Source organism: Lepisosteus platostomus, chromosome 22 (assembly GCF_059453375.1).
Source record: "Lepisosteus platostomus isolate fLepPlt1 chromosome 22, fLepPlt1.hap1, whole genome shotgun sequence".
In the NCBI taxonomy this organism is placed as follows: domain Eukaryota; kingdom Metazoa; phylum Chordata; class Actinopteri; order Semionotiformes; family Lepisosteidae; genus Lepisosteus; species Lepisosteus platostomus.
In genome coordinates, this window is record NC_142632.1 from 7,133,384 (window position 1) to 7,250,247 (window position 116,864).

The window sequence follows — 116,864 nt, forward strand, 5'->3', positions numbered from 1 at the left end:
GCAGGCATCGGGCACAGAGGACCTCATGGTTTTCCTAAAAATCTTTTTTCATCATTTTCCAGAAAGTGGTTGCAAGCCCGATATCATGCAAAGAAACTTCAGGATTCAGGGACCAGTCAATGGATTTTTTTCAAAGTTGGATTTTTGCACTCTGTGGACCAAGAGATGTTGTTCTATAATGTTTTTTTTTTTTCAAATTTAAAAATATCATTTTTTCATGGAGCTTTGAAGGGGATGGATTCACCCTCCTTTAGCCAGGAAAGAGCTCCAGGAGCCTGGGTAGGATTCTAGCTTTCTCCCTTTTCAGGCACCTGGCACAGAAGACATCATTTTTTTCCTTAAAATCTTTTTTTTTGTGTTCCTTGTTGTTCCAAACTTAATTTTAATCACTTTTAATTAGAGATTTTATTAAAAATAGTGCAAAAAATGACTAATTTCACAAAAAATAATGTAATATAAAATGGATGTTTTTAACTTTATTGTAGTGTTTTAGAAACTAATATGTCTTCAAAAATGGTTGTTTTTCACTCCTAGGAATGAAAGCTGTTGTTATATGATGTTTATTTTCAAATTTTGAAAAATCAAAGGATTCTAGCTTTCTCCCCTTGCAGGCTTCGGACACAGAAAACCTCATGGTTTTCCTAAAAATCATTTTTTTATGTTCCCTGGTGTTCCAAACTTAGTTTTAATCAATTTTAATTTGTTATTATGTTAAAAACAGGGTAATAAATTTCTAATTGGACTATAAATAATGTCATATTGTCTGCTATAAAACTGATGTTTTCAACTCTATTCTAGAATCAACTAATAGAGAATTGAAATTCTAAAAGGGCATAAGAAAACATTACCAACAACGACCACAAGATGGAGATATTGTCTAGAGATTACCAACAACGACCACAAGATGGAGATATTGTCCAAAGAGGCAAGGAGGGCAAAGCCGCGATAAGGTAAAATCATTTTTTGAAAGAGATTGCTGTCAGAATGCACATCCGTATCCCAGACAGAATCTCTAGTAAAATATGATCATTTGTGAAACAGGCAAATGAGTGTCTGCTACAATATGATTGCTACATATCCGCATTTGTTGGTTTTTAAGGAGTAAGAGTGCAGGGGGTTTAAACCTGCGATCCAGTGTGTTGAAGTATTTCACAACACTACCCCTAGCACATCTGGAAATAAATCCTCATAATGATTATTGCCCTGGGCATGTACCAAAAAATTAGTGAGCATATATATATATCACTGTGTTGAAGCTAGAGAGACAGAATACCTGCAAACACATCCTAAATACAGTGTTCCTGCACCTTTGATCTCATCCAGAATGTATCGTTTTTTGAAAGGGATTGCTGTCAGAATGCACAACTGAATCCCAAACAGAATCTCTAGTCAAATATGATCATATGTGAAACAGGCAAATGAGACTCTCAGGTGCCCATTGCTCATTTTCAGAAACATTTATGCAATACTTTCACCATGCGTTGAGCAATAGGGATTAAAGATACCAGAGGTAAGGTTTAAAAGTGATTCTGAGGTGCAACACATCAGCGATTCAGCTAGACATCTGAAATGCAGGGTTTGAGAGCCCTTCAGGGAACACCGTACCCTAAAGTCAGGGAGCTCAGAGGTGACTTGTTCGGCTTTCAAATCATCTCTCCGTGGAAGCGCCGAGATGCAGCTGTTTAAGGCTTAGAAGCAGCTGACTGTTTCACTACCTAGCTGATCACTGTCAGTCAGGGAGCTCAGAGGTGAAAAGCCTGTCTGAGAGACAATTCGCCATCGATCAGTTCAATATGTTCCGTACCAGCTCGGCGCACCTGAGATCATCCTGAGATAGCCGTGTAGCTCAGATGAGTGAGAGCGTGTGTGTGTGTACCACCGTGATTGGATGCCGGTCCTTCTCAGGTCACAGTAAACCTTCTGCTGCCTAACTTCCCTAATTTTGGGGATCCCTTTGAAAAAGCAAAGGAAAACAAAAATGGCTCTTCATCAGCGTGATCGACCCCATCTAGTGTGCCCCAGTGGCCTAATGGATAAGGCACTGGCCTCCTAAGCCGGGGATTGTGGGTTCAAGTCCCATCTGGGATGCTCCTGTCCCATTTTGAGTGTACAAATGTCCTTGCAATTTTCAAAGCTGCAACCCCACCTTACTCAGTGAGCGTCTCTGCTTTTCTCTCACATAGAGTTGGGAGAAAAACTTTTGTAAACAGCCCTTTGGAATGATGTGGATTTCTGCATGAATGGCTCCTAACATGTGATCTTATCTTTATCTAAGTCATAATAATTAATAAAGAGAGTCTGATTTAACAAACAACACACGCCCAACATTTGACATTGCTGTTTCTTTATTGACCAAATGGTTTAAACAATCAAGGTCATTGATGGAAAAAGTACGTGAACCCTTATATTAAGGAGCTAGTGGAACCTCCTTTATGACAAAAACCTCAACCCCCACTTTCTGTAGCGGCTGGTCAGACCTGAGCAGCGGTTAGGAGGTATTTTGGCCTATTCGTCTATGCAAAACTGTTTCAGTTCATGTATATTTTTGGGATGTCTTGCGCTGAACGGCCTGCTTCAGATCACGCCACAGCACTTCAATGGGATTGGGGTCAGGACTCTTACTTGGCCATCCCAAAATACTGAATTTCTTCTGTTTCAGCCACTCTGTTGTTGATGTACTCCTTTGTTTTTGTCATGTTGCATGACCCAGCGTCGTTCGAGTTTTAGATCACAGGCAGACACCCTGACATTCTGCTGTAGAATTTCCTGATACATCTTGGAATTCATCGGTCCCTCGATGATTGCAAGCCGTACAGCCTCCGCCATGCTTCCCAGGTGGGATGAGGTTTTGGAGATGGTATGCAGTGTTTTTTGCATACCAACGCTGTGCACATTTACCAACAAGTTCAACTTTTGTCACATCTGTCCACAGAACATTGTTCCAGAAGTCAAATTTGGATCCACAAGTTCTTAACAACTACAGGCCTGTCTCAAAGGTCCCATTTCAATCTAAAAGTCTTGAGAGAATAGTTGTTGCTCAACGTCAATCGTATCTGGATTCAAATAATATACTTGAGAAATTTCAGTCTGGTTTCTGAAACTGCATTAACAAGAGTCGTAAATGATATTCTCTTAGCTACTGATGCGGGGAATGCAACAGTGCTAGGTTGCAACAGTGCTAGGAATGCAAATGTTAGGTTGCGCTTCTTCATGCTGCATCGTCAGCATGAGTGGAGCTTTTTAAACGTCTGTACTTACTGCGCCCCATAAGAAATCGTTTGTCCCCGTTCAAAAGAGATTGTGCGATGTCCTGCAGCATTCGCAAAGCATATCTTTGACAGTTTGAAAAGAGGAATTTATTCTGCTTCCTGTGCGTGCAGTAGTTTCAAAGTTGAACGCCTTTACACGATCTGCTGCAGTTTTCAGTGGGCGGGCTTTGTCAAATGGCTTGGTAAAACGCACTGTGTTTCGGCTCTGGAAACATCATGAGCAGTGTCCTGCATGTTTTCTGTGTATAGCTGTCTTTTAACGCATACAGAATTCATTCGAAATCATTGATTTCTCCAATTAACAAGGGTCCCTTTTTGAACCTGCGAGAAGCATTCTTTCAATGTAACAGATTTACTCCGGGGAAAGGCAGCATGACATTGAGAGTAGCTCAAGCTTTCAGCACCCGTATCGGACTGCGTGTATGCAGACACCGCTCAGAATCCCCTGTAAGATTCTCCTTCAATTCCGTTTTGCAGTGCTTTAGCTCTTTCAAAAGGCTTCGCTAGTCACAATCCAAGGCTCATGACAGCATTTGAAAACACTCACCACTGCGTTGGCCAGGAATCAAACCCGGGTTAACTGCTTGGAAGGCAGCTATGCTCACCACTATACCACCAACGCATGCCAACAGGAGCCCTGCAGGACACCACCAGAGAATGCTCACGATTTCGGAAGCTGTCTCTGGGACGTGCTGATTCCACACATCCTGAATAAATCATGATATTGTTAGTTGCTGTAGCTAGACGTTCAAATGAGTTTCATGGCCAGATGGACTGTTTCCTCCAGCGGTATAGTATTGCAGTGAGACAGCACGATGCCTGCAAGACTATGTCACGCTAAACGCCACAGATTGTGTTTGTCCGTTCGTGTCAGTCGTCCTGCAGCCATGGGAAGTGGGACACAAACATGCTGCAATGCTTTCAAGACGTTAGGATTTGTTTGTGCAACATCCGAGAAGAGTACTTGTGGCTTGAATGTGAACTGTACGTGCCCGCCCCCTTTCCTCTGTACTGCAGTTCCTCCCGGCATGCCCTTCGTCATTGTTCTGTCATCTTGTATTTAAAGGGTTGTATTTCTGCTGCTGAAAATAAGCAACGGTTTTCTCACAACGGCCTTTGTTCCCGACGGAGCCCTTGTCTGTCATGAAATTCTTCAAAACCTCAAGCTAGAAGAAGAAGACGACAAATGTGAAGCGTTACAGCAACGACATGCCATGAGACGATTGATAACGATTTCCATAGGATCCCCGCGGTTGCCTGGCAACCGTCAGCTTTGCCCAGTGGCAGTATCGTAGCCTGTGAGGTTTAGCCGAGGCGCGATTATTGCTAGTTGAAAGCTTTTCCCAATACCCCGGTATTCTCGTACATTCTCGATGAGGTCAAAGGTGCAGGAACACTGTATTTAGGATGTGTTTGCACTTATTCTGTGTCTCTAGCTTCAACACAGCGATATATATATATACTCACTGATTGTTTGGTACATGCCCAGGGCAATAATCATTATGAGGATTTATTTCCAGATGTGCTAGGGGTAGTGTTGTGAAATACTTCAACACACTGGATCGCAGGTTTAAACCCCCTGCACTCTTACTCCTTAAAAACCAACAAATGCAGATATGTAGCAATCATATTGTAGCAAACACTCATTTGCCTGTTTCACAAATGATCATATTTTACTAGAGATTCTGTTTGGGATACGGATGTGCATTCTGACAGCAATCTCTTACAAAAAATGATTTTACCTTATCGCGGCTTTGCCCTCCTTGCCTCTTTGGACAATATCTCCATCTTGTGGTCGTTGTTAGTAATGTCTAGACAATATCTCCATTTTGTGGTCGTTTTTGGTAATGTTTTCTTATGCCCTTTTTTATTTCAATTCTCTATTAGTTGGTTCTAGAATCAATACAGTTGAAAACATCAATTTTATAGCAGACAATATGACATTATTTATAGTCCAATTAGAAATTTATTACCCTGTTTTTAACATAATAACAAATTAAAATTAAGTTTGGAACACCAGGGAACATAAAAGATGATTTTTAGGAAAACCATGAGGTTCTCTGTGTCCGATGCCTGCAAGGGGAGAAAGCTAGAATCCTTTGATTTTTCAAAATTTGAAAATAAACATCAAATAACAACAGCTTTCATTCCTAGGAGTGAAAAACAACCATTTTTGAAGACATATTAGTTTCTAAAACACTACAATAAAGTTAAAAACTTCCGTTTTATATTACATTATTTTTAGTGAAATTAGTCATTTTTTGCACTATTTTTAATAAAATCTCTAATTAAAAGTGATTAAAATTAAGTTTGGAACAACAAGGAACACAAAAAAAAAAGATTTTAAGGAAATAATGATGTCTTCTGTGCCAGGTGCCTGCAAGGGGAGAAAGCTAGAATCCTACCCAGGCTCCTGGAGCTCTGTCCTGGCTAAAGGAGGGTGAATCCATCCCCTTCAAAGCTCCATGAAAAAATGATATTTTTAAATTTGAAAAAAAAAACATTATAGAACAACATCTCTTGGTCCACAGAGTGCAAAAATCCAACTTTGAAAAAAAATCCATTGACTGGTCCCTGAATCCTGAAGTTTCTTTGCATGATATCGGGCTTGCAACCACTTTCTGGAAAATGATGAAAAATGCCAAAAATGAAAAAAAAGTTATCAATTCTAGAGCCTAAGAGGAAAACAAGACAAAGGTATATCTCCAAATAATTTTATGTGCTTCAGAAGAGCCCAGGAAAGTTTTTTGCATACATGAAACCACGCCCATTTGCACGTAAGAGGACATGCTTGCACAGACGACTGCATGAAAGCACGCGTGCATGCGAAGTCATCCTGTTGAGCATTTGAAAAGCCGCACCACGCCACACTTGAAATAGCTCTTACATTAGTGGTAGACGCAGGAATCGCCTTTTTATTTACGCTCTTACCAACGCGATGGAAAGCAAAACAAAGCAAAGCAGAGCAAAACAAAACGAACAAACGAAAACCCTCACGTCCCGCACTTGCATATAACGCCGTTACGTGCCCATGCGGTATTGTACATCATCCTAGAACTGCACCCCGGGGCGTACGGTATATGGGAACGAGCACACGCCACGAATCGTCTCGAATCACTCCCTACAGCTGTAAGGCGCCTTGAAGCGTGCACCCCCAACATTCTTCTTTGCGCATCTGTGAAAGGTAAACTCTTGAGCAAACTCTGAACCAGCTCTAAGGAAACTAATCCGATTAAACGGCAGTTTGACTCATCTTTTTACGCTCAGTGCTGGATTGCTCAAACTCCAGCTAGGGTTAGGGTTAGCATTCCCACGCTACTTAGACACTTTGTTTACGCTCAGTGCTGGATTTTGGGAACTTCAGGACGAGTGGGAATTTTCTCCTCTCTGTCAATTCTGTTTTGTTTTGGAGACTCTTGGCTGCCTATGTTGTACAGTGCAGCGTGAAGGAAACATTTTCCAAAACTGTGTCAGCTCAAAAGTTGTAAGAAAACCTCTCCAGCTGCTTTAACTCTCTTCATTTTTGTCATTTAATGTGACACTCGATGTATAACTGGAGCCTCACATATGCAAATGGTGAGGCTCCAGTTCGACACCCAGTTCGACACCACTTTACAGTATCTGACAAAAGCATGGCAGACTGTGCCGGACCGGCAGATAACTTCCGCTTATTTTGACCATATTAAACATTGGAAATCCTCCCACTTGCATTTGTGACACTTGATTTTGGCTCCACCTAAGACACTCTTAAATCTTCAAACATTTTTCTCTTCTCCCACAACACTCTTGTCTGTCAGCACTATGTGGCAGTGTTGCATGACAACCCATCTTACCACAGAAAGGAACCTAACCTGGCCTGTACGGAGATCGAACCCGCAACTTTGGCGTTATTAGCACCACGCTTTAACCAGCTGAGCTAACCAGCCTCACGACAGCAGTCCTCTCTGTGCTGCAAAAAATCGAACTCAGGGAATTTCTTTTGCCCTCCTTTGAATAGGAAGCCGTGTAATTCAGTGTACGACTTTCTCGTGCAGTTTCATGGTTGTTGTAACCCAAATCCTACACTGGCCTGAAGCGCACCCCCATTTCACAGCATTTTTCAGCTGATTTAAAATGTACCTAAAGGAGAAGCATTATTGAAGACCATCAATTACCAAGAGCTTTTGTCAAAGGTTTTGGTGGTCATTTTAATGACCACAGAGCGCTGTGACGTCGGTTTTACATCTCATTCAAAAGACAGCGCCCTTTTACAACACAGCATCTCCGTCACTATGCTGGGGTATTGGGACCCGCACAGACCTCAGGGTGAGCGCCCCCCCGCCGGCACCATTAACACCGCTTCCTGCTGGAAGCTTTGTTTTTCCCTGTAGCTCACCCTCATCCGGGTACTAACCTGGCTCACACCTGCTTAGCTTCAGTGGGTTTTCAGTTGCGAGTTGTAAGGGGATGCAAGTGATGGAGCCGCTCGCTTCTCAAGAAGTTATTGTCTTGAGAATGAGGAATGGGCCCTTGAGACAGTCATTTACCTGTTTCACAAATGATCGTATTTTACTAGAGATTCTGTTTGGGATTCAGATGTGCATTCGGACAGCAATCCCTTTCAAGAAATGATACGTTCTGGATGAGGTCAAAGGTGAAATTTGAGTTCATTTTAAAAAGTAAAAGGTAATGAAAGGAATGCATATTCATAAGAAAGATAATACCGATATGCATGTGATAATCTTTCTTATATCATGTAGTGCGTCATTTGGACACTTTGTGGGCTTGAAATCATGTTCTATGGTACAAGATAAATACAAAACTTAAGCTTTTATTTTAATTAGATTTGTTTATAAAGCATAAGCAATCATTTATTACATTAATATATGTGAAAATGACATTTTAGCATCATAATATTACATACAGGTCTCTAGCTTCAACACAGTGATATATATATATATATGCTCAGTGATTTATTGGTACATGCCCAGGTCAATAATCAGAATGAGGATTTATTTCCAGACAGGCTACAGGTAGTGTTGTGAAATACTTCAACACACTGGATCGCAGATTTAGACCCCCTGCACTCTTACTCCTTAAAAACCAAAGAAATGAAGATATATAGCAATCACATTGTAACAGGGGTGACAGTGACTTAATGCTTATACTTGTGGACTTCTGGTACCTTTAGGGTACGGTGTTCCCTGAAGGGCTCTCAAACCCCGCATTTCAGATGCCTAGCTGTATCGCTGATGTGTTGCACCTCAGAATCACTTTTAAACCTTACCTCTGGTATCTTTAATCCCTATTGCACAACGCATGGTGAAAGTATTGCATAATTGTGTCTGAAAATGAGCAATGGGCACCTGAGAGACTCATTTGCCTGTTTCACAAATGATCATATTTGACTAGAGATTCTGTTTGGGATTCAGTTGTGCATTCTGACAGCAATCCCTTTCAAAAAACGATACATTCTGGATGAGGTCAAAGGTGCAGGAACACTGTATTTAGAATGTGTTTGCACTTATTCTGTGTCTCTAGCTTCTACACAGCGATATATATATATAAGCTCACTGATTTTTTGGTACATGCCCAGGGCAATAATCATTATGAGGATTTATTTCCAGATGTGCTAGGGGTAGTGTTGTGAAATACTTCAACACACCGGATCGCAGGTTTAAGCCCCCTGCACTCTTACTCCTTAAAAACCAACAAATGCAGATATGTAGCAATCATATTGTAGCAGACACTCATTTGCCTGTGTCACAAATGATCATATTTTACTACGCTGGGCAAACGTTCCGAGGTCAAATTCTTCCAGCACGGGGGTACCTTTAAAGCGGAGACGATGGCACCGAAATTCTTTGGCGCGCCTTCTCTTTAAAGCCCTGGCCAAATATGAAGACAGTACGTACAGTTATAATTCAAACGGAATTAAAAACTACACATCCCAGTTACCATGGTGGTGCTTGTGATCATTGCGTTTAACCAACGAAACAGGGCGAAAAATCAGTCACATGACTTTGGGGCAGAGTTTCGAAAGCTTAACCTACAGATGCAGCCATTCAAAATGGGTGAGGTATTTCGCGGCATACCCCGTTTGCCGTGTCACGGTATCACGCTGTATCACGCATTTCACGTGTGTCACGTGACTAACTATCCGGCGTCGCCTTGTAAAACCGCCAGGGGGAGCTTAACCTCTCATGTACAGCATTTGAGCCTTTAATTTTGAACTGTGTATTACAGCATGTTAATCATCAGTCATTAAAATGTTGGTATATTTTATGAAAGCAAGATTGCTCAGTTGGACAAAAGTACACAACCTACCTTTATCAGAAATATTTGTGCATCAAAGCCTTTACTGAAGATATTACTAATAGTATTAATAATGGATGACTTTGGACAAGCTGTAAACTCAAAGTATAATTTCTTTAGCACATTTGTACAAGCACTTGGAATCTGTCCAAGCCATACTTTGTCAGGCATTTTGTTTTACTTCAACGGGCATAAAAACTTCCTTGCTTTTAACAGGGCGTTTCATAATTTCTAGCTACGAAAATGATTTAAAATGCGACACCTATCATTCAACTAGAGCTTAAAATATCACAAGGAAAAATACACACCGGTATTCCATTTCTCCCTAAACGTTGTAAGCTTCGAAGTCTTTAACTAACGTGATACCGGAGTCAACAAGCATACTTTTAGAATTTGATTAAAAGGGAATATAATATGGAATCGCGTATCTCAAGAAATGAATAACGGTATGATTATATCCGTGTACTGCGGCAGGGCTGTGTAGGGCTGTATATAATATGGAATCGCGTATCTAAAGAATTTAATAACGGTATGATTATATCCGTGTACTGCGGCAGGGCTGTGTAGGGCTGTTTCACCTACCTGCTCATGTGAGCTGTCTTGTAGCCTACTGGTCTAGGTGCGTGACTACCAACTGGCAGGTTGTGTGTTTGAATCCAGCTTGTGCTGGACTTTTCATTTTTATTTATTTATTTTTTAATCGCGTAACATAAACATATTACCGTATGCAAACTGTACTGTATACAGTATGTATATGTATATTTAATGTCTTAACTGTGCCCGTTTAATTGAATTAAAAAAAAAATATTTAACACGAACATTAAGCTGTTTACATCTTCCGCCTGAGAACAGTCACCCGTTGCTACCCAACGCAGAATGGTGATTGGCTGACACTATCTGACACCCCTCTGATTGGAGAAAAAAGACGTGCTGGTGTGCTATACACACTACCAGGAAGAGGATTTCTTTCTATTCAAAACGTGTATTTTAAAAGTTTAAGAAGTAAAAACCTTACAGCGTACACAGATTTCTAAACTGATCAGGATCGTTATCTTTGTCTTATGCATAATAATGTTTTTTCTTTATAGTACCAAGACCAGCTATATACTGTATGTTTACGTTCCAAAATTAATATCGTTTATGGCCTTCACACGCGTTACAGTATGCTCCTATTCTTTTTATGCTCAGCTACTAAGATTTCCCTTCAGTGGTAAAATTCAATATCTACAACGGGCACAGTAAAGACGTTTACAGTAAGTCTTTCTACGACAGACCAATGGACCACGAGTGCCCCTGTCGGTCAACCAATCACGCACCGCGGTATCCTGTGTCATCATACCTGCGGTATCTGTACCACGGTGTCTGTACCGCTCACTTTGAATGGCTGCATCTGTATCAGCAACAAAGCGAAATTTACATGATAGGCTACCTCAAACTGTCAGTTACACGACTGTGTATGTCGCTTAAGCCACTCCTATTTGGCATTTTAGTTATGGAGGCGAGAAGACGCCCCCCCCCCCTCTCTGGGTGTCTGATTTGCCGCCATGTTTAACCGTCCGTGTCCGAATCGCAGTAGCTACGCGTACGAAATAAAGTTCATCCCAGCTACAAAACATATATATTTTTGTGGTAAGAGGGCGCAAAACATCAGTATTTACTGCTATTAATTACTGTACGATTTATAGTTGAAATCTGAGCCTAGATATAAAGTTAGATATAAAGTTAAAATCTCAACAAAGCAATGTAGGAAATACAGAGAAAATAAATCCTTTCTGACATCTAAAATCAGTTTCGATCAAGGTCTCTAAAACGAACAAGAAAAAGAGGATTTTCGGAGGGCAATTACGCTGTGTTTATATAGAATAAGTGATTTATGAGCAATCTAATTTCTTGTTCGTTTAAAACAGTGAAATGTCAGCTGCACAAGATCGCACCAGAAACAGCACTCTCTCTGCCTGTCATAGACGTTCAGGAAAGGCTGAATGAAGTCATGTCAAGTACAATAATTCGGAGATCAATAATAACATTTGTAGGACAGTATATAAGGAGGATAAGGATTTTGAAGTTGACTCGAAATCTGATAGGTAACCAGTGCAAGGACTTGAAAACAGGTGTAATGCATCCCTGATAGGATTCTAGCTGTCATATTCTGAACATATTGAAGATTGCTCAGTGTGGATTTAATTTCCCCAGTGAACAGGATGTGCATTTATTAATTCTAGAAAAAAAAGCCTTTCTTGATTTCTCTAGTTCTTAGTTTCTCTTGTTCCCTTTAAAATAAACTATTATTCCACAATGCAGAGTATTACATGGCCAGTATTTACACATGATATTTGTGATTTAAAGAAATTAACACAAGCAGCTTTTGGGGATTTAAGTGTTGGCTGAGTTATTGCAGGATAAAAGACTAGAGATGTTTGTAAGAAGAAGATAATTTTGGGAAAGCTAAGGAATACACTGATAACAAGAACACTTCCTAATGGGGTTAGGCATACTTTTGATGAAGATGATGAAGTTAACAGACTGTATGTTTACATAGATACTGAAATGAGGATTGTATTTTAGATTTTGTGCAGTTACTAGTATTGAACTGTGTGTTGGATGCACATGAATTGAAGGAATGGGCAAACATAGCTGATGCGGATCCACAGAGCCAGCATATTAAGATGTTTATAATTAGAGGTAATTTGTTTAAATAACTAGGTATGGATACTGATGTGCAAGAGAGGTGAAAAGGCCAGCACTATAAAATATTTTATTCTCAGTGAGATGCTGCCATTTCATAGTGGGTTTCTAACACTGTGTATAGTTCCATCTATTTCTAATCTCTTTATCCAGTACAGAGGATTTGGAGCCTATCCCAGTAAGCAACGGACACAAGGCAGAATACACCCTGGACATAGCGCCAGTCCATCACAGGACAGACAGACACAAACACACACACCAGGGCCAGTTTTCCCATAAACCAATTAACTTACCAGTATGCTTTGGAGTGCGAGAGGGAGTCATATCACACATATGGAGAAAAACCATGTAACCCAGAGAGAACATGTAAACCCCACACACACAGGATGGCAGGAATTGAACCTAGGACCCCAATGCTGCAAGATAGCAATGCCAACCACTTCGCCACCATTATAAATGGATGGATATCTTAGTTATCTTTCTAGTTCACAGGTTTGCATGCATAATTTAATTTTGAAAGCCACTGAGACATCAGGTACTACTGTTGTATTTATGAAAAAGAAACAAAACAAAAAACATACCAACAACTGTGCCATCCTACTCCTTAGTTAATACATTTTATTATTCATAAACAGTTAACATTGTTAGCAAAATATTTTGAATTATATTTAACCTTATTTTTTCTTTAGTTTTGTATTTAACTTATTATATGATAGTCAGACTTAATGTATATTTGAACAATGAAAATATATTTTTACAAGATGCGGGGGAAAGTGCAACAGCTTATTACAGTGCTAAATTTAATATTATTGATTGCTAATAGTTTATGCTTACACCTAACTTTCTTAATTAGATGTATTTAAAACAGTGAACTAAGTGTAACATACTATTCAGAAATACAATCGAAAATAGTTTTGTGGTGTTTGTATGGATGAAACGTTTCTAAAATGTATAACGTAACAAAATAAAAGACGTTTAAAATCTGTAATCTTTCCACTTGTAATGTTATTAGACAGAACAACACGTTTCTGGTTTGACTAAGGATGGTATCAAAAAGTAGTCTAAGTGGTGAGAAAGCTGTGCTTAATGATAAGTAAGGGACTTTAAAGGAAAAATAGATGCTTCATATTGCTTGATTAATTTTAAAAACTAAGTTATAAATGCAGACGCGATTGCTGCCATAAGCGCTCCAGGCAGCAGAATGTTCGTTCTGTACTGCTGAGCTCCGCGCCTCCTCCCTCTCTGTAAAATCCTGGGTTCGGTAAAATGTTCCTGGCATTGATGTGAAGGACAACAGAGCTTTCACTGGCCGATTATCATTATTATCATTATAATCATTATTATTAATAATGATATTAATTTAAGGGTCTAAATATCTAAACATATGTATCTGTATAGCAGGTAGTATCACTGTATTCCACTTTCTTTGTAAACACGGAAAAACAGATTCACAACACAAAGCTGTATCGCTGTGTAAAAAAACCCGGTTTGTAATGAGCTGCTGAGCTAAGAATAGGAATGTTCCTGCTGGCAGAGGGGGTGGAAAGTGCCTGCGGTCATTTAATTAGTATAGCAATTCGCACTGATTCCCTTGCGAAGATATGGACTTAAGAATATTCGTGCCTGGTCAAAAAATGGCATTAAGCCATTAATTAATATGGTTAATAATAGTAAACTGTAACATGCTGTTACAAGATCGGCTAAACTGCGAAGAAAATGCTTTCAGAGAAAATGTTTCAGGTGTGAAGAACATAGATCTCCAATGCAATTTCAACCAAACCTGTTCCCACACACCCTGCCCCCACTACCATTAGAATATACACAAAGCACTGAAATCTTTCGAGCTAATGATCAGGTGACCCGAGAGAGAGCGAGAGAAACACCAAGGGGTGCGGAACCAGGGAACTATTTACATGGAAAACGGGCGATCTCACCCAGACTGTCCGCCCGTTTCACTGTTACCTGGATACCTCTTTATTTAGAACTCACTAACACTGATTTTTAGTTTAGAAGGATTCAAGTAGGGTTTTAGATGAAAGGCAGCGACCTTAATCAAGCCCAAATCATAATTGAACCCATTCAGAGCCTACATTACATTTTAGCATTTCATTCTGAGCAGAAGACCCTCACACCTGAAGAAGGCTTGCGTTTTCTCTCTTCTCTTTTAAGCATGTGTACAATGTGTAATACAATTACAATGTGTAATTACAATGCTGTAATACATTTTGAATAGTATGAGGGGGGGGGGAGGTGTCTTTCGCTGGAAATCTCGCCTGCTTCTACTTTACGAGTACAACCCCCTCTCTGCCGGAGTGCTGGCTGTGATGAATTAAACCGGTATCATAGGTATTTTCAAAGTAGGAAGTACAGTGTTAACTGGTAGCTGGTTCAAAACGCGATTCAAATCAATATTAATGTTTATTTTGTAACGCATAGGTGACTATTCATTGTTATTAAAAATACTTAAATTCGATCATGTTGTGATATTTAGAAATATAAATTTGTTTGGTGCGAGTGAGGTTTTATTTAATCTCTGACCAAGGGAAACGTTTCATTTTTTCAAAGAAATGTTTGTTAAAAAATAAAGTCATAGTTCCATGGGATTCAATCACAGACCATGTGACATGGGAGTCAGGAAACTAACACACAGCGCCATCGGATTTGATAACACTAAAAACGCTATAAAATAATGTGACTAGGCACAGAACAAGTTTACAGCACAGTACAATAATAAATGCTGACCATGACTTTAGAAGCATAAATTGCCTTACACTCAATTTAAACACAAGCTGTCTTTAGCCCTCTAAGCTGGTTCATACAGAAATGTAGAGTTCCAGGCTCAGAACACACAGCTTCATTAGCGAATACATATGCAGGACAACTAGAGAAGATGTTTTACAGAGGATGGATTTTTAGAAACATCCCATCAGTGACATCACTGAAGTCAACTCCTAGGTACTGTAACTGTCGTGTGGATAGTTTCACAAGAATCAGACAAAGGTTTAAGCATCGCTTGTTCTAGATAAAACTGCAAAAAAAAAACAACAACCTATAATGTACTTGTTTGCGGCTCTGTTTGCCCAAATCATATATTCACAATGTGAAATTTAGAAAATAATATTACGTAACCAAAATCCGCAATATGGAAACAGAACCTGTGTAATTGTTGATAGATGATGTACTCGTAACATTTTTTCAAGACGAACTACAACATTTAAAAAATGACTTGTATGTACTTGATATCTATAATCAATCCACGGGTCCCAGCACAAAACGAAAGAAAAACGCATACCGTTTCGCGCTTCTTATTAGTTGCTCAAAAGTAATTTGACCGTATGAAATGCATAATATAAACCTAGAAACATATACGTGAGCAATACTTAAGCACTGTAGTATCGGTGTTAAGACATACCTCTCAAATACTGTAAATCAAGTTAAAAATATCTCAAGACCGATTCTGGTCGTAATGAAACCATGCAAGGGAGTTTTTATGTCCGTTGCAGTTCTTTTGCAACATGAATATAATTATATCGTTATTAATTTCTTGAGATACGCGATTCCATATTATATTCCCTTTTAATCAAATTCTAAAAGTATGCTTGTTGACTCCGGTATCACGTTAGTTAAAGACTTCGAAGCTTACAATGTTTAGGGAGAAATGGAATACCGGTGTGTATTTTTTTCTTTAAAGTACCGAGACCAGCCATATACTGTATGTTTATGTTAAGATTTCCCTTCAGTGGTAAAATTAGATATGAATATTCAATACTTAAACGGGCACAGTTAAGACATTAAATATACATATACATATTGTATACAGTACAGTTTGCATACGGTAATATGTTTATGTTACGCGATTAAAAAATAAATAAATAAAACTGGAAGGTCCAGCACCACCATTATGTTTATATGGTTGTTTTTGTTGGTTGGTTGTTATTATGGTTATTAATAATATGATCTATAGTTGAAATCTGAGCCTAAATAAAAAGAAAAAGCAAGTGATTAGGTTTATGAGCAATCTAATTACTTATTCGTTTAAAACGCTATATAAAATAAAGTTTATTATTAATTTGCTGGACAGAGCGGTGAACATTATTATGCATAAGACAAAGATAACGATCCTGATCAGTTTAGAAATCTGTGTACGCTGTAAGGTTTTTACTTCTTAAACTTTTAAAATACACGTTTTGAATAGAAAGAAATCCTCTTCCTGGTAGTGTGTATAGCACACCAGCACGTCTTTTTTCTCCAATCAGAGGGGTGTCAGATAGTGTCAGCCAATCACAATTCTGCGTTGGGTAGCAACGGGTGACTGTTCTCAGGCGGAAGATGTAAACAGCTTAATGTTCGTGTTAAATATTTTTTTTTTAATTCAATTAAACGGGCACAGTTAAGACATTAAATATACATATACATACTGTATACAGTACAGTTTGCATACGGTAATATGTTTATGTTACGCGATTAAAAAATAAATAAATAAAAACGAAAAGTCCAGCACCAGCTGGATTTGAACACACAACCTGCTAGTTGGTAGTCACACACCTAGACCAGTAGGCTACAAGACAGCTCGCATGGTCAGCGACTTTGAAGCTTACAATGTTTAGGGAGAAATGGAATACCGGTGTGTATTTTTTTCTTTAAAGTACCAAGACCAGCTATATACTGTATGTTTACGTTCCAAAATTAATATCGTTTATGGCCTTCACACGCGTTACAGTATGCTCCTATTCTTTTTATGCTCAGCTACTAAGATTTCCCTTCAGTGGTAAAATTCAATATCTACAACGGGCACAGTAAAGACGTTTACAGTAAGTCTTTCTACGACAGACCAATGGACCACGAGTGCCCCTGTCGGTCAACCAATCACGCACCGCGGTATCCTGTGTCATCATACCTGCGGTATCTGTACCACGGTGTCTGTACCGCTCAATTTGAATGGCTGCATCTGTATCAGCAACAAAGCGAAATTTACATGATAGGCTACCTCAAACTGTCAGTTACACGACTGTGTATGTCGCTTAAGCCACTCCTATTTGGCATTTTAGTTATGGAGGCGAGAAGACGCCCCCCCCCCCTCTCTGGGTGTCTGATTTGCCGCCATGTTTAACCGTCCGTGTCCGAATCGCAGTAGCTACGCGTACGAAATAAAGTTCATCCCAGCTACAAAACATATATATTTTTGTGGTAAGAGGGCGCAAAACATCAGTATTTACTGCTATTAATTACTGTACGATTTATAGTTGAAATCTGAGCCTAGATATAAAGTTAGATATAAAGTTAAAATCTCAACAAAGCAATGTAGGAAATACAGAGAAAATAAATCCTTTCTGACATCTAAAATCAGTTTCGATCAAGGTCTCTAAAACGAACAAGAAAAAGAGGATTTTCGGAGGGCAATTACGCTGTGTTTATATAGAATAAGTGATTTATGAGCAATCTAATTTCTTGTTCGTTTAAAACAGTGAAATGTCAGCTGCACAAGATCGCACCAGAAACAGCACTCTCTCTGCCTGTCATAGACGTTCAGGAAAGGCTGAATGAAGTCATGTCAAGTACAATAATTCGGAGATCAATAATAACATTTGTAGGACAGTATATAAGGAGGATAAGGATTTTGAAGTTGACTCGAAATCTGATAGGTAACCAGTGCAAGGACTTGAAAACAGGTGTAATGCATCCCTGATAGGATTCTTGCTGTCATATTCTGAACATATTGAAGATTGCTCAGTGTGGATTTAATTTCCCCAGTGAACAGGATGTGCATTTATTAATTCTAGAAAAAAAAGCCTTTCTTGATTTCTCTAGTTCTTAGTTTCTCTAGTTCCCTTTAAAATAAACTATTATTCCACAATGCAGAGTATTACATGGCCAGTATTTACACATGATATTTGTGATTTAAAGAAATTAACACAAGCAGCTTTTGGGGATTTAAGTGTTGGCTGAGTTATTGCAGGATAAAAGACTAGAGATGTTGGTAAGAAGAAGATAATTTTGGGAAAGCTAAGGAATACACTGATAACAAGAACACTTCCTAATGGGGTTAGGCATACTTTTGATGAAGATGATGAAGTTAACAGACTGTATGTTTACATAGATACTGAAATGAGGATTGTATTTTAGATTTTGTGCAGTTACTAGTATTGAACTGTGTGTTGGATGCACATGAATTGAAGGAATGGGCAAACATAGCTGATGCGGATCCACAGAGCCAGCATATTAAGATGTTTATAATTAGAGGTAATTTGTTTAAATAACTAGGTATGGATACTGATGTGAAAGAGAGGTGAAAAGGCCAGCACTATAAAATATTTTATTCTCAGTGAGATGCTGCCATTTCATAGTGGGTTTCTAACACTGTGTATAGTTCCATCTATTTCTAATCTCTTTATCCAGTACAGAGGATTTGGAGCCTATCCCAGTAAGCAACGGACACAAGGCAGAATACACCTTGGACATAGCGCCAGTCCATCACAGGACAGACAGACACAAACACACACACCAGGGCCAGTTTTCCCATAAACCAATTAACTTACCAGTATGTTTTGGAGTGCGAGAGGGAGTCATATCACACATATGGAGAAAAACCATGTAACCCAGAGAGAACATGTAAACCCCACACACACAGGATGGCAGGAATTGAACCTAGGACCCCAATGCTGCAAGATAGCAATGCTAACCACTTCGCCACCATTATAAATGGATGGATATCTTAGTTATCTTTCTAGTTCACAGGTTTGCATGCATAATTTAATTTTGAAAGCCACTGAGACATCAGGTACTACTGTTGTATTTATGAAAAAGAAACAAAACAAAAAACATACCAACAACTGTGCCATCCTACTCCTTAGTTAATACATTTTATTATTCATAAACAGTTAACATTGTTAGCAAAATATTTTGAATTATATTTAACCTTATTTTTTCTTTAGTTTTGTATTTAACTTATTATATGATAGTCAGACTTAATGTATATTTGAACAATGAAAATATATTTTTACAAGATGCGGGGGAAAGTGCAACAGCTTATTACAGTGCTAAATTTAATATTATTGATTGCTAATAGTTTATGCTAACACCTAACTTTCTTAATTAGATGTATTTAAAACAGTGAACTAAGTGTAACATACTATTCAGAAATACAATCGAAAATAGCTTTGTGGTGTTTGTATGGATGAAACGTTTCTAAAATGTATAACGTAACAAAATAAAAGACGTTTAAAATCTGTAATCTTTCCACTTGTAATGTCATTAGACAGAACAACACGTTTCTGGTTTGACTAAGGATGGTATCAAAAAGTAGTCTAAGTGGTGAGAAAGCTGTGCTTAATGATAAGTAAGGGACTTAAAAGTAAATAGATGCTTCATATTGCTTGATTAATTTTAAAAACTAAGTTATAAATGCAGACGCGATTGCTGCCATAAGCGCTCCAGGCAGCAGAATGTTCGTTCTGTACTGCTGAGCTCCGCGCCTCCTCCCTCTCTGTAAAATCCTGGGTTCGGTAAAATGTTCCAGGCATTGATGTGAAGGACAACAGAGCTTTCACTGGCCGATTATCATTATTATCATTATAATCATTATTATTAATAATGATATTAATTTAAGGGTCTAAATATCTAAACATATGTATCTGTATAGCAGGTAGTATCACTGTATTCCACTTTCTTTGTAAACACGGAAAAACAGATTCACAACACAAAGCTGTATCGCTGTGTAAAAAAACCCGGTTTGTAATGAGCTGTTGAGCTAAGAATAGGAATGTTCCTGCTGGCAGAGGGGGTGGAAAGTGCCTGCGGTCATTTAATTAGTATAGCAATTCGCACTGATTCCCTTGCGAAGATATGGACTTAAGAATATTCGTGCCTGGTCAAAAAATGGCATTAAGCCATTAATTAATATGGTTAATAATAGTAAACTGTAACATGCTGTTACAAGATCGGCTAAACTGCGAAGAAAATGCTTTCAGAGAAAATGTTTCAGGTGTGAAGAACATAGATCTCCAATGCAATTTCAACCAAACCTGTTCCCACACACCCTGCCCCCACTACCATTAGAATATACACAAAGCACTGAAATCTTTCGAGCTAATGATCAGGTGACCCGAGAGAGAGCGAGAGAAACACCAAGGGGTGCGGAACCAGGGAACTATTTACATGGAAAACGGGCGATCTCACCCAGACTGTCCGCCCGTTTCACTGTTACCTGGATACCTCTTTATTTAGAACTCACTAACACTGATTTTTAGTTTAGAAGGATTCAAGTAGGGTTTTAGATGAAAGGCAGCGACCTTAATCAAGCCCAAATCATAATTGAACCCATTCAGAGCCTACATTACATTTTAGCATTTCATTCTGAGCAGAAGACCCTCACACCTGAAGAAGGCTTGCGTTTTCTCTCTTCTCTTTTAAGCATGTGTACAATGTGTAATACAATTACAATGTGTAATTACAATGCTGTAATACAATTTGAATAGTATGAGGGGGGGGGGAGGTGTCTTTCGCTGGAAATCTCGCCTGCTTCTACTTTACGAGTACAACCCCCTCTCTGCCGGAGTGCTGGCTGTGATGAATTAAACCGGTATCATAGGTATTTTCAAAGTAGGAAGTACAGTGTTAACTGGTAGCTGGTTCAAAACGCGATTCAAATCAATATTAATGTTTATTTTGTAACGCATAGGTGACTATTCATTGTTATTAAAAATACTTAAATTCGATCATGTTGTGATATTTAGAAATATAAATTTGTTTGGTGCGAGTGAGGTTTTATTTAATCTCTGACCAAGGGAAACGTTTCATTTTTTCAAAGAAATGTTTGTTAAAAAATTAAGTCATAGTTCCATGGGATTCAATCACAGACCATGTGACATGGGAGGCAGGAAACTAACACACAGCGCCACCGGATTTGATAACACTATAAAAACGCTATAAAATAATGTGACTAGGCACAGAACAAGTTTACAGCACAGTACAATAATAAATGCTGACCATGACTTTAGAAGCATAAATTGCCTTACACTCAATTTAAACACAAGCTGTCTTTAGCCCTCTAAGCTGGTTCATACAGAAATGTAGAGTTCCAGGCTCAGAACACACAGCTTCATTAGCGAATACATATGCAGGACAACTAGAGAAGATGTTTTACAGAGGATGGATTTTTAGAAACATCCCATCAGTGACATCACTGAAGTCAACTCCTAGGTACTGTAACTGTCGTGTGGATAGTTTCACAAGAATCAGACAAAGGTTTAAGCATCGCTTGTTCTAGATAAAACTGCAAAAAAAAACAACAACCTATAATGTACTTGTTTGCGGCTCTGTTTGCCCAAATCATATATTCACAATGTGAAATTTAGAAAATAATATTACGTAACCAAAATCTGCAATATGGAAATTGAACCTGTGTAATTGTTGATAGATGATGTACTCGTAACATTTTTTCAAGACGAACTACAACATTTAAAAAATGACTTGTATGTACTTGATATCTATAATCAATCCACGGGTCCCAGCACAAAACGAAAGTAAAACGCATACCGTTTCGCGCTTCTTATTAGTTGCTCAAAAGTAATTTGACCGTATGAAATGCATAATATAAACCTAGAAACATATACGTGAGCAATACTTAAGCACTGTAGTATCGGTGTTAAGACATACCTCTCAAAAACTGTAAGTCAAGTTAAAAATATCTCAAGACCGATTCTGGTCGTAATGAAACCATGCAAGGGAGTTTTTATGTCCGTTGCAGTTCTTTTGCAACATGAATATAATTATATCGTTATTAATTTCTTGAGATACGCGATTCCATATTATATTCCCTTTTAATCAAATTCTAAAAGTATGCTTGTTGACTCCGGTATCACGTTAGTTAAAGACTTCGAAGCTTACAATGTTTAGGGAGAAATGGAATACCGGTGTGTATTTTTTTCTTTAAAGTACCGAGACCAGCCATATACTGTATGTTTATGTTAAGATTTCCCTTCAGTGGTAAAATTAGATATGAATATTCAATACTAAAACGGGCACAGTTAAGACATTAAATATACATATACATATTGTATACAGTACAGTTTGCATACGGTAATATGTTTATGTTACGCGATTAAAAAATAAATAAATAAAACTGGAAGGTCCAGCACCACCATTATGTTTATATGGTTGTTTTTGTTGGTTGGTTGTTATTATGGTTATTAATAATACGATCTATAGTTGAAATCTGAGCCTAAATAAAAAGAAAAAGCAAGTGATTAGGTTTATGAGCAATCTAATTACTTATTCGTTTAAAACGCTATATAAAATAAAGTTTATTATTAATTTGCTGGACAGAGCGGTGAACATTATTATGCATAAGACAAAGATAACGATCCTGATCAGTTTAGAAATCTGTGTACGCTGTAAGGTTTTTACTTCTTAAACTTTTAAAATACACGTTTTGAATAGAAAGAAATCCTCTTCCTGGTAGTGTGTATAGCACACCAGCACGTCTTTTTTCTCCAATCAGAGGGGTGTCAGATAGTGTCAGCCAATCACAATTCTGCGTTGGGTAGCAACGGGTGACTGTTCTCAGGCGGAAGATGTAAACAGCTTAATGTTCGTGTTAAATATTTTTTTTTTAATTCAATTAAACGGGCACAGTTAAGACATTAAATATACATATACATACTGTATACAGTACAGTTTGCATACGGTAATATGTTTATGTTACGCGATTAAAAAATAAATAAATAAAAATGAAAAGTCCAGCACCAGCTGGATTCAAACACACAACCTGCCAGTTGGTAATCACACACCTAGACCAGTAGGCTACAAGACAGCTCACACGATCAGGTAGGCGAAACAGCCCTACACAGCCCTGCCGCAGTACACGGATATAATCATACCGTTATTAAATTCTTTAGATACGCGATTCCATATTATATACAGCCCTACACAGCCCTGCCGCAGTACACGGATATAATCATACCGTTATTAATTTCTTGAGATACGCGATTCCATATTATATTCCCTTTTAATCAAATTCTAAAAGTATGCTTGTTGACTCTGGTATCACGTTAGTTAAAGACTTTGAAGCTTACAATGTTTAGGGAGAAATGGAATACCGGTGTGTATTTTTTTCTTTAAAGTACCAAGACCAGCTATATACTGTATGTTTACGTTCCAAAATTAATATCGTTTATGGCCTTCACACGCGTTACAGTATGCTCCTATTCTTTTTATGCTCAGCTACTAAGATTTCCCTTCAGTGGTAAAATTCAATATCTACAACGGGCACAGTAAAGACGTTTACAGTAAGTCTTTCTACGACAGACCAACGGACCACGAGTGCCCCTGTCGGTCAACCAATCACGCACCGCGGTATCCTGTGTCATCATACCTGCGGTATCTGTACCACGGTGTCTGTACCGCTCACTTTGAATGGCTGCATCTGTATCAGCAACAAATCGAAATTTACATGATAGGCTACCTCAAACTGTCAGTTACACGACTGTGTATGTCGCTTAAGCCACTCCTATTTGGCATTTTAGTTATGGAGGTGAGAAGACGCCCCCCCCCCCCCCCTCTCTGGGTGTCTGATTTGCCGCCATGTTTAACCGTCCGTGTCCGAATCGCAGTAGCTACGCGTACGAAATAAAGTTCATCCCAGCTACAAAACATATATATTTTTGTGGTAAGAGGGTGCAAAACATCAGTATTTACTGCTATTAATTACTGTACGATTTATAGTTGAAATCTGAGCCTAGATATAAAGTTAGATATAAAGTTAAAATCTCAACAAAGCAATGTAGGAAATACAGAGAAAATAAATCCTTTCTGACATCTAAAATCAGTTTCGATCAAGGTCTCTAAAACGAACAAGAAAAAGAGGATTTTCGGAGGGCAATTACGCTGTGTTTATATAGGATAAGTGATCTATGAGCAATCTAATTTCTTGTTCGTTTAAAACAGTGAAATGTCAGCTGCACAAGATCGCACCAGAAACAGCGCGCCCAAAGGAGGCTCCGCGCCTCCCAAAGGAGGCTCCGCGGCCGAAACGCCGCATCTCTCTTCCTGTCCTTCCAGCGCAGGGATAAACTTTGACCTGCTCCGCTGCGGGTGAAGACAAAGTCGGCATCGCTGTTTTTTTTTAAAAAACCCGCAGAGCCACTTCATACTTCTGACGACGATGGAAGGGGAATATTTACAAGTCCTGTTCTAAAAGGTCTTCGGATCTCACCGTCACCGGCTGGGAGTGGGGTTTGCGCCAGGCAGTAGTCGGAGTCCGTTTTCTCCAGGCGTTCTGAAACAACCCAAAACACAGGGTGAGAGACCGCAGTTGTGAAATGAGTTGAAAGCCGATCGTGGGCCGACCGTTTGCTAACTGAACCAGGCTTGCTCAGGCCGGATCCATTAAAACCCACAAACTTCATGAATTGATACTTGAGCTTGCGTTGTCCTGTTCTGGGAGCGACCAGCTTTGACTTTGCTGGACCTTTTATTGACCATCATATTGGACTGCTCCATTGAGAACTCCGCATTACAGATCTCTCAAGGTCAAACTCACAGAAGAGCCACAGACAGAGACAGGATCAGAGACACAGGGGAGAGTCAGGACGTCGAAGGAGTCCTCATGGAGGAGATCAGATACACTGATACCTAGTGTTCTTGGTGCACTCCCAGTGTTCAGAGGATACCCAGTGTTCCCAGTGCACACCCAGTATTCAGAGGATACCCAGTGTTCACAGTGCACACCCAGTGTTCAGAGGATACCCAGTGTTCCCAGTGCACTCCCAGTGTTCTGAGGATACCCAGTGTTCTCAGTGCACACCCGGTGTTCAGAGGATACCCAGTGTTCTAAGTGCACTCCCAGTGTTCAGAGGATACTCAGTGTTCCCAGTGCACACCCTTGAAGTGGTGTTCCAGCCATACTCAATGTGACTTGTGGGAGCAGGAGTGGTGGTGCTGGATGTTGTTAAGCCTGGGAATGAATGAAAGACGTTAGTTCAGCACCAGCTCCAGAAACCAGTGGGAGAGCTGACTTTGGTTTTGCAGGGAGAGCTTTTAAAAAATCACTTGACAGCCCAGACTGATTAATTGATCATTGACTAACTCAACTAACTTGTTCATTAACTAACTCGTTTTTTGACTGATCTAATTGCTTGCTGGGTTGTCAGAGAGTTGGCTGATTTGACAGATCGATTCACTGATTTATCCCAGGCATTTCCTGGTCCAGTCAGTCCAGGGGTCTGTGACTCTGGTCCAGTCAGTCCAGGGGGTCTGTGACTCTGGTCCAGTCAGTCCAGGGGGTCTTTGTCCCCGGTCCAGTCAGTCCAGGGGTCTGTGTCCCCGGTCCAGTTCTGGACCCTCCACTCAGAGCCCTTCCCAGGTCAGGGGGATCCCCTCCAGACCCCCCAGTGTGCAGCCCCACCTGGATGATGCTCCAGTCCGCTCAGCACACAGCAGCTCTCAGTGGGGAGGAGAGCAGAGGGATGGAGCCAGTTCAGAGAGGGGGGGTGATAAGGAGGCCATCATGGGACAAGACCAGGGGGGGAATCAGGCCAGGACACTGGGGTAACACCGCTACTCTTCTCCAGAGACACGGCCTCAATCCGTCAACCACAAACTCTCCGGGATGAAAGAGAAGGACAGACTCTGTTCGTTCGTTTCGGGGCGCGGGAGGGAAAAAAACAAAAGCTAAACAGATTAAAAAAAAAATTTATTGATGCTTAACAAAAGAACAAAAATTACAATACAGATTAATGTCAAGGGTTTATTTAGTGACCCCCCCCCCCCACCCATCTTACGATCATCACAGGACCTTAAAATAATACTTAACAATACAAGGTCATGCAGACGATCTGAGGACTCTGAGGACAGTCTGGGGTCCCTCAGCTTCAGTCCAGACTGGGGTCTGGGGTCCCTCAGCTTCAGTCCAGACTGGGGTCTGGGATTCCTCAGCTTCAGTCCAGACTGGGGTCTGGGGTCCCTCAGCTTCAGTCCAGTCTGGTCTGGGGCCCCGCAGCTTCAGTCCAGTCTGGGGCCCTTCAGCTTCAGTCCAGTCCAGAATGTGGCCCCTCAGCTTCAGTGCAGTCTGGGGCCCCTCAGCTTCAGTCCGGTCCAGACTGGGGTCCATCAGCTTCGGTCCAGCACAGTCTGGGGTCCCTCAGCTTCGGTCCAGCACAGACTGGGGTCCCTCAGCTCCAGTGCAGCCGTCTGGGGTCCCTCAGCTTCGTTCCAGCACAGACTGGGGTCCCTCAGCTTCGGCCCAGCACAGACTGGGGTCCCTCAGCTTCGGCCCAGCACAGTCTGGGGTCCCTCAGCTTCGGTCCAGCGCAGTCTGGGGTCCCTCAGCTTCGGTCCAGTCCAGTCTGGTGTCCCTCAGGTCCTGTCCAGCTCCAGTCCCTCAGCTCCAGTCCAGTCCAGTCCAGTCCAGTCCAGATCTTAGCTGGCACAGAATCAGGAAAGGAACCTGGAAAGAATATTGTTATTGCAGGTATGAGGGACACAGACACAGAGGTCACCATGACATCAAACAGCAAGAGGAGACTCCTCCTTGAATCACAGACACGACCGGTCGGCGCCCCCCTTTCTGCTCACCTGCACCTCCTCTTCCTCTTCTTGTCCTTCCCGGCAGCCTGCTCCTCCTCTCCCTCGCTCTTCCTCTCCTGACCCACGGTCTCCGCCGCCTCCATCGGCTCGTCCTGATCATCTGTCTCCACCGACACGCACCTCAGGGAGTTTAAAAAGACCCACCAGCGCTTCTGAAGCAGAGACAGGAGAGTCACGTTAAGAGTCAGACTGGACACTCCAGGACATGAACACTGTACTGAGAGAGAGGGGTACATACAGACACACTGACTGGACACTGACTGTACACTGACTGGACAGGAGTAAAGAGAGGATCAGAGCATTACCCACCTTCTTTTTCTTCTGTCTCACAGGAGGTGGTGATTGGACCTCCTCCAGCTGGAGTCCGAGGAGGGAGAGAGGGGGCAGGAGAGGGACAGGTGAGTAAAGTGTCCCAAGAGCACAGAGACTCTGCGGAGATCACACTCGCAGTGAGTGACCTGGGTGTAGCCCACTAATACTGACCCACTGGACACCACAGGACAGAGAGGAGGAGGAGGAGAGAGACACACTGCCTGGACACCACATGACAGAGAGGAGGAAGAGAGAGACACACTGACTGGACAGCACAGGACAGAGAGAGACAGAAAGGAAGGAGAGAGAGAGACAAAGATGAAGGCACAGAAAGACAGCAGGCAAAGAGAAAGATTGAGATTGAGGGACAAACAAACCGAGAGAGAGAGGAAAGAGAGAGAGAGAGACAGAGATCGAGGGACAGACAGACTGACAGATGGGGCTGAAAGAGAGAGATAGAGAGGCAGGGACAGACAGACAGCAGGCCGAGAGAGAGACACTGAGATCGAGGGACAGACAGACAGACTGACAGACAGACAGGGCTGAAAGAGAGAGACAGAGAGGCAGGGACAGACAGACAGCAGGCCGAGAGAGACACTGACAGACAGGGCTGAAAGAGAGAGAGACACTGAGACCCAGGGACAGACAGGACAGGAGGCAGGGTGGGACCAGCACTGACCTCCTTTCTCTCTCCTGCCGGAGGAGCTGTCTCCACCTCCTCTTCCTCCTGCAAGTCAAGAGACAGGCTGAGAGAGAGACGGGCTGGCGGGACATCGGCGAACAGAGCTGAAGGCAGACAGAGCAGAGGAGACAGGCCCAGCTCGGACAACGCAGGACAGACAGAGAGACAGACAGGGAGACACACGGAGAGACACAGGGAGAGAGACCCAGCTGGGACAACGGAGGACAGACAGAGAGCAGGGAGACATGGAAAGACACAGGGAGAGAGGGACAGACACAGAGAAAAAGAGAGACTCAGACAGAAGGACAGAAAGACAGAAAGAGAGAAGTACAGATGGACAAAAAGAGAGAAAAGGACAGATGGACTGATGGATAGAAAGACAGAGAAAAGGACAGAAAGATGGACAGAGAAAAGAACAGAAAGTCAGAAGGACAGAGAAAAGAACAGAAAGACAGAAGGACAGAAAAAGACAGAAAAACAGAAGGACAGATGGACAGAAGGACAGGACAGAGAAAAGGAAAGAAAGACAGAGGGACAGAGAAAAGGACAGAAAGAAAAGGACAGATGGACAGAGAAAAGGACAGAAAGAAAGAAGGACAGATGGACAGAGAAAAGGACAGAAAGACATACAAAAGGACAGAAGGACAGAGAAAAGGACAGATGGATAGAAGGACAGACGGACAGAAGGAGAAAAGGACAGACGGACAGACTCTGCCCCACTGGCCTTGTCAGACATCTCAGCCTCTCTCCTTGCCTGAGGGGGGGGCCGGGGGCGGGGAGCGGAGGGGGGGGACACCGAGCGGAACGAGCCGGACGAGCCCGAGCGGGACGAGCCGGGCGACCCCGGGAGCTCCAGCTGCAGCTCGGCCGCCCTCTCCAGTTTCTGGACGAGCTCGGGGAGACAAGAAGACACCACGGGATTCTGTCCAGCGGGGAGAGGAGGAAACACAACGCAGGGGGGATGAGGAGCAGAGACTACGCCTGGACAGGTGAGTGTGTCCAGTGTGTCCAGTTAGAGTCCGGACAGGTGAGTGTGTACAGTGTGTCCAGTAAGAGTCTGGACAGGTGAGACACAAGACAGAGGTCAGGTCCACAGAGCTCACTCAATCACTACAGCAAGCAGAGACCTCTCGGCCATCAGGACTGTGGGGTTCAGTGTGGGGAGCTGTACGGTATCGGGAGTTTAGGGGTCAGTGTGGGGAGCTGTAGGGTATCGGGAGTTTAGGGGTCAGAGTGGGGAGCTGTAGGGTATCGGGAGTTTAGGGGTCAGTGGAGGGAGCTGTAGGGTATCGGGAGTTTAGGGTTCAGTGTGGGGAGCTGTAGGGTATCGGGAGTTTAGGGTTCAGTGTGGGGAGCTGTAGGGTATCGGGAGTTTAGGGGACAGTGTGGGGAGCTGTAGGGTATCGGGAGTTTAGGGGTCAGTGTGTGGAGCTGTAGGGTATCGGGAGTTTAGGGGTCAGAGTGTGGAGCATTATTATTATTATTATAATACAGCGAGCGCTGCTGGGGGCAGAGAGGTCAGTCGGAGGAGGGCTGGACGCTGGACGCTGGACGGCGGGCGGGAGGGGTGGACTTACGACGCCTCGCCGGGCCCGGGTCCTGCTGCGACCGTGCACAGCCGTGCGGCATCTCTGTTGGTGCATCATCCTGCCGAGACAAGCAGAGTCACATTGGGGAGGGGAGGGGGCGGAGCCACACAGCTGGGCGGCTTGTTCCCCACCCCTGCCCCCCTCTGTGTACAGTAGAGCCTCCTGTCCTGACTGGAGGAGCTCACCCAGCTGTGTCTGGAGAGAAGCCAGGGTATCGGCTTTGTTCCACACCCCCGCCACTCTCTGTGTAGAGGTGCACCTCCTCTCAATATCTTTTTACAGCATGATCACACCAATAAGAGTGGAGTAATGGTAAAAAAAAACAACTTATTTCTCAACTTATTTTGTTATTTCTCGCCAGCGGTGCTTTTGAGCAACTTACCGATTTCACGGGGATACTGCAGAGCGATTCTAAAGCTGAAACTATGATTTGATCGAAGTCGAAGTAACCCGCGAATCTTTTTTTGAAGAAACACGTATTTAGAAAGCGCTATATAGTCCTTTCCTCCTCCTCTCTCTTCACTCGCCACCTCGGACAGACGGGAAACGGGTCCAGCCGTTACCAGCCCAACGGTTACAAAAGCTGCACTTGAATTTAAAGACAAAATCACGTAGAGGGCGCATTCAGCACCCCCACGTCAAACACGGGTTTCTGTGGGGTGGGGTTCAGTGGAATTAGCACCCCCCCAACCCCCAAGTCAAAGAAAGACCAACCTCCACCCCCCTCTAGCAGCCAAGGGCGGAAATTCGGGCAACGCCACATCCAAAAAACACGGGTTCCCCCCCCCCCGTCCTGCGGGGAAAAGAGACGCCATTTTCTTTTCCAAGCACTGCGTGGGACCTCACGACCCCCCCAAAAAAAACGGGCTTCAGAGATGAGGTGAGCACCCCCTGCTGGCCCCACTAATACCTCTCCCAGCAGCAACCTTAGTTTTTCCCAGGAGTCTCCCCTCCAGGTACTGACCAGGCTCCCACCTGCTGGACTCCAGTGGGGAGGGGGCTGCCAGCTAGGAGCTGCAGGGTGAGATGGCTGCTGGGCAAACGATGGCTAAAGAGCTTCCTAGGACACCCTGGACTTCGTGGTCGACTTCCTTCTCTTCAGACGGAGGTGGCTTGAAATCTGTCGCTTTTCAAGGAGTATTGGACACGATGCCTCCCCTGCTATATCCCCGCCAACTGGTGGCACACCGATGACGAGGGCTCTCGGCCTCAATCCATCAAGCACAAACTCTCCGGGATGAAAGAGAAGGACAGACTCTGTTCGTTCATTTCGTTGGGGGGGGAGGGAAAAAACCAAAAGCTAATCAGATTTAAAAAAAATAATTACAATACAGATTAATGTCAAGGGTTTATTAAGTGACCCCCCCCATCTTACAATCATCACAGGACCTTAAAATAATACTTAATAATACAAGGTCATGCAGACGATCTGAGGACTCAGGTTGAGATAATGTGAAAGTTTTCCACAGTCCAGTCTGGGGTCCCTCAGCTTCAGTCCAGACTGGGGTCCCTCAGCTTCAGTCCAGACTGGGGTCTGGGGTCCCTCAACTTCAGTCCGGACTGGGGTCTGGGGTCCCTCAGCTTCAGTCCAGTCCAGTCTGGGGCCCCTCAGCTTCGGTCCAGACTGGGGTCCCTCAGCTTCAGTCCAGCACAGTCTGTGGCCCCTCAGCTCCAGTGCAGTCCAGTCTGGGGCTCCTCAGCTCCAGTCCAGCACAGTCTGGGGTCCCTCAGCTTCAGTCCAGCACAGTCTGGGGTCCCTCAGCTTAAGTCCAGCACAGACTGGTGTCCCTCAGCTTCGGTCCAGCACAGACTGGGGTCCCTCAGCTTCGGTCCAACACAGTCTGTGGTCCCTCAGCTTCGGTCCAGCACAGTCTGGTGTCCCTCAGCTCCGGTCCAGTCCAGTCTGGTGTCCCTCAGCTCCAGTCCAGTCCAGTCTGGTGTCTCTCAGCTCCGGTCCAGTCCAGTCTGGGCCCCCTCAGCTTCGGTCCATCACAGACTGGTGTCCCTCAGCTTCAGTCCAGTCCAGTCTGGTGTCCCTCAGCTCCACTCCAGTCCAGTCCAGTCTGGTGTCCCTCAGCTCCAGTCCAGTCCAGTCCAGATCTTAGCTGGCACAGAACCAGGAAAGGAACCTGGAAAGAATATTGTTATTGCAGGTGTGAGGGACACAGAAACAGACGTCACCATGACATCAAGCAGCAAGAGGAGACTCCTCCTTGAATCACAGACACGACCGGGCGGCGCCCCCCCGTCTGCTCACCTGCACCTCCTCTTCCTCTTCTTGTCCTTCCCGGCAGCCTGCTCCTCCTCTCCCTCGCTCTTCCTCTCCTGACCCACGGTCTCCGCCGCCTCCATCGGCTCGTCCTTATCATCTGTCTCCACCGACACGCAGCTCAGGGAGTTTAAAAAGACGCACCAGCGCTTCTGAAGCATAGACAGGAGAGTCACGTTAAGAGTCAGACTGGACACTCCAGGATATGAACACTGCACTGAGAGAGAGAGAGGGGTTCATACAGACACACTGACTGGACACTGGATAGGAATAAAGAGAGGATCAGAGCATTACCCACCTTCTTTTTCTTCTGTCTCACAGGAGGTGGTGATTGGACCTCCTCCAGCTGGAGTCCGTGGAGGGAGAGAGGGGGCAGGAGAGGGACAAGTGAGTCAAGTGTCCCAAGAGCACAGAGACTCTGCTGAGATCACACTCGCAGTGAGTGAGCCTGGGTGTAGCCCACTAATACTGACCCACTGGACACCACAGGACAGAGAGGAGGAGGAGAGAGACACACTGCCTGGACACCACAGGACAGAGAGGAGGAGGAGAGAGACACACTGACTGGACACCACAGGACAGAGAGGAGGAGGAGAGAGACTGACTGGACACCACAGGACAGAGAGAGACAAAGTTGAAGGCAGAGAAAGACAGCAGGCAAAGAGAAAGATTGAGATTGAGGGACAAACAAACCGAGAGAGAGAGGAAAGAGAGAGAGAGTGATCCTAAACAGACAATACACACTAGCTGAATATTTCACCAAAATAAAAAATAACAAACAGAAACAGACCCTGACGAAGTACAGACTCAGTGACCACAACCTGGCCATAGAATCTGGGCGAAACAGGCAGACCTGGCTGCCAAGAGAGGACAGGCTGTGCTCCCACTGCCAGCGGGGAGAAATAGAGACAGAGGTGCACTTCCTACTGCACTGTGACAGATACTCTGGGATTAGAGAAACATTCTTCCCGAAATTCAGAAATCTAATCCCAGAGTTCCCACACCTGCCAAAACCACAACAGGTCCAAATCCTACTGGAAGAGGGAGGAGGGAACTCAGTTGATCTGGCAGCCAGTATGTGATCTCCTGTCACAGCCTGAGAAACAGTAAGTCTGTCTCCCAATAATGCTCCAGCCGCCAATCCAGCTGTCAATATTTTATAATATGTCTTTGTTGTAAATGTCTGTAACATGTCTGTAGATTTTATTTTACTTCTATTTTTTGTCTTGTTCCATGTTAATTTTATTATTTTTATTTGCTTTGGCAACACTGATTGTACCCATCGGTCATGCTAATAAAATACCTTGAATTTAATTGAATTACCCATCATGGCCTCCTAATCACCCCCCTCTCTGAACTGACTCCATCCCTCTGCTCTAATCCCCACTGAGAGCTGCTGTGTGCTGAGCGGACTGGAGCATCATCCAAGTGGGGGCTGCACACTGGGGGGGGCTGGAGCGGATCCCCCTGACCTGGGAAGAGCTCTGAGGGGGGAGTCCCGGAAAGAGCTCTAGAACTGTAAGGAAGCATTATTCCTGCTGCTGCTGTTACTGCTATAGGGATGTGTTCTCTCACCTGCACTCTTCCCCAGTGACTGCAGAGTCAGCTCGCTTTTCATGAAAAGATAAGTTCCTAATGCAAGAAATTTTAAAGGGTTGATAAAGCGACGTTCTATTCAATTCAACTCGATGGTGCTTTATTAGCATGACCGATGGGTAGAATCAGTGTTGCCAAAGCACATTAGATAATGGATGGGCTGACCACACTGCCAGAGCTGGTTCACATCACCACAGAGAGGACTCCGTCACCCACAGACTTGTCCGTTACAGACGGGGGGTCACCTGTCTCACCAGCGGGGTGACGAGTGAGCTTCGGGTGGAGGACAGCAGGACTGTGGTGTTACTATGTCTCACAATAGATTTAAACAACCTGACTCTGGAGCGTACAGACCCTTTGAGCTGCAATACAGATGGATTTGAGAAACGCACACAACCCATAATTCTGTGTTCCCAGTGCTCTGTCCTCCTGGATCCGGCCTCATCAGGAAGTTCTACTTTGTGGACTCACCCCTGAGCTGGGCCAACGCTCAGAGACACTGCAGAGACAACTGTACTGACCTGGCCTCCATCAACAGCACAGCAGACATGGACACAGTCCTCAACACCACTAACCTGCCCAGTGGCACAGCCTGGATAGGCCTGTACCGAGACTGCAGAGAGAGCTGGCGGTGGTCTGGCGGAGAGCTCGTGACCTTCACCCACTGGAGGAGTCAGCTCCCCTGCGCTGTTCTCAATGCAGCGGGATTCTGGGAGGAGAGAGACTGCAGCGAGGAGGACTACTTCATATGTGAGAGTCAAGGTGAGACGACACTGCACGCAGGGCTCAATCTGAGATCTGTCTTTAGGTATAGACAGAAAAGAACAGGGAGCAGGAAGAGCTGGGTTGCATGGACATTCTGGTATCTGTAGTCTCATCTCACTTTGCAGTCATTATGCGATGAGCATTGTATCTTGGGAAACGTAGTCCTAAATTATATGCACTCATATACACACCAAAGTTAAAATGCACAGACTTCAACACTACCTTTTCCCTGGGATCATCACGTCATGGGAAAAGACCTATCCAGGCCCCTTTTCTTGGAATGTATCTATTAATCTTATTTTCTTTATTACAGTAAGCTGTCACTACTAACGCCTCTTGGTGTGATAGAGCAGTGATCACAAACATCGTACAGCATCAGAAAACATAAACTCACCACAAAGATCTCTCCAAATCACAGAGAATGTTATTGTCCTGAAAAAAACAAAGGCATGCGATAAAGGGTAGTTTGAAATAAAAACAAAATTCAAGCTACAAATTCATCTGACTGGTACCACTTTATACATGATGAACTGTCATGGGTTCGAGCTCAGGAATTCTGCTGGTACACACAGCTGAAGGCATCACAGCTGAAACGTGTTTCTTGTCTTCTCTTTTCAGGAATAAACCTTTACCTATTTAACTAGACACCAGAATGAACAGGAAACAGGAAATGGTGGTTTGCAAAGCACTATGGGATTTGTAGTCTCACAGCTGTACACACCGTGAGAATGAGGAGGTTTGGAGGTCAGCGCGGGGTCACAGGGTGTGGATCGGCCTGTACAACGAGCCCTGGAAGTGGTCAGACCAGGGGGCGTCCAGCTTCAGGAACTGGGCAGGAGGGCAGCCTGGGTCAGCAGGTGGACAGAGATGTGCGCAGGTGGACCTGCAGGGCAGCCCGAGAGGCAGATGGACAGAGACAGACTGCAGTGAGATCAGACCCTTCTTCTGTCACTGGGGTGAGGACGGCTCCGTTTTCCACTTGGGTTTGTGTCCTGAAGGGGCGTCTGGGGACCCTACAGAGACACAGATTCAGCTTTAATTTGTGTCTCTCTCTTCCAGACAGCAGAGAGCTCGTCCTGGTGAGAGAGGAGAAGTCCTTGGCTGAGGCCCTGGATCACTGTCAGACTCGCCACACTGGCCTGGCGGATATCCAGTCACACCAGGAGCAGAGCTACGCTGCTGAAGGGGCCCAGTCTGCTGAGTCCACTCTGGTCTGGCTGGGCCTGAGGCAGAACCGAGTCTCGGGGTCCTGGTTCTGGGCGAACGAGGCTCCCCTGGTCTATCAGAATTGGGGCGCAGGGGGAGCCCCGGGCCGGCCTGCTTCCAGCCCCTGTGGAGCCCTGGACAGAGACAGAGGGGGCAGCTGGACAAACCGCAGCTGTGAGGAGCAGCTGAGCTTCCTCTGCTCCAGAGGTACTGAGGGCGACTCCCTGTTCTGCACGTGTTTGACCAGCAGGTGGCGACAGCAGAGCTGTCTGCTCTCAGACCAGGCCTCTCGCCTGACCGCTGAGCGAGGAGAGATCTGCGCTCGATCTCACACTCCAGTGTAGAACCAGGAGACTGTCGGCCTTGTTAGTGACCCCACACCCCCCGACTGCAGGCCGGCCCCCCTCCTCTCCCCCTCTCACACCTGCATCAGGGGTGAACCAGTGTTGAGGGACCGCCCTGGACTGCAAGTCAAATGTGGTGGCAAACGTTGATTCAATTTTCAAACTGGGGCAACAGTGCTCATTCTCTGTCTCCCTCTCTCTCGGGTATCTCTCTGTCCTGCGACGCCTGTCGCCCCAGATCCACAGAGGAGGACGGGGAAGAGGACCATCCTGAGGCTGAAGATCGCCGGGAGCAGACAGCAGATTCAGAACGACGCCGAGACGAAACAGAGACTCCTGGAGCAGGTAGGCGGGAGCCCCTTCTGGGAGCTGAGTGTGTCTGGTGTGTGACTGGGGTTCCCCCAGGAAGGGATTGTTTCAGACTCCGAGGAGGACGTCCGCGACGAGCCGGACTGTTCCAGATGTCGACAGGTGGGCTATAAAGGGAACCTTCCTGTCCCTGATCCTCAGGGATTCAGATTAAGGGCTCAGCAGGAGAGACGGAGCAGATCTGCTCTGCGACACGATGTTTCACAGATCGAACCCGTGTTGCTCGAATCCAGGGGTGTTAGCGCTGTGTCTGAGGTGCACGCTGGCGCTGTGTGAGCTGTCCTACAGTGCCGCATGCCTGAGTGTTGAGTCACTGCACACAGCTCAGTCCGTCTGTGTCTGCAGATGGATGACCTGCTGGCCCAGCAGGGTCTCCTGGGGAACCACACCCTGCGCTGGAGGGAGCAGCCGGACGGACGGGTTTTCTGCCCGGCAGAAGAGGGAGGAGGCGAGTCTGAGACCCTCCTGCCCGAGACAGGACCCTCCTGCCCAAGACAGGACTCGCTGCCTGAGACGTGATCTGCTGCTTCTGACAGGACCTGTTGTCGCTGCCATGAGCTCCTGCACAGACCCCTGTGGCCTATATAGTGTGTGTGGTGTCCAGCTCTGTCAGTACAGTGTGCGTGTGTGTGTGTGGTGTCCAGCTCTGTCAGTACAGTGTGCGTGTGTGTGTGATGTCCAGCTCTGTCAGTACAGTGTGCGTGTGGTGTCAGTACAGTGTGTGTGTGTGATGTCCAGCTCTGTCAGTACAGTGTGTGTGTGTGTTGTCCAACTGTCAGTACAGTGTGTGTCTGTGTGTGATGTCCAGCTCTGTCAGTACAGTGTGCGCGTGCGCGTGCGCGTGTGTGTGGTGTCCAGCTCTGTCAGTACAGTGTGTGTGTGTGTTGTCCAACTGTCAGTACAGTGTGTGTCTGTGTGTCTGAGTGTGATGTCTGGCTCTGTCAGTACAGTGTGTGTGGTGTCCAGCTCCGTCAGTACAGTGTGCGTGTGTGTGTGATGTCCAGCTCTGTCAGTACAGTGTGTGTGTGTGTGTGTGTGTGTGTGTGTGTGTGTGTGTGTGTGTGTGTGTGTGTGTGTGTGTGTGTGTGTGTGTGTGGTGTCCAGCTCCATCTCTGCTCTGAGTGTCTAACTCTGCTGTCGTGTGTTTTGTCCACAGACCAGTGTGTGTGTCCAGTTTAGACTCGGAGCCAGTCTGACAGCAGAGTGTCCAGTCCAGGCAGTGTGGGACTGCTCGGAGACTCTAGCCTTCTTCACACAACTCTGTGGGCTTCGAGTGATACTGCACTTGTCAAACATGGTCTCTCTTTTAGATCTCATTTGCTTTCATTATACTGCATTTAGAGAAACTACAGAAGTTCAGCAGCATGAACATGTTATTTCATCAACATCCTGATAAAACTGCTGTTGAACTGACTCACATTCTGTACTTCTGTACGGCGCAGAATTCACTGCGCTTATAAAAAGATGTCAAGTTAAAAAGATGTCAGGTTCCCTTCTTTCTAATAAAAGCGCCTGTCACACTGAGCGAGAGGACGTTCTGGGTGGTTTTCCGACTTGAAGCTTGTTAAAAGTCCAGCAGTGAAGTGTCTGGATGCCATTCCACTCGAGTTTGCGTCTGTGGAAACATGAGCGTTGGGGTGTGTTCAGCTGCAGGTTGTTCTCCAGCAGGGTTAATGGCTCTGCGGTGTTGTGAACTGACACGCAGCCCAGTGTCTCCCACAGAGACCAATCCTGCAGCAGCGCCCAGCGCCCTGGGAGAGTCACTCAGGTCAGAGGTCACAACCTCTGTTTGCCCTCTGCATTTCCTCCACAGACTGGGGGGACAGTGTGACACCTGATGTGTTTTTTGTGCATTGTGTGTATTCTACAGTGTGATCCAGGTGTTTGTGGTGCGTTGCTGGTGCAGAACGATCACTATGAGTCTCCCAGGTGGGGTAACTGGTGCAGAATGATCACTGTGTGTCTCCTAGGTGGGGTTACTGGTGCAGAATGATCACTGTGTGTCTCCCAGGTGGGGTTACTGGTGCAGAACGATCACTATGAGTCTCCCAGGTGGGGTAACTGGTGCAGAATGATCTCTGTGCGTCTCCCAGGGGGGGTTACTGGTGCAGACTCCACAGCGCCAGCAGTACCGCCTGCAGCCACCAGAGGGAGACACTCCTGTCCGCTCTCACAGCGGATCGGCTGTCACACTGCTCACAGTGTGTGTGTCCTGTGATGGACTGGTGTCCTGTCCAGGGTGTGTGTGTGTCCTGTGATGGACTGGTGTCCTGTCCAGGGTGTGTGAGTGTCCTGTGATGGACTGGTGTCCTGTCCAGGGTGTGTGAGTGTGTGTGTGTCCTGTGATGGACTGGTGTCCTGTCCAGGATCTGTGAGTGTGTGTCTGTGTCTACACCTGTAGCGGCTGCACTGAAGCCACACCAACAGAAAACAAAAGCAGATCAGCATCGAGCAGATTTTCACAGCTGTAGGACCTGTTCAAGCGGACAAGCTGCTCTGAAGTGGCCGGATTCTGATTTCCAGAGAAACGCGACACGGAAAGAACACGCCTGAGGACCTGTTGAAGTGCATAACACATTTCTGAAGAAAAAAACAAAGTACATAAGTAGTGATTTGCAAATAATAATAATTGCTTACACTTATATAGCGCTTTACTGGCACTCCACTCAAAGCGCTGCACAGGTCATGGGGAATCCCACTACCGCCACCAGTGTGCAGCCCCCACCTGGATGATGCGACGGCAGCCATAGTGCGCCAGAACGCTCCCCACACACCAGCTCTCAGTGGGGAGGAGAGCAGAGGGATGAAGCCAGTTCAGAGAGGGGGATTATTAGGAGGCCATGGTTGGTAAGGGCCAATGGGAAATTTGGCCAGGACGCCGGGGTAACACCCCTACTCTTTTCGAGAAACACCCCGGGATTGTTAATGACCGCAGAGAGTCAGGACCTCGGTTTGACGTCTCATCCGAAGGACGGCGCCTGTTTACAGTCCAGTGTCCCCCGTCACTATACTGGGGCATCAGGACCCACACAGACCGCAGGGTGAGAGCGCCCCCTGCTGGCCCCACTTACACCTCTTCCAGCAGCAGCCTTAGTTTTTCCCAGGAGTCTCCCCTCCAGTTACTGACCAGGCTCACACCTGCTGGGCTCCAGTGGGGGGGCTGCCAGCTGTGAGTTGCAGGATGAGATGGCTGCCGGCTGTACATACAGGGAGCCGTCGTCAGCGTTGGGCCAGTGAGGCCAGTGTTGTTGTCGCTGTCCCCTTGAAGCAATTCAGACTTGAGATGAAAACCGAACACGAGCCAGACGGGCAGAATGTCACCTTTGATTTCCCGCTGTTTCTGTGCCTAAGTGTCGTACCGTTTTAGAATGAGAGAGCTTTCTGGGCCCGATCCCTCTCACTCCAGGCAGGTGAGCTGGGAGCACTGGGAGAAATGAACTGGGGAGTCCATTTGAAAGAGTGTGTGGAAATTCAAGTGTTGGGGTACACATCCGTTTGGGGGGGGCGCTATAGCGGTGCAGGAAGAAGCACGTTGCGGTCAGAGTTTGTGTGTGCAGAGGGACAAACAGTTCTCTCCCAGTGAGACTCAGAGATAAACTCAGGAAACCACAGTCACCGTTCGCAGCAGCCTGAGTGATGATAAGGCCTCAGAGCTGAAGAGAGGACTTCGAACCCGCTGCAAGGCCGCAGGCCCTCCATCAGTTCCACTGGTGACTCCGGACGGCCATCCCTGTGGTAGGACGCAGGGAGCGCCGGGAGTCCGCAAAGGAAACTGCATTGCAAACAATACTTTACGCAGAGGGGGGTGGGGGTGGGGAACAAGCCGCCCAGTCCGTGTGGTTGAAGCAGATACCCTGGCTCCTCTCCAGACACAGCTGGGTGAGCTCCTCCAGTCAGGACAGGAGGCTCTTCTGTACACAGAGGGGGGTGGGGGTGTGGAACAGGCTGTCCGGCCCTGTGCTTCGGTCCCGCGGGGCTGCAGGCCGGGCAGAGCCGTCTCTCCTCCGGCGGGACGGGACGCCGGGGGGGTGAAGCGGACCAGATCCTCACCTCCGGGGCGGGAGGAACTGTCGCCCGTGGCCATGGTCCTCCTCTCCTGCCCGCCTCCCTCTCCCTCGGACCGGCGCTGATGAAACAGGTCCAGGTGGGAGGAGGCCGTCCCCCAGCGGCTCCAGGGAAGGCCTCCTGCTGTTGCTTTCGCTCTTGTCGAAAGAGGAACGTGCCCCCCCCCTCCCCGGCCCTGCTGGACAGGTATGACAGGGGTATGATAGGTGTGCAGCTCCCCCGTCAACATCCGAATTCTGGGTTTTGGGCGAATCGGGCCACACGTCTGAGAACGACATTCCGTTCGGTGTAGGCGCTCGCTCCCTTTAATAGGGGTGAAATCTAGTCATGTGAGACAGGGGGAGGAGCTGAGACATTATTAATTGTATGTCAAAATGTGAGCATCAGTAATCAACATTTTATTGCTGATTGGCGACTTTAAGTGTTCTGGGGCATGCAGGTAACGTTTTAAAATGAGTCTTCTTAATGCAATGAGTTTTGGAGGCGGATGGAATTTCTTGAGGGTTCCTGAAACTATTCCTTTGGACTGGATAGTCCACATTTCCGAGGTAGGAGCAGCAGGGCTGGGCGTTTTGTTGGAGCGAAGTCCCCCTCCAGATAACCCATGAACCCCGTCTCTACTGTCACTCCAGTCAGGACAGGAGGCTCTGCTGTACATAGAGAGTGGCGGGGGTGTGGAACAAGCCGCCCAGGCCTGTGGTTGAAGCCGATACCCCGGCTTCTCTCCAGAAACAAATGAAAATGTTTCACGTTTTCATTGTGGTTGTCTGAACACGGCAAGACTGTATAATTCTCTCTCTCTCTCTCTCTCTCTTTCTCTGTGCTATAGTCTGTAGGATTTGTCATTATTTTTCCTTTTCTGTAAAGCTCAGGGAGAAAGCTGGCATTTTTTCAAACCACATTTCAGTGAGCTTTCCAGTCAGGACAGGGGGCTCTACTGTACACAGAGGGTGGGGGGTGTGTGGAACAACTCCTTTGTTCGGGGCCTTGGGGCATTCTTGTTGTGAAAGGCGCTATATAAAAAAACTGAATTGAAATTAAATCTTACAGGTTTGGGTTTTTCGGAGATCTGGTCAGAGATCTTGTCTGACTTGCCCGTTTCAAAAACGTGACGACACTCCTCACATCCGAGCGCCGCCGGTCTGTGACGTAACGTATCCTTACACAACCATGACGGTTTCATCATGAAGAGCACGAAAAGTGGTTGACGTTTTAATTTGGCAACGCCACGATGGATCCCAGTTATTTTTATTTTGGAGGCCAAAGAGGAAAAAAAAGGAAACGTCCGGAGTGGATCGATGGTCATCTCTGCGGTTGTTCTGATGTTCTGAAAATACAAAACAAAAAAAAAAAACCGGCTCGCTTACCCGGTCGTGTAGTGTTTCCACACCCCACGCAAATCAGCTTCTCTTCGCCCCCGGGGGCTCGCCGCCCGCCGCACCCCTCTCACATGATAGGGGCTTCCCCCGGCTGTGACGTACTTATCCTACCCCCTTCGGCCAACGTCATACCGGAAGTTGCGCTTCGGGCCGCGGCGATGTTGACGTACTGTCTTGTAGCGTGAGAAGGGTTTAAATTTCGACGTAAGGAGTTGGCCATCGTTATATTTCGCGAGGTATAATACGGGGGAAAAAGAACATTTGTATTTATCAACCTACTAGTAATACTGGGTGGATGTCACGTTCCCCAAAGTTCAGTGCCTCTCTCTAATAAAGTAGAAACGCGACATTAAACTCCTTTCGAAACGGGAGAAATCACCAGGACACGATACAACTGACGTCCGGAACAGAAAAAAAGAACTCCTATTGCCATTTGTAATGACCCCGTCGTGTTTTTCCCGGTGTACGCTTCTCTTTCGGAGACCGTTTCTCTCTGGTGTTGTTTTGCTGTTGGAATAAATGCAGAGGTGACCCTTCTGTGTGGAGTCTGCGTGTTCTCTCCAGCGGGTCGTTTCCACCACCGCAGGGTCTCCCAATCGTCACAGAAGTGTGTGTCGTTTTGGGTGGTGGTGGGGTGGTGCATGTGGGATACTGCGCCCCGAGGGGGACGAATGGAGAAGACCTGTACCTTCACGAGTCCAGGTTGTGAAAACTTCTTCTGGCAGTTCAAAACGTTTCTAAGAGACTACAGCGCTACCCTGTTTTCCATTTGTATCGTGTATTATTATACAGTCATAAGTATCTGTACTGATCACAGAGTCCCCCTCTCACTGCCAGGACTGAAGCCCAGTGCAGCACGAATAATAATAATAATTAATAAGTCTGGACTCTCCACTCAGAGCTCTTCCCAGGTCAGGGGGATCCCCTCCAGCCCCCCCAGTGTGCAGCCCCCACCTGGATGATGCTCCAGTCCGCTCAGCACACAGCAGCTCTCAGTGGGGTGGAAAGCAGAGGGATGGAGCCAGTTCAGAGAGGGGGGTGATAAGGAGGCCATGATGGGTCAAGACTAGGGGGGGAATCAGGCCAGGATACTGGGGTAACACCCCTACTCTAATCCAGAGACACCCCGGGATTGTTAATGAGCACAGAGAGTCAGGACCTCGGTTTTACGTCTCATCCGAAGGACGGCGCCTGTTTACAGTCCAGTGTACCCCGTCACTATACTGAGGCATCAGGACCCAAACAGACCGCAGGGTCTCACACCTCTCCCAGCAGCAACCTTGGGGGGGGGGGGAGGGAAAAAAACAAAAGCTAAACAGATTTTTTTTAAAAAAATTTTATTGATGCTTAACAAAAGGTCATCAGTCCAGTCTGGGGTCCCTCAGCTTCAGTCCAGTCCAGTCTGGGGTCCCTCAGCTTCGGTCCAGCACAGACTGGCACAGAACCAGGAAAGGAACCTGGAAAGAATATTGTTATTGCAGTTGTGAGGGACAAAGACACAGACGTCACCATGACATCAAACAGCAAGAGGAGACTCCTCCTTGAATCACAGACACGACCGGGCGGCGCCCCCCTGTCTGATCACCTGCACCTCCTCTTCCTCTTCTTGTCCTTCCCGGCAGCCTGCTCCTCCTCTCCCTCGCTCTTCCTCTCCCGACCCACGGTCTCCGCCACCTCCATCGGCTCGTCCTGATCTTCTGTCTCCACTGACACGCAGCTCAGGGACTTCAAAAAGACGCAACAGCGCTTCTGAAGCAGAGACAGGAGAGTCACGTTAAGAGTCGGACTGGACACTCCAGTACATGAACACTGCACTGAGAGAGAGAGGAGTTCATACACACACACTGACTGGACACTCCAGTACATGAACACTGCACTGACCACAACCTGGCCATAGAAACTCGGCGACACAGGCAGACCTGGCTGCCCAGAGAGGACAGGCTGTGCTCCCACTGCCAGCAGGGAGAAATAGAGACAGAGGTGCACTTCCTACTGCACTGTGACAGATACTCTGGGATTAGAGAAACATTCTTCCCGAAATTCAGAAATCTAATCCCAGAGTTCCCACACCTGCCAAAACCACAACAGGTCCCAATCCTACTGGAAGAGGGAGGAGGGAACTCAGTTGATCTGGCAGCCAGTATGTGATCTCCTGTCACAGCCTGAGAAACAGTAAGTCCGTCTTCCAATAATGCTCCAGCCGCCTACAGTATATGTCAATATTATATAATATGTGTTTGTTGTAAATGTCTGTAACATGTCTGTAGATTTTATTTTACTTCTATTTTTTGTTATGTTATATGTTAATTTTATTATTTTTATTTGCTTTGGCAACACTGATTGTACCCATCGGTCATGCTAATAAAGCACCTTGAATTGAATTGAATTGAAAAATTGAGAGAGAGGGGTTCATACAGACACCGTGACTGGAAACTGACTGGACACTGGACAGGAGTAAAGGGAGGATCAGAGCACTACCCACCTTCTTTTTCTTCTGTTCCACAGGAGGTGGTGATTGGACCTCCTCCAGCTGGAGTCCGAGGAGGGAGAGAGGGGGCAGGAGAGGGACAGCACAGGGAGAGAAAGAGAGAGACAGGTGAGTCAAGTGTCCCAAGAGTACAGAGACTCTGCTGAGATCACACTCGCAGTGAGTGAGCCTGGGTGTAGCCCACTAATACTGACCCACTGGACACCACAGGACAGAGAGGAGGAGGAGGAGAGAGACACACTGCCTGGACACCACAGGACAGAGAGGAGGAGGAGAGAGACACACTGACTGGACACCACAGGACAGAGAGGAGGAGGAGAGAGACACACTGCCTGGACACCACAGGACAGAGAGGAGGAGGAGAGAGACACTAAGTCTGGACCCTCTCCTCTCCAGCTCTTCCCAGGTCAGGGGGATCCCCTCCAGCCCCCCCAGTGTGCAGCCCCCACCTGGATGATGCTCCAGGCACCTTAGTTCTTATTGTCAAGAAGGAAAGAATATTAGAAACATGAAAAGGCTGAATGTCTTAAATGCATTTTTTTATACTGAAACAGAGAGGCACACACACGTCATTACAAACGCACACCCGCACAGAGACGTTCTCAAGCGCCTTGTTCATATTTATGGGCTCCAACAGGAACAAAAAACGCCAGCCTGACAACTCGAGCATTCAAACCAAGAACCCAACCCGTACTCACATTGGCAGCCTGTGCAGAAAAGCATAAAGAACCACAAGCCTTCTCTATTGGGAGGAAAAACACACACTCCCTCTCTCACACTCCTGATTTCCTTAAATAGCTCATTCTTCATCTCTGGCTCCTACATACAGTATAGCAGCGCTCAGTCTGCTTTGAATAAGCCATAAATCCTCAGACTGCTTACTGCCCTGGGCATGTACCAATAAATCCGAATGCACATCTGAATCCCAAACAGAATCTCTAGTAAAATACGATCATTTGTGAAACAGGCAAATGACTGTCTCAGGGGCCCATTCCTCATTCTCAAGACACATGTATGCAGTACGTACACCATGCATTGAGCAATAGGGACTGAATACACCGCAGGTAAGGTTAGAAGTCATTCTGAGGTGCCACATGTGAGGGATACAGCTAGGCATCTGAAATGCAGGGTTTGAGAGCCCTTTCAGGAGCACTGCATCCTTTGAGACAGACCCGTGCGTTTTAAACAAATGATCATTTCTTTCAGCATTAGGGACTAAATATACTAAATGTATGATGTTAAAATGTTATTTTCACATATATTAATGTAATAAATGATTGCTTATGCTTTAACAACAAATCTAATTAAAATAAAAGCTTAAGTTTTGTATTTATCTTGTACCATAGAACATGATTTTCTTTGTATTTCAAGCCCACAAAGTGTCCAAATGACACACTACATGATATAAGGAAGATTATCACATGCATATCGGTATTATCTTTCTTATGAAAATGCATTCCTTTCATTACCTTTTACTTTTTAAAATGAACTCAAATTGTGTATAATGTAATAATTTAAGTAGAGGACTCCTTCACTGTCCTGACTCTTCGCTGTGTCTCTGATCCTGTCTCTGTCTGGCTCTTCTCTCTGTGTATCTGATCTCCTCCATGAGGACTCCGTCACTGTCCCGACTCTCCGCTGTGTCTCTGATCCTGTCTGTCTGTGGCTCTTCTCTCAGTGTATCTGATCTCCTCCATGAGGAGGCCTTCACTATCCTGACTCTCCACTGTGTCTCTGATTCTCTGATCCTGTCTCTGTCTGTGGCTCTTCTCTCAGTGTATCTGATCTCCTCCATGAGGACGCCTTCACTGTCCTGACTCTCCCCTGTGTCTCTGATCCTGTCTCTTTCTGTGGCTCTTCTCTCTGTATATCTGATCTCTTCCATGAGGACGCCTTCACTGTCCTGACTCTCCCCTGTGTCTCTGATCCTGTCTCTGTCTGTGGCTCTTCTCTCAGCGTATCTGATCTCCTCCATGAGGATTCCTTCACTGTCCTGACTGTCCGCTGTGTCTCTGATCCTGTCTCTGTCTGTGGCTCTTCTCTCAGTGTATCTGATCTCCTCCATGAGGACGCCTTCACTGTCCTGACTCTCCACTGTGTCTCTGATCCTGTCTCTGTCTAAATGTGGCTCTTCTCTCAGTGTATCTGATCTCCTCCATGAGGACTCCTTCACCGTCCTGACTCTCCCCTGTGTCTCTGATCCTGTCTCTGTCTGTCTGTGGCTCTTCTGTGAGTTTGACCTTGAGAGATCTGTAATGCTGAGTTCTCACTGGAGCAGTCCGATATGATCTTCAATAAAAGGTCCAGCAAAGTCAAAGCTGGTCGGTCCCAGAACAGGACAACGCAAGCTCAAGTATCAATTCATTAAGTTTGTGGGTTTTAATGGATCCGGCCTGAGCAAGCCTGGTTCAGTTAGCAAACAGGCGGCCCACGATCGGCTTTCAACTCATTTCACAACTGCGGTCTCTCATCCTGTGTTTCGGTCTGTTTCGGAACACCTGGAGAAAACGGACTCCGACTACTGCCTGGCGCAAACCCCACTCCCAGCCGGTGATGGTGAGATCCGAAGACCTTTTAGAACAGGACTTGTAAATATTCCCCTTCCATCGTCGTCAGAAGTATGAAGTGGCTCTGCGGGTTTTTTTTAAAAACCCAGCGACGCCGACTTTGTCTTCACCCGCAGCAGAGCAGGTCAAAGTTTATCCCTGCGCTGGAAGGACAGGAAAAGGGACGCGGCGTTTCGGCCGCAGAGCCTCCTTCGGGCGCGTGAAGCCGGAAAAGACCACAGTCTAAATGTCGCGTCTCTTTCCCCTCTCTCTCGGCCGCGTGGAATGATCCCGTACCTGCTGCCTCTGCGGCCTGCGGGTGGCCGACACGGCCCCCTCCCTGACCGTTATCCCTACCTGCCGCGCGTCTTCAGCGACGCTTCCCTGACCGTTATCTCTCTCTTTCAGGAACCGCGGCACCGCAGGAATGCCATTACTCCATGATCCAGGATCCCGGGCCCGCGGGCGGAAGTAGGTTTTGCCTTCTCACGTGTAAGGGCTCGCAGGGCTCAAACGGCAGCGGCGGGGGACGGCGAGACGCCTGTGGTGCGCGGGCTTGCTAGGTCAGTGTGAGGTGAAGTCGGGGCAGAGCCCCTGGACCACAGCCCCACCACTGGGAGCTCTGCTAAGTGCTGGGTTGGGCAATCATTACTGGATACGAGTGTCAAGTGTCGACACGAGTGTGAGCAGCGTCGATTCGAGTGTGAACGGTGTCGACACGAGTCCTGTTGGTCAGTACAGTGTCAATACGAGTGTGAACAGTAAGTCCTGTTGTTCAGTACAGTGTCAATACGAGTATGAACAGTAAGTCCTGTTGTTCAGAAGTGTCAATACGAGTGTGAACAGTAAGTCCTGTTGTTCAGTACAGTGTCAATACGAGTGTTATAAGTGTCGACATGAGTGTGAACACTGAGTCCTGTTGATCAAAAAAGTATTAATATAAGTGTGAACGGTGAGTCCTGTTATCTGTACAGTGTCAATACGAGTGTGAACAGTGAGCCCTGTTGTTCAGTATGGTGTTAATGTAAGTCTTATCCTGTATAGTATAAGTTAACATAAGTATTGACCAGTATCCTGTTGTCTACAGACATCACACTACCCAACAGTGATGTGGAGTACGCCACCGTCAACAAACCGAGAGCAGCACAAAGTGAGGACTTTTTTAACTCTTTACCACAGTATAAAACCCACAGGAGTAATGATAATGACACTAAAAACAACAACACTGATAGTGAACAAGAGATTTTGAACAATACACATTCTAGTCAGATTTAAATACCCACAGACCTAACCGTTGGAAATTGTAAAAAAATGCAAATTATTTTTTTTCTGCGTGCAGGTTTTCTAAGAACTGAGGAAAGGTTAAAAACGAGAGAATGCCATTCGGTTTTTCAAGCCTGTCTGGTAGTTAGTGATTAATTGGACCCATGATTTAATCCACCTGTATCTGGAGAGAAGCCAGGGTATCGGCATCAACAACAAGGCTGTGCAGCTTGTTCCCCACCCGCCTCTGTGTAAAGACGCGTCACCCATTCTTGGTTTTATTTTCACCTTTCACTATACATGAAGAATTCCAAAAGGTGCACAAATGCTCTGGAGCTATTCTTTGGTTCGGCGATGTCTCTGGAGCCTTTTGTCACAGTGTGCGACTTCCCTGTGTGTCTCCCCGAACACAGGGTCTGACTGAAGGGGCACTGACCTGCAGGAATGGGAGGAGACCGAGCTGGGACGGTTCTGCCACGTCAGTGAAACTCTGGACCCCGACTTCATCTGCCAAAGAAACAGTAGTGTCAATTCACTCAGCCAGCAAGTTCAACTGTCGCCTCCCTTCTCTCCATCTCTGTGTGTCCCATCTCTTCATAACCCGTCTCCTATCAATCCTACTGTGTTTCATTTACTCTTCCTCACTCTGTCTCCAGTCCGGTTGTCTGCACTTAAAACTGAGGTATTTTCTGTGATCTCCTCTCTCTCGCTGTGTCTCCTGTCCTGTGGGTTTGTTACTGAGGGATTCTCTGTGATCTCCTCTCTCTCTCACTGTGTCTCCTGTCCTGTGTGTTAGTATGTTTGTTACTGAGGCATTTCCTGTGACCTCCTCTCTCTCACTGTGTCTCCTGTTCTTCAGTGTTTTAATCCTCTTAAATAATTTAGCTCATTCCTCTCTCACTCACTGCGACTCCTATCCATTCTGTGTTCAGTTCCTCTGACTTGCCTCTTGCATCAGCGCTAGCAATATCATGCATCTATTTAATTTAAAATTATTGATCTGTCACCTTGATAGTTCGATCTCGGCTACAGTTAGCATAGATGGCACAATTAAAAGGACGATGAGCTCAACATCTGTGCGTGTCTAATTAACTGAACCGTACAGAACATCCTGCCTCAGCTAGTCTCTTGCTGGCGGGGTCGCCCATCGGCTAGGCCACGTCTCCAAGAAATTCTGCGGACTGGACACTGCGGGAGGGTAGGGCTGTGTTTCCACACGAACGCCGGAAATCACTCAGGATCTCCAGAGAGACTCCTGTAGCCTTACAGCATCACAGTCACAGGCCTCAGCATTGCAACTGTATAATATCAAACGCCCAGACACCCTGAGGTGAGGCCGACCAGTCTGAAGTATTACCTGTAAACACCAGGCACACTGGAACCTGACTTCATCGTCCACTTAGCGCAGAGGTGGGGCGGACAGTCAGTTTTCTGGGGAGAAAAAAAACAACACCAGGAATTTAGCATACTGAAAAGAATAATGGAGTGATGATCTGGCTGAACCCGCTTGGCTGAGGGCTCCTGGCCAGAGGACGAGGAGGCTGGGACCCCCCCTGCACAGCGAGGAGGAGTGACCAGGGGGGGCAGCTACACAGGTGGAGACGGGGTGGGAGAGGGACGCGAGGGAGAGAGGGGGATCACGTGCAGTATTGACAGTGTTTCAGGAGAGGAGTCAGGAGTGATTGCTTAAATATCGACAGCCGAGTCTGACTGAACTAGGGTGTGGCCATGCCTCTTGAACTTTCATCACAAACTCCTGTCTTCCTGCGGTGTCTCTGAGGAAGCTACCATTTTTCACTGGCTAATAAGAGGTGGAAGAGGTGTTAGTGGGACAGCAGGGGGGCGCTCACCCTGCGGTCTGATACCCCAGTATAGTGACGGGGGACACTATACTGTAAACAGGCGCCATCCTTCGGATGAGACGTAAAACCGAGGTCCTGACTCTGTGGTCATTAAAAATCCCAGGGCGTCTCTCGAAAAGAGTAGGGGTGTAACCCAGGCGTCCTGGCCGAATTTCCCATTGGCCCTTACCAATCATGGCCTCCTAATAACCCCCCTCTCTGAACTGGCTTCATCCCTCTGCTCTCCTCCCCACTGAGAGCTGGTGTGTGGGGAGCGTTCTGGCGCACTATGGCTGCCGTCGCATCATCCAGGTGGGGGCTGTACATTGGTGGCGGTAGTGGGATTCCCCATTCCCTGTGCAGCGCTTTGAGTGGAGTGTCCAGAAAAGCGCTATATAAGTGTAAGCAATTATTAGTAAGGCCCCTCAGTAGTTGAGATCTCTGTTATACCCATCTAGAAACATGCAATCAGCATGTTATTGATGAAGCAATAGTCACAACATTATTCCAAACCTCTAACCCTGCACTAAGGGGCATGCTTCAGGCTCGGGCCAGGGTGAGAGGCGGGTTATGATGACAGTCATGGTTTCTACACCTTATACTGAGCTCAGAAATGGACCGAGCAGACATCTCACAAACAGATCCCTCCGCGTATAAGAAAGGCAACTTGTCTCTGCAAAAATACCACAGATTCACATCCGAAATATGATAAAAAGGCAAAAACACCACACTTGGAATGCAAACGTACCCTAAAAAGGAAACACGGTTTTAAAACCAACTTGATTTTCCCCTGGAGAAACCTTTTTATGGACACATTGCATCTATTACACATGTATAACTAAATATAAAGATAAAACTTAATATAAGAAGTCATGACATATCACACATGACGTCTGGTTCAGAATAAACAGTTTACACTGACCCACCTTTATTTACCCTGGTCACTCACTTCTATTAACTGTTTTAATAAGGGTAACAAATGAATATTTGTTTCAATTTGGGATCTACATCTGGGAGCCCTGAAATGTTGGCCAGAGGGGAGAAGCTGATATTCAGACGTGAGAATATATTTAAAAAAAGGATCTGGTGTTGTTTTTCACCTGTCTAATCAAAGCTTGTTCAAAAATTATCTGATTATAGGACACACGAGTTTATAATCATACTCATTCCACTTTTTAACCCCGTATATATGCACAATATGAAACGTATATACACTAAATCTCACGTGTGACTCCCATAATATACAGTTCTTTACGAAAATTAGGAACACTTATTACAATTATCAACCCCCCATGACGAGGCAATATTTCATACCTTTGTTTCTTTGTGGGTTCAAAGTTCTGTCCTGTCGTTTCACACGTAATGTTTTGGTAGTTATCTCAATTTTCCTTTGCAATTATCTCCAAGATCATCATCAACTTTTTGTAAAACGCTATGCACAACTGATATTTAAAGAAAGTCCTGTACCAAAACGTCTTCGTAGGGAAAGACAACTTTTTTTTTCTTACGTCAGTCGCTACACGGTTACTGTTAAAATCCATTCATCGCCTTTAAAAAAAAGTTTCGTTTTTTATTGTGTTTCACTGACATTTCTGTCACAATTCTGAGGGACCCCAAATAAAATTCACTTGCCGGTATAAAGACGCCGGCGAGGATAAGACAGGTATCGAGCCACCTGCGTATCTAACGGACGTTTAAAATAAATAAAATGGCGTGTAATGTTGCGAAGGGCTAGTGTTTTTTTATAGTTTGTCGATTGTAAGGGACGTGGGCCGCGACAGAAATACTGGTCGGGGTGGGAAAAGGTTTATTGATGGTTTATTGTACCGCAACGGTCACAATTGACTCACCAGCAAAGATGGCGCCGAGGCCACATCGACTCCCTCCCGCCCTGCCTCGCACCGAAGCTCGAGCTGCGGAGCGCGACGCCGAACCGCCGGTCCGCGGGCGCGGGCGCGGGACAGAGACGTCATAAACCCTTCCGAGGCGCAGGAATTATAGATCACTGTAGTTACTTCTGGACCCGGGTTAGGGACAGTGTGCCCTCCGTGAGAGTCTTCTGAGGAAGCCAGTGTCTCATGGGTGTCCAGGCTGGGTACCATCTGTCCATCACAGGACACACAGAAACACACACCATGGACAGGACACCAGTCCATCACAGGACACACACACACTCACTCACACACCCTGGACAGGACACCAGTCCATCACAGGACACACACACACTCACTCACACATCCTGGACAGGACACCAGTACATCACAGGACACGCACACACCAGGGCCAGTTTTCCCAGAAGCCAATTAGCCCAAAACCCTGTCTTTGGAACCAGAGAACACAGGGAGACCATGCAGACTCCACACAGACAGTCCCCCCCCCAGGGTCCAGACCCGAGCCCGGAGCCCCCCTGCGCTGAACCCCTCCGTACAGATGGCAGCACACAGCTCCGTTGTTCCCGATTCCCGAGGTGATCTGTTAAAAGAAGCCGCTGTGTTGCCTCCAGGTGAGGCCCGCAGCCCGATGCCGGTGGCGGCGGCAGAGAACGCGGCGCCGGTGCCGACGACGAGCGGAGCGGCCCCCGGGAGCCCCTCGACGTCGGGGGCCACGGCCCGCCCCGGCGACAGCGCCCCCCGATCCGGCAGGCGGCTGGTCTCCCGCAGGGAGAAGACGATGAAGCAGCTGGGGAAAGTGTCTTCCGTCCGAGGTAGGAGCAGCAGGGCTGGGCGTTTTGTTGGAGCGAAGTCCCCCTCCAGATAACCCACGAACCCCGTCTCTACTGTCACTCCAGTCAGGACAGGAGGCTCTTCTGTACACAGAGGGGGTTGGGGGTGGGGAACAAGCTGCCCAGACCTGTGGTTGAAGCCGATACCCCGGCTTCTCTCCAGACACAGCTGGGTGAGCTCCTCCAGTCAGGACAGGGGGCTCTACTGTACACAGAGGGTGGCGGGGGTGTGGAACAACTCCTTTGTTCGGGGCCTTGGGGCATTCTTGTTGTGAAAGGCGCTATATAAAAAAACGGAATTGAAATTGAATCTTACAGGTTTGGGTTTTTCAGAGATCTTGTCAGAGATCTTGTCTGACATGCCCGTTTCAAAAACGTAACGACACTCCTCACGTTCGAGCGCCGCCGGTCTGTGACGTAACGTATCCTTACACAACCATGACGGTTTCATCATGGACAGCACGAAAGCCCGAAAAGTGGTTGACCTTTTAGTTTGGCAACGCCACGATGGATCCCAGTTTTTTTTTATTTTGGAGGCCAAAGAGGACAAAAAAGGAAACGTCCGGAGTCTTGTAGCGTGAGAAGGGTTTAAATTTCGACTTAAGGAGTTGGCCATCGTTATATTTCGCGAGGTATAATACGGGGGGAAAAAGAACATTTGTATTTATCAACCTACTAGTAATACTGGGTGGATGTCACGTTCCCCAAAGTTCAGTGCCTCTCTCTAATAAATTAGAAACGCGACATTAAACTCCGTTCGAAACGGGAGAATTCACCAGGACACGATACAACTGACGTCCGGAAAAAAAAGAAAAAAAGAACTCCTATTCCCATTTGTAATGACCCGTCGTGTTTTTCCCGGTGTACGCTTCTCTTTCGGAGACCGTTTCTCTCTGGTGTTGTTTTGCTGTTGGAATAAATGCCGAGGTGACCCTTCTGTGAGGAGTCTGCGTGTTCTCTCCAGCGGGTCGTTTCCTCCACCGCAGGGGCTGGTCGAAACGGGGTCTCCCAATCATCACAGAAGTGTGTGTCGTTTTGGGTGGTGGTGGTGGGGGGATGCATCGGGGATACTGCGCCCCGAGGGGGTGACCTCTCACATTGCTCCGGACGAAGGGAGAAGACCTGTACCTTCCCGAGTCCGGGTTGTGAAAACTACAGCGCTACCCTGTTTTCCATTTGTATTGTGTATTATTAGACAGTCATAAGTATCTGTACTGATCACAGAGTCCCCCTCTCACTGCCAGGACTGAAGCCCAGTGCAGCACGAATAATAATAATAATTAATAAGTCTGGACCCTCCACTCAGAGCTCCTCCCAGGTCAGGGTGATCCCCTCCAGCCCCCCCAGTGTGCAGCCCCCACCTGGATGATGCTCCAGTCCGTTCTGCACACAGCAGCTCTCAGTGGGGAGGAGAGCAGAGGGATGGAGCCAGTTCAGAGAGGGGGGGTGATTAGGAGGCCATGATGGGTCAAGACCAGGGGGGGAATCAGGCCAGGACACTGGGGTAACACCCCTACTCTTCTCCAGAGACACCCCGGGATTGTTAATGAGCACAGAGAGTCAGGACCTCGGTTTGACGTCTCATCCGAAGGACAGCGCCTGTTTACAGTCCAGTGTCCCCCTTCACTATACTGGGGCATCAGGACCCACACAGACCGCAGGGTGAGAGCGCCCCCTGCTGGCCCCACTCACACCTCTCCCAGCAGCAACCCTGGGGGGGGGGGAGGGAAAAAACCAAAAGCTAAACAGATTTTTTTTAAAAACATTTTATTGATGCTTTACAAAAGTCCAGTCCAGTCTGGTGTCCCTCAGCTCCAGTCCAATCCAGTCTGGTATCCCTCAGCTCCAGTCCAGTCCAGTCTGGGGCCCCTCGGCTCCAGTCAAGTCCAGTCTGGGGCCCCTCAGCTTTAGTCCAGTCTGGTGTCCCTCAGCTCCAGTGCAGTCCAGACTGGGGTCCCTCAGCTTCGGTCCAGCACAGTCTCGGGTCCCTCAGGTTCGGTCCAGCACAGACTGGGGTCCCTCAGCTCCAGTCCAGTCCAGTCTGGTGTCCCTCAGCTTCGGTCCAGTCCAGTCTGGGGTCCCTCAGCTTCAGTCCAGCACAGTCTGGGGTCCCTCAGCTTCGGTCCAGCACAGACTGGGGTCCCTCAGCTTCGGTCCAGCACAGTCTGGTGTCCCTCAGCTTTGGCCCACCACAGACTGGGGTCCCTCAGCTTCGGTCCAGCACAAACTGGGGTCCCTCAGCTTTGGCCCACCACAGACTGGGGTCCCTCAGCTTCGGTCCAGCACAAACTGGGGTCCCTCAGCTTCGGTCCAGCACAGTCTGGGGTCCCTCAGCTTCAGTCCAGACTGGGGTCCCTCAGCTTCGGTCCAGCACAGTCTGGGGTCCCTCAGCTCCAGTCCAGTCCAGTCCAGTCTGGTGTCTCTCAGCTCCGGTCCAGTCCAGGCTATTGTCCCTAGGCTCCAGTCCAGTCGTCTGGTGTCCCTCAGCTCCGGTCCACTCCAGTTTAGTATAGTCCAGTCCAGATCTTAGCAGGCACAGAACCAGGAAAGGAACCTGGAAAGAATATTGTTATTGCAGTTGTGAGGGACAAAGACACAGACGTCACCATGACATCAAACAGCAAGAGGAGACTCCTCCTTGAATCACAGACACGACCGGGTGGCGCCCCCCTGTCTGCTCACCTGCACCTCCTCTTCCTCTTCTTGTCCTTCCCGTCAGCCTGCTCCTCCTCTCCCTCGCTCTTCCTCTCCTGAGCTACGGTCTCCGCCGCCTCCATCGGCTCGTCCTGATCTTCTGTCTCCACTGACACGCAGCTCAGGGACTTCAAAAAGATGCAACAGCGCTTCTGAAGCAGAGACAGGAGAGTCACGTTAAGAGTCGGACTGGACACTCCAGGACATGAACACTGCACTGAGAGAGAGGGGTTCATACAAACACACTGACTAGACACTCCAGGACATGAACACTGCACTGAGAGAGAGAGAGGGGTTCATACAGACACACTGACTGGACACTCCAGTACATGAACACTGCACTGAGAGAGAGAGAGGTTCATACAAACACACTGACTAGACACTCCAGGACATGAACACTGCACTGAGAGAGAGAGGGGTTCATACAGACACACTGACTGGACACTCCAGTACATGAACACTGCACTGAGAGAGAGAGGGGTTCACACAGACACCCTGACTGACTGGACACTCCAGTACATGAACACTGCACAGAGAGAGAGAGGTGTTCATACAGACACACTGACTGGACACTCCAGGACATGAACACTGCACTGAGAGAGAGAGGGGTTCATACAGACACCCTGACTGGACACTGGACAGGAGTAAAGAGAGGATCAGAGCATTACCCACCTTCTTTTTCTTCTGTCTCACAGGAGGTGGTGATTGGACCTCCTCCAGCTGGAGTCCGAGGAGGGAGAGAGAGGGCAGGAGAGGGACAGCACAGGGAGAGAAAGAGAGAGACAGGTGAGTCAAGTGTCCCAAGAGCACAGAGACTGCTGAGATCACACTCGCAGTGAGTGAGCCTGGGTGTAGCCCACTAATACTGACCCTCTGGACACCACAGGACAGAGAGGAGGAGGAGGAGAGAGACACACTGCCTGGACACCACAGGACAGAGAGGAGGAGGAGAGAGACACTGACAGACAGGGCTGAAAGAGAGAGAGACAGAGAGGCAGGGACAGACAGACAGCAGGCCGAGAGAGAGACACTGAGATCGAGGGACAGACAGACTGAGAGACAGGGCTGAAAGAGAGAGAGACAGAGAGGCAGGGACAGACAGCAGGCCGAGAGAGACACTGACAGACAGGGCTGAAAGAGAGAGAGACACTGAGACCCAGGGACAGACAAGACGGCGAAACTCCACCACAGACAGGACAGGAGGCAGGGTGGGACCAGCACTGACCTCCTTCCTCTCTCCTGCCAGAGTAACTGTCTCCACCTCCTCTTCCTCCTGCAAGTCAAGAGACAGGCTGAGAGAGAGACGGGCTGGCGGGACATCGGCGAACAGAGCTGAAGGCAGAGAGCCGGTGAGACAGGCCCAGCTGGGACAACGCAGGACAGACAGAGAGACAGACAGGGAGACACACGAAGAGACACAGGGAGAGAGACCCAGCTGGGACAATGCAGGACAGACAGAGAGCAGGGAGACACACGGAGAGACACAGGGAGACAGGCCCAGCTGGGACAACGCAGGACAGACAGAGAGCAGGGAGACACAGAGAGACACAGGGAGAGAGACCCAGCTGGGACAACGCAGGACAGACAGAGAGCAGGGAGACACACGGAGAGACACAGGGAGACAGGCCCAGCTGGGACAAAGCAGGACAGACAGAGAGCAGGGAGACATGGAAAGAGAGAGGGAGAGAGACAGGGAGAGAGGGACAGACACAGAGACTCAGACAGAAGGACAGAAAGACAGAAAGAGAGAAGTGCAGATGGACAGATGACAGAGACAGAGAAAAGGACATATGGACTGATGGACAGAAAGACAGAAAAAGACAGAAAGACAGATGGACAGAAGGACAGATGGACTGAAGGATAGACGGACAGAAGGACAGATGGGCGGACAGACAGATGGACGGACAGACGGACAGACTCTGCCCCACTTGCCTCGTCAGACATCTCAGCCTCTCTCCTTGCCCTCCGCACCGGGGAGCCCCAGGCGGGGCCTGGCGGGGCCGGGCGGGCGATGGGGGGCAGGACGGGCGGGGGCAGGGGCAGGGGCAGGGGCACCGCCCCGGGCAGCAGGGGGGGCTCGAGGGGCATGGTGGGGAGGAAGGGGGGGCGGCGGGGCGGGACAGTCAGGGGCCTGAGGGGGCCGGAGGGGGCTCTCGGGCGAGGAGGGGGGGGACACCGAGCGGAACGAGCCGGGCGAGCCCGAGCGGGACGAGCCGGGCGACCCCGGGAGCTCCAGCTGCAGCTCGGCCGCCCTCTCCAGCTTCTGGACGAGCTCGGGGAAGCACGAAGACACCACGGGATTCTGTCCAGCGGGGAAAGGGGGAGACACAACGCAGGGGGGATGAGGAGCAGAGACTACGCCTGGACAGGTGAGTGTGTACAGTGTGTCCAGTAAGAGTCTGGACAGGTGAGTCTCTACAGTGTGTCCAGTGAGAGTGTGGACAGGTGAGAGTGGACAGTGTGTCCAGTGAGTGTGGACAGGTGAGTGTGTACAGTGTGTCCAGTGAGAGTGTGGACAGGTGAGAGTGGACAGTGTGTCCAGTGAGTGTGGACAGGTGAATGTGGACAGTGTGTCCAGTGAGAGTGTGGACAGGTGTGAGTGCACAGTGTGTCCAGTGAGTGTGGACAGTGTGTCCAGTGAGAGTCTGGACAGGTGAGTGTGTCCAGTGTGTCCAGTAAGAGTCTGGACAGGCGAGTGTGTCCAGTGTGTCCAGTAAGAGTGTGGACAGGTGTGTCCAACAGTAAGAAGCTGTCTTACCCTGTAACCCAGCTCAGGGGTGTTAGGGGGTGCTCTGTCTCCTCCCCAGATCTCACCTTCAGCTCTGGTGAAATGCCGGACCACTAGGAGACGCTGGAAACGAGGACACAAGACAGAGGTCAGGTCCACAGAGCTCACTCAATCACTACAGCAAGCAGAGACCTCTTGGCCATCAGGACTGTGGGGGTCAGAGTGGGGAGCTGTAGGGTATCGGGAGTTTAGGGGTCAGTGTGGGGAGCTGTAGGGTATCGGGAGTTTAGGGGTCAGTGTGGGGAGCTGTAGGGTATCGGGAGTTTAGGGGTCAGTGTGGGGAGCTGTAAGGTAGATGTGGGGCACCGGGCCCACCACAGGGCGGCCGGTCCAGTCTCGCGGAAGGCGACCGGGTCAGACTTACGGAAAAGCACCGGGACTTGGGCCGGGACCTCTCCCGCTGCCAGTCCGGGTTCGGCCTGACCGGTGTGACCTGTGAAGACGCCAAACAGCCCATCTCCGAGACAGCTCTGACCACATAGCCCAGCCCAGTCGTGTCGAGACTAGGGGCCTTGGGCAGTCTCGACAGTGTGTCCAGTGAGAGTGTGGACAGGTGAGTGTGTACAGTGTGTCCAGTGAGAGTCTGGACAGGTGAGTGTGTACAGTGTGTCCAGTGAGAGTCTGGACAGGTGAGTCAGACCAGTGTGTCCAGTAAGAGTCTGGACAGGTGAGTGTGTACAGTGTGTCCAGTAAGAGTCTGGACAGGTGAGTCTCTACAGTGTGTCCAGTGAGAGTCTGGACAGGTGAGTGTGTACAGTGTGTCCAGTAAGAGTCTGGACAGGTGAGTCTCTACAGTGTGTCCAGTGAGAGTCTGGACAGGTGAGTGTGTACAGTGTGTCCAGTAAGAGTCTGGACAGGTGAGTCTCTAAAGTGTCTCCAGTGAGAGTCTGGACAGGTGAGTGTGTACAGTGTGTCCAGTAAGAGTCTGGACAGGTGAGTGTGTACAGTGAGTCCAGTAAGAGTCTGGACAGGTGAGTCTCTACAGTGTGTCCAGGAAGAGTGTGGGACGTTCAGAGGCAATCTGTGCACTCAGAAGGCCATAATGGACCTGCAGCTTGGTTTTCCTCGGACCCGCGACCCTGTCTCTTGAGCCGAGGCGTGTCCTCAGTCAAGATCACCACTGGAAGTGTCTCTCCTCGTCTGGAGGTGTTACCGTGAGACCTGGTCTGTCAAGCGCTTTGCGCTGCTATGTGTGTGAAAGGTGCTCTATCAGTGAAGTTTATTATTATTATTATTATAATACAGCGAGCGCTGCTGGGGGCGGAGAGGCCAGTTGGAGGAGGGCTGGACGCTGGACGCTGGACGGCGGGCGGGAGGGGTGGACTTACGACGCCTCGCCGGGCCCGGGTCCTGCTGCGACCGCGCACGGCCGTGCGGCATCTCTGTCGGTCCATCGTCCTGCCGAGACAAGAAGAGTCACAGAGGGGAGGGGGCGGAGCCACACAGCTGGGTGGCTTGTTCCCCACCCCCGCCCCCCTCTGTGTACAGAAGAGCCTCCTGTCATGACTGGAGGAGCTCACCCAGCTGTGTCTGGAGAGAAGCCAGGGTATAGGCTTTGTTCCACACCCCCGCCACTCTCTGTACAGTAGAGCCTCCTGTCCTGACTGGAGGAGCTCACTCAGCTGTGTCTGGAGAGAAGCCAGGGTATCGGCTTCAACCACAGGGCTGGGCAGCTTGTTCCCCACCCCCACCACTCTCTGTGTAGAGGTGCACCTCCTCTCAATATCTTTTTACAGCACGATCACACCCATAAGAGTGGAGTAACAGGGAAAAAAAAACAACTTATTTCTCAACTTATTTTATTTCTCGACAGCGGCATTTTTTAACTGACTTACCGATTCACGGGGATACTTAAGGGCGAAACTGAAGCTGAAACTATTATTTGATTGAAGTCGAAGTAACCCGCGAATCTTTTTTGGAATTAACACGTGTTTAGAAAGCGCTATATTGTCCTTTCCTCCTCCTTTCTCTTCACTCCTCTGAGCTCACGGGGCTCCGGCGCCGCCCCCCGCAAGAATCCGCCGCTCTGTGACGTCAGGCGGCTCATTGTGACGCCCCCGTGACGTCGCCCCCGACGCGCTCACGGCTCGGCCGCGAAAAACAAAAATGGCCGACATTTTTCGCGGATGTTGTTTTTTTTTGGGTGGACATTTTATTTTTCCAACTCTCGGCGGCCAGCCGGGTGTCCCTGTACGAACCCGGTAGTCGCCACCCCGGACAAGCAGGGGAAACGGGTCCAGCTGTTTCTGGCCCAAGGGTTACAAAAGCTGCATTTGAATTTAAAGACAAAATCACGTCGAGGGCGCATTCAGCACCCCCACGTCCAACACGGGTTTCCGTGGGGTGGGGTTCAGTGAAATTAGCACCCCCCCGACCCCCAAGTCAAAGAAAGACCAACCTCCACCCCCCTCTAGCGGCCAAGGGCGGAAATTTCGGGCCACGCCACGTCCAAAAAACACGGGTTCCCCCCCCCCCTCCCCCTGTCCTGCGGGGAAAAGACACGGCATTTTCTTTTCCGAGCCCTGCGTGGGACCTCACGACCCCCCCCCAAAAAAACGGGCTTCGGAGACGAGGAAAACCAGGCACGTCGACCTCTCTACAACACCACCCGGCCGTTTCTGTTTCAAACCGTGGTAAAAAAATAAATACAATTTCGCCCCTCACCGACCGCCGCGCAAAAAAACACAACTTCACGCTACAGAAACGGCCTGTGTGAGGGGGGGCACGGGAAAAAAATAAAACCGTGTGCGTGTTTTCGGCAGAGTAAGCTCAGCAGGGAAACTCCCTGAATCTCAGGGTTGCTTCTTGAACCCAGAAAACGACCTTTTTTCTCTCTCTCGTTTTCTTAGTGTCTGGGACGTTCACGAACTCCGCCGCGTCGGTGCGATTCCCAGCGGGACTTGAACATAACCCCCCCGTGGGGCCACAGCGCCCCCGTGTGGCCGAGAGGACCACCACCCTCAGGGCTGAGCTTTTACTGCCGTGTCCCGCTTTTACTCTGGCGATGAAGGAGGGAATCATGGAGGAGAATTGATATTGTGATCCACCAGTCCATCACAGGACACACACACACCCTGGACAGGACACCAGTCCTTCACAGGATACCAGTCCATCACAGGACACACACACACCCTTGACAGGACACCAGTCCTTCACAGGATACAAGTCCATCACAGTACACACACACACCCTGGACAGGACACCAGTCCATCACAGGACACACACACACTCACACACCCTGGACAGGACAGCAGTCCATCACAGGACACACACACACTCACACACCCTGGACAGGACACCAGTCCATCACAGGATGTTCAGTGCCTCTCTCTAATAAAGTAGAAACAAGACATTAAACTCCGTTCAAAACAGGAGAAATCACCAGGACACCATACACCTTGCTCCGGACGATGGGAGAAGACCTGTACCTTCACGAGTCCGGGTTGTGAAAACTTCTTCTGGCAGTTCAAAACGTTTCGAAGGGACCACAGCGCAACCCTGTTTTCCATTTCTATCGTGTATTATTATACAGTCATAAGTATCTGTACTGATCACAGAGTCCCCCTCTCACTGCCAGAACTGAAGCCCAGTGCAGCACGAATAATAATAATAATAATAATTAATCCATCTGGACTCTCCACTCAGAGCTCTTCCCAGGTCAGGGGGATCCAGTGGGGAGGAGAGCAGAGGGATGGAGCCAGTTCAGAGAGGGGGGGTGATTAGGAGGCCATGATGGGTCAAGACCAGGGGGGGAATCAGGCCAGGATACTGGGGTAACACCCCTACTCTTCTCCAGAAACACCCCGGGATTGTTAACGAGCACAGAGAGTCAGGACCTTGGTTTGACGTCTCATCCGAAGGACGGCGCCTGTTTACAGTCCAGTGTCCCCCGTCACTATACTGGGGTATCAAGACCCACACAGACCGCAGGGTGAGAGCGCCCCCTGCTGGCCCCACTCACACCTCTCCCAGCAGCAACTTTGGGGGGGGGGAGGGAAAAAACCAAAAGCTAAACAGATTTTTTTAAAAAAATTTTTATTGATGCTTAACAAAAGAACAAAAATTACAAGCTTCAGTCCAGACTGGGGTCTGGGGTCCCTCAGCTTCAGTCCAGTCCAGAATGGGGCCCCTCAGCTTCAGTCCAGTCCAGTCTGGGGCCCCTCAGCTCCAGTCCAACCTGGTGTCCCTCAGCTCCAGTGCAGTCCAGACTGGGGTCCCTCAGCTTTGGTCCAGCACAGACTGGGGTCCCTCAGCTTTGGTCCAGCACGGTCTGGGGTCCCTCAGCTTCAGTCCAGACTGGGGTCCCTCAGCTCCAGTCCAGTCCAGTCTGGTGTCTCTCAGCTCCAGTCCAGTCCAGTCTGGGGCCCCTCAGCTCCAGTCCAGTCCAGTCTGGTGTCTCTCAGCTCAGGTGCAGTCCAGTCTGGTGTCTCTCAGCTCCGGTCCAGTCCAGTCTGGTGTCCCTAGGCTCCAGTCCAGTCCAGTCTGGTGTCCCTCAGCTCCTGTCCAGTCCAGTCTGGGGCCCCTCAGCTTCAGTGCAGTCCAGTCTGGCAGCCCTCAGCTCCAGTCCAGTCCAGTCTAGTCCAGTCCAGATCTTAGCTGGCACAGAACCAGGAAAGGAACCTGGAAAGAATATTGTTATTGCAGGTGTGAGGGACACAGACACAGACGTCACCATGACATCAAACAGCAAGAGGAGACTCCTCCTTGAATCACAGACACGACCGGGTGGCGCCCCCCTGTCTGCTCACCTGCACCTCCTCTTCCTCTTCTTGTCCTTCCCGGCAGCCTGCTCCTCCTCTCCCTCGCTCTTTCTCTCCTGACCCACGGTCTCCGCCGCCTCCATGGGCTCGTCCTGATCATCTGTCTCCACTGACACGCAGCTCAGGGAGTTTAAAAAGACGCACCAGCGATTCTGCAGCAGAGACAGGAGAGTCACGTTAAGAGTCGGACTTGACACTCCAGGACATGAACACTGCACTGAGAGAGAGAGAGGGGTTCATACAGACACATGACTGGACACTCCAGTACATGAACACTGCACTGAGAGAGAGAGGGGTTCATATAGACACACTGACTGGACACTCCAGTACATGAACACTGCACTGAGAGAGAGAGGGGTTCATACAGACACACTGACTGGACACTGACTGGACACTGGACAGGAGTAAAGAGAGGATCAGAGCATTACCCACCTTATTTTTCTTCTGTCTCACAGGAGGTGGTGATTGGACCTCCTCCAGCTGGAGTCCGAGGAGGGAGAGAGGGGGCAGGAGAGGGACAGCACAGGGAGAGAAAGAGAGAGACAGGTGAGTCAAGTGTCCCAAGAGTACAGAGACTCTGCTGAAATCACACTCGCAGTGAGTGACACCGACACTAACCAGCCTCAGGACAGCACTGCTAGAGCACCACAACCCAGACTCAACCACATCACAGCACAGATCAAACAGCAATATCTCACACACTGGGACACACACACACAAACACAACATAAACTGGAATGCTACAGAACCTTAAACAGACAATACACACTAGCTGAATATTTGACCAAAATAAAAAATAACAAACAGAAACAGACCCTGACGAAGTACAGGCTCAGTGACCACAACCTGGTCATAGAAACTGGGCGACACAGGCAGACCTGGCTGCCCAGAGAGGACAGGCTGTGCTCCCACTGCCAGCGGGGAGAAATAGAGACAGAGGTGCACTTCCTACTGCACTGTGACAGATACTCTGGGATTAGAGAAACATTCTTCCCGAAATTCAGTAATCTAATTCCAGAGTTCCCACACCTGCCAGAATCACAACGGGTCCCAATCCTACTGGGAGAGGGAGGAGGGAGGAGGGAACTCAGTTGATCTGGCAGCCCAGTATGTGATCTCCTGTCACAGCCTGAGGAACAGTGAGTCTGTCTCCCAATAATGCTCCAGCCGCCTACAGTATATGTCAATATTTTATAATATGTGTTTGTTGTAAATGTCTGTAACATGTCTGCTTTACGCAGAGAGTGGCGGGGGTTGGATGTCAAGGCCTGATGATACCGCATTACGCAGAGAGTGGAGGGGTGGGATGTCAGGGCCCGACGACACTGCTTTATGCAGAGAATGGAGGGGTGGGTGTCAGGGCCATACGACACTTCTTTATTCAGAGAGTGGAGGGGGTGGGATGTCAGGGCTAGATGACACTGCTTTACACAGAGAGTGGAGAGGTGGGTGTCAAGGCTATACGACAGTGCTTTACACAGAGAGTGGTGGGGGTGGGATGTCAGGGCCATATGACACTGCTTTACACAGAGAGTGGCGGGGCTAGGATGTCAGGGCCATATGACACTGCTTTACACAGAGAGTGGTGGGGGTGGGATGTCAGGGCTTGACGACACTGCTTTATGCAGAGAGTGGAGGGGTGGGATGTCAGGGCTATACGGCAGTGCTTTCGGCAGAGAGTGGTGGGGGTGTGATGTCAGGGCCATACGACACTTCTTTACGCAGGGAGTGGCAGGGGTGGGATGTCAGGGCCTGACGATACTACTTTACACAGTTAGTGGTGGGGGTGGGATGTCAGGGCCATACGACACTTCTTTACGCAGAGAGTGGCAGGGCTTGACGACACTGCTTTATGCAAAAAATGGAGGGGTGGGTGTCAGGGCTATATGACAGTGCTTTCCGCAGAGAGTGGTGGGGGTGTGATGTCAGGGCCATACAGCAGTGCTTTACACAGAGAGTGATGGGGGTGTGATGTCAGGGCCATATGACACTGCTTTACACAGAGAGTGGCGGGGGTGGGATATCAGGGCCTGACAACACAGCTTAACGCAGAGTGTGGAGGGGTGGGTGTCAGGGTTATACGGCAGTGCTTTACGCAGAGAGTGGTGGGGGTGTGATGTCAGGGCCATACGGCAGTGCTTTACACAGAGAGTGGCGGGGGAGGGATGTCAGGGCTTGACAACACTGCTTTATGTAGAGAGTGGAGGGGAGGGTTTCAGAGCCATAAGACACTGCTTTATGCAGAGAGTGGAGGGATTTGTGTCAGGGCCATATGACACTACTTTACACAGAGAGTGGCGGGAGTGGGATGTCAGGCCCTGACGATACTACTTTACGTAGACAGTGGCGGGGGTGGGATGTCAGGGCCTGACGACACTGCTTTATTCAGAGTGGAAGGGTGGGTGTCAGGGCTATACGACAGTGCTTAATGCAGAGAGTGGAGGGTTGGGTGTCAGGGCTATACGACAGTGCTTTCCGCAGAGAGTGGTGGGGGTGTGATGTCAGGGCCATACGACACTTCTTTACGCAGGGAGTGGCAGGGGTGGGATGTCAGGGCCTGACGATACTTATTTACGCAGAGAGTGGCAGGGGTGGGATGTCAGGGCCTGACGACACTGCTTTATGCAGAGAATGGAGGGGTGGGTGTCAGGGCCATACGACACTTCTTTATTCAGAGAGTGGAGATCTAGACAAAGGGGGCAACTCTTAGTCGTATGGGCTTAGTCACACATCGCAGCGATTAAAAAAACAAAACAAACATATTATGTCTCTTACTAACGACTTTTTTTTCCTACATTGAAAGTCTCTTTCCCGGGTGATTTTCTAGCGCGACTGGGGCTCTTCATTTCTCCTCGGTGTCTCATCGCGGGCGGATTTGAAACAGACCACAGAAGGTGGTCACACACTATATTATTATTGAGAGACAGGCTCACTGTCTGTACCTCAGGCTGGGACAGGAGATCCCACACTGTATTATTATTATTATTATTGAGAGACAGGCTTACTCTCTGTTCCTCAAGCTGAGACAGGACATCACATACTGTATTATTATTGATTGACAGGCTCACTGTTCCTCAGGCTGGGACAGGAGATCACACACTGTATTATTATTATTGAGAGACAAGCTCACTGTCTGTTCCTCAGGCTGGGACAGAGGATCACACACTGTATTATTATTATTTAGAGACAGGCTCACTGTCTGTTCCTCAGAGTTGGACAGGAGATCCCACACTGAATTATTATTATAGAGAGACAGGCTCACTGTATGTTCCCCAGGCTGGGTCAGGAGCTCACACAGTATTATTATAATTATTGAGAGACAGTCTCATTGTCTGTTCCTCAGTCTGGGACAGGAGATCACACACTGTATTATTATTATTGAGAGACAAGCTCACTGTCTGTTCCTCAGGCTGGGACAGAGGATCACACGCTGTATTATTATTATTTAGAGACAGGCTCACTGTCTGTTCCTCAGAGTTGGACAGGAGATCCCACACTGAATTATTATTATAGAGAGACAGGCTCACTGTATGTTCCCCAGGCTGGGTCAGGAGCTCACACAGTATTATTATAATTATTGAGAGACAGTCTCACTGTCTGTTCCTCAGTCTGGGACAGGAGATCACACACTGTATTATTATTATTGAGAGACAGGTTCACTGTCTGTTCCCCAGGCTGGGACAGGAGATAACACTGTATTATTATTGAGAGACAAACTCACTGTCTGTTCCCCAGGCTGGGACAGGACATCCCACAATGTATTATTATAATTATTTAGAGACAGACTCACTGTCTTTTCCTCGGTCTGGGACACACTGTATTATTATTGAGACAGGCTCACTGTCTGTTCCTCAATCTGGGACAGTAGATCACATTGTATTATTATTATTAATATTATTGAGAGTCTGGCACACTGTTCCCCAGGCTGGGACAGGAGATCCCACACTGTATTATTATTATTTTGAGACAGGCTCACTGTTTGTTCCTCAGGCTGGGACAGGAGATCCCACACTGAATTATTATTATTTTGAGACAGGCTCACTGTTTGTTCCTCAGGCTGGGACAGGAGATCCCACACTGAATTATTATTATTGAGAGACAGGCTTACAGTTCAGTTCAGTTCAAGGTGCTTTATTAGCATGACTGATGGGTACAATCAGTGTTGCCAAAGCAAATAAAAATAATAAAATTAACATGGAACAAAACAAAAAATAGAAGTAAAATAAAATCTACAGACATGTTACAGACATTTACAACAGAGACATATTATAAAATATTGACATATACTGTAGGCGGCTGGAGCATTATTGGGAGACGGACTCACTGTTCCTCAGGCTGTGACAGGAGATCACATACTGGGCTGCCAGATCAGCTGAGTTCCCTCCTCCCTCTCCCAGTAGGATTGGGACCTGTTGTGGTTTTGGCAGGTGTGGGAACTCTGGGATTAGATTTCTGAATTTCGGGAAGAATGTTTCTCTAATCCCAGAGTATCTGTCACAGTGCAGTAGGAAGTGCACCTCTGTCTCTATTTCTCCCTGCTGGCAGTGGGAGCACAGCCTGTCCTCTCTGGGCAGCCAGGTCTGCCTGTGTCGCCCAGTTTCTATGGCCAGGTTGTGGTCACTGAGCCTGTACTTCGTCAGGGTCTGTTTCTGTTTGTTATTTTTTATTTTGGTCAAATATTCAGCTAGTGTGTATTGTCTGTTTAAGGTTCTGTAGCATTCCAGTTTATGTTGTGTTTGTGTGTGTGTGTCCCAGTGTGTGAGATATTGCTGTTTGATCTGTGCTGTGATGTGGTTGAGTCTGGGTTGTGGTGCTCTAGCAGTGCTGTCCTGAGGCTGGTTAGTGTTGGTGTGGCTCAGGTCGGTGAGCCTCAGGACCAGCTGGCTCAGGGGGCTCTGTTTTGGGCTCAGCTCTTGGCTCAGCAGGGCTTTGTGGTGGTAGGAATTTTGGTCGCTGTTTTTTAGGTGTAGCCAATACTTTAATATTCTTTTCTGTATGTTTATCAATAGTGGGTACTGGCCTAATTCGGCCCTGCACCCGTTGTTAGGAGTTTTTCTCTGCACACGGAGGATGATTCTACAGATCTCCATGTGCAGAGTTTCTGTGGGGTGTTTGTCCCATTGGGTGTAATCCTGGTCTGTGAGGGGACCCCAAACTTCACTGCCGTATAGGGCAATGGGTTGGATTACACTTTCAAATATTTGGAGCCAGATTCTTGTTGGTGGGTTGATGTTGAAGAGCCTCCTTCTTATTGCGTAGAAAGCCCTGAGTGCCTTCTCCCTCAGTGCCTTCACTGCCAGGTCAAAACTCCCGGAAGAGCTGATGGTGAGACCGAGATATGTGTAGCTGGATGTGTGCTCCAATGTGTTGTTGTTCAGTGTGAATTTGTACCTGTTTCCCTGAGGTCTGGCTTTCTTCTGGAAAACCATAACTCTGGTCTTGTCCAGATTGACTGTCAGTGCCCAGGTCTGACAGTACTGCTCCAGCAGTGCCAGGTTCTGCTGCAGCCCCTGTTCTGTGGGCGACAGCAGGACCAGGTCATCTGCGTAGAGCAGGAACTTGATTTCTGTGTCGTGTAGTGTAAGACCAGGAGCTGCAGACTGCTCCAACATTCCTGCTAATTCATTGATATAGATATTGAACAGTGTTGGGCTCAGGCTGCAGCCCTGTCTCACCCCGCGGCCTTGGGTGAAGAATTTAGTCCTTTTGTTTCCAATTTTCACTGCACATTTGCTCTCTGAATACATTGATTTAATGATGTCGTACACTTTGCCCCCTATGCCACTTTGGAGTAGTTTATAAAACAATCTCTCATGCCAAATCGAGTCAAATGCTTTTTTGAAATCGACAAAGCAGGCAAAAATTTTTCCTTTGTGTTTTTGGTGGACGTGTTTGTCTATCAGTGTGTGTAGGGTGTAAATGTGATCAGATGTGCGGTGATCTGGCAAGAAGCCAATCTGACTTTTACTCAGGACATTGTGTTCGGTAAGGAAGGCCAGTATTCGTGTGTTCAGGATACTGCAGAATACCTTCCCCAGGTTACTGTTCACACAGATGCCCCGGTAGTTGTTGGGATCGAGTTTATCTCCACTCTTATAGATGGGCGTGATCAGTCCTTGGTTCCAGGCCTCGGGGAAACATCCAGCTGTCATGATGAGATTGAGGAGTTTGAGCAGGGCTTGTTGCAACTTTGGGCTGCTGTGTCTCAGCATCTCATTTATGAGACCATCATGGCCACAGGCTTTGCGTGGTCTGAGGGCCTGGAGTTTGTCCAGTAGCTCCTGCTCAGTGATTGGGGAGTCTAAGGGGTTTTGGTTGTCTTTGATAGCCAATTCCAAAATTTTGAGTTTTTCATAAATGGTGTTTTGGTCTGATTGATTTGTATTTGGGAGCTTTTCATAGAGATTTTCAAAGTATGTTTGCCAGATTGTTCCATTTTGGATGGCCAATTCTTCTGGTTTTGATTTGTTTAAGTTGTTCCACTTCTCCCAGAAACAATTCTGATTTAGTGACTCCTCAATTTCTGCAAGTTGTTTGTCTATGTATGTGTTTCTTTTCTTTTTCAGCGTGTGTTTGTAAAGTTTTACCATGTCACAGTACCTGAGTCGCAGATCTGTGTTGTGTGGTTGTCTGTGTTTTTCATTTGAGACTTTTCGTAGTGCATTTCTGATGTTTTTGCACTCCGTATCAAACCACTTTTCTTTTGCTTTTGTTTTTTGGTAGTTTTTTGATGTAGTTGTTTTTAGCTTAGATTTTGATGCTAGTTTGTGGAATAGGTGATTTAGTTTTTGTGTGGCCAAGTTTATGCCTAATTTGTTGGTTTGATACGGAGTGTTTAGGAATGTGTCCATCAGTGTCTGAATTTCCTCATGGCCCAGTGCAGTTTGGTATCTGTCTAGGCTGTCTGTGTCCCATCTGTATGCCTGGTTGAGGTCATACAGCTGGCTGGGCTGTGTCAGTGTGTCTCTGTGCTGGTGTGTTCTCTTCATGTAGAGTGTGATCTGGCTGTGGTCGGAGAGGGGAGTTTGTGGCCTGACAGTGAAGGCACTGATACAGGAGGGGTCCAGGTCGGTGATGGCGTAGTCCACCACACTGCTGCCCAGAGCTGAGCTGTAGGTGAACCTGCCTAGAGAGTCCCCTCTAGTCCTGCCGTTGACGATGTACAGGCCCAGCCCTTGACAGAGCTGCAGCAGCTCGCGCCCGGTGCTGTTGACCGTGGTGTCATGGCTGCACCTGTGTGAGGTGACCGGTGTGTGGTACAGAGGGGATTGTCCGAATATGTGAGTATTTCCCTGTGTGCTGGTGAAGTCTGCCAGTGTGCCTGTTCGTGCGTTGAGGTCACCACAGACTCTCTGTTCCACAGGCTGAGACAGGACATCACATATTGTATTATTATTATTGACAGATAGGCTGACTGTCTGTTCCTCAGAATGGGACAGGAGATCACCCATTGCATTATTATTATTGAGAGACAGGCTCACTGTCTGTTCCTCAGGCTGGGACAGAGGATCACACACTGTATTATTATTGAGAGACAGGCTCACTGTCTGTTCCTCAGGCTGGGACAGAGGATCACACACTGTATTATTATTGAGAGACAGGCTCACTCTCTGTTCCTCAGGCTGGGACAGGAGATCACATGCTGTATTATTATTATTGAGAGACAGGCTCATTGTCTGTTTCTCAGGCTGGGACAGGAGATCACACACTGTATTATTATTATTGACAGATAGGCTGACTGTCTGTTCCTCAGAATGGGACAGGAGATCACACACTGTATTACTATTATTGACAGATAGGCTCACTGTGTCTTCGCTTGGGCTTGAACAGAAGATCACACACTGGATTATTATTATTGAGAGAGGCTCACAGTCTGTTCCTCAGGCTGGGACAGGAAATCACACACTCTATTATTATTATTATTGAGAGACAGGCTCACTGTCTGTTCCTCAGGCTAGGGTAGGATATCACACACTGTATTATTAGTATTGAGAGAAAGCCTCAGTGTTCCCCAGGCTGGGACAGGAGATCACACATTGTATTTTTATTATTGAGAGACAGGCTCACTGTTCCTCAGGCTGGGACAGGAGTTCAAACTGTATTATTATTATTATTGAGAGACAAGCTCACTGTTCCTCAGGCTGGGACAGGAAATGACACACTGTATTATTATTATTGAGAGACAAGCTCACTGTTCCCCAGGCTGGGACAGGAGGCGCAATTATTATTGAGAGACAGGCTCACTGTCTGTTCCTCAGGCTGGGACAGGAGATCACAAACTGTATTATTATTATAGAGAGACCTGCTCTTTCCTGACTGTTCCTTAGGCTGGGACAGCAGATCATAATCTGCTTTATTATTATTGAGAGACTGGCTCACTCCTGTCTGTTCCTCAGGTTGGGAAAGGAGATCACACACTGTATTATTATTATTGAGAGACGGGCTCAGTGTTCCCCAGGCTGGGACAGGAGATCACACACTGTATTATAATTGAGAGACAGGTTCACTGTCTGTTCCTCTGGCTGGGGCAGGGAATCACACACTGTATTATTAGTATTATTAAGAGACAGGCTCGCTGTCTGCTCCACAGGCTGGGACAGGATATCACACACTGTTGTAGTGTTCTCTCACGAGGCACCAGTTCTGTAGGGGTTTGGGCATTTACTGGGACAATTATTTTTGTGGCAGTAAATCACACAATTGATTCTTTTAATGGTCTTAGAATCCAACCATGCGACATAACTCAAACAACGCACACACAGGTACTAATACACGAGGATACATTTGTTAATATATAGAATATGCATGCAAACCTAACAGATCTTATCGTATGGGTTATCAGAATACAAAAGATATAAATTCATTCAGTTACAAAGAGTTACATGTTACATTACATTAAATTGATAACCCACTCACCTCTTAGTGTGGCGGGATCTGCACAGTGCATGTCACAGCGCATCCTGCTTTCACTTCAATGCGCGTCCTGATGTACCCCGGTCTCCCGCGTGACAGGTGGGGACAGGTGACAGGTCCACGTGACAGGTCCTATACTAACGAGGAAGACATCGCTCTCTCCGACCCCCGGCATCGTGTCCCGACCCACCGTGCTGGAAGCCGACTCGTGCTGTGATTCCTTTACGGAGCAGAAATGACAACCGACGAGCCGAGAGATCATTTCAGCATTTCGCGTCTGAACGGAAAACACAAACGACTAACTCGGAATGACTTGCCTTTGACGCTTATCAAAGCGTTCTTTGTGGATCGAACAGACCCACTCACCTCTTAGTGTGGCGGGATCTGCACAGTGCATGTCGCAGCGCTCCCTGCTTTCACTTCAATGTGCTTCCTGATGTCGAGTCGTGTGCCGTGCGGAGGCTCTGAAAGCGAGAGCAATGAAAAGGTGCACGACGCTGTGAACTAAACATTAATAAACGCATATATAACGTCGAAAACACATCTAAAACAGTGCCTGAGGCTTTTTACTGTATGTATCGTGTGTGCCGCAACTAGGAGTATACGGCACTCTGCACAGTGTACGAAGTAAATTATTTTCGCAGTAATTAATTATATTTACTATATTTATTAAACACGTGTAAATTAATTACTGCGAAAATAATTTACTTCGTACACTGTGCAGAGTGCCGTATACTCCTAGTGTTAGATGTGTTTTCGACGTTATATATGCATTTATTAATGTCGTCGATTTTACGGTTGTAATTCGACGTTGATTATACGTATATATACGTATAGCCGTATTTTCGCCGTGAATATACGTATATTCGACGAATCAATGCCCACAGCTTGGCATACAAGGGTTTTGCGGAAGGGTCTTGCCACCTGCCTGAAAAAAAAACAGTAAAATGTTTGAGTGCCTATAGAGTTTCTATTTTTATTTTCTTGAGAAAAGTTGATACCATTTCCTGGAATCCCCGTCCCCCATCAGTGCGCGGTGCCCGGGGAAAAATCTGTAGGGGGGCGTCTGAAATTCTGAGCGGGGGTGATATTTCGGTTGAAACGGAGCTGTACGGTGCAGCTACCCAAATGAAATCTCGCAGCTATGCCATTGATTAGTGCTTCATGATAGAAGATACCGACTAGCAATCTGGTATTTGCGATGAAGTTCAGTTTCACATTTTTCGTCACTCTTACTGGAGAGTATTGCCTGAAGCGAAAAGTACCATAAGCGTTCATTTTTGCAGCTACATGGACGTTCTGAATCGTTAAGAAAAAATGTTGTAAAACCAACAGAAAGCACAGACTGCTATAACTAGTCCTAGTTATATAACGATTTTAAGTATAATGATAAACTACTGCAAGGAATCGGTCCACCTGAGCAAACAGGATCGTAATGTTGACACTCAATAATGACACTGATATGTGCAGTTCCTGGACGGATAGCCCTCCTGCCCATCAAACAGACTGAGTGACTGTTCGTGTCATTTAGTGTTGTCTGACCATTGACAAAGTACAACTATTTTTTTAGGGCGCAAATTAAGTTAGGTAAATCTTTTTGCCCAAAACTGAAGGGGCGACATTCCCCCCTCCCCCCGTGATGCCAGGCCTGTCCCCATCCTATTCCATAATGTCATTATATATAATACCATACAACAGTGACCGATCCTTACTAACTACAATTGCACATCAGCTCATAGCAGGGGGCACATAGCCGCGATGTATTATCAATGTTATATTTCAACCATAATATCGACAACATTAATAAACGCATACGTTGAGAAAATATCGAACCCAGCATATTTTCCGCTTATATACCACAATGCATTGCTAGTATTCGTTGGTCACCATTTTGGACACGTTTTTCAAACGTAGAAGTATATCCGCAAATATCTCAGCAATCCTCTTTTGACGAGTAAGTATGAACAATAATAATACTATCTGAATACATACAGATCTTTCTTAATATTATTTTGATTAAAATAGTACGTGAATAAGCAAAAAATGGCACATAAAATAGTGTGAATGGGGAAGATGACACAAAATCGTTTTGCCGTTTCTCTATTCTTATTCTATGTTGTACTTTCAAACTTTGGGTACTCTTTAATTAGGACAGACTTTATTGCTCAACTGCTATGATGCAAGCCAAATTTTATACATTTATTTCAGTTTTGAGCTTAGTAAACCGTTCACTTTTTAGATTATACTAAAGAAGATATTAATCATCATTTATTTGGGAAGTAATGTTATATAATTTTCTCCTAGCTGCGGTGCTGGTCCCACCCTACATCAACAGAAAAATAAATAAAGGAGCATGCAATGTGTTACTTGAAGAATGCATATGAAAGGCAGGGGGCCAGGAGATCTGGACACTGAAAATAATAGGTTTTTGGTTCTAACTGTTAGGACAATTAGACAGGGTTTGCAAATAGTGGAAAAAAATCATCTTAACTTCCATTGTAATATTACTATACTATTATATATTACTATATATCATTTGAACGTGAAGCCAGCCTTAAACCCTCTGAGGCGTGTCTGTCTGCCGGCACGAATCTTGTGAAAGGTATTTTTTTAACGGAGAGCAACTTTAAAAAGGTTTCCGCAGCCACCTCGCAGTCCGTGTTTGATTATAGGAGGAATGCGGCGGCGGCGGGCTCGCTTTTGTCGTGGTCGAGTGGTTAAGGCGATGGGCTCGAAATGCGTTGGGGCTTCCCCGCGCAGGTTCGAAACCTGCCGACTCCGGCGTCTGCCGCACGTCGCCTTGTGCCTGCGCGGCAGAGGCGAAGTGCCGCTTCTCCTTTCCTGGTACTATAACAACGCGAAATCGCTTGGACCCGCTGCCATGGAAAGCAAGTCTTCAGATAACCACACATTTTGCGTTCGCACCTCTGGTGCTCTACTTATGCCTTTGAAAACCTAATGAATAAAGCTGAAAGAACCGACACGATATGTAGGTGCTCGTAAAGCACGCAGTAAAGAACTGTTAACAGCAAGGGTTTCAGTGGGTTAACTGAGGAGAAAGCGTGATCGCTAATTGTTGACTTTTTATTTGGTGTTAGAAACACTCTTACTGTGCATGACGTGCAACAAATGTAGCCCCAGAAATTGCATCACGCTTTCATGTATGCTATAGCAGACACCAACGTTGCCTAGATAGAAAACCGAAATAGCCGTGGGTTTGCTTGCTGGTCTGAAGGATCTCTCTTCGAATCTCTATCATTTGTCAATAGAAGTAAAAGGCGCTGCAATCTCATACGTTCAGAATCAAACCCGCAGCTGTTGTTCGACTTTATTTCTTGACTAATTAGAACTGAGTGTCGCATGAGCAGTTACATAAACTTGTCTGGTATATTTGAACACAAGTGCCGTTCTTCAATTAAAACTAACAGTACATTGTCAGGGACATTCAGGTCTATACAAACAAGAGACAGACAAGAGAATATTTCTACCGTTCATGTGGACTACGTGTTGACTTACTGATCGGAATAATTGAAAAGTTCGGGCTCATAGCCGATGCAGTGCGTGCTAATTAGAACAGCAACGCTGAGCTCTCAGCACCGTACTGAGCCCAGGTGTTTTTCTAAAGCTGTCAGGTGCAGTTCATTTACATGAAGGAAATCTCTTACTGGGTACGATTACAATGCAGTAAGTAGCACAGACTACTTAGGGAGTAGCCCGATGCGTTTAAAAAATGACCCGAGCCAGGCAGGAGTCGAACCTGCAATCTCCTGATCCGTAGTCAAACTCGTTATCCATTGCACCACTGGCCCTGGTGTGAGACTGCAGGACTGTAACCCAGTGAGATCAGCACTGCAACTAGTAAAATATTACCCCCGGTCCATTCTTTACCAAAAGTGAGAAACACCTGTTTTCTACATTTTGTCTGTTTTAAAACCATATCTCTTTAAACCAAACCAAGAGTCTGTCTTTTGCACTGATATTCTGATTCATTTCGATTTCAAAGAAAAAAAAAAACATTATCTTCCAAAGAATCATAAAATTGTCCCTTCTTCCAGACTCTACTTCTCTCTTGTAGTAGTACAACAGACCTTTCCAGGTGAGCAGATCACAGAGTCCGAAATGAGCTTCCTCCATCAAGCAAAGTACCTGAACATGACTCTGTCTTCATAAAAGTGCCCCTGTAATAAAGAAATTAAATCCGAAATCAAGAGGGCAGTTGCCTACTGAAGTTCAAGAAGTCATCAGTTTTAACCTAGCAACACATTAAAGGCTGCATCTATACAAGTACGATTCTAGAAATGCTCACCAGATTACGTTTTAAGAAAGAACTGCACCTCAGGTTCTGCCGAGATCTTAACTCGGATGGCAGGATTCAGAGTCCGGAGTGCGGACTGATTGCGCACAGAGGATCCACATACTGTGGAGTCCTCAGTGATCTTCCACGTGTTCAAACAGCCAGCGTGTGACTCCCCTGTCCCCGTGACCTCTTTGCTCTGCTCTCGCCTCTGTGCAGCCGAGCCCGACTCATGGTAAAGTGGAAAAAAATATGCCCTCAACGTGAGATTGACTCTGGAGCGAGGATAGACGTTACCTTTTTATCGTTGAACAGGATGTATGTGACGTGGCGACTAGGTTCAATTTTGTATCCTCTTTAAAAGATTAAGAACTGGGGTGAGCGTGATTTACCACCCTTTCAGCTAAGAACCCGACGTGCGCACCGTTTAAGCTGCATAGACTCGGTCGTTTAACTCTTCTCCATTAGAAGGGTTAAGGTTAAAGAAAAAAACATTGCTGACTTCTTTTTTTTTTGCCAGCCGCGAGTGCTGATTTGCAAGGTTTGTATTTCATGTTTTGCAAGATGCATCCATTATAAGAAAAACAAGTCGTTCAAGACAGGAAATGAATGCTTGCATTTAATTAAGTCTAGCCGTAGGCGGTTGTCCATAATGATCAGTTCTGTTCGAGAAGACAGAACAAAAAAGGCACCGCTGGGATTCGGAGCCAGGGTCTCCTGTTTACTAGACAGGTACTTTAAGCAACTAAGCCACGGCACCCCAGGAGAGCTGTCCTTTGACAGCCACTTGGACACACCACTCAGACACATCTGCATTCGGTGTGTGCTCCGCCTGCTCGCTGAGCAAGTTGCCACCTTTACATATAATAGCAACATCAACACCAAGAGAAAGGGTGACAAATGGCTTTTATCTGGAACTTTTCATGTCCAAGGAGCTCAATGTGCTTTCTGTGTACAATAGGGCCACTGAACTCCACACTGGCCACTGAACCACAGCAGTGGCTTGCTGGCTTGACATCTCCCAAGGAAAATGTTGAAATCGCATGTGGAACAGGAAAATGACCCTCGAGTACGAGGGAAAAAAAAGAAAAAGATCATCTGGAGCGCGCCAACCCATGTCCGGACAGCCCAGATCCCTCGACGAGGCGGCCGAGTGGTTAAGGCGATGGACTGCTAATCCATTGTGCTCTGCACGCATGGGTTTGAGTCCCATTCTCGTCGCGCTCTATGTCTGACACGTGTGCCCGTTCGGCGTTGGCCCTCCTGTCGTTTGCTCCGGTTCTAGAGCTGTACATTTTCTAACAGTAGGCTAACGTCGGTATCGAGCAGTGACAGTAACAGTATTTACGTACCGCTGCTGCCAAGTGGCTCTGGTTTGAGACCGCGTTTTCACTTACTTGCAACGCAAACGGAAAAAGCTATTTTTGACAGTCTCTCGAGAGATTGCACTAGGTGTTTAGGGATAGACTTTGTCAATTCCCCCTGGGATTATGGCCTCTCAAATAGTTTGTGATTTCTCTAGACGTTTATACACTAGAAGCCTGCTTCATGGCTTAAATCCAAACTAAGGAAACGAGTTAGAGGTCTGATGCAGAACTGCGAATTCAATGAACGGGAACACTACAGTACATTGCACTGTGTGTGTGAGGAAAGCTGCCCCCTTCTGTCCCTTGTCGACCGAACAGAGGACTGTAAAGGATACCGCCAAGAAACTTTAGGATGCTGGTTGGAATCCAGCTCCAAAGAGGCCCCTTTGGGTGTTTTGTCATCAAAAAGTAAGAACAGCGAATCTCCCTTTGATCAAAAGCACAACAGAACTGTTTTCCGTGGAGCAGGTTTCAGACCCGTAGACCTGTTTTATTTGTAGGGCAGGGCGCATTCCCAAACACGAATCTCCTGTTTTAGAAATGCTTTGGGCGGCGTGAAGTGAAAATAAGAAATGGGCTCCAGATGCACATGGAAGCAATCAAGTGTTTCATCCGAGCTGTTTCAAAGACTGCTCAAGAGCTTTCCTTTCACAGAGGCGCAACGATTAATGATGGGGGTGCACCCTTTAATGCGCCTTACTACTCTAGGGAGTGATTGAGACATACGTAGCGTGTGCTCATTTCCCTCTATTCCCCGTATTGCAGTGGTAGGATGACATAAATTCCTGCTTCGACACGTAACGGCATTATAATCAAGTGCAGGAGCTGAGGGCTTTAGTTTTGTTTCGTTTTCCATGGCGTTCGTAAGCGCGCAAATCAAAGGCAATTCCTGCGTCTAACAGGAATGTAAATGCTTTGGAAAGTGCAGTGTGGTGCAGCTTGTAAAATCCTTGTCCACATTTGTGGTTTGTTGATGTTTTTTCTGTCTGCCAAAGTTGCATTTTGATATCCGGACGGGGAGACTTTATCATTTGAACGTGAAGCCAGCCTTAAACCCTCTGAGGCATGTCTGTCTGCCGGCACGTATTTTGTCAAAGGTATTTATTTATTTTTAACGGAGAGCGACTTTGAAAACGTTTCCGCAGCCACCTCGCACTCTGTGTTAGATTATAGGAGGAATGCGGCGGGGGTGAGCTTGCTGTAGTCGTGGCCGAGTGGTTAAGGCGATAGACTTGAAATCCGTTGAGAACTCCCTGCGCAGGTTTGAATCCTGCCAACTATGGCATCTGCCACACGTATCCTTGTGCCTCCGCGGCAAAGGCGAAGTGCCGCTTCTCCTTTCCTGGTACTATAAATACGCTAAATCACTTGGCCCTGCTGCCATGGAAATGAGTTCTTCAGATAACCACACATCTTGCGTTCGCGCCTCTGGTGCTCTACTTATGCCTTTGAAAACCTAATGAATAAAGCTGAAAGAACCGACATGATATGTAGGTGCTCGTAAAGCACGCAGTAAAGAACTGTTAACAGCAAGGGTTTCAGTGGGTTAACTGAGGAGAAGGCGTGATCGCTAATATTCACTTTTTATTTGGTGTTAGAAACACTCTTACTGTGCATGACGTGCAACAAATGTAGCCACAGAAATTGTATCACGCTTTCATGTATGCTATTGCAGACACCAACTGTCGTGAGGCCGGTTAGCTCAGTTTGTTAGAGCATGGTGCTAATAACGCCAAGGTCGCGGGTTCGAGCCCCTTACTGGCCAGGTCCTTTTCTCCTCTCTTACCAAAGCTGTTAGGTTCCTTTCCTTGGTGAGATGGGTTGTCATGCAACGCTGCCACATAGTGCCGACAGACAATTAAATGACGAAAATGAAGAGAGTTAAAGCAGCTGGAGAGGTTCTCTTACAACTTTTGAGCTGACACAGTTTTGGAAAATGTTTCCTTCACGCTGCACTGTACCATATAGGCAGCCAAGAGTCTCCAAAACAAAACAGATTTGACAGTCATATAATGTCCATTAACCCCGGTTTTAAACGCAGCATCATGTCTGCCATCATAAGAATATGAGTCCAATATTTTAGAATATAGTCAGAATGACTTCTAACCTTACCTGTGGTGTCTTTAATCCCTATTGCTCAATGTATGGTGTACGTACTGCATAGATGTGTCTTGAGAATGAGGAATGGGCCCCTGAGACAGTCATTTGCCTGTTTCACAAATGATCGTATTTTACTAGAGATTCTGTTTGGGATTCAGATGTGCATTCGGACAGCCATCCCTTTCAAGAAATGATACGTTCTGGATGAGGTCAAAGGTGCTGGAACACTGTATTTAGGATGTGTTTGCAGTGATTGTGTGTCTCCTGCTTCAACGCAGTGATATATAGATGTGCTCCTGTAATTTATTGGTACAAGCCCAGGGCAGTAAGCAGTCTGAGGATTTATTTCCAGACGGCATAGAACAGTGAAGCAGTGAAGTAGTGCAACACACTGGATCATTATATTATTAGATTCTATTCTACTTAAATTATTACATTATACACAACTTGAGTTCATTTTAAAAATTAAAAGGTAATGAAAGGAATGCATTCTCATGAGAAAGATAATACCGATATGCATGTGATAATCTTCCTTATATCATGTCGTGCATCATTTGGACACTTTGTGGGCTTGAAATACAAAGAAAATCATGTTCTATGGTACAAGACAAATACAAAACTTAAGCTTTTATTTTAATTAGATTTGTTTATTAAGCATAAGCAATCATTTATTAGATTAATATATGTGAAAATGACATTTTAGCACCATAATATTACATACAGGTCTCTAGCTTCAACACAGTGATATATATATATATGCTCAGTGATTTATTGGTACATGCCCAGGGCAATAATCAGAATTAGTATTTATTTCCATACGGGCTACAGGTAGTGTTGTGAAATACTTCAACACACTGGATCGCAGATTTAGACCCCCTGCACTCTTACTCCTTAAAAACCAAAGAAATGAAGATATGTAGCAATCACATTGTAACAGGGATGACAGTGACTTAATGCTTATACTAGTGGACTTCTGGTACCTTTAGGGTACGGTGTTCCCTGAAGGGCTCTCAAACCCCGCATTTCAGATGCCTAGCTATATCGCTGATGTGTTGCACCTCAGAATCACTTTTAAACCTTACCTCTGGTATCTTTAATCCCTATTGCTCAACGCATGGTGAAAGTATTGCATAAATGTGTCTGAAAATGAGCAATGGGCACCTGAGAGACTCATTTGCCTGTTTCACAAATGATCATATTTGACTAGAGATTCTGTTTGGGATTCAGTTGTGCATTCTGACAGCAATCTCTTTCAAAAAATGATTTTACCTTATCGCGGCTTTGCCCTTCTTGCCTCTTTGGACAATATCTCCATCTTGTGGTCGTTGTTGGTAATGTCTAGACAATATCTCCATCTTGTGGTCGTTGTTGGTAATGTTTTCTTATGCTCTTTTTTTATTTCAATTCTCTATTAGTTGATTCTAGAATCTCTACAATAGAGTTGAAAACATCAGTTTTATAGCAGACAATATGACATTATTTATAGTCCAATTAGAAATGTATTACCCTGTTTTTAACATAATAACAAATTAAAATTGATTAAAACTAAGTTTGGAACACCAGGGAACATAAAACATGATTTTTAGGAAAACCATGAGGTTCTCTGTGTCCGATGCCTGCAAGGGGAGAAAGCTAGAATCCTTTGATTTTTCAAAATTTGAAAATAAACATTATATAACAACAGCTTTCATTCCTAGGAGTGAAAAACAACCATTTTTGAAGACATATTAGTTTCTAAAACACTACAATAAAGTTAAAAACATCCATTTTATATTACATTATTTTTGTGAAATAATTAAATTGGCTTATTTCTCTCGCATTTAATTGGCTACAAATGCAAGAATTCAACCAGATATTCTTGTAAAATGTATACTGTTGCATTGCAGTTAGTTAATGTAGTTAGTCCATAGTCAGCAATCTAAACTTTATTGTTAAGCTTTAATGATTGATGTTGTACCATTAACCTTTAGAAATACTATAGTGCTTCACAAATGCTTTGTGTGTTTGGAAATCTTTTGAGTAAAAGCCTTATAAAAATAGGTTTAGTTTTTACAGGACATCACAAAGAAATAGGATGGTATAATTTTTATAATTGCTTAGTGATTGTATTTGGAAGATTATGCACTAAACAGACTTCAGGGATGCCAGTGGATCATTGTGCTATTTGGAATTATTCCGAAAATCAAGTGACCTCTTTGCTGTAGTATTTTTAGTATTATTTATTTAGTATTAATAAAGAATAGATTTATTAAAGTCATGCGATGTGCAAGCGGTATATGTAAAATAATTTAAAATAAAGTTTTTTATTATTGTTATAGAGAAACATGATGAGATTTTCCCTGGTTCAGAAAAAAGACGATTAAAATCTGTAATCTTTCCACTTGTATGTCATCAGACATTAACGAGTACAACCCGTACAGTGCTAACTAGTAGATGGCCTCCTCAATGAAATCGCTTCAACATGCTAATGCATTGGTGTAACAGTCCGGGCGTGGCAAGCTTCCAATGTCAACTCGACTCGATTGGAAGACAATGAACGTATTTTAGCCCTAAATGAATTAATAGCAAACATGGTTTACATAAAAGACATTTTTCCAAGAAAGTTTATAATAATACGATCTATAGTTGAAATCTGAGCCTAAATATAAAGAAAAAAGCATTTTCAGAGAGCAATCACGCTGTGTTTATGTAGAAAAAGCGATTAGGTGTATGAGCAATCTAATTACCTATTCGCTTAAAACGCTATATAAAATAAAGTTTATTTAAAGATGAATGATAAGTGTCGCAGTTTAAATAATTTTCGTAGTAGGGCTTGGACAGATTCCAAGTGCATTTTTGCAATTTACGTTGCATTGTCCAATGTGATGTTGTAATACAGTTTAGAATACAGTAAGTCTAAACTGTATCAGCTTTATTTATGGGTTGCAATTTAGAAAAAGTCAAAAACCGCACTCAAAATGCAATTTAGAGCTTTCTGGCAAGAGGAGACACCCAAATTATAATGTAACATGCCACTGTTTGTGCATGAACAAAGTTATACTGCAATTTTCCTTAGATACGCGATTAAAAAAAATATTTTTTTTGAATCCCCGGCTGAACACATTCCATAAGAATCAGCGCTTTTATACAGTATATCGCCTTTAAACACATATATTTAAACACGCGTTTACGATTTAAATCAAAACGCGATTCAAATCAATATAAATGTTTATTTTGTAACGCATAGGTGACTATTCATTGTTATTAAAAAGACGTAAATTCGATCATGTTGTGATATTTAGAAATATAAATTTGTTTTGATGCGAGTGAGGTTTTATTTAATCTCTGACCAAGGGAAATGTTTCATTTTTTCAAAGAAATGTTTGTTAAAAATTAAAGTCATAGTTCCATGAGATTCAACCACAGACCATGTGACATAGGAGTCAGGAACCTAACCCACAGCACCACCAGCGCAGACACATGCTGAGGGTTGAAAAAGCACTACAGAAACATTATCGACTATAAAATAATGTAATTAGGCACAGAAGAAGTTTACAGCACAGTACAATAATAAATGCTGACCATGACTTTAGAAGCATAAATTACCTTACACTCAATTTAAACACAAGCTGTCTTTAGCCCTCTAAGCTGGTTCATACAGAAATGTAGAGAACCAGGCTCAGAACACACAGCTTCATTAGCGAATACATATGCAGAACAACTAGAGAAGATGTTTTACAGAGGATGGATTTTTAGAAACATCCCATCAGTGACCACTGAAGTCAACTCCTAGGTAACTGTCGTGTGGATAGTTTCACAAGAATCAGACAAAGGTTTAAGCATTGCTTATTTTAGATAAAACTGAAAAAAAAAACAACAACCCATAATGTACTTCTTTGCGGCTCTGTTTGCCCAAATCATATATTCACAACGTGAAATTAGAAAATAATATTACGTAACCAAAAAACGCAATATGGAAACAGAACCTGTGTAATTGTTGACAGATGATGTACTCGTAACATTTTTACAAGACGAACTACAACATTTAAAAAATGACTTGTATGTAGTTGATATCTCTAATCAATCCACCGCACTGTATTAAAACAAAACGAAAACTAAAACGCCCTGGGCATACCATTTCACGCTTCTTATCAGTTGCTCAAAAGCAATTTGACCGTATGAAATGCATAATATAAACCTAGAAACATATACGTGAGGAGTATTTACGTAGTATCGGTGTCAAGACATACCTCTCAAATACTGTAAATCAAGTTAAAAATATCTCAAGACCGATTCTGGTCATAATGAAACCATGGCACTAAGATTTCCCTTCAGTGGTAAAATTCCATATAAATATTCAATACTTAAACGGGCACAGTTAAGACATTAAATATACATATACATATACATATACAAACTGTATACAGTACAGTTTGCATACGGTAATATGTTTATGTTCCTAAATCAACCTCTTTTATGAGCATGTGAAAGACATGGTGAATCACTGTACTTTGCATGATTGGAAAAAAATGCGTGATTGCGAAATGCTGTGGCGTTACTTTTACAAAGACGGTCAATGAGAAAAATAATGTGGACCAGGGCAATACTTTGAGTTTACAGCTTGTCCAAGGTCATTTATTATTAATACTATTAGTAATATCTTCATTAAAGACTTTGATGGCTACAGCTCAAACATGAGAAGTTGAGCTTTATTAGCTCCACCTTGCGGAAATTCCGGATGCTATTATTTTGCTAGCGGAATTTACCGGTAACTCGCGGTATTTACCGGTAACTCGCGGTAGACTGCGTACAGCGTACCGGAAAATAATGCGGTATCGCCCGCGCATTTTGAATGGCTGCATCTGTAGCAATCATATTGTAGTAGACACTCATTTGCCTGTTTCACAAATGATCATATTTTACTAGAGATTCTGTTTGGGATACGGATGTGCATTCTGACAGCAATCTCTTACAAAAAATGATTTTACCTTATCGCGGCTTTGCCCTTCTTGCCTCTTTGGACAATATCTCCATCTTGTGGTCGTTGTTGGTAATGTCTAGACAATATCTCCATCTTGTGGTCGTTGTTGGTAATGTCTTCTTATAGATAGATACTTTATTGATCCCGTGAGGGAAATTGCAGTGCAACAGCAGCTTAACACACACAACACAGCCACAGTGTAACGAATTATATAATAATAGTACAATACTGTATATATACTGTATATATATATATGAAACAGAAATAGAAACAGGAACAGGAATCGCTTACTCACCTGGAGAATCTCTGTAGGAATATCTAGCATTTATCAATGGAAATAAAAGCTGCTTTAATACAGTGCATGTTCAAACTCAAACCCTCAGCTGCTGTTCTTGTTTGTTTTGGGACAAATTGCAACTGAGCATCGCATGAGCCGTTACGTACCCTTATCTGTTAGGGAATTTCAAGGGAGGAGTTAGGTCAGAATGGGTAGGCTGCAAAACAACAAGTAAAGATTTATTCCAAGATGGAACGTTGTGGCGGTTTTCTTATCTTTTCAGCATGGACTCAACTTTTACGTGTTCCTTATATGCTATATATGTATATATTAGCACCAATGTCGTTCTTAAAAACTAACATGAAATTGTCAGGGACATTCAGCTATATACAAAGACGAGACAGACAAAGTAATAATTCTATATTAACGTGGCCTACATATTGACGCAATGATCGAACTAACTGACATGTTCTGATTCAGATCCCCTGCAGTTCATGCCAATTAGAACAATAGCAATGCTGAGTCCTCCCAACCCTACTGAGCACAAATTCAGCTGCTCTCCAGTTCTGTTCTGCATTTTTTTTCATTGCAATTGAGCTCGGAGCTGGAGATGATCTCCATACAGTTCTGTGTTAACTAGCCCACACTTGTGTGCTAATTTACGGGTTGTGGCAAATGCTTTTCTATAGTTCATATACATGACGGCAACCTGTTACCGAGGAACCTGAGAGGTTTAAAAGCCTCACGAGCCAGGCAGGACTCGAACCTACAATCTTCTGATCCGAAGTCAGACGCATTATCCATTACACCACTGGCCCATAGAACAGCCGCTTGCACTCCACCACAGAGAGCTCTACACTGCTACCAGTAGTACACTTCCCCATCTAAATTTTCACAGCAAGAAACTTGTGTTTCCTACTATTTTTATCAGGTTTAAAATATCATCTCCTTAAAACCTTTTACCACTGAAGGGAAATCTTAACATAAACATACAGTATATGGCTGGTCTCGGTACTTTAAAGAAAAATATACACACCAGTATTCCATTTCTCCCTAAACATTGTAAGCTTCGAAGTCTTTAACTAACGTGATACCGGAGTCAACAAGCATACTTTTAGAATTTGATTTAAAGGGAATATAATATGGAATTGCGTATCTCAAGAAATTAATAACGATATAATTATATTCATGTTGCAAAAGAACTGCAATGGACATAAAAACTCCCTTGCTTTTAACAGAGCGTTCCATAATTTCTAACTACGAAAATGCCAGGTGAAAGGATTTGTAAACATATTTTGTTAAAGCAAGTCAGTTTTTTCCGCAACACATAAAATACATTTTTCCAAGAAAGTTTAGCCTTTGTCACTAATGAAACCACTAAATAAAGACATAAATATAATAATCTTAAGATTTGTTTTATTTAATGTTGGTAGCAGGATGAACTGTCAGAGTGTATATTTTGAGGCAAAGGTGCTGCAAGATGTTAACAGTGAAAAAGGTATTTAGAAATGAGTTATTTCAAGATGAAAAAGAAAACATACACGAAACATGGTTTCATTACGACCAGAATCGGTCTTGAGATATTTTTAACTTGATTTACAGTATTTGAGAGGTATGTCTTAACACCGATACTACAGTGCTTAAGTACTGCTCACGTATATGTTTCTAGGTTTATATTATGCATTTCATACGGTCAAATTACTTTTGAGCAACTAATAAGAAGCGCGAAACGGTATGCGTTTTAGTTTCGTTTTGTGCTGGGACCCGTGGATTGATTAGAGATATCAAGTACATTCAAGTCATTTTTTAAATGTTGTACTTCGTCTTGAAAAAATGTTACGAGTACATCATCTATCAACAATTACACAGGTTCTGTTTCCATATTGCGGATTTTGGTTAGGTATTATCAAATGCAGTGGCGCTGTGTGTTAGTTTACTGAGTCCCATGTCACATGGTCTGTGATTGAAACCTGTAAAACCGGTTTAATTCATCACAGCCAGCACTCTTCAGGTGTGAGGGTCTCCTGCTCAGAATGAAATGCTAAAATGTTTGTGTGTATTCTAATGGTAGTGGGGGCAGGGTGTGTGTGAACAGGTTTGGTTGAAATTGCATTGGAGATCTATGTTCTTCACACCTGAAACATTTTCTCTGAAAGCATTTTCTTCGCAGTTTAACCGATCTTGTTACAGCATGTTACAGTTTACTATTATTAACCATATTAATTTTAAGTGCTTAATGTAAAATCTTGTAAAAATATATTTTCATTGTTCAAATATACATTAAGTCTGACTATCATATAATAAGTTAAAAACAAAACTAAAGAAAAAATAGGGTTAAATATAATTCAAAATATTTTGCTAACAATGTTAACTGTTTATGAATAATAAAATGTATTAACTAAGGAGTAGGATGGCACAGTTGTTAGTATGTTTTTTGTTTTGTTTCTTTTTCAAAAATACAACAGTAGTACCTGATGTCTCAGTGGCTTTCAAAATTAAATTATGCATGCAAACCTGTGAACTAGAAAGATAACTAAGATATCCATCCATTATATTCCATAATATCCATGAAATATATGGCGCTGAAATATGTGTGACACAGTGGTGGCCTGACACGGTGAGGTGCCCTGGCAGCTGTGTGATGCAGTGGTGGTCGGGTATGTAGAGGTGCACTGGCAGCTGTGTGTTGTGACGCAGTGGTGGCCTGGCACGGTGAGGTGCGCTGGCAGCTGTGTGATGCAGTGGTGGTCGGGTATGTAGAGGTGCACTGGCAGCTGTGTGTTGTGACGCAGTGGTGGCCTGGCACGGTGAGGTGCGCTGGCAGCTGTGTGATGCAGTGGTGGTCGGGTATGTAGAGGTGCGCTGGCAGCTGTGTGGTGTGACGCAGTGGTGGAAATGTTCACCATGTTTCACCATGCTGAAAATGTTTGTACCAGACTTTTTTGAGGCCTGTTTAATTGTGTCTGAAGTCTGATGTTGTAAATTTTATTGTTAAAAAGATCCATGAAAATGTCACTACTAAAGTTAGCTGGTACTGTTGGTATTGTAAGTGGCAAGTAGAGCTCATATTTTTGGTTTTGTGTAGTTGCTAGCGTTGAACTGTGTGTTGGATGCACATGAATATATTCATTATATGCCAGCCCACCTCACCATGCCAGGCCATCACTGCGTCATACCACACAGCTGCCAGCGCATGTAACCGTGCCAGGCCACCACAGCGTCACACCACACAGCTGCCAGCGCACCTCACCGTACCAGGCCACCACTGCGTCACACCACACAGCTGCCAGTGCACCTCACCGTGCCAGGCCACCACTGCGTCACACCACACAGCTGCCAGCGCACCTCACTGTGCCAGGCCACCACTGCGTCACACCACACAGCTGCCAGCGCACCTCACTGTACCAGGCCACCACTGTGTCACAACACACAGCTGCCAGTGCACCTCTACATACCCGACCACCACTGCATCACACAGCTGCCAGCGCACCTCACCGTGCCAGGCCACCACTGCGTCACATAGCTGCATGTGCACCTCACCGTGCCAGGCCACCACTGCATCATACAGCTGCCAGGGCACCTCACCTTGTCAGGCCACCACTGCGTAACACCACATAGCTGCCAGCGCACCTCACCATGCCAGGCCATCACTGCGTCACACCACACAGCTGCCAGCGCATGTAACCGTGCCAGGCCACCACAGCGTCACACCACACAGCTGCCAGCGCACCTCACCGTGCCAGGCCACCACTGCGTCACACCACACAGCTGCCAGCGCACCTCACTGTACCAGGCCACCACTGCGTCACACCACACAGCTGCCAGTGCACCTCACCGTGCCAGGCCACCACTGCGTCACAACACACAGCTGCCAGTGCACCTCTACATACCCGACCACCACTGCATCTCACAGCTGCCAGCGCACCTCACCGTGCCAGGCCACCACTGCGTCACAACACACAGCTGCCAGTGCACCTCTACATACCCGACCACCACTGCATCACACAGCTGCCAGGGCACCTCACCGTGTCAGGCCACCACTGTGTCACACATATTTCAGCGCCATATATTTCATGGATATTATGGAATATAATGGATGGATATCTTAGTTATCTTTCTAGTTCACAGGTTTGCATGCATAATTTAATTTTGAAAGCCACTGAGACATCAGGTACTACTGTTGTATTTTTGAAAAAGAAACAAAACAAAAAACATACTAACAACTGTGCCATCCTACTCCTTAGTTAATACATTTTATTATTCATAAACAGTTAACATTGTTAGCAAAATATTTTGAATTATATTTAACCCTATTTTTTCTTTAGTTTTGTATTTAACTTATTATATGATAGTCAGACTTAATGTATATTTGAACAATGAAAATATATTTTTACAAGATTTTACATTAAGCACTTAAAATTAATATTGTTAATAATAGTAAACTGTAACATGCTGTAACAAGATCGGTTAAACTGCGAAGAAAATGCTTTCAGAGAAAATGTTTCAGGTGTGAAGAACATAGATCTCCAATGCAATTTCAACCAAACCTGTTCCCACACACCCTGCCCCCACTACCATTAGAATATACACAAACATTTTAGTGTTTCATTCTGAGCAGAAGACCCTCACAGCTGAAGAGTGCTGGCTGTGACGAATTAAACCGGTTTTACAGGTTTCAATCACAGACCATGTGACATGGGACTCGGTAAACTAACACACAGCGCCACTGGATTTGATAATACCTAACCAAAATCCGCAATATGGAAACAGAACCTGTGTAATTGTTGATAGATGATGTACTCGTAACATTTTTTCAAGACGAACTACAACATTTAAAAAATGACTTGAATGTACTTGAGATCTCTAATCAATCCACGGGTCCCAGCACAAAACGAAACTAAAACGCATACCATTTCGCGCTTCTTATTAGTTGCTCAAAAGTAATTTGACCGTATGAAATGCATAATATAAACCTAGAAACATATACGTGAGCAGTACTTAAGCACTGTAGTATCGGTGTTGAGACATACCTCTCAAATACTGTAAATCAAGTTAAAAATATCTCAAGACCGATTCTGGTCGTAATGAAACCATGTTTCGTGTATGTTTTCTTTTTCATCTTGAAATAACTCATTTCTAAATACCTTTTTCACTGTTAACATCTTGCAGCACCTTTGCCTCAAAATATACACTCTGACAGTTCATCCTGCTACCAACATTAAATAAAACAAATCTTAAGATTTCTATATTTATGTTTTTATTTAGTGGTTTCATTAGTGACAAAGGCTAAACTTTCTTGGAAAAATGTATTTTATGTGTTGCGGAAAAAACTGACTTGCTTTAACAAAATATGTTTACAAATCCTTTCACCTGGCATTTTCGTAGTTAGAAATTATGGAACGCTCTGTTAAAAAGCAAGGGAGTTTTTATGTCCGTTGCAGTTCTTTTGCAACATGAATATAATTATATCGTTATTAATTTCTTGAGATACGCAATTCCATATTATATTCCCTTTAAATCAAATTCAAAAAGTATGCTTGTTGACTCTGGTATCACGTTAGTTAAAGACTTCGAAGCTTACAATGTTTAGGGAGAAATGGAATACCGGTGTGTATATTTTTCTTTAAAGTACCGAGACCAGCCATATACTGTATGTTTATGTTAAGATTTCCCTTCAGTGGTAAAATTAGATATGAATATTCAATACTTAAACGGGCACAGTTAAGACATTAAATTTACATATACATATTGTATACAGTACAGTTTGCATACGGTAATATGTTTATGTTACGCGATTAAAAAATAAATAAATAAAACTGAAAGGTCCAGCACCAGCTGGATTCAAACACACAACCTGCCAGTTGGTAGTCACGCACCTAGACCAGTAGGCTACAAGACATCTCGCATGAGCAAGCAGGCGAAACAGCCCTACACAGCCCTGCCGCAGTACACGGATATAATCATACCGTTATTAAATTCTTTAGATACGCGATTCCATTTTATATTCCTTTTTAATCAAATTCTAAAAGTATGCTTGTTGACTCCGGTATCACGTTAGTTAAAGACTTCGAAGCTTACAATGTTTAGGGAGAAATGGAATACCGCTGTGTATTTTTCCTTGTGATATTTTAAGCTCTAGTTGAATGATAGGTGTCGCATTTTAAATCATTTTCGTAGTTAGAAATTATGAAACGCCCTGTTAAAAGCAAGGAAGTTTTTATGCCCGTTGAAGTTAAACAAAATGCCTGACAAAGTATGGCTTGGACAGATTCCAAGTGCTTGTACAAATGTGCTAAAGAAATTATACTTTGAGTATACAGCTTGTCCAAAGTCATCAATTATTAATACTATTAGTAATATCTTCAGTAAAGGCTTTAATGCATAAATATTTCTGATAAAGGTAGGTTGTGTACTTTTGTCCAACTGAGCGATCTTGCTTTCATAAAATATACCAACATTTTAATGACTGATGATTAACATGCTGTAATACACAGTTCAAAATTAAAGGCTCAAATGCTGTACATGAGAGGTTAAGCTCCCCCTGGCGGTTTTACAAGGCGACGCCGGATAGTTAGTCACGTGACACACGTGAACTGCGTGATACCCCGGTGGTCATGTCGCGGTATGCAGCGAAATACCTCACCCATTTTGAATGGCTGCATCTGCTGGGCAAACGATTTTGTTTAATAATAATAATAATAATAATTGCTTACACTTATATAGCGCTTTTCTGGACACTCCACTCAAAGCGCTTTACAGGTAATGGGGACTCCCCTCCACCACCACCAATGTGCAGCATCCACCTGGATGATGCAACGGCAGCCATAGTGCACCAGAACGCTCACCACACATCAGCTATCAGTGGGGAGGAGAGCAGAGTAATGTAGCCAATTCATAGAGGGGGATTATTAGGAGGCCATGATTAGTAAGGGCCAATTGGAAATTTTGGCCAGGACACCGGGGTTACACCCCTACTCTTTTCAAGAAGCACCCTGGGATTTTTAATGACCACAGAGAGTCAGGACCTCGGTTTTACGTCTCATCCGAAGGACGGCGCCTGTTTACAGTATAGTGTCCCCGTCACTATACTGGGGCATTAGGAACCACATGGACCACAGGGTGAGCGCCCCCCCGCTGGCCCCACTAACACCTCTTCCAGCAGCAACCTTAGTTTTTCCCAGGAGCTCTCCCATCCAGGTACTGACCAGGCTCACACCTGCTTAGCTTCAGTGGGTTGCCAGTTGTGAGTTGCAGGGTGATATGGCTGCTGGCGTATTTTGTGTTTAAAGAAATACAAAATGAGATATAAGGATGTGTTCCAGCTTAGACATTAACAAAGAGCATAACACGTGGGCGGCCAGCGGGAGTGCTGGCTGTGACGAATTAGACCAGTTTCACAGGTATTTTCAAAGTAGAAGGGGACGAAATTTCCAGCGAAAGACATCTCCCCCCTCCAAAACCAAGGAAGTACAGTATTACTAGTTAAGAAAGCTAGGCTCCTCAATGAAATCGCTTTAATATGCTAATGCGTTGGTATAACAGTCCGGGCGTGGCAAGCTTCTAATGTCAACTGGACTACGGCGAAAGGAACCCTTCTTTCATTGGAAGACAATGAACATATTTTAGCCCTAAATGAATTAATAGCAAACATGGTTTACATAAAATACATTTTTCCAAGAAAGTTTAGCCTTTGTCACTAATGAAACCACTTAATAAAGACATAAATAACTAAATCTTAAGATTTTTAAAATACATGACTTTGCTAAAATTTATTTAAAAATAAAAATGATTACAAATGCCAGCGGAGAGAGAGAACAGGGGAGGGATGTTGGTTTTGCATAAGGGGTGGGGCTATGGAAATGAGGTCTATTTGGGAATGTGGAGTTACATGTTCTGGCTGTTTGTGAATTGTTGTTGTTGAGAATGGAGTGTTGAGGCAAAATGCAATTTAGCACTTTCTGGCACGAGGACACCCCCAAAATAATAATGTAACATGCTATTGTTTGTGCATGAACATAGTTACTGTATACTGTTATTTCTTTAGATACGCGATTCCATGTTATTTTTTAATCCCTGGCGGGACTGGGAGTCCATAAGAATTGAGTAATAGGTTTCATTGCACTTTGACAGATCGTCTTTAAATCAATTGTTGATTTAAAGATTGACATTAAATGTTTATATTGTAACAAATACTGTACAGCCTCTTTTTCTCTATAAAAATTTAAAAGATATTAGATATTAAGAGAGAGCGTCTGCATTTATAACTTAGTTTTTAAAATTAGTCAAGCAATATGAAGCATCTCCTTTTACTTTTAAGTCCCTTAATTATCATTGGGCACAGCTTTCTCACCACTTAGATTACTTTTTGATACCATCCTTACACAAAGCAGAAACTTCTTGTATTTTCCGATGACATACAAGTGGAAAGATTAAAGATTTCAATCGACTTTAATTTTGTTATGATACACGTTTTAGGAACATTTCATCTATACAAACACAAACAAACAAAACTATTCTCGATTGTATTTCTGAATGTTGTTACACCTACAGTAGTTCACTGTTTTAAATACTTCTAATTAAGAAAGTTAGGTGTAAGCACTTTAGATCTTTTTTTCTGAACCAGGGAAAATCTGATCATGTTTCTCTATAACAATAATAAAAAACTTTATTTTACATATCACCTTTAAAAGTGGCATCTCAAAGCAATACAGTAGATGTAAACCACAGATTACAAAGTAAATACCCAGACAAACGCAAACGCGTTTTTAATAAAATGCTTTTATTCATTCAGCAGAGAGAGAGCGTAAAACCTGGGTGTAACAGCTGTTCCTTTTTCTGATCACTCGCTCTCTGGATACACGTCTCACCTGTCCTGTTCTTTGTTTTCCTAATTTGCTGATTATGCCTGCTGCGATCCACTCCTGCTCTCACAACTAAAGAAGACTATTTTAAATTTCTTTGCGCGGTCCATTGTGCAATTAACCCTTGTATGTGCTGTCCTTAAAGTGATATCACATAAAGGTGATATGTAAAATAATGTTTTTTATTATTGTTATAGAGAAACATGATTAGATTTTCCCCGGTTCAGAAAAAAGATCTAAAGTATACTAGTTTGTCACTAGTATACTTTTAATACAGTCTTTGCTGTGCTCTTGAGGATCCTTGTGATATTTCGAGCTCTGGTTGAATGATAAGTGTCACAGTTTAAATAATTTTCGTAGTTAGAAATTATGAAATGCTCTGTTAAAAGAAAGGGAGTTTTTATGTCCGTTACAGTAAAAGAAAATGCCTGACAAAGTAGGGCTTGGACAGGTTCCAAGTGCATTTTTGCAATTTACGTTGCATTGTGCATTGTCCTGCTGTAATACAGTTTAAAATAATTAAAAGTCTAAACAGTATCAGCTTTATTTATGGGTTGCAATTTAAAAAAAGTCAAAAACCGCACTCAAAATAGAATTTAGAGCTTTCTGGCCAGAGGAGACACCCAAATTATTAATGTAACATGCCACTGTTAGTGCATGAACAAGGTTATACTGTTATTTCCTTAGATACGCGATGCCTGTCTGTCCTGGCTGTGCTCTCTTTCTCGCCCTCGCCCCCCTCTCTCTCTCAATTCAATTTAATTCAAGGTGCTTTATTAGCATGACAGATGGGTACAATCAGTGTTGGGCATTTACTTTGCTTTGAGATGCCACTTTTAAAGGTGATATATAAAATCAAGGCTTTAACTTGCTTTAACTCCGCAAGTCTGAGTTCTTGTGTCTGTCCTATCCGAACCCGGAAGTATTACAATATGTATCTTTATAGCAGGTGGTGTACAGCTTTTTAGTATAGATTACACTTTTCTAAAATGTATTTAAAAAATAAAAACGATTACAATCTAATCTTTCCACGTTTGATCCCAAGTTCCCAAGAAAAATAAATCTAAATGGGGAGAAAGCTATGCTGAAAGTTTATTAAGATACTTAGAAGACAAAGATATCAATTTATGTTGCATTTGTCTGATTGTGAATCAAAAAACTCATATATTTAAACCCGCGTTTCAAAACACGATTGAAATCAATATAAATGTTTATATTGTAACGCATAGGTGACTATTCATTGTTATTAAAATGACTTAAATTCGATCATGTTGTGATATTTAGAAATATAAATTTGTTTGGTGCGAGTGAGGTTTTATTTAATCTCTGACAGAGGAAAACGTTTTATTTTTTCAAAGAAATGTTTGTTAAAACAAGAAGTCATGGCTCCAGCAGGAGTTGAACACAGCGCAGGTGATGTGGGAGTCAGGAACCTAACCCACAGCGCCACTGGCAAGGTCACATGCAGAGTACTGAAAAAGCACTACAGAAACACTATCAACAGACAATGTACAGCATGTACTATTTTTGTGTTGCGGTACATGAATATAATTATATCGTTATTAATTTCTTTAGATACGTGATTCCATATTATATTCCTTTTTAATCAAATTCTAAAAGTATGCTTTTTGACTCCGGTATCACGTTAGTTAAAGACTTCGAATCTTAAAATGTTTAGGGAGAAATGGAATACTGGTGTGTATTTTTTCTTTAAAGTACCGAGACCAACCATATACTGTATGTTTATGTTCCAAAATTAATATAGTTTATGGCCTTCACACGCGTTACAGTATGCTCCTATTCTTTTTATGCTCAGCTACTAAGATTTCCCTTCAGTGGTAAAATTCCATATAAATATTCAATGCTAAAACGGGCACAGTAAAGACATTTACTGTAAATCTTTTTACAACCGACCAACATACCACGAGTGCCCCTGTCGGTCAACCAATCACGTACCACGGTATTTATCGTCAACGCACGTCACGATGCACAACGCCGTAGCCAATTACCTCCGGTACGTGTCTGTACCACACACTTTGAATGGCTGCATCTGTATATACAGTACTACTCAGTAGGAGAGGACGCCGAGATGTTAAAAACAATCTTAGGTTAAGCATGTACAAGCGACATGAAGCAATGATACCCACTGAGGACTGGATCAGGGCAAGAACAGCTAGGAGACTGGTGTGCAAAACAGACATTAACTTTTACTGCTACTCCATCATAACACAACAACTTGAACTACTATTTTCATAATAGTAGCATAAGGCTACAGTTACCACAGAAAAAGCAGATGCTCATTTTCCCTTCAGTTAGTCTTACATACTTACCCTTAGCAAAACAAACTGCTCGTTTCACGAAATCAAAAATAAACAATAAACGACGATGAACAAAAAAGTAAATTTCCTGTGAACACAGCATAACAGTGCACAGACTCATCAGTAGAAACATGTACAGTAATTCTCATTGCGTTGTTTTAGACTCATAGAACATAAAAAGAACATTATTAACAAAGTCACATTAAGTTATACACTGTAGGGTGACCATATTTTGGTTTTCAAAAAGAGGATGGGGAGATAATCGACACATGCCTCCAAAGTAATTAATCTTTATTACTATTTCTAATTAAAAAATCAATTTAAATGCTTTTCTTTTTATTAGACTTCTTAGCAAACTTTTAAACAGTTTCAGGGCTGCTATTTATCTTCCATAATGGCAAACAAAGAAAAAACAAAAATATAGCCCTATTTTAACCTAAAAATTAAAAGTCTTAACATCTGAGGAAAAAATGTTAAGATATCATAACTTAGGAGAAGTCCTCATTGGTTCCAAAAACGATCAATTTTAACGAAACATTTTTAACTATAATGAAACAAGTTAAACAGTGTTACTTCTCATGGCCATAAAAATAGCCCCATACACACACAAAAATCTTTTCAATCCACATGCTTTTTTCATTCTTGCTGATGTTCCCTGGAATACTTGCTTGAAGTTTGCATCTTTGCCAGCAGGGATTGATTGGTCGTCATGTAAGTAGGAAACTCCTTGCAAGAAATTGTATTCCACACATAGAATTCCCTTTAGTGACTCAACAGACAGTTGATTCTTTCTTTTGTCCACTGGCTTTGCATCAGGGAGAAAACTCTCTCTACATTTGCATTGTGGGAGGAAATGGCGATAAAAGAACTGTGCAATTTTCGGCAGCTCTGAATGACATTCAAAGCTTTTAGACCTCTCAAAATATTGAGTCCTCTTCTGGTGTGCTTGCAGATCTTTGCATTGTTCATCATTTTTACAGTTTTCTACGAATTTCCTTAGATTGCTGATCTGATCAAAGCCCATCATCAATTGGCACACCCTTGATACAGGCTTCCACGTCATTCCAATCTGGTACCTGACACAGATCCACCCACATGAAAGAAGAAAAAATCCTCCATGGGGCTCCTCCACTTTTCCAGATATTCCAGGTGTGAACTACTGTATACAGACATTGAACCTGATCACACAAATGGTCACATGCTTTATCATGTCCATCCTTGTGCATTTGTGCCAGTTATCCCTTCACTTTAAGACATATGAAATTGTGTTTATTGTGTTCAAGAATCGTGTTGTGCACTTGGTTCAAGTTTTTTTTTCTGTTCCACAACTGAATTGCCATCTCTTTCCATCTCTTGAATGTGTGATTGGAATACATGCGTAAATGAATGCATGTGCCAGAGGTAAATGTCACCGAAGTCATTTTCAAAACAAATCCTGATCACATATGGTGCTTTTTCTTGTAATTTCTCATTATCAAAAAGTAACACCACAGCATTTCGTTGATCCAATCATGCATTTGTTTCCAATCATTCAAAGTAATTCTTGAGAATCTCTGATTCACCATGCCTTTCACATGCTCATAAAAGATATTAATTTAGGAACATAAACATATTACTGTATGTAAACTGTACTGTATATGGCTGGTCTTGGTATTTTTAAGAAAAAACTAAACACCAGTATTCCATTTCTCCCTAAACATTTTAAGCATCAAAGTCTTACATGTGGTTATTTCGGAAACGTTTTTACGTGCTCCTTGCTCCTTCTGACCATGTCACTGTATGTTTAAAAGCATACTTTTAGAATTTGATTAATAGGTAATATAATATGGAATTGCATAGCTAAAGAAATAACGGTATAACTATATTCAAGTACTGGTGTACAAACAGTAGTGCCTTGGTGGTGTGATTGCTTAAGTGACTGACATGTAATCCTGAGGTTGAGTGTTCAAACCCAGCTCTTGCCGTCAGTTTTCTTCTAACAAATAAAACTTTCTTTGAAAAACTAAAATAGCTAATATTATTGCCATTATATTGACATTTTTTATATTTCTAAATATCACATGTTCGTACTGTATGTACACAGTGGTAGGGCGCAAATCCACGTGATCCCTATTAATAAAGGGTATTAAGGGTATTGAGATCCCTTTAGATCTCCTTTCAGATTTAAAAGGTTATTAATAATATCTCCTATAACTATCATACTTGACTGAGAAAGCTTTAGAGAACTTAACATTTTTATAATCAACAAATTGTAAATGCGACGTTTAATTGGCGCTATTAATTTTTCACTTTAGTGTATGGAGGAGTGTCAGCTGTCAATGAGAGCAACCACCCCCCCTCTTAGGCTGGGCAAACGATTTTTTTAATTTTTAAAAAAGAACTAAAAAACAGATTTAATGATATAAACATTTACTGCAATACAATACTGCTACGTTTTGGCTGTGAATCCTTCTTCACGTGTGAGGGTAAAACGCTTGGAGTCTGTAATGTAGGGTGCTCTGGACGGATTAAATTTTAATGCAGGAAAAGTGTATTTCCCAGAAGCTACAGTAAACTGATTCCTGTGGAATGTCTTTTTCTTTCTCCTTTTTTTCAGCATGGAATAAGCCTATTACTTGATTCTTATGGAAGCCCGTTTCCGCTAGGGAGTAAAAAAAACACACACACTTTTTAATTGACAAAAAGAAATGGCACACTTTCTTCTTTAAAGCACCATGTCTCTTCCCGTTAAAAAGAGGAGACACTTTAACTCCTCAGTTCACAGAGAAATTTCACCAGAGCCTCTTACTAATAGTTTATGTTAACACTTTCTTAACCCGAGAAGTACTACTGTAAGCAAAAAAAAAGGGGTTTTGGAGGGGGGGCATTATTTCTTGCGTTGTGAACATGTGTACACAGCAGTCCCCCTGGGTTCCAGTTAGTGCGTTTAAAAAGGTTTAAAAAAAGAGAATTAGCTCACTGATAGTTTTATGTGGAGGCTGTGAATACTTTCACAAGTTGTGGTCTTTAAAATGCATTGGATTTAAAGGCTTTCTGTGTTTCCCTTCCAAAGATATGGACAGAAGAATATTCAAGCGTGGTCAAAAAGCGTGGTTTTTATGGTCTGTAGCTCAAATCCTGCTTAATTAAAAATTAGACACAAGAAGAGTTTTATTGGACAATGTTGTGATGCTAAAGAAATCAATAACGATATTAATTCACAGATCTAAATATATTTAACACTTACGCCTAACATTTGAGATGCCCACCTGCGCGGTGACCAATTGACGGTCAGAAAAATAGATAAAAACCGGTTTAACAACTCTTAAACATACTTAAGCATACTGTAGTTTTGTTAACACATTTTTATCAGTGAAAAGACAACGGGCATTCTCAGAGTAGAATAGGCGTACCTTCCAATCAAAGACAGCCCCCCTTCCCCCCACAGAAAGGCAGACAAATGTTTTCACTGCCTATTTAGTAGCTATTCAGAGGGAAATGTGGGGACATCACCGCGCAGGCAAGCACCTCTGTCAGGCGTAAGCATTAAATATATTTACTGAAAAGATGTACAACACAAGAAATACTGCCCCCCCCCTCCAAAAACCATTTTTTTTCTTACGGTAGTACTTCTCGCATTAAGAAAGTTAGGTGTTAGCATAAACTATTAGTAAGAGGCTCTGGTGAAAGCTGCAGGACATTGCCCCCCAATGTCCTGCAGCTTTCACCAGAGCCTCTTCACCATTTAAAAAAAAACAATACTTTTTATGTCAGCTGGCTCAGGTGTTATTTGCTGCCTAAAGATGAGTGGCCTGTTGGAAAGCAATGGAAATGAGGTAAGAAATGGCTACCTTTTTAAATCATTTGGTGTTAAAAGTTCTGTCAAATCATATAATCTTCAACTGGCATGCTGACACAAAGGGGAGTTGGCAGACTTTTCCCCGAGGGATGGCACACTTGGATTTGAGATAATTGGGAGGTTTTCCAAAAGATGGCAATATGGAATTTCACAGTCTCCTGTTGCTATTTGCATGTCATGTGAATGGATGAAAGACATTTTGTCTTTCTCTGTGATGATGAAATTTTACACATACAGTATATATAGAATGAAAGGAAGAAATGTGAAAAGGGATATAATTCATAAGACACATAAGCACGCCTGATATCCATGTTATTGTAACCAAATGATTCATATGCATAAGCATAGACAAACCCCCAAAAAAGACTTATTACTGTATTAAGTAAAGAATTTTAAATATGAGGTATTGTGAATGGCTTGCATTTAAGGCAACAAGAATATGGTAATTTTGCATTTCTTTAGTCAGTGTCTATACAAAAGCTTCACAGTAAGGTTTGCTTTAAAAAATCATTGCTATTGTGCTTTATCCCACAGTTTTGTTGTACAGTCTATTTAATCAAAGATTACATTTCATTTAGACCATACATTCCATATTAAGCCAATGTGAGTATTGGTATAACAAGCAAATTTGTCAAGAGTGAATTCAATCAGTGAGTCAAAAAATGTTTTTTTTGGATATGGTATATAGTATGTTAAGGGCACTAGAAATGTATGAGAATCTTGTATTTTAAGTGACTACTTACTACCAAGTGAGCCAAAGAGCCGCCTCTTATTTACCACCTCTTATGTACAGATGCAGCCATTCAAAATGCGCGGTAAAAACCCACGGTAAGGTAATCTACCCACAAGCCACCGCGGGGCACCGTAGGGCACTGTGGTAAGTGATTGGCTGGCCAAAATGACCGACAGGGGCACTCGTGGTGCATTGGTTGGTAGTGAAAAGATTTAATCATTTAATGTCTTTACTGTGCACATTGTAATCCACTTAGTTTTAATATTTATATGGAATTTTACCACTAAAGGGAAATTTTAGTAGCTGAGCATAAAAAGAAGAGGAGCATAACGCATCTGAAGGTCATAAACGATATTAATTTAGGAACATAAACATTACTGTATGTACGTAAATTGTACTGTGTATGGCTGGTCTTGGTAGTTGAAAGAAAAAATACACCCCAGTCTTCCATTTCTCCCTAAACATTTTTAGCATGAAAGTTTTATGAAACGGTACCCAAATATGCAATTGCTGTATAGAATGAATTTTAATTTAAAAAAATTATTTAACACGAAAATTAAGCTGTTTACATCTTCCGCCTGAGAACAGTCACCTGTTGCTACCAACGCAGAAACACAGCCACTAACTAGCAAAGAGTGGACATTACCTAGCTAATATGATAAAGAAATAAATGATTATTTTGTTTATTTTTTTTGCACATTTATTTGAACATTTCCATCGATTGTACAAGCACTTGGAAACTGTCCAATCCCTAGTTCATCAGGCATTTTCTTTTACGCTGCGGGCATTCTCCCAGTCTGGGGACACCGGTCTCCCGGTCTGTGTCTTCTAGGATATAATGCCAGCGAACTCTTGTTTTTATGTCCACTATAACAGACAATCTCCTTTGCTTTTAACCGAGCATCTAATCCCTCTGATTAGAGAAAAAAGACGTGCTAGATTGCTATACATACTGTACCAGGAAGATGATTTCTTTCTATTCGAAACGTGTATTTTAAAAGTTTAAGAAGCAAAAACCTTACAGCGTACACAGATTTCTAAACTGATCAGGATCGTTATCTTTGTCTTATCCATAATAATGTCCACCGCTCTGTCCAGCAAATTATTAATAAACTTTAGTTTATATAGCGTTTTAAACTAATAAGTAATTAGATTGCTCATAAACCTAATCACTTTTTCTACATAAACACAGCGTAATTGCTCTCTGAAAATGCTTTTTCTTTTTATTTAGGCTCAGATTTCAACTATAGATCGTATTATTATAAACTTTCTTGGAAAAATATATTTTATGTAAACCATGTTTGCTATTAATTCATTTAGGGCTAGAATATGTTCATTGTCTTCCAATCGAGTCGAGTTGACATTAGAAGCTTGCCACGCCCGGACTGTTAGCATGTTAAAGCAATTTCATTGAGGAGCCTAGCTTTCTTAACTAGTAAGTACTGTACTTCCTTGGCTTTGTAGGGGGGAGGTGTCTTTCGCTGGAAATCTCGTCCCCTTCTACTTTGAAAATACCTGTGAAACCGGTTTAATTCGTCACAGCCAGCACTCCCGCAGAGAGGGGGGTTGTACTCGTTAATGTCTTAGCCGGAACACATCATTATATCTCATTTTGTATTTCTATAAAAAAATCATTTGCCCAGCTTAACACTATTGTTGTTATTGTTTTTATCCTGTAAAGCACTTTGAGGAGCACAGCCTTCTCACCACTTAGATTACTTTTTGATACCATCCTTACACAAAGCAGAAACTTCTTGTATTTTCCAATGACATACAAGTGGAAAGATTACAGATTTTAATCGTCTTTTTTCTGAACCAGGGAAAATCTGATCATGTTACTCTATAACAATAATAGCCCTTAACCCTTGTAATAATTAACCCTTGTATGTGTTGTCCTTAAGGTGATATCACATAAAGGTGATATGTAAAATAATGTTTTTTATTATTGTTATAGAGAAACATGATCAGATTTTCCCTGGTTCAGAAAAAAAGATCTAAAGTATACTATAATAATTGCTTACATTTATATAGCGCTTTTCTGGACACTCCACTCAAAGCGCTTTACAGGTAATGGGGACTCCCCTCCACCACCACCAATGTGCAGCATCCACCTGGATGATGCGACAGCAGCCATAGTGCGCCAGAACGCTCACCACACATCAGCTATTAGTGGGGAGGAGAGCAGAGTAATGAAGCCAATTCATAGATGGGGATTATTAGGAGGCCCTGATAGGTAAAGGCTAATGGGAAATCTGGCCAGGAAGCCCCTACTCTTTACGAGAAACACCCTGGGATTTTCAATGACCACAGAGAGTCAGGACCTCACTTTTACATCTCATCCGAAGGACGGCACCTGTTTACAGTATAGTGTCCCCGTCAATATACTGGGGCATTAGGACCCACATGGACTGCAGGGTGAGCACCCCCTGCTGGCCCCACTAACACCTCTTCCAGCAGCAACCTTAGTTTTTCCCAGGTGGTCTCCCATCCAGGTACCAACCAGGCTCACACCTGCTTAGCTTCAGTGGGCTGCCAGTTGTGAGTTGCAGGGTGATATGGTTGCTGGCGATTTTTTTATTTCACAAAATGCCCTTGAAAAGGTGTCTACATACTCATACAAATAAAAATAAAAAAATTGAATCTGGCCATGAGAACTGCTTGCATTTGTACTATATGAAAATCTCTTTGTTATATTTATATTAGTATAAAAGTATTTTATTTATATATTTATATATTTATATTTAGTATAGAAGTATACTAGTTTGTCACTAGTATACTTTTAATACAGTCTTTGCTGCGCTCTAGAGGATCCTTGTGATATTTCGAGCTCTGGTTAAATGATAAGTGTCGCAAGTTTCGTAGTTGAAAATTATTAAATGCTCTGTTAAAAGCAAGGGAGTTTTTATGTCCATTGCAGTTTTTTTTAATCCCCGGCGGAACACATTCCATTGTAATAAGAAAAGGAAGTAGATAGATTACATAGGTTTTTATATAATACATGCACTTAATTTACTATCCTCAGATGGCTGTTTATTCTCATTAGGAGAGCTTGCTTTGTTGGAATTAGCTTGCTAATTCCAACTGAATAAATTAATTTTTCCTCAAATATAACAAAGAGATTTTCATATAGTACAAATGCAAGCAGTTCACATGGCCAGATTCAAATTTATCTTAATTTGTATGAGTATGTAGACACCTTTTCAAGGGCATTTTGTGAAATAAAAAAATTAATTTGTAATCAATGTTCAATAAATGTAATGTTAAGATTGAGAGTTTTTGTGAAATCCCTCTGGGACAGGACAGTGTCTTTCTGGGATATTGATTAGGCAGAGCTTCAGCAGGAGATGCTTGTCAGCTCTCCTTAACTCAGTAATGCTGCACCTCCATCTGTATTATTCTTTATCTTTTTCTACCAACCTCTTCAAGGACACACCGTCATGTTAAGTGAAACAAAAACAATAACAGAAAAAGAATAACAGACTGCCTTGAACCCTAGAAAATGACAAGTTTTAATTCTAGTGTTTAGTTTATAAGCTTGTTATTTTAGTTGGTTTTGTTACATTATTAATTTGGGTGTCTCCTCTTGCCAGAAAGCGCTAAAGGCACGCTTGCATTTTGAGTGCAGTTTTTGACTTTTTTTAAATTGCAACCCATAAATATATCCATATGGATATTTTTAGGTCACATATCCACAGCTGGCAACTTTTTCATGAATGTTCAAAAACATGATGACATGAGAAAGGGTTACCTGTAGGTTACCTGATAACTCTTGGGGTGCGACACTGCAAGTGAATTGCAGAATGCTGGAAATACACAACTCAGTAGAAATGGCAAGCAGCTTGGGTGTGGGAGCAGAGAATAAGCAGGATTGAATATCTCCCATCTTGTAGTGGATCTAGAAGACTTCCCTGAAGCATTTCTCTTGATCTGTGAATCTCTTTGGCCAAGACTCCACCTCCACCAGGGGAATCTCAGGTGGTTGTCTCTACCTTAAGCCCTGATGATGCTTAACATTTCAAGAAGCCACTGTCCTCCAAAGTTCAAAAAGGACATTGAGGGTTTCCTGGAGTTCACTGGTGTTGTAACAGAAAGAATAAGTTCTGAATCCCGAGATGAAGTTAAACAGATGAGTTTATTGCATGCAAGGAACAATAAAGCCGAAGTCTTGTTTCCCGCAAGAAACAACAAAACCGAAGTATTGTTCAAAGTGCCGGTACAAACTCTCAGTTTATATAGGGTTTTCCTGCCACTTCTGACTTCACTCCTTATTATGGTAAGGGGGGGTCATGGTGTTTGGACAGTTTACGGATTCTGGCCAAATTGTCAGTTAGATTACCTTCCCTGGGGGTTCCCTAGCTGCATCTGGCATCCTTATCAGTTACCCCTTTCCTGCCATAAACTCCAGCCTTACAAGTCTAATCATCATGCAGAAAGGACTTAATTAACCCCTTCTTCATATCTTGTATCTTTCTTCACTGGTTATTAAAGATTTATTAATTACATCACCACCACTGGGCCCCTGTCATTGAACACGCTACAAAAGGTAACACAGACACAGATTAGAAGATGCATCAGTACCTTGCTGCTTTCCAGACTATTACAGATCAATTCTGCCAAGTCCCAGTGTTGCACTGCCCTGACCTTTCTCACCTCTTGAAGATGATGTATAGCTAAAATGGTTATAGGCATAGAGTAATATCTGTATATATAGTACTGTAGCTGGCAAGCATTGTGGTGCAGTGCCTTTTTTCATTTCCTTTTTTTCCTTCAGTTGGTTTAATTCAGGTTCAGTATATACAGTACACTGCACCACACCTTTAAAGACCTTACACTCCGTACCTATTGCTACAATTAACATCTCAGGAATAGCAACAGCATGTTGCTGATTCCATGTGAATATCGTTATCAGATGTAATAGCAGTTAGTGTGGCCCAAACTTAAAAAGGAGGTAGATTTTCTTTGTTCAAGCCTAATGAGTCTTTAGAGAGCACATTTCATGTCATTGGTTTTTAATCTGTGAAAAAAATTGCCAGCAGAGTAGCATTTGGAAAACCAAGAACATGTTTATCTTTTTAGTGACTGCTTTGGGTTGTGTGGGTAAACCTCGTTGTTGTTTCCTGCTAGAATGATCTGCAAAGCACTTTTATGTGAGCAATCCTGCTAACAAGACCTTTAGTTTTTACACGTACAGTATGTAGATCTCAAACAGTTTTCTGTTGGAATGAATTCTATTTAAATATAGTGAACACCTTCTTAGAAGTTCAGCTTGTATTTTTCATTGGGCTGTTCTGAAACAGAAGTCATTTAAAAAATACTTAGTGTTATTTATCTCTGTGAAAACTGCTATCAATCACATGCAGGAAAAGGTTGGATAATTAGACAATAATAGATTAGGGGTGGCATGGTGGTGCAGTGGTTAGTCTTGTTGCAATAGGGCCCTGGGTTCAATTCTGCACCTGGGGGTCTATCTGCATACAGTTTGGATGTTCTCCCCATGTTTGTGGAAGTTTCCTCCCACACTCCAAATACATACTAGTATTGCCAAAAACACACTGGAATGTTGTCCAATATGTTAATGTGTGTGTCTGTGAGTGCCATTGGGTGGACTGGTATACTTTCCAGGTTAAACCCCTGCCTTGTGTCTGTTGAATTGGGTTGATGGAGGGATACTTTGGATTATGTAGTCTTTACTTTAGTAGAGTGCAGAGATATGTACTTGCTCTTATTATGTAAATTTCTCATTTTCTTCTATTGTGAAGTCTTTATCCTACAGTCTTTTCATTCACAAAAGGAAATGTACGTTATCTATTTTCTAGTGAATGCATTTTATTTTAGTTGAAATGCCAAGTGAAAGAGAAGACTAATGCATAATATATCCAAACTTTTTTCTGTATGTATATATATATTTGCTGTAGAAAACAAACACGGTAGGTTTGAATACTCTGTCCTTTCATTGTCACTGATACTATTGTTGTTCACCCAATTGAAGGGTCCTGTGTTTTGGGGAACCATTCTAATAAAACGTAAGGCTCTAGTCCTCTATAACAATAGGTGTCATAGAATAGTTACTTTTTGCCTCAATAAAAGCTATTGTATGTCTGTTATAGCAGCACCTGGTGGCTTTTCTCTGTCAAAAAGTGTTGCACTTGGTACAGAACTGAAGCATAATTGCAAAGGAGTACCCCAACATTTAAATGTATATGGGAGCACTCCACAATTACCTTGGGCTGATACTGGTGTTGGACCATTTTTCAGTGGGAGGGATTTATCAAGACTCCAACACCTTTAATGCTACATGCTGTTCTGAATTTTAGTGCTAGGTGGACCTATTCTAAAAGGATAGGTTCATGACAGGATGGCATCTTTGCAGGGTGTTTAGTAGGCATAGCTGCAGTAGGAGATACGTATAAGCTGCACTTGTTGTGCCTATGCAATCACCTACAGTATGTAACTCTCTTCCTCTCTTCCCAACAATAACTTACATGAGGCCACACTCTCTTGTTTAAAACACCACCTCTCTTCCTGTTAAAAGGAGGAGACACTTTACACTTTAACTCCTCAGTTCACAGAGTAATTTCACCAGAGCCTCTTACTAATAGTTTATGCTAACACCTAACTTTCTTAATGCGAGAAGTACTACTGTATGCAAAAAAAAGGGTTTTTGGCGGGGGAGGGCTCTGTTGAAATTTCTCTGTGAACTGAAGAGTTAAAGTGTAAAGTGTCTCCTCTTTTTAACGGGAAGAGATGTGGTGCTTTAAACAAGAGAGTGTGGCGTTACTTTTTGTCAATGAAAAAGTGTGTTTTTTTTTTACTTCCTGGCAGAAATGGGCTTCCATAAGAATAATAGGTAATAGGTAATAGAATAAGAGTAATAGGTTTATTCCATGCTGTAAAAAGAAGAAAGAAAACACATTCCATAAGAATCAGTTTACTGCGGCTTCTGGGAAATACATTTTTCCTGCATTAAAGTTTAACCCGAGTGAAAATTAATTATGCCAATGTAAACGTCGTATTTACAATTTGTTGATAATAGAAATGTTATGTTCTCTAAAGCTTTCTCAGTCAAGCATGATAGTTTACCCAGGGAGCTGTGTAAGCATGCGTAGGCAGCAAAAGATCAGCTAAACTGGGAAGATGCAACACCGAAGATATTATTAATAACCTTTTAAATCTGAAAGGAGATCTAAAGGGATCTCAATACCCTTAATACACTTTATTAATAGGGATCACATGGATTTGCACCCTATCGCTGTGTACATACAGTACGAACATGTGATATTTAGAAATATAAAAAATGTCAATATAATGGCAATAATATTAGCTATTTTAGTTTTTCAAAGAAATTTATATTTGTTAAAAGAAAACTGATGGCAACAGCTGGGTTTGAACAATCAACCTCAGGATTATATATCAGTCACTTAAGTGATCACACCACCAAGGCAGTCATATGATAAGCATATCTCAATGGAAAGTCTTATACAGTACTACTGTTTGTGCACCAGTACATGAATATAGTTATACCGTTATTTCTTTAGATACACGATTTCATATTATATTCCCTATTAATTAAATTCTAAACGTATGCTTTTTAATGTACAGTGACATGGTCAGAAGGAGCAAGGAGCATGTAAAAACATTTCCAAAATAACCACATGTAAGACTTTGATGCTTAAAATATTTAGGGAGAAATGGAATACTGGTGTGTATTTTTTCTACAGTTAACATAATGTTTATGTTCCAAATTAATATAATTTATGAACTTTAGATGCGTTATGCTCCTATTCTTTTTATGCTCAGCTACTTAAATTTCCCTTCAGTGGTAAAATTCCATATAAATATTCAATACTAAAACATGCACAGTAAAGACATTAAATGATTAAATCTTTCCATGATCGACCAACGAGTGCCCCTGTCGGTCATTTTGGCCAGACAATCACATACTGCAGTTTGACGCGTTATGACGTAGGGAAATGCAGTACGTGTTTGTGCCGCGCACTTTAAATGGCTGCATCTGTATCTAATAAATGTTTTTAGAGCTGTTTGAACAGAGTGCAGTTTCAACACAGCATTAATGATTGCTGACAATTTTCAGGCCTTGTCAGAATCTGGGAATGTCTTCCTGATCAAGGCAGGTGTATAATCCATTGTTCCGTAACAATTGTGATGCTTAACCATGTGAAATGCCACAACACCTTCAGCTGCAGTTACAGCATCCTTTGTTTTACCTGGTCTTACAAAATAGTCTGTCACTTTTTCTGACGGGCTCTCTCCCTTAACAGCAGTTTTGTGCTTTGTAAAGTGAACGTGGGCTTCTAAGTCACTAGCGCCTTTAATTGCTACTGACACCTACGTGCCAGCTCTACAGATGATACATTTGGCTTCCCACTCGTCACGTCCAGGTTGAAAACAAGGGTATTTATTTTTTAACTGGTCTGTAAATTTACTCTTTTGTTTGGGCATCTTTTGTACTTAGGATCTAGTCTTCAATCAAAGCGCGGCTCTGCCCAATCCTCCAAGCTGTGAACTACGTCAAACTGCAATGCAGTTGCAATGGTTTTTTAAACCAACCCATTTCCTAGCAATGTCTGCTATGCAGTACACACAGTTTCAAGCTACAGGTATGCTGCATACGCTGCATGTACAGTAAGTTCAAAACATCTACCGGTAACGCATAGAACGAATTAAAATATGAAGGCTTATTTTTGTTTTTACAGTCTGAGTAACAAGCAAAACAAAAGTTTATAAGTTCCGGCCGGACCGATATTTTAGGTCTCAAAAAGAGGACATGTCTGGGAAAAAGAGGACATCTAGTCACCCTAAGTTACAGATGCAGCCATTCAAATCAAGCGGGGTATGCTGCAGTATAACACGGTGGGCGTGTCGCAGTATACAGCATCATACCGTATGCAAATTCGATTATGTTAATAGTATCCGGAATCACCTTGTAAAACCGCCAGGTGGAGCTAATAAAGGTTAACCTCTCCTGTACAGCATTTGAGCTGTCACCAGAAAATGTTGGTTTCGAATCCTGATCACTGCTGAGGGACAATCTTTATTCAATTAAGAATTTAATTTGTATACTCTTTAGACTTTTAAATTTAAACAGTGTATTACAGCATGTTAATCATTAAACATTAAAAAGGTGGTATATTTTATAAAAGCAAGATTGTTCTGTTGGACAAAAGTACACAACCTACCACCTTTATCATAAATATTTTAATTATGCAGGAATATTTTATGCATCAAAGTCTTTACCGAAGATATTACTAAAGGTATTAATAATGAATGACCTTGGAAAAGCTGTAAGCTCAAAGTATTACCCTGGTCCACATTCTTTGTAACTGTCTTTGTAAACGAAAATAGTTTTTTTTTTCATTGATAAAAAGTAACACCACAGCATTTAGTTGATCCGATCACGCATTTGTTTCCTATCATACAAAGTAATTCTTGAGAATCTCCGATTCACCATGCCTTTCACATGCTCATAAACGATATTAATTTAGGAACATAAACATATTACTGTATGTAAACTGTACGGTATATTGCTGGTCTTGGTAGTTTAAAGAAAAAATACACACCAGTATTCCATTTCTCCCTAAACATTTTAAGCATCAAAGTCTTACATGTTGTTATTTGGGAAACATTTTTACGTGCTCCTTCTGACCATATTAGGATTATATACTTTGAAAAGTGATAGTCTTTTAACCTTTTCTGTGAATTTGCTTGTTATCTAACAAATGCATACTTTTAGAATTTGATTAACAGGGAATACAAATATGGAATTACTTATCTAAACAAATTAATAACGATATAATTATATTCATGTTCTGTCTGGCGGAATAAACTGAAGAGGTTAGTTAATGCGACACGGAATTATTAAGAATTATCGCCTCTTTTTACACTTAAGAACAAATGAGAACATTCCACTCACTGGGCAGTGCATTGTTATCTCAATCACCTGCTAATTCGTTTTACACCACTGGACGACAGGAGAATGTGACTGTACTGTATCTGTACAGAATGTGTGTTTCAATCAATACAGTAATTGATTAAAATCGCAATTGCGTGTTTAATTAAAGGCCTTTTTTGATTCACAATCTGAAAATGAAAACCGCGGTAAAGTCACCTTGAATTTAAAAAAACGATTTTGGCACGCCTGTAGCATTTTCACAAAACCTCCTAGAGTTGTGAGAACACTTGCTTTGTGTATAAAGTACATTGTGAATGTTTTCACAGCCTTCACTTTGTCGTTTTTATGCCTTTTTTTTGGCCACGCACAAATATTCCTATGTCCGTATCTTCGCAAGGGAATCAGTGGGAATTTTAATACTAATTAAATGACCGCGGGCACTTTCCACCCCCTCTACATTCTCAGAGTAGAACAGACTAATCTTCTAATGAAAGATGGTCCAACCCCCACCCCCCCACGGACAGGAAAAGTGCCCACAGGCACTTAAACTTTATATGGTCAGTAACAGTAAACAGTAACATGGTCAGAAAGAGCACGTACAAACGTTTCCGAAATAACCACATGTAAGACTCTGATGCTTAAAATGTTTAGGGAGAAAGTGGAATACTGGTGAGTATTTTTTCTTTAAACTACCAATACCAGCCATATACAGTCTGTAACGTAGGGATTTCTATATGTCTTTATTTAGTGATTACATTAGTGACAAAGGCTAAACTTTTAGCTTCAGTAACGCGTACGCCATATGGCATACATGTTTGTTTTCTCCCTGTTCAATCCACTGGAAAAAAGAAAAGGAGCATAAAGTGTCTGATGGTCATAAACGATATTCATTTAGGAACAGCATCAGAGGTATGTTTTTAACTGCACTGCATCGGAGAGAATACCATAGTGTGTTTTTTTTTTTACTCCCTGGCGGAAACTGGCTTCCAGAAGAATCAGTATGGCTCAGAGATTAAATAAAACTTCACTCACACCAAACAAATGTATATTTCTAAATTTAACAACATGATCGAATTTAAGTCATTTTAATAACAGTGAATAGTCACCTATGCGTTACAATATAAAAATTTATATTGATTTAAATCGTGTTTAAATCGCCTTTATTTAAAACCCATAAATAAAGCTGATACTGTTTAGTCTTTTAATTATTTAAAACTGTATTACAGCAGCACAATGCACAATGCAACGTAAATCGCTATCTTTGTCTTCTGTGTAATAATGTGCACCTCTCCGTCCAGCAAATTAACAATAGTAATAATAATGAACTTTATTGTTTATGGCGCCTTTAAAGGTGGCTCCTCAAAGCGCTTTACATGTTAAAAACAATAACAGTACTGTTAGGCTGGGCAAACAATTTTTTTAAAAAAAAATACAAAATGAGATATAATGATGTGTTCTGGCTCAGACATTAACGAAGAGGATAACACGTGCGCGGCGTAGCGGTCGGCTCTGGCTTTCCCATCTACTGTATACCGATACACTGCAAGTACAACCCCCCTCTCTGCGGGACTGCTGGCTGTGACGAATTAAACCGGTTTCACAGGTATTTTCCCGGTAAGTAGAAGGGGGCGAGATTTCCAGCGAGAGACACCTCCTCCCCTCAAAAACCCAGTAAGTACAGTACTTACTAGTTAAAAAAGCTAGGCTCCTCAATGAAATCGCTTTAACATGCTAATGCGTTGGTGTAACAGTCCATGCGTGGAAAGCTTCTAATGTCAACCCGACTATGGCGAAAGGAACCCTTCTTTCATTGGAAGACAATGAACATATTCTAGCCCTAAATGAATTAATACCAAACATGGTTTACATAAAAGAAAGTTTAGCCTTTGTCACTAATGAAACCACTAAATAAAGACATAAATATAGAAATCTTAAGATTTTTAAATTACATGACTTTGTTAAAATTTATTTAAAAATAAAAACGATTACAAACGGAAGGGATGTTGATTTTGCATAAGGGACGGGGCTATGGAAATGAGGTCTATTTGGAAATGTGGAGTTACATGTTCTGGCTGTTTGTGAATTATCATTGTTGAGTACAGAGTGTTGAGGTGTTGATTTTCTGTAATGCTTTATGTTGAAAATTGAGGTGGATTTTGTTCATAATAAAGAGGATTAACTGGGATGGGAGGAGGGTTTGGTTTTGCATAAAAAAAGATTATGATAATTGGAGGAATTTGAGAGAGTTTAATGGTTTGATATATTTGATTTTGTATTGTGGTTGTTATCTATGTTATCTATGTTTTTGGTTGGTATTATGTTTTTTTTTGGGTTGGCCGTTATTATGGTTATTAATAATACGATCTGTAGTTGAAATCTGAGCCTAAATAAAAAGAAAAAGCATTTTCAGAGAGTAACTTGAACTTGAACTTTATTGCCATATGTAACCGGTACTGGTACAATGGAATTCTTACTTACAGAAAGTCTCTCGATTGTAAAACAAGTGTAAAAAACAGAACAAAGTGCAAACAGTGCATCAAGACAATGTACAAACAAACAATAGATAATGTGCAAGTAAACATGCAGACAGTTTGAATGTAAACAATACAGACGTGTAAACAATGACTGGAGACGTACAATAAATAAATTACAATGAGGTAGATGGTGATGGTGTAGGTGTGGTCCGAGGGGGATGGCTAAATGTGTTTGCCAGTCTCACTGATTGTGGATAGAAGCTATTGAAGAATCTAGTGGTAAGTGTCCGTATGCTCTTATATCTGGTATATATATAGTTATAAGTAATATAACGTATATTACTTATAACTAGAGTAAATACCGCTAGTTACCGTAAATTCTCCTATAATACGACAAGCAAAATAATAATATCCGGAATTTCCGCAAGGTGGAGCTAATAAAGCTCAACCTCTCATGTTTGAGCTGTGGCCATCAGTCTTTAACGAAGATATTACTAATAGTATTAATAATGAATGACCTGGACAAGCTGTAAGTGTAAACTCAAAGTATTGCCCTGGTCAACATTCTTTTTTTCATTGACCGTCTTTGTAAAAGTAACACCACAGCATTTCGCAATCACGCATTTGTTTCCAATCATGCAAAGTACAGTGATTCACCATGCCTTTCACATGCTCATAAAAAAGATTCATGTGCATCCAACACACAGTTCAACGCTAGCAACTACACAAAATCTAAAATACAATCCTTTCAGTATCTATGTGAAAATACAGTCTGTTAACTTCATCATCTTCATCAAAAGTATGCCTAACCCCATTAGGAAGTGTTCTTGTTATCAGTGTATTCCTCAGCTATCCCAAAATTATCTTCTTCTTACCAACATCTCTAGTCTTTTATCCTGCAATAACTCAGCCAACACTTAAATCTCCAAAAGCTGCGTGTGTAGCTGCTTGTGAAGCTCTAGTTCTTAGTTTCTCTAGTTCCCTTTAAAATAAACTATTATTCCACAATGCAGAGTATTACATGGCCAGTATTTACACATGATATTTGTGATTTCAAGAAATTAACACAAGCAGCTTTTGGAGATTTAAGTGTTGGCTGAGTTAATGTGTTGCGGAAAAAACTGACTTGCTTTAACAAAATATGTTTACAAATCCTTTCACCTGGCAGTTTACCTGAATGCCCAACTATCCGAGAAGCCTTCCATGAAACCATAGTTGCTATTAATTCATTTAGGGCTCACTGACAGATTTGCTGTTTTGTATGCATGCTAATTTCTGATTCCTCACTCTGTTTCATGTTTATAGATAAGACTATTGATCGCGAAGGGAAATTGATGTACATGTTTGCATGTTCTTTTGTAACATACACCTTTTTCTGATTTTTTTGTATATCTAAGCAAGTGTTCCTGCATCCCTCTTCTGCACTATAGGCATGGCTTTTTTTCTGTTTGCTCAATTTCTAAAACTTTTTGCTCATGTGCATTTTTGTATTTTTTACACCTCTAGCACTTTAACGTCCTGAATTTTCATTTGCCTTAATTTGTAGAATGAATTTGAGTTTTAGCCTTAAAAATCTTAAGTTTTCACTATCTTTTGTTTCTTGTCCTACAACTGTTATTATTGATCACCGAATTATTGTACTTGACATGACTTTATTCAGCCTTTCCTGAACGTCTATGACAGGCAGAGAGAGTGGTGTGCGATCTTTTGCAGCTGACATTTCACTGTTTCAAACAAACAAGAAATTAGGTTGCTCATAAATCACTTATTCTATATAAATACAGCGTAATTGCCCTCCGAAAATCCTCTTTTCTTGTTCGTTTTAGAGATCTTGATCGAAACTGATTATATAATTATACGAATTACACGAATATAATTATATCTTATTAATTTCTTGAGATATGCGATTCTTTTAATACAGTCTTTGCTGTGCTCTAGAGGATCCTTGTGATATTTCGAGCTCTGGTTGAAGGGAGTGTATATCACCTCTAAAACTCACCTTCCCTTTGTGGATTCACTCCACTTCTCTAGACTGAAACACAAAGCTCTAAAGATCCTCCCTGACTGCTCCCACCCTGCCCAGCCTATATTTACTCTCCTCCTCATCGGTAAACACTAAGATCTGTTAAGATAAGGAGTGCACCTTCTGTAACAGCACCTGCCCGGAGGGTGTGAGGTGTGTGAACACAGTTCTATAATGTAGATTAAATAAATACATTTAACTGGAGTGTGTTAGGGTAATATGTGATGTGGGAATGTTATTATTGGTTTTATGTTTGTATTGTAGTATATTGTACTGATGCCTTTTGCTTGCATGAGCTGACTCAATGCAAATGGTTGTTGCGGTAATAGAACTAGAAAAACTGTAGAGCAACTCAGAACAAGCAACAACACAGAGTTGTAGCGGCAAGGCTTATTAATAATACAGGAATTAAGTTTGCTGCTCTCTTGCCAGTCCCTCTCTCCCTCATCTCAGTGGTGCTGGACACAAAGTGAGAGGCTATTCCATTTGGTTCAGATTTAAGGTGTTTTTCTATCTGATAGAATTTCCTGATAAGGAACAACTCCGAAGGCTGAGATTCGCCAGCCACCCTAATAAATGGTCATCTCTGGTGGCTTACTGTTTGGGAGATTCCTTGGTAGAGTCTCCCTGGGTTGTTTACAACCCTAATGTCAGGGAGCATTGTTACTCATCCTCCACCTCGATCAGCCAATCAGGAACTGGTAGGGCAGGGTAACCCCATGTGAGTCTCGAATGCCTGTGAAAATTTCAACCAATGAACGACCATTTCTCCAGATAAAAGAGGCAGCACAGGGCCCAGAAGGTCCCCCCCAGGACATTTGACTCATGTCGGACAATCACGTGACGGCCAGACTTTACTTTGTTCTAAGAGTCGAGACCAGAGGTCGCCCGCACGTAACCATAGAATGCTTGCCTGATCAATGAGTGAACTACGGTCGGTCTTCTTCCCTTTTAAAGAGTGTGACTTGCTTGGACCCACTGTCACTTTTCACGTGCACAAACTCTTGCTAGTTCAGCCAGGAATAACTAGCTGGTCTTCAGAGAGTCACTGCCAGTGCGCCGCAGTAGGAATCTCTTCCTTCTTCTCTACCACATTACGCCAAAACAGGACTGCTGGCACCGAGCCAGAGGATTCCGATTGGACGCAGGAACAGCCTGTTGCAGTTCCCTTGTGTCCGCGGGAGATCTGAATCCACACAGATTGGATGAGTTCATTTAACATTCTACATTACAGCTCGAGAATTCAACTGTTACCTCAACCCCAGTTGATATCAATTTACTTCCTATGAGTGATGTACTTGCCTTTGAGTATCTAGTGTAGAAGCCGTAATTAAAGCTCATTAACGAAATGGTATAAATTAATGGTATACTGAATGAATGTCTCTCTTGGTTTGTAACTCTTCGTTATTGAATATATACCTTTTGTATTCTGCTAACCCTCACTCTTAAGATTTGTTATATTTATATGCACATTTTATGTTGTGTATTAGTATCCGTGTGTGTGCATTGCTGAGTTATCCCGCAAGGTTGGTTTTCTAGTAGCCATCATAGAATCATTTTGTGCCCAATCCCTGTGGGCATCTCTAATCCATCCTGCTGGAGAGCAGGCACAGTTTTCCACAATAATGCTGAGTTACTGGGAGACAGGCCAGTTCGGCCCAAATCAGTGCCCAGTATCTCCTGTTAATACCATAGTGGGAACCCATGACTGAGATTCTACAAGGATCCCTCTGTGTAAGGATACTCTGAAGAGGAGATAGGGATCCTGTGCAGACGAAGGAGTAGGAGGGAGGCACTGCAACAAACAATCCGAAACAAGTAGCGAGTTCGTAATCAAAGGAAGAAAGGAAGGTTGAAAACCAGGTCAAATCCAGGTGGCAAACAATCCAAGTCGTGAGGCAATATTGTGGTCGAAAGGAGGAAGGTAGGTAGAAAGCCGGTAAAGACACAGGTGGCAAACAATCCAAGTAGCAAGGCGAAATCCATAGACTGAAGGCTAAAAGGGTAATCGATAATCCAGGTAGTCAAAGGGTATAGAAAACACTAGGTAGAGCTCTCAAGGAGTTTACTCAATACCGAGCAGCGGGTTGGAGAGACTTAAATAGTGCAGCTTGCCACACGGTAGGGCGTCTGATGTTGAGTTACCACGTGCAGCGGCGTTTGTAATTATCGCACTGCTGCTGGTACTGATTAGTTCTCTTGGGGGCTGGTCTGGGCAGGTTGGTGGTCGTGACAAAATATGGGGGCTTTGGACCAGCTTCCTCTTCACTTGAAGAGGGTGTGAATA

The 116,864-nt window shown here is 44.0% G+C and overlaps 4 protein-coding genes, 1 long non-coding RNA gene, 3 other non-coding genes and 1 pseudogene across 8 annotated transcripts; 4 read left to right on the forward strand and 5 right to left on the reverse strand.

Moving 5' to 3' along the window:
* The first annotated feature begins 2,015 nt into the window (after positions 1 to 2,015).
* Positions 2,016 to 2,088, forward strand: trnar-ccu (transfer RNA arginine (anticodon CCU)). Its single transcript has one exon. It is a non-coding gene; the product is annotated as a tRNA-Arg (tRNA).
* Positions 2,089 to 3,819: 1,731 nt separating this feature from the next.
* On the reverse strand, positions 3,820 to 3,891 carry trnag-ucc (transfer RNA glycine (anticodon UCC)). The gene has a single exon. It is a non-coding gene; the product is annotated as a tRNA-Gly (tRNA).
* Positions 3,892 to 4,538: 647 nt separating this feature from the next.
* Positions 4,539 to 4,689, forward strand: LOC148643316 (U4 spliceosomal RNA; annotated as a pseudogene).
* Positions 4,690 to 27,226: 22,537 nt separating this feature from the next.
* On the forward strand, positions 27,227 to 29,701 carry LOC148643317 (uncharacterized). Its single transcript, XM_088616595.1, has 2 exons — positions 27,227 to 28,814; positions 29,697 to 29,701. Exons 1-2 carry the CDS (start codon positions 28,193 to 28,195, stop codon positions 29,699 to 29,701), a joined length of 627 nt encoding a protein of 208 aa, XP_088472721.1. The 5' UTR covers positions 27,227 to 28,192.
* Positions 29,702 to 33,662: 3,961 nt separating this feature from the next.
* LOC148643318 (C-type mannose receptor 2-like) lies at positions 33,663 to 36,698 on the forward strand (the record flags this gene model as incomplete). The annotated part of the gene is made up of 5 exons (XM_088616596.1): positions 33,663 to 34,058; positions 34,748 to 35,000; positions 35,104 to 35,457; positions 35,833 to 35,939; positions 36,309 to 36,698. Coding segments are annotated over 5 exons (1,284 nt in total), but the record flags the coding sequence as incomplete, so codon positions are not given.
* Positions 36,699 to 42,727: 6,029 nt separating this feature from the next.
* Positions 42,728 to 49,136, reverse strand: LOC148643319 (uncharacterized). The gene is made up of 5 exons (XR_015929079.1): positions 49,062 to 49,136; positions 48,141 to 48,211; positions 43,890 to 43,937; positions 42,993 to 43,156; positions 42,728 to 42,864 (listed from the first exon to the last, which is right to left on the reverse strand). It is a non-coding gene; the product is annotated as an uncharacterized LOC148643319 (long non-coding RNA).
* Positions 49,137 to 54,017: 4,881 nt separating this feature from the next.
* LOC148643320 (uncharacterized) lies at positions 54,018 to 56,751 on the reverse strand. The gene is made up of 5 exons (XM_088616597.1): positions 56,725 to 56,751; positions 56,187 to 56,396; positions 55,634 to 55,681; positions 54,950 to 55,113; positions 54,018 to 54,821 (listed from the first exon to the last, which is right to left on the reverse strand). The coding sequence occupies exons 1-5, from the start codon at positions 56,749 to 56,751 to the stop codon at positions 54,794 to 54,796; spliced, it is 477 nt and encodes a 158-aa protein (XP_088472723.1). The 3' UTR covers positions 54,018 to 54,793.
* On the reverse strand, positions 56,650 to 60,211 carry LOC148643321 (uncharacterized). The gene is made up of 5 exons (XM_088616262.1): positions 59,585 to 60,211; positions 59,078 to 59,147; positions 58,114 to 58,182; positions 57,720 to 57,812; positions 56,650 to 57,263 (listed from the first exon to the last, which is right to left on the reverse strand). Exons 2-5 carry the CDS (start codon positions 59,141 to 59,143, stop codon positions 56,907 to 56,909), a joined length of 585 nt encoding a protein of 194 aa, XP_088472388.1. The 5' UTR covers positions 59,144 to 59,147; positions 59,585 to 60,211; the 3' UTR covers positions 56,650 to 56,906.
* A 24,954-nt stretch (positions 60,212 to 85,165) lies between these two features.
* Positions 85,166 to 85,238, reverse strand: trnar-ucg (transfer RNA arginine (anticodon UCG)). Its single transcript has one exon. It is a non-coding gene; the product is annotated as a tRNA-Arg (tRNA).
* Positions 85,239 to 116,864: the final 31,626 nt, after the last annotated feature.

Excerpts from the sequence above, each read along its gene's own strand:
- LOC148643317 (XM_088616595.1), top strand. The coding sequence starts at position 28,193 with ATGGATAGAAAGACAGAGAAAAGGACAGAAAGATGGACAGAGAAAAGA.
- LOC148643320 (XM_088616597.1), bottom strand. The coding sequence starts at position 56,751 with ATGTCCTTTTCTCTGTCTCTGTCATCT. Across the intron at positions 56,397-56,724 it reads TTTCTCTGTCTCTGTCATCT|CTGGGTCTCTCTCCCTGTGT; the intron begins GTCCATCTGCAC and ends GCATTGTCCCAG. Across the intron at positions 55,114-55,633 it reads TGAGACAGAAGAAAAAGAAG|AAGCGCTGTTGCATCTTTTT; the intron begins GTGGGTAATGCT and ends TCTCTGCTTCAG.
- LOC148643321 (XM_088616262.1), bottom strand. The coding sequence starts at position 59,143 with ATGGACCGACAGAGATGCCGCACGGCCGTGCGCGGTCGCAGCAGGACC. Across the intron at positions 57,813-58,113 it reads CCAAGTCCCGGTGCTTTTCC|CGTCTCCTAGTGGTCCGGCA; the intron begins GTAAGTCTGACC and ends CCTCGTTTCCAG. Across the intron at positions 57,264-57,719 it reads CCCCTGAGCTGGGTTACAGG|AATCCCGTGGTGTCTTCGTG; the intron begins GTAAGACAGCTT and ends CCCGCTGGACAG.